The sequence below is a fragment of the Macaca nemestrina genome, chromosome X, assembly GCF_043159975.1.
Source record: "Macaca nemestrina isolate mMacNem1 chromosome X, mMacNem.hap1, whole genome shotgun sequence".
Classification (NCBI taxonomy): Eukaryota; Metazoa; Chordata; class Mammalia; order Primates; family Cercopithecidae; genus Macaca; species Macaca nemestrina.
The window spans coordinates 10053574-10197752 of NC_092145.1; the positions used below are offsets into that span (position 1 = coordinate 10053574).

The following is a 144179-nucleotide window of genomic DNA, read 5'->3' on the forward strand; positions in this document are numbered from 1 at the left end:
AGTCCTTATTTATTTATTTATTTATTTATTTATTTATTTATTTTGGACAGAGTTTCACTTTGTTGCCCAGGCTGGAGTACAGTGGCACAGGCTCGGCTTGCTGCAACCTCCACCTCCTAGGTTCAAGCAATTCTTATGCCTCAGCCTCCCACGTAGCTGGGATTACAGGCACCCACCACTATGCCCAGCTGACTTTTTCTTTTTTTTTTTTTTTTTTTTTTTTTTTTTAGTAGAGGTGGGGTTTCACCATGTTGCCCAGGCTGGTCTCGAACTCCTGAGCTCAGGCAGTCAGCCCATCTCTGCATCCCAAAGTGCTAGGATTACAGACATGAGCCACTGCGCCCAGCCTCGAGTGCACTTTCACTAGGTCTTCCTACCTAGAGTGAGTTAGTGGCTGCCGCCTCTGCCTTCTCAAGGCACTCAGTGCATCCTTCTTTCATGGCATTTACCACTCTGCATTAGCATTCGTTTTATGCATGACTTTCTGCACCACTTGATTGTGAACTCCTTGAGGATTAGAGCCGGAGTTTTGCATAGTGTTTAATAAATGTTTGTTACATGAATGAATGAATGAGTTAATGAGTTAATTATTTCCCCCGGCTATGGACCTTAGTCGGCATTCAAAACAGTCTTTCCCCATTTGGGAATCTCTTTATTTCCATATAGTATAATGAGGCCTCTTAAGTTTACCAGAGGTCTGGGAAAAGGAAATGTAATAAATGGGAAAGTATTTTTAAGTTGGCATGTGCGGGCATTAGCTTAAACCTTTTAAAGACAGACGTTACACTCCAGAAAACATTATGAATGAGAATGCTGAAAAAAAAGTTTGTTGCATAATAGCTAGGAGTGAAAAGTTCTTTTCTTTGTCCCTGGGAACAATAAGGTGATAACCCATATTTCAATCTTCTTCCCCCACTTGCTCTTGTAAGTGTTTACCATATGAAAAAAAAAAAATCAAGTTATTTCATCCAGACTTCTGGTCACCTCCAAAAACATGAGAAGGAATATATTTTCATATTAATTGTGCTTGGTTTTTATAATTTTATGAAGATCAGGTGAGATTTACAAGTATCTTGGGGCAGCATGGTTTAAAAACAAAGTTGCTGGCTGTAGGTAAAAAGTTTGTAATTAACGAAACTGGAAATTTCTTCATCTAAAATTTAATTCACAGGTTCAATTTAGTATTATTTGAATGATGGCACAATGTTTAAAGTAAGGGATAGAATAGTGCGTTTTTAAATCAAAACTAGTCTTAGGACCATTTTTGTTCAATGTATATGACAGATTTGGAGAGAGTTTGATCTCATTACCACTTATAGAAAAAATAGCCTTTGGCAATATAAGATATGTTATGTTTTTAAAAAAGCCACACTGCAGTTTTTAATCTATCAGTTCTAAGGATAACTAAAAATAAACATAAGGAATTCTCGATTTGTGGATTTAAGAATTAAGCCAGAGAGTTATGTACTTATTCACCAAATCGGCTCTTAAAGTTTATTTCCATAATCATTACTTGGCTTGATGGTAGCAATCATGAATGAAATTCAGTAACATTACGGTTATTAGGGAAAAAACAAAATAAAACAAAACAAATAATGCCAGAAGTTTTGTAATTCACAAGCTAGCTGTCTACTGTGATTCAGCAACTTTTAGCAGTTGAATCTAAATCCGATTCAAAGCTTTCTGAATCTGAAGCTATCAGACAAGTTCCAGAGCTCTGTGAAAGAGGTTTCTGGTGCCTGAACCACCCTTCCATGCTTGAGGTAACAAAGCAGCCAGCCCAGCGGTATAGCCTATCTCTCCTCAGGGCTTGAGGCCTCTGCCCTACTTGGCACTATTGGGATTTTGTCAGATTAAGGAATCGATGGACAATGTGCTGAGTGCTTTTATTTAAACATACATACATACATACATACATACATACATACATACATACATGAATGAATGAATGAATGTAAGCCCTAACCATGGAACCCAACATACAGTCTGAACTGCCTAAGTCACACCAGTGTTTATACAGCCCTTCAATAACTGATGTGTTTTCAGGTCAAAAAGACCAAACCCGTAAATCAAAGGCAATGCTGCCCCTATGACTGACTTATTTGCATTCTGGGTGAGACACACAGTTTTAGGTCATATCAAAACAGAAGACTGATGTGTGATCCAGTGGCTCAGGGTTCCGAACATGCCAGCTTCAAAGGCAGCTGTGAGGTTTGCCTATGAGCTCCTCCTAGGTGTGTGACAAATGCTTGTTAGAAATCTCTGCATGGGCACTGGGGGAGTCTTTGCTTGTACAATAATGTCCTAATGTGACCTTCTTCATTTACTATTTAAGGAGTTTTACTATGAGTAATTAAGAAAACTTATCTGGATGCCATTTAATAGAAATTCTCAAAGCCTTTGGAAACAATTTTATCTACAATGAAGCAATAGAATGAAACCAAAATATCCATCCTGTGAATCAGGATTTCATCATTTCTACACCTGCTCTAATGTATTGTGTCACCTTTTCCAAGTTCTCTTCCCCTCTAAATGCTCCTTTTTCTTTATGTTCTTAAATGAAGAAAACTCTGCTCCCTTCTTTATCCTTTGCTTTCAAGGCTGCTCTGCTAAGTAAAATCTGGCCCCACAGGAAGTTATTCTTGTGGCCACAGCATAGGTGACAGAGGTAAATGGAGAGTTCTTAAAAGTGCACAATTTCTTTCTTGCAAAGCCTCCTCAAATAATGCAAGCCATTTTTTACCTGCCCTACAAAAACCAAATTGCTCTTCTTACATTGGAAAATCATCCAGCTCCTCTCAACAGCTCTACACTATTGAGATGATAACAGGCTCTGCACAGAACAGAAACGCTGCATTGTCCCCCAGTGCTGCTGCTTTAGCACGGATGCTTTCACTTTTCTTAAACACACACACAACATACGCACAGTCTGAATTAGCTAAAAAGGCGAGTAAAATGTGAATAAAGAGCATTTCAGGAGAAAGCGTATTTAAAGAGTGTTTAAAGGAGAAACATCCACACTTCCATTTAGTTCAATACCTCGTCTGAGAGGACAATGTGGTAAAACACATGTAGTCAGAAAAACAAGAGAATGTGGGATGTTCTTAAGGTAATGGTCCTATTAGAAATAGATCTGCCTTAGGCAAGAGGAATTTGTGGCAGGTTAATTGAGTCACAGGTGTCATAGACCTAGGAAGGGTTACATAAATTGTGAGGCTGAGTGAAAACTAAAAATGTGGAGGCCCTTGTTCAAAAGCTATTAAGAATTTCAAGAACCATCAGAGGAGCAGAGCATTAAACCAAATGTGAGACCCTTCTAAGCTTGAGACTCTGGGCAACTGCACAGGTTGTATGCCCCTGAAGTTGGCCCCGCACATATCTAAGGCCTAGATGGCCTACATGAATCTTGTGTAAGACTGAAATTCTTCGTCAGGTGGCCTCAGGTTTCTCATCTAATAACCAAACCCGTTCAAGGTTCTCTCCCTTACTGTAAACTAGTTCAACCATCATGGAAGATAGTGTGGTGATTCCTCAAGGATCTAGAACTAGAAATACCATTTGACCCAGCCATCCCATTAGACCCAGCCATCCCATTACTGGGCATATACCCAAAGGAGTATAAATCATGCTGCTATAAAGACACATGCACACGTATGTTTATTGTAGCACTATTCACAATAGCAAAGACTTGGAATCAACCCAAATGTCCATCAGTGACAGACTGGATTAAGAAAATGTGGCACAGGCCGGGCGCGGTGGCTCAAGCCTGTAATCCCAGCACTTTGGGAGACCGAGGCGGGCGGATCACAAGGTCAGGAGATCGAGACCACAGTGAAACCCCGTCTCTACTAAAAATACAAAAAATTAGCCGGGCGCGGTGGCGGGCGCCTGTAGTCCCAGCTACTCAGGAGGCTGAGGCAGGAGAATGGCGGGAACCCGGGAGGCGGAGCTTGCAGTGAGCCGAGATCGCGCCACTGCACTCCAGCCTGGGCAACAGCGTGAGACTCCGTCTCAAAAAAAAAAAAAAAATGTGGCACATATGCACCATGGAATACTATGTAGCCATAAACAAGGATGAGTTCATGTCCTTTGTAGGGACATGGATGAAGCTAGAAACCATCATTCTGAGCAAACTGTCACAAGGACAGAAAACCAAACACTGCATGTTCTCACTCATAGGTGGGAATTGAACAATGAGATCACTTGAACACAGGGTGGAAACATCACACACTGCAGCCTGTCATGGGGTGAGGGGATGGAGGAGTGATATCATTAGGAGATATACCTAATATAAATGATGAGTTAATGGGTGCAGCACACCAACATGTCACATGTATACATATGTAACAAACCTGCACATTGTGCACGTGTACCCTAGAACTTAAAGTATAATGATAATAATAAATAAATATAAAAGGTTCTCTCCCTTAAGAATCCATGAAGAAAATAGTCCTTTTTCAAAATCCATTTGCCTTATGCCTTTCCCTTAGAGAATACTGATATTATTATGCTTAGAATCTGCTGATTATAAAAGATGGATATGTTACTAAATATGACTTTCTAAAAGATCAATCTTATTCAAATAACTCAATAGCAAAATAACAAATAATCCGATTTAAAAATTGGCGAAAGACCTGAATACACATTTCTCAAAAGAAGACATACAAATGGCCAACAGGTATATGAAAAAAAATGTATAGTATCACTAATCATCAGGGAAATGCAAATCAAAACCACAATGAGTTATCACCTTACTCCAGTTAGACTGGCTATTAACAAAGAGAGAATGTAACAGATGCTGGCGAAGGTGCAGAAAAAGGTGAACACTTGTACTCTGTTGGTAGAAATGTCAAATGGTGCAGCCAATATGGAAAATAACATGGAGGGTCCTCAAAAAACTAAAGACCGAACTACCGTATGATCTAGCAATGTCATTCCTGGGTATATAGCCAAAGGAAAGGAAATCAGTATATATCTGTGATATATCAGCCCATGTTCATTGCAACACTGTTCACAATAGCCAATATAAGGAATAGTAGACCTAAGAGGCTATCTGTGGATGAATGGATTAAGAAAACGTGGTATATACACAATGGAATGCTATTCAACCATAAAACAGAATAAAATTCTGTCAGTTGCAGCAATATGGATGAACCTGAAGGACAACATGTTAAGTGAAAAAAACCCAGCACAGAAAGATAAATACTGCATGATTTCACTTTTATGTCGAATCTAGAAACATTGATCTCATAGAATTAGAGAGTAAAATAGTGGTTACCAGAGATTGGGGAGGGTAGGGGGAATTGGAGCTGGAAAAGGTTGCTTGAGAGGTAAATAGATACAGTCAGACAGGAAGAATAAATTCTGGTGCTTTACTAGATAGTAAGGTGACTATAGCTAATAACAATTCAGTGTATATTTCAAGAGAGGCAGAAGAGAGGATTTTGAATGTTATCACTACAAAGAAATTAATGTTTAAAGTGATGGATATGCTAGTTATCCTGATTCGATCACTATACAATATATACATGTGTCGAAACAGCAAGCTCTACCCCATAAATATGTACAATTGTTGTCTGTCAACTATAAATAGACAAGAAGGAAGGAAAGAAAAAAAGAAAAATGAAAAGAAAAGCTGCTATTAAAAAGCATTAGTTCTGTTTATGCTGATATGGAAAGATCTTTGAGATGTAATGTTAAATAAGAACAGAAAGATGCATAAAGAAAAGAGAAAAAAAATCAATCTGTCCTCCCCGCTTGTGGATAGCCTGTGGTTGAACACAGAAGCAGGGTTTCCTCTGTCTTCCCTTCATTTCCCTAATCGCGGGGGTTCATTTCCTTATACCTGAATTACCATAGCAACTTCCTAGAACTCAGTCTCCTCTCTACCCAAATGCTCAGATCGCTCCTTCAGCCAGACAACTCAATGCATCTCTGTTTGTCCAGTGAAACTCGGTGATGGAGTGGACAGGACGTGGGTAGAAAGTCAGCCATAGCTCGTTTCAAATTATCCCTTTGGCACCTTTTATTGTACAACAAATATATTTTATTTTTTAAGTATTAACTCGTTGATACTCATAACCACATTGCGAGTTATATATAATCGTTGTCCCCTTGTTTCAGATGAGAAAACTGAGCCCTGGAGAAGTTAAATGACTAGCTCATGTCACACAGCTGGTAAGTGGCAGAGCTGGGACTTGGCCAAGAGAAATCCTTCCTAAGTCATGATCTCTGACTCAGAGACAAATATTTTTGCTATTTGAATAAGATTTAAAATTTTACTGGGCTCCATTTTACTCTTCTTAAATCACACTGATTCTTTCTTATTTGCTGACCTGAGGAGGATCTGATAAAAATGGGATTTAGCCTCCATGCTTCTCTGAATTCTGTGTGACATTGGACCAGGTCCTTCCCTTCTCTGAGCCTCAGTTTTTTATTTCAAACTGGGACATGCTGGCTCCAGAGTGCCTGCTCTTGAACACTCATCTGTGCTGATCCTTGCTAAAACTGGTCTCTCCCTATAGTCACTGGGTCAGTGGGGCAAGCCCTAAAACTCCCTCAACCTCAGTTCCCTCCTTCTAACACAGATATAACAATCTCAGGTGGTGATGACAAGGAGTATCAATAGAAATGCATGTGACATATTTTCTAAGAACCCATACAAATATTAGTAGTTTTATAACTTTTGTTTTGCTTGGAGAACCTTCCATTATTTTTGGACTCATGTCCAAGTTCCCTTTTCTGGCTCTCAGAACCGTGAAAAGGTAAGCTCAGCCGGTAGTTTTCTTGTCACTGTCGTATACATGCATATTCCTGTCTTTACATTTTCAAGCTTGCTGATTCCCCAAGCCTTTCTCAATTCAAGGCTGTTTTGGTGTCCTGCTTGCTCCACACAGCCTTCTCAGATAATGCCGGTCTAGTCCCTATTGATCTTTTTCTTTTCTGATCCTGACCTCCCATATCTTCTTCAAGGATTAGTAACTCATCTTGCCAATTTGGTTATAAATTCCTTAAGAGCAGGCATTGTGTCTTATTTCAAGTGTGTATGTTGTATTTCCCCAACATACAGGAGGTCCTTGAGGAGGATTGAATGGCTAGTGAGATTTCCATTTTCACCCAGCATCTTGCCCCAGGGCCGGGCCCACACACAGGCTGCAGGAACACTTGTGGATTTGTTTTGGATGTGCGCAGCATCTGCTTGAATGTTCAGCACACAGTGAGCACTGCATAAATTGTATTTTTAGAGGCAATCTGTTACCACATAAGGATTACCAGAAATTACTCATACTCTTTGTGTAAGTAGATTTATACAATTATAATATCTAAGAGCTGAAATAAGAATGAGGGAAATAAAATCATGAGGCCTTTTTTAAGCAAAAAGGAATGTCAGAACTTCTGGTCAAAATGTATTTACTGGTGTGTCAGAGAACAGGTGCGAACTTTGTTGAAAATAACTTGTTATTAATAATAATGTGTCAAGTTTGAGAATGATTTACTATTTTCAATGAATCAAAGTGGATTCCAGTTTTCTCCAATGGTTTCATTCTTATTCAACTGTTTTATTGATTGGGAAGGCTAAATCTAACTACTTTATCTGACAAACAAAACAAAACAAAACAGAATGAAACAAAAAACTGCGGCTCAGAGAAGGGAAGGACCTGGTCCAATGTCACACAGAATTCAGAGAAGCATGGAGGCTAAATCCCATTTTTATCAGATCCTCCTCAGGTCAGCAAATAAGAAAGAATCAGTGTGATTTAAGAAGAGTAAAACGGAGCCCAGTAAAATTTTAAATCTTATTCAAATAGCAAAAATATTTGTCTCTGAGTCAGAGATCATGACTTAGGAAGGATTTCTCTTGGCACAGTAAGAGGAGTTTGTGAAGCTCCCTATTTCTTAGCCCTCTATTATAAAGCATTTGAGAAAGTATATATTTACCCTTCTCTTTCTAAGGCTTTACTTTGTCTTTGTATAAATATTCATCCTTGTATATTTGATTTTGCCCTACAGAGAAACTCAGAAAGTGTGGTTGAAAAACAAGCTACATCAATATAGACAGATCTTCTCCTCATTTTGGTCTGTAAGAACAGGAAAATTAGCTTATTTTTAAAATTTCAGAACATTTGAGCTCTTTGCATAGTAGAACTGAATAATTTTCTGGTGAATTTGCACAAAGCCAAATCTGAATAAATGCAGTTTAAAACTGATGAATTATTTCAACAAACCCCTACCCTAACTTAGACAGATTATTACTTGAAACCGATTTGCTTCTCAGAGATCAACTTAGTAAATAAAATATATTTTGTTCAAAAATTTCAAGTTAAATATTTGAAATGTAATCATAAGTCTTTAATATTCCAATGACATCCTTTTAAATTTACTTTTAAGATGGCGGGGTTTGGACAAGGATAACCTACACTGCCTCTTTAATAACCTTCTGTAACATGACAGAAAAAACATGCAGCCAACTGTTGCTGGATTTTCCTTTCATTCACTAATGCTTTTAATAAACCCCTCAGAAACCTCTGGAAAGCAGAGAAATGGTTTGAATGGATACATTTTTTCCTCTTTTCTACTCTTACATGGGAACATATCAGCTGAATATTATAATATTGAGGGCTTTATTTCTTTGTTTCCAGTTAAAACCTATATGAGCAGATAGAGATACATCGGTCCAGCAATAAAACTATGGCTGAAGTTTATGATCCTGAAGAGGCCAAACACCTCTTGTCAGCTAAGAGCTTTGCTCACTGGAATGAATCATTGAATTTCTGAAGCTCAACTGAGTTGTCCAAGGGTCTGTCAGTATCCCTGATAAGAAACTTGGCAGTGTTGGCTAAAAGGGAGGGATGATAAGACATTAAATGAAAAAAAATGCCATTTTCCCTGAACTGTGATAATGTGGTCTTCCTAGATAGATTCATAGTTTACTTTGTTTAATTATCACAGAGGATAACTAAATTCATTTACCAATGAAAAAAGACAACTCCTTGAAAAATAAACAGAAAACCCAACACAATCCCCCACTCAAAAAAAAAAAAAAAAAAAAAAAAGGTAGTAGGGTTTTGTGATTTACAAAGAAGTGAGGAAAATGGTTTAAACTTTTTTAAAGTCAAGCTCAGAAAGAGAAATTAACCCAAGATAAATTGTGCATTTGAATCCTGCAGAAAAAAAATCAGAATAGGGCTATATCCAAAGTAGACAACTGAAAAGAGAAGTATAAGAGATTTTCAGGCTTAAATAATAATTGTCTCAATCCTTATTTTGTTTTGTGTGTAGCAACCATTTCCAAAGTAGCCTACAATCACAGAGAACCTAAGTTGAATGTGTCCACTCAGTTCATCCAGTCCAACACTGTTCCCAGATGAGGGTGCTGAGGCCCAATGAGAACCACGACTTATCCTCACAGCTTTATAGCCACACTAAGGCCAGAACTTCAGATCCTAGGACTCTTCACTGTGAAATACCACTTGTAGGCTCTTATTTTGTATACATTGAACTGAACATAACAATGTTGTTTTGACAGAAATATGATTTACTATGGTTTTTAACTCAAATAATTTCTCTTCTCTCTGGAAGACATAAGAAACAAATCAATCAAATATACAGAGCCATAATAAAAACTAAATAATAAGCTCTGGAAGAATTTATCATTCAAGCTCATCAGAGACTACATTTTCTCTTAACTCAGAATGTCCCAATTCCAAAAGCCAATAACAAGAAAATCTCACAGCTCAGCAGTAAAGCTACTTTTAACTCTAGAATGAAATCATTGGGTTCAATGGACAGACCCAAGTGTCACTTAAAAAATCAGGCCTGCCTGCATGTAATTAACTTTAGAACTTGGCTATGTGTTACTACACTTCTCCACCATCCTCATGGGGTATGTCTGTGTGTGTGTGTGTGTGTGTGTGTGTGTGTGTGTGTGTGTGTGTGTGTGTGTGTCTCTCATAAAATCCTGAAAATATTCAAACCAAAGAGTTTAAGACTTCCAGGAATAGCTGATAATTCATTGTAATTATGCTTTAAACTTAGATCCTCTAGTTTTCAACCATTTTTTCAGCATTTATATGAGAACCAGAGCCTCATTCACTCATTTATTCACTAAATAGAAATATTTATTGGAGATTAAGGTATTATGCTCCAAAACACTATGCCAGGTGTTAACAATATAAAAGTAAAAGACAGATCAGGGAGGGATTCATCCGAGGATTACCCAGAGTACACTCCATCACGAATCTTGTCTGCCTGGTATTCTCTTTGTGAGCTGGAAAGTACCTTAGATTGTTTGTTGTGTTCCACATTCTGCCAAGATCAAAATGTCCCCAAAGTCCAGGAAACAATCTGACAGATAACTAGTTTAAATGGTCTTTTATCGTAAATGTTGATGGAAAACATAAAATAATAATTTAAAATAAAATTAACAAAAATGATGTATAAGTAATTACAAAGTTGCTGCTCAGGGAAGTATGGATGAGGTACATTTTCCACCCCATCCAGGATTGACAAAATCTGTTTTGATGCTTTTTTTTTTTTTTTTTTTTTGGAGACAGAGCTTTGCTCTTGTTGCCTGGGGCTGGAGTGCAATGGTGCAATCTCGGCTCACTGCAACCTTTGCCTCCTGGGTTCAAGCGATTTTCCTGCCTCAGGCTCCCAAGTAGCTGGGATTATAGGCATGCACCATCATGCCCAGCTAATTTTTTGTATTTAGTAGAGATGGGGTTTCACCATGTTGCTCAGGCTGGTCTTAAACTCCTGACCTAAAGTGATACACCCACCTCAGCCTCCCAAAGTGCTGGGATTACAGGCATGAGCCACTGCACCCGGCCTATTTTGATGCTCTTTTTCCAGTATCAACAGGCACATTATGAACTTAATATTTTATATTACGTGTGTTCAGAATAGGGAGCTGTACACTACTTTTATTCTCATTTCAACTGATCTTGTCAAGGGATCTAATAATCTTGTATACTGGCACCAATTTTCCTTTAGCAAAACACTTTTGAATGTGGCTATTCCAATTGTTTCAGCTACCCTAGGAAGGCTACGTGAATAAACTGAATATATTGTGCATATATTGGTAATCCTAAGAGAGGACAATTTGTTATAAGTCCTCATGTTCCCACAGGAATCGCAAATCCTTTGTTACGTTATACATTTGTGATTTGGAGCATGCCTGGCAGATATATTCTAATATTCAACCAAATGCAAATAGCCAAAAAAGTAACTTTGTCATCATATCACCATAATCGCAGGAACAAATGAACACCCCACCCCCCGCCCCCGCTTTCTCATTATTTTTTCTAAATGTACTTTTTAGGAATACAGTGATGGCATTTCTATTAATGAGCTCATAATTTTTATTCCTTGGATTTGTATGTCAGTCTTTTATTTTATTAAATACAAATGTATTAGGTCACATATGGTATTAGACTGAATTTTATAATTAAAAAGCCATTGGCTTTGGTGTAGATGTGTGTCTGTGTCTGTTGAGGAGAGTGGGGAATCAGTAGTTTTTCAGTACTTAGCGAAGCATCTCTATTTGAATTGATTTTGTTGTTGTTTACTTGTAATTTTTTAAGTCTAATACTAATGGACACTCATGGAAAAGTATTAATACATATTTTTATAAAGCTTATTTTACCTTAAACATGTAAACTAATCATATGAAGTATCAAAGCCTTTATCTATAAGCATATCAAGGCAAAGAAAACAGTTTCAATTATAGTTTGTCATTCATTCCTCTTCAGATTCTAAATATCTTTTCTAACTAATTTAAGTGTAGTGTTCATTGTTAGTGAACATTTATTTTTTAACTGAAATCTACTTACACATAAATTAACTGTGTAACCAGTTCATCCAATAAAACCCAAGATCATTTGATCACATTTCCAATGTTTCATTTGGCCTATTAACAGCCCAAAATATGACATTTATTTTTTGAAACAATGTCACTATTAGCCACAGAAGTCTATTTACACAAGAGCTTGTTTCATTTGACATTTATTCCAATAACTTGAGAACAATTATTTGCAACTAAATTTAACAGTATTTGTACGAGTACTTTCAAGCTAAAGTACTGCTAAAACATTTCAACATGCATGTAATTCAATATGTTTACATAATAACATAATTTATTATAAAATCTGTGACTCTAAGCACTTTATGGAATATGAATAAAGGAGTCATTCTACCCTCTACTGTAACATGGCCACATCTGAGAAAGGAGAGGTTGCTGAGCAGAAGAGTCCTGTGTTCAATTTTGTTGAAATGGGTTGGCTACTCGGACTGTTCGGGACTACTACTGTGCTATCATAGCATTGCTTGATAGCTCAATTCACATCAAACTGCAGAAGACTTGCAAGCCCAAGCCGTTAGCCACCAACAAACTGGTAGCACAAGCAGCCTTGGCAAAACACAGTTACTATGCAGGTGGGCTCTATTTTAAGCAAAGTCGATATTGAAAATCCAAACATACAAAAGAGATAAATTAGAGAATGGTTATTTGTATTATCAAATGGTTTCCTGCTTTATGAAAGAATTCACAAGTTTCCTCTAAATGGCAGCTCCCCAATGCATTTAAAATACAATTTGATTTACAAAAGTTCAATTTACACGTGAATTTTTGCATAATCATTGTGAGAAGCAAAGTACACCTATATACAGTACTTAATTTTCTCTCAGGATTAAGGTGTCTTATGGTATTGATAAGAGACACTTAAGTCAAAATGTTATATTTTAAGCCACTGAAATAGAAAGTAAATATTACCTCTGAAACATGGATATTCCAGAAAATGTAAGTACATTTTTAAATTTTGTATTTACAATCTTGGTAGTCATCTTTACAAAATAGCACTTTAGATAACACAAGTATATAGCTTTCATTAGGCCATACTATTGGGCCTTATTTTGCAAAAATTTGTTTTATTTTATCTTATTTTGGTGTTTTTTTTCCTTTCTAGCTGAGTAATTCTAAAGAGATGTCAGACTATAGCTAGGCTACTTATTATATATCAGTTTTATACCTTACTGCATATCAGTTTTATACCTTACTGCACAGAATCACCTTTAAAAACTCAACTTTTTCTGCATTGCATTACTGTCTCCACTGTTAATCTGGGTGACTGCCATTCAGGTAAGACGCTCCCTTATCAGCACTAAGCTCCTTGACAGAGTGAGAGTGAGTAGTAGGGGGGTGGCGTGGAGGGTGAAGAAAGTGTTGTGAGGAGGGTAGAGACCCTGTCCACTGTATGTCTCAGGACGCAGCCTAGAGCCAGGCACCCAGAAAATAAGCACTCAATAACTGCTGAATGAAGAAATGAATGGACTGGGAGAATTGTCTGGATGGCTTTCTTCACTCTAGCATCCAACCCAGTATATTTCTGGAATATGTAGAATCAAAATGAATTTTCAGAGTCTGAAAAATCACAGAACCTCTTTCTTATTCCTTAAATGCTTTTTGTAAAAGTCATAAATTATTAAGCCCTTGATGACTTGGAGACATTAAGAAAAATTAAGTCCCATTAGAGGTCAGAGGAAAAAGGAGAGGAAATTGAAGGGTCATTTCTTTACTCACCACAGCTGCTGGAGAGAACTAACAAGGCACACAGGTTGACCAAAGTCCAGAACCAAATTAGGCTCTTAGCAATTGTGTTCAGACTGAGAAGTAGTATTTTTGAGTGTTTCAATAAAAACTTTGCCACAGGTATATTCGGAAACAGTGAAAGCAACTAATTAAGAACTAAAATAGAAGGGAATTACCATTTGTCATTTGAAGGGCCAGACATACAGATACGTTCCTGGCAGGGCCCTGGGAGACCGCATTCTGTAGGCTGGAACCATTTTGCTGTGCTGATGCTCATACCTCTTAAAGCTGCATGTGAAATAAAAGTGAAATAGCAATATCCAGCTGTGGAAGATAAAAATAAAAATCCTAAAATAAAATATGGTCGAAAATGCTTGAGCAGATAAAGCAAAACAGAATATAGTCAGTGGGGATGCTAGTGAGTTAATAAAACTTAAAAGTGTTTATGTTTGCATTAGAAAATAAAGGTTCAAAGTATATGATGTAGGATGATTTTAAATAAAATAGTCTGGAATGCATTCAAATAATTTAATTTAAAAATCTACTGCAAATAAAGTATAAATCTAACAAGGAAGAGGATATAGAATTAAACCATAATTATTAGGCAAAAGAGTTTATAAATTTGAGTTCTTCCAGTAGGCGTCTTTAAAATCATGTCAGTAAATTAATATTAAGGTATCATCGCTCTTTAAATATAATGAGTTAACTTTTTTCTATCGACAATGGCATTTTACAGGAGTGACTTTACTTTCAGAAAAATAAAAATGAGCACTGAAGTGGAATCACTGCATCAAGAGCTCTAGTCATGTAATTTAAGCCTGAAAACGATCTTAACAGAATATATATGCAAATTTGCCTTCACAATCACTTCCCGAAATACCTACCTCTGTATTCTGTATTTATCATTGCATCAAATGAGAGCAGTCAGAAAAGGATTTTTGAAACTCTTGTATATATAAATACTTCACTCAAAGATGAAGTGGTTTCCAGGAGTCTTCTCCACATTCAACTAGCATAATATTCTAGCTCCTCTTCTGTGAAATGTAAAATATCTGTACATTAACTTTCCTGTAGATCATTTCGGCCCACCATTTTCAACTTTCATCTAATGGCTCGAAATAGGACTTATCACTTCTAATCAAAGAATGAGCATGTTATCTTACCACTGTAGATATTCAGAGATTTTATGTTGTTAAAGACATTTTTTCCTTCAATGCCCTTTACGTTATTATATATACACAATTACCTTCTATTGTTTTTACAGACAACTATTTTACAACAGTAATTATTAATCCAAATCATTTGGATTTAAGGAATTTCTAATTGAAAGCCTATCACATGAATTGTTTATAGTGACAGACAATATACTATTAGTAATTTTAAAGCTTTAAAAGTAAGTTATCCGTATCCACTTCAATCTCCACACGATGATAAAGGATTATTATGTGCAGTAACCTATTTATGAAAAGGAAACAGTGTGCTTCTTTCAGACGCCATCGCTTGCTTTAATAAGGAATTGAAAAGCTGAACTACTTTATATGCAGATCACCATCCCAGTTGCATAAGGATTTACAATAGACAAAACAAAACTATTTTTTGTTGTAAAGAAGGGCTGTTTGTTTAAATCACACAATCATGTTTGCATCTAAAATTATTTACAGTCTAATAAGGCTTCGTAAATGTTATATAGACTTGGTTAATTAAAATCATCCTAATGCTAACACCAAAATGAAAGTCTTGCTGAAGCTGACAAGGAAAACTTCAAGTAACACAAGCCTAAAGAAGGCAGAAGGAAAAAGATGCTTAATGTCTTGGTTTAGGTAACTATTAATCGATTTGGAGACGCAAATGGTACTTGATTTGATAGCACCCCATTAATGCTTCAATTAAACTCAAGAGGAAAATGCTGTTTTGTCAGAAAGTGTTAAATTTGAGAAGGATTATGAGTCTAACCTGTGATCTAAAATAAATAGAGAGTAATGTATACGTTTTTATCTCTGCTACCTTGAATTTTGCAGAGAACTTACTTGGGAAGTTTTAATCTCGCCCATGAAGTCTTCCTTCAAGGTCTTTAATGGCTCATATGTCTTTGTTAAATGAGGTGTGTGGCGGCCTCTACTGGTGTGTGTTTATAGAAAATGTTTCAATAGGCAGAAAAAATATGAATTTCAATTAAAAAGTTAGAAATACAGACTTTTTCATTTAAATATATAAAAATACCTAATTCGATGCAGAAAAATATATTACTAGCTGTGTCATGTTCTTTTAATTAGGAAAATAATCTAAAACACTCACCATGTTAGTGTAAAATAATGATTTACAGAAGGGCATTAATTGCTCAATTCACTCTGATATTGGGTTAAATATATTTTATTAATGAATTATTAATCCTGACTGAGGTGGCTTATTACCTCTAGTCCACTGTTAAATCCCCTTAGTTGACTTAAATAAAATCACTTAAACCCAGAGGAAAGGAAATATTTTATAGTTAAGCCTACAAAGTCCTAGAACTAGAATCATTTGATGACAGGCTGGTTTCTATAACTCAAGCAAACTGTACGTTGACTTAATATAGATGACACATCAATCTATTTTACAGTGTTTTCAGTTTCAAAAATACAACACATTAAAATATTTTCAATTTATCAAAGCTAAAAGCAACATTTAAGTAATGTACTTAAAGTGCGAAGGCACTTTAACACAAAGTAGTGATGCCCAGTGGCTATACTCGGTAACTGACGATGGAAATACCATATATCATTATTTACAAAAGAAGTTGTAGTCACAAAAGATCTTTGGAGATCTTCTACAAAATACACTAAATATCCATTTTCATTTGAAAAGTTTGCCTATTCTTTCTTCAGTCACTATAATCTCCTCTTCCTACTCCCACACTGAAAAACAAAGAAGAAAAAAGAAACAAAAGCATAAACGAAATATATGAAGAAATGCATTGTAGAAACATTCATGTCCACTGATGGTTCCTAAGAAGAGAAGGGAAAAAGAGAAAAAAAAAAAAAAGGTGGGGAGGAGAGCAAGAGAGAAATAATTTAAAGGAAAACTTGCAAAAGCAAAATCATTACTTCATTCTATCTCCCAAACATTTTCAAAGTCCCCCATTAACACTGGGAAAGGGAGAACAAAAACAAACACAAAAGCTAATGTCCTTGTTTCCAACAGTTCTCAGAGCAGCATCCTCTGATGCCTTAGGGTTGTAAATGATTTCCCTTCACAGCTGACTGATTGCAGTTTGTTTTTCCAGAACTTCGAGGTAGTCCGGTTCTGATTGCGGCTTAGCTTGCAGTAAAGGATGGTTGGGTTTTGACTGCCCCACAAAGCATTTCCTGGGAGTTCCATATAAAACGGTTTTATTGATTCTGTCTTGGTTTTGGCGTCGAGATTCATAGGAAGGGGCAAACTGCCTTTTAGGTAAGGTACAAAAGTTATAGTGGACTAGGCCTGTGCTGGGGAGTTCCTTGACTCGCTCAGCAATATTTTGATACAGCAGCTCAGGCTCTCTTGGTGTGGCCTGCTTTTCTAGCAGCTCAGTGGCACTTATTGTGTAAGCAGGTGTGGCTGGCTCTTCTTTTTTCTCCTCCAGGTTGCTGTAGCTGAACTCTTGCAGGTTTCGGTAATAGGCTACTGGGTCTCCTTCCTTCTGCATGTAGATGGGGTTTTGGCACATCTGACCCACAGGTGGGGGGATATAGTTGTAGACATGGCCATCTGTTTTATCGTGAGTCTCAGTGTTGTAAGACCCATACTGTAATTGAAAGGAACTTACGTCTAAGTTGTTGGTATTCCTGGGAACACTTGGCACTCCCTTTCGGCGTTTCAAGACAAAGACGAATAAACCGGCCCCAAAACAGACAGATAAGATGAAAACAACAAGCAATCCCAGAATTAAGACAGACAGTGGAACTTCAGTGTGTAGTTCAGGATAGGAACTGGGAGACACACTAAGCGACCGAGGTGTGTCTGTATTATGATTCATTGACAAGATGGTTCCATCTGACAAGTTTGGGCTGTCTGGACAGATAGCCTCCCTCCCCAGAAATTTTAGTATCTCCCCTGCATGCTTAGCAGGAGATTCGCAAGTCACCTCATTAATGATGACAGGGGAGTTGGCATGTTCTGTCCAGTCTTTCAACCCCATGATGTCACAAGTACAGTCCCAGGGGTTCTCTTGCAGATCTATCTGGATGAAAGCCGGGAGCTGATCCAGAACCCCTTTCACGGGCAGGTGAGAAAAATGGTTGTTTCTCAGATTCAGCCTGGTTAGGGCCGTCCCCCCAAATATATTATCAGGTAAGGACCGAAGAAGGTTGTTGTTCAGAAACAGTAGCTGTAGGTTAATCAAAGCATCAAAGGTCAGGGGCTTAATTTCCTTAATGACATTATACTCTAAATAGAGATATTGCAAGCTCTGCAGTCCATCAAACATAGAAGGGTACAGCACTTCAAGGTAATTGCCATTCAGATAAAGTCTGCGTAAACTGGTCAGGTTTGTAAAGGCACCTTCCTGAATGACCGCAATCCTGTTGTTTCCTAAGTGCAGTAAGTCCAAAGAACTGTATTCTAAGAGGTCATTCTTATAGACAGTTTGAAGATAGTTCCCTGTTAGGTAGAGTTTCTTTGGACTGGTCGGTTTGGGCTGCAGGTCAGAGATATTAGTGAACTTCCTTTCTTGGCAATTTACGTTCAGACCATTGTCTGAGCTCTGAGAGGTGCAGACACAGCTGCTGGGACAGGTGAGAGGCACAGGAGACTTGGTCTGGTACACCATGATAGGTCCAAAACTTTGCCTGTCCTTTGACACAGTCACTCGGGGAGTTGGACGATTTCTCATTTTGGGCGGCCGGCTGGCTTTTGGAGCCCTGGTTGGGTTGAGAGCAGGATTCATTGTAGGTGACAGCCTTTGGACGTGGGTGTCAGCATGGCTGCCCCTCTGACTGGAGTCACTGGCACTTTTTCTGGGACAGAGGTCTTGCCGGGTCAGCTGGGTCACATCTTTCCCATGCAACCTAAAGGGAGTTTCACAGACAATCTCTCCCACAAAAACAGTTATGGTATCTAGCCAAGCCTTGAGAGGAAGTAAGTCACAAGTGCAATTCCATGGATTTTCCTCCAGCTGAATCTCCATGATCCCTCCAATATGTTCAAGGACGCCAGCAAAAGGCATTACTTTTAACCTATTCCCCCTGAGGTCTAAGTGGGTCAGCAGGACAAAGCGGAACACATTGCTGGGCAGTGAAAGCAGAAGGTTGTCATTCAGGATGAGCACTTTGAGCTTGTTAAGTTTGCTGAATGCCCCGGCCTCGATGGCACTGATGTAATTGTAGTCGGCCTGGAGATACTCCAGGCTCTCCAAGCCCAGGAAGGTGTCCTCCCTCAATATCTCAAGCTTGTTGTTGTTGAGATGCAGTCTTTTGAGAGTTTTCAGGCCACTGAATGCCCCTGTTCGGATCTCCTGTAACCCGTTGTTACCTAGGTGAAGAGTCACCGCGTTGGAGTAATTGACAAATTCGTTTGGATACAGTCTTGTCAAGAGGTTTCCATTGAGAAAAAGCTGATAGATTCGATACTGGGGGGGCTGGAGCAGACTAACTGTTGTAAATCCTTTGTTCTCACAGTTAATATTCAGTACGTTTTCCTTTTCTTCGCACAGACAGCGGATCTTGCAAATGTCTTTGGCAGTTTTGCGACTCTCCGTCTGTAAGATCCCGGCCACGGTTAACACACTGAGGAACCAAACGCCGCTCAGCATCTTTAGGCACCTTCGGTGTCAACTCAGGTACCTACAGGCAAACCTTAGGTGGGGGGCAGGGGGAAGAAGCGGGTGCAGGGAAGAAAGAAACAAGGAAGCCTGATTAAAAATGGTAAAGCAAGGAGGCGGAGTGGGAACGAGGGAGAATGAGGGGGTTGGCAACACGGCAGAATGAAATCATTGCATTTTTCAAAGCGGTTTCTTTTCTCCGCTCCCTATTCCCCCACCCCGAGGCCACCCACACACGTGCCCCGGGAACACACATGCTTGCACCTGATTTCCCGGGGGGTCGCAGCCAGCAGCCAAGTCATTAGTAACCGAGTTGTCCTACTAAATCCTGCCCATCTCCTCCTCCCCTGGGGTATCTCGAAGAGATCTTGGGCGGCTCGCCCGTCTTGAGCTCCCAGCAGAAATCGCAACCGCTTTAGGAAAAAAAAAAGAAAGAAAGAAAGAAAAGCGCAAAAAGGGGATGGGAAAATCAGGAATCGGGGGCTGGGGGCAGGGATAGAGGAGAGAGAGAGATGGCAAAAACAGCACGAGGTGGGGGTTACTCACACATCAGGAGAAGACTGAACCCCTCTCCTCTGCAGTCCGCCAGGAGTTTAGCATCTTCAGGAAGTGGGAGAACAAGGTAAAATAAGACGCTGCTTTCAGGGGGGATGCCCTGCTTTTTGTTGATTGATTTAATTTGACTGGGGGTGCGCAGAAATTAAAAATCCGACAGGAGGCAGGAGCGGAAGAGAAGAGTTGGAGCGGAGGGAAGCCGAGCTGCCAGGGAGGGACTGGGGTGCGATTCTGTTGGGAGGTCGGAGAGCCGGCTGGCCCGGTCGGCGGGCGAAGGCGACGGCGGAGCCTGGGCGCGCGTTTCCAATTCGGTGGCGGTGGCAGCAGTGCGTCTAGCAGTTTGAATCTGAGAGGCTTTGCAGGCTCCCCGGGACGGGACTAGGGTGACGTCACGGGGGAGGGGGCAGGCAGAGGATCCAGGGCGCGCGGTGGGGGAGGGTTGGGCAGATGCTTCCCTTCCTTGCAAGTGGCTTTGCAAAGCTCAATTCCCGGCTGCGTCAGTTGATTCTGAACTACTCCACCTCCAACCTGGCTGGCTGCAGGAGAAGCTCCTGCAGAGGGGTTTCTCAAGGAGGGGCCCTCCTAATGGGCTGGCACCTCCTTGGGCCCCTCTATGTGTTCTCTTTCACTCCTCCCTCTTTCTTTCACCTACACAATGCCTATGGGGGGCAGGGCTGGGGGTGGGGGGTTCTTCTCCCAGATTCCCAAGCAAGGGAGAAGTGTGTAAGAGTGTGTGTGGTGTGCCTCTTTGCTACAGGACTGTGCCCCACTTGCCAGCTCCTAGCTCAGATGCTCTCTGTGCAGAGAGAGTGGGGTGTGTGTGCATGCACCAATGTGTCTGTGTAGGAGGGTGAGGAGTTCTCTTAGGGGATTTATGCTTTACAGACAGAGCCCTGATTCAGTGCTAAGAGAATTCCTTTCTGGGTGTTGACCCGCCAAACAGATATTTGCCTGGACTCTGAAAGTCAGCTCAACGTTAGCTTACAGACTGAGAAAAAACAAAAACAAAACCCTTTTCTCCCTGAGGTTTATACTTAGCCAGATAATGAGGTTTAAACGTGCGCTTCTTGCCTGGAGGAAGGAGAAAAGAAGTGGGTGTCAGAAAAGCACTGCCAGGCTGAGCCTCAGCTGGGAGTGGGAGCCAAAGGAGGGGTGGTTGAGCCCTCCAGGCTGCAGGGGCAGGGGAGCTAGGAGAAAAGAGGAAGCTGGTGCAGGAAGACTGGCTCCTGAGAAAGAGAGGAGATGTAAAAGGAAGCCTGGCCGGAGACCTAGCTTACCTGGGTTCTGATCTGGCTCTGTTGCTAGATGTGACACTAGCTTCTGGATCTTCCTGTCTCCATCTGCAAAAGGTGGGTAGGTAGACCGTATGAGCCCTCCCACCCCAGCTCTGACATCCAATGTGGGTTTAAATAGCCTTTCCAGAGCATTGCTAATGACCAGGTGTTGGATTTTTGCCTTCATTATCTCTTTTCTCCTTAATTATTGTATAGCTCCTTGGACCCAGGAGTCTTCATTGTGGAATCAATTCACAAGGGGTAAATAATGTCTGCTGTTGCCTGGAAAGGCCTTGGTTGCCTCTAGTAGGAAGGGGGAGATGGGTCAGGAAAAGGAGGGAATCAAATAACCAGGGAAAAGGAATTGACCAAATGATATGCCTGTCCCACAAAACACTTCAGCTTACTTTCCGGGGGACCCACTGCCTGATGAAATGTGGCATAAACACAGATATAACAAACCACTTGAGAACAGAACGCCCCCTGCTTCTCCCCTTCTCCTTCCTTGTTAAGCTTAGGTCCTAGGATTGTTCCCTTTATACAAGCTCCTTTCTCTCCGGGAAGGGCGGGGGTAGTTTATAAACTTAGGCACTAAGGCAACCTGTAGCTGCGGTGATCTGTGCATTATTTTCTTGGGCTTTCTCCCTTTCTCCTTCTTCTTCTTCTAAGAAGAGCCTTGGACCAGGCATCAGGAGCCCCCTTACCCTCTAATTCTTGCTTGGCCTTTAGCAAAATACTTTCCTTCTGGAGACTCCAATTTTCCTTCTCTATAGAGAAGGGCAAACTTGAGATGAGTTCTGAGGCAGAGGGACAGCCCTGCGGATGGCCTCCCACTCTGTATTGCAATTGCATCATGAGATGGAAGCAGTCTGATGCAGTGGGAGCACAATTAAGCTCCCTTTCCTCGCAAAGGAGGCATTTGCTTCTATGTATTTCCAAATGTTAAAAGTACACAGTTCCTACAGCAATAAGATTTATTCATTCAGTCATTCATTCAACAAACATGTATTATGTCCATATTTAACTGAAGTAAAGATGTGAGAGCCAGAGCCGAACAGGACCTTAGAAGTCAGGTTCATTTTACAGATGAGGTCATTTCTCAACCAGGGAAAGTGCTGACTTACTCAAGAAACTACAATTAGAAACAAAACCCAGGGATTATTAGTCCCAGTCCATCATTTTTCCAAAAAAGCACACTACTGCTTAATATGAATTAAGAATCTACTTAAACTTAAATAGTGGTGGTGGTGTTTTACTTAAAGTTATCCTTTTTATTAAAAAAAAAATGTATTTGAAAGTGAAACCTCAAATACTAGTTTCAGTTCTCAGATACAGTGATTTCTTTCAAGACACTGATGACGCTTTCAATATTCCTTGAGGACAGATTATTTTTGCTAAAAATTTCAGAGAGAGAAGAGAGACTCAGAGAGAAAGGTGGAGGTGGTTGGGGGCTCATGAGGTTCTTGGGACCTACAGAATGAAGGAAATTCACTGGTAATCTAACTGTGGGAAGCGACACCGGGACTCTGACGGGGTCTTCGTTCCTGCCTGTCCCTGAGAGTCCACAGCTGCTTTCCAAAACGTAGTTACTAGGAACAAATCAGCTTGAAACGCGATAACCACTTTAAGTAAGTTTCATTTGGCCCCGTGTCTTCTGAAGAACTGCCGCAACACCCCCCTAGGGAGAGCGGACTTTTAAGGCTGTGGAAAGGTTCAGGGTGAACTGGGACCCCAAGGGAGGCAAAGGCGGTTATTAAAATAAGGAAAACGCTCCCTCTCCTTGCTGAGGCGAGGGAGGCTTAAAGAAGAACTCCGTGGGTCGCCTGTCTCACTCGCATCTAACCCAGTAGAGCCTGGCTCAGGTCTCCAAGGATTCCACGGGACACGGTGGGTGCCGGCGGGCTTACATCCCACCTCCGTCCCGGCGGCCCATCAGGCCACGAGGGGGCTAAGAGGAGTCCGAGAGCCCAGAGAGGGGCACTGCTCGCCCGCAGCCTCCTGTTCTAAACACCTGCCGCCCGCAAGCCGGGTCGAATCCCATTTCCGAAGGGCGCTTCCGGGAGACCAGGTGTCTCCGAGCGTCCCAGATCGCCGGTAACTGGGCACCGGCCGCAAGCGCAGCTCTACCTTCCCTACCGCTACCTGCTAGACGCCTGGTGCGGTGCCCGGCATGCGGCCCCACAGCAGCGACGGCCACTCGGGCTGCCCTCGCCTTGGGGCTTGGGCACTGCAGGCTGACCAGAGGCTTCTAGCTCGCGCCGGGCCCTCCCCGGCCGCCTGTGCCACCCCGCTGCGCGACGCGCGGAGCCCGACCACGCCCGCGCGGACGGTCCAGGGGTGAGGAATCTCTAGTGGGGATTGAGGGTAGAGGACGGCCGCCAGCGAGCTGCCCTCTGCGGTGGCGCCCAGCCTCCCCACGCTGGTCCCCCTAGCAAGGAGAGGTGGCCGGGAAAGGCAACGGACTGAGGAAAGCCGGCTCACTGGCCGCGTCGCCACCGCGTCCCTGAGTGCTCAGAACTTACCCAGCGAGCGCGCTGCCCAGATCTTTCCCCGGAGGCTCCCGCAGCATCTGCGACTCGGTGAAGCAAAGGAGCCGGCACCGCTTCGGACTGGCGCAGCCCAGGAGCAGGAGCACCGCGGGGAGCGCGGGCGGCGCCCCCAGGGCAGGCAGATCCCCACCAGAGCGGCTAGCCAACGGGCAACGCTTCTTACAGGAAGGAGGGAGGGAGACGAGAGGGAGGAGGGAAGTAAAGCAGGAGGGTGGAGAGGGGAAGAAGGGAGGGAGGAGGGTGGGAGGGATCGCGGCCCCTCTCCCTCACTTACCAATCACCCCGCAGATTGCACCCAGGACGGGGATGTAAGAGCCCACAAAGGAGCCGCTGCTCCATTTCTCTGACAAGCGCTGCGGAGCACTGCTCACGCCTCTCGGCCCCTCTTGCCTGGAACTCTGCCCAGCCCTTGCGGCTTCCACCCTGGGCTGCAGCTCGGGCTCGGTCAAGTGAAACAAGAATGGCACACGGTCGGTACCATGTCCAAGGGGAGACTAAGACCACTGGGTGGAAGTTAACGACAAGTGAAAGAGCAGTCAGCCGTCCGAGTTGGACACCCTCCGGGACAGCTGCCTCCCCTAACTAGTAAGCGCCCAATCTTTGGGAGTTCGCAGGCAGATATTTCAGAACCTCCTACGAGGATCGTAAACAAGGACTTTCAACATAATATAGAGCTGAACTTGAGTTGTGCAAGTGTATTAACAAAAGCAAGCCCTTAGCAGCGTTCCAGTGATTGATTCCCTTTATTCTTCATGACGACGTTGCTGGGATCGTCTAGAGCGTTATTTTTGCCATCTTCCCTTCCCTTTCCTCCTTTCTTCTTCCTCTTATTAGTAGTCCAGGTGGTTGTGATTCTATTAAAGGAAGGCGCTCTGTGAAAAGAGTCAATGTAGTTCAATCGGGAGGTGCGGTTTTTGCCAAGAGCGTTGCGGTTCCCCTTAAGACTTGCTTTCTCTAGGGCCTCTCCTCTACTCTTCCAGAGTATTAGAGATAAAGTAGCAGTTTGATAAATTTATGCCAGGAGTAGGGAGTTCATTTGATGATACTAAGGCATTTTCCCCTCCATCCTGTAGGAGAACGTCATTAATTCCAGTCGTCACCACCGCCTATCCTTTTCATGTCCATTAGAGTCTGCAAAACCCCGAATCCTTCTGAACATCTAAAAGCGTGGAGGTGGAGAGCAGACGGGGAGGCGAGGAGAGGGGTGCAAAATTAGACCCAAAATTACCTCTCCAGCTAGTGGATCTGCATTGAGATTTGTCTGTTTTCATATTTCCCATACCTCACGTTCTCACAGCACTGACAACCACTTTATTCTTGTCCTTCCCGTGGGAATCTTCTGTGCTTCTCCTGTCCTCTCCTTCGTGGCTTTCTTTCATAATGGTTTTCTAAGGAGATTATGCTGGGCTTTTTGAAAAGAAAACTACTGGTAATCTTACATTATGAAGATGTACCGAGTTTGCTTTAATTATAGTCAAAAGAATTATAATCATATCTTTGGAGTTGTAAGGGTCATTACTGTTCCTTTTACTTCATTCTTGAGAAAGCCTTTTTGAAATGTTCCTACCATTCAGAAAAGCACCTTCAGAATAACATAGTTCTCACGTAAGCACATGGGCAGTGTATGTACGGTTATATATTCAGAAACATTGCTCTTCTTTTTACAATATCCGTATTAGTGTAAACATCCAATGTGCTGTTTGCTACAGACTAAAAACAGGAATGAGCACATCATATTATCAACTAAGTGAGGTCAGTTAATACTGTTACTTCTGTCTTTACCATATTTCTGACTGTGTCATCTTTTCATGTAGTTTTTAGTAGATGTTATAAACAACTGCAAAACACAGGGCTAAGAGGCCATTCGAATACAGAAATAATGAGACAGTCATGCTGAAAAACTGAGACAGTTTACTAAGAAGGGTGACGTGTCTGTAGCCAAAGGGAACATACAAAATAAGCAATAACTTCTATACAGATTAGAGGAGGAACATGGCATTAATGATGAAAAGTGATACTTTATTTAGATCCAGTAGTAACATGTAATAGATGGCAAGCATCAATTTTAATTAGCGTTGTAAGCAAGTCTAACCCATTCACCAGCCTTTGAAAAGCATTTAGCAGCCTGCCTTTCCACATGGGACCACACTGATAGTAAGATAAAATTTAAAAGAGCAGACTTTTCTTTTTGTCAGCATAAAATTTTCAAGTAGGTAGATAGCTGTGCTTTGAAATGCACAGACACAAAAATTGATGAGCAATATAAAACTTTCTGAGAGGGTTTTGCATAGACAGTTATAATGGAGGAGAGTTTGAAGACTGTGAAAAATTTAAATATACCAATTTATTTGAAAGCTGCTTTATACTGAATTTTCTAAAAGTTTCTGTGTTAGAGGAAAATTTCCAAATAGAATTGAATACTAAAGATACCATATTCATGTGCTTCTGTTAATTAATAAAAATCACATTACTCTTTTTTATAGTAGCACTGTAAATGTATCTTTATATCCATGTGCTGTTTTCTTTTTTAAAAACTTGTATTTTAGGATCAGGTGTACATGTGCAAGTTTGTTATATAGGTAAATTTCATGTGGTGGGGGTTTGGTGTACTGTGAGCTATTTTCTATTGTAAAGTTCATGTTACTAAGCAGGACAGAGATCCCTGATTGGAAAACTAGTGGAAAATTTGAGAAATAAAACTAAATCTTGCCTGGGTTTTTATAACTTCATTCTAAGATTAGAAGAAAACCAGAAATTTCATCTAGGATGAATGAAATAAAAAGCGCATATGTTTCCAGGATGATGCAAAGGATGTCCTATTACTGTGTAGTACATAATTTACCTGAGAATGTAGTTTTTTCAACTTCTTCACACCTATCTAGAACTAGAAAGCTTCAAAACATATCAAAGAAGACAAAATAGAAACATCATGCAGAGTCAGTAATTCTAAGACACATGTGCTGCATTTTCAGTGAACATTTTTTCTTTTCAACCAAAGGTTTCAAAGAAGAGTTCCACAGAACAAATTCCTAAATAAAGAAACACAACAAAGAGGACATGCCCTTAATATTAGTAATTATAGTTTACAGGATATTGTAGACTTTTGTTCTTGATGTTATTGAAAAGGTGGATATTTTTAAATTCAATTCAATTATTTGGATTATTTGGCAGGCATTTTGGCTTGGTTGAAATAGTGCTGGGCCAAGACCCAGAGCAGTTTTTCTTTTAATCAAATACATATCCAAGCCCTTGGCGCCCAATGACCTGGGTTCAAATTCCACCCGTGCTACTTTCTCACAATGGGACGAGAACAGCATTACACCAATTTCAGTTCCCCACGTGTAAAACTGGCACCTGCTATGTGGAGTGAGTAAGGATGGGATGTATACAGAACTCTTGGAAATTGAACGGTGGTACATATATGTGCAAATAAATCTTAAACTGAAAAATTTTTAAACTCACTTCTTAAAATAAATAAATTATACAAAACATTTTATATCTGTTTTCCATGTTTCTCATAACAATCCTCAACAGGCCAGCATGATTATCCAGACTTTACAAAAGAGGAAAGTGAGACTCAGAAAATTTAAGTAACCTGCCCATACTCACATTCTTGGTGAAATGGTTGATTTTAGTCAGAAACCAATATCTTAATTTAAGTTGGATAATAGAATTAGCATTAGAAAAAATATTTACGATTCCAGTTGTGGCCATGTAATGTCAGACATTTAAAAGAACTTCAAAAAATTCCATCTTTTATTTTACAGACTTTTCAAATAGTTACATATATGTATACATCAGGGCTCAACCTCAACACTATTGATATATTTGGCCAAACGATTATTTGTTGTGGAAGCTGCTCTATGCAATGTAGAAGGATTAGCAGCATCCCTGGCTTTTGTGTATATGCGTGTAATGTACATATGTATATTATATATTACATACATGAAATTATATTATATAAATTACATAAAATATGTATTATATATAATTATATATATTTATAATATATATAATGCTGGTTATTTGCAGCAAGGAAAGACAACTGTCAATGAATTGATGTTCTGGTTACAATTTTTAAAACATAAAATATATATATTATATAATTTATATAATATAAATATAATGAATTTGTATTAATAATACATTGATAAATTTTATATATTATTATTTATATGTATAAATTTATATTTAATATATATTATATAAATTATGTTAAATATAATATATAATATATAATATAAATATATAATATAAATGTATATTATGTAATATAAATACATGTATGTATAAAATGTGTGTGTATATAAACACCATAATATTTTTAGTGCTTAAACAATTCAAAGGAACAAAATGCACATTATGACTTAGCAACAGAGCAAAAGCTAGATTCCAAGCTGCCTGATGCTCTGCTTTGTGATCTACTAACTACACTCTACACTCTTTCATGTCTTATGGCCCAAGTACTATCAGTGGAGGCAGGCGATGCATACTGGTGCTGCTCCTCAGAAAGAAATATATTTTACACCATGATCCAGGGGACAGTCATGAATTGAAACATGAGTTTTCCGAAACAATATTCCCCTAATCATGGCCCTGAACCCTGAAATATCATTCTATTGTAGTCGATTTTTTTAAGTGGATGACTGTGACCCACTAAACTGAACTCACGAGTGACTATAGATTGCCTCTTACAGTTTGAATAACACTGGCACACTGGAATGGGCAGGAAAGGAAGGAAAATGGGATAGAAAGGAGAAAAGAGGCAGTAGATCAAGATGGGAAGTAAAGAAATAGAAGGAAAAGACAACTGCATGTCGTACAAAGTTGTAGAAAGACTTATGGTGCCCCCATCAGTTACACCAAGTGCCACTTATTAATGACACCTGTTCTCTAAGGACCCTGGATCTCCCTCTTTTTTGACTGAGTCCAGTGATTTATCAGTAAGAACCATATTTAAGCTTACTAGACTTGGGAGCACATATACATGGCAAAAGCCACAAATTTAACAGATAAGGCTCAGGACAGCATTAGTAGGTATTTCATCTATCCTGACACATTCTATCTTATTAATTTTGCTGCAGCTGGAAGTTATATTTTGGTTTGGAGTTACAACCTAATGTGTTCAGGAGGAAGCCAAATTTATTAGGCTTGACATTGCACTTTATTGGAATGGTATAATGTAGTTGAGCCTCTGTAATAAGTTCTGTTGATTTTATTTATGTATTTCTGTTTGGCTAGTATAAATATATGGTAAAGTATGTGCTGTGGTAGAGAGTTTAATGCTGACTCTGCTGGAAAATTCAAAAATGTCTGCATGGAAGATGCCCATTTCTAAAGAGTTACAGTCAGAGGAACAGCTACTCAGGATTTGCATTAAGTAGTTCTGATTTTTAAAAATGTCATCATTTGTGAAAAGGACTAGTCTATTAATAGGAACAAAATGGCAAGGGTGACATACCCTAGATCTACCTGAAGTTATGATTTGCACAAAATGAAGCAGAGTTTAGAAATTGTAGGTTTAGAAATGAGGCAAGTAAGATATAGAATGTAAATAAAATCATTTCCAAGTAATAACTGGATGCAACATTCAACCATCACTGCAAATCAATGCGAGGAGAATGGACGTTTTTTACCTTGAATCCTGATGACTTATTACTCAGATGTGATATCAATTATTTTTGTCCCCTTCTATTTTTCATCTCCCAGGCAGTTTCTTAAGTGACAGTACAATTACATTTGGAACACAATCCTCTTCACCTGATTATGGTAAGTCAGGTAACCTCTTAGTCAGATGTAATGGCCCCAGGACATATATTAAGTAACTTTTGCATCTGCCTTTGGTCTCACTATATTCCTAAGCAAATTGAAAAGAAAATGAGCCTCAAGTTTTATGAGTTTTAGGTTACCTAAATATACTTGAAGTTCTCTTAGAAAAATAGCCTGAAGTGTATCTGAGGTGGAAGAACTATATACAGTATCTCAAAAGCATCACTTTGCGGTAATCTCAGGAAACCATGACAATATTGAAAGCACAATTATCACCAAATTTTTCCTCCACCGTAGGCATCACCACGGCAACACAGGTACAGGAGTGGGGTCAGTGTCACTTTAGTAATATTTTGAAAGGAGGCAAAAGCAAGCTTTTTTTTTTTTTTTTTTTTTTTTTTTTTGCTACACATCGTTGCTTCAGAATAATGAATTCAGTATGCTGATCCTTTAGCTTTTCATATATAGGTCTAGTTGACCCAGGTTAAAGTATGGCACAATTAGAACTGGAAAATTTATTTTCCTTAATTTGAATATATTGAACTGTTTTATTTTAATCTATTTTTCAATAGAAATACTAATATATAGGGAGCTCTGTACATGACTGCTAAATGGTGAATGCTGGTTATTATTTGCAGCGAGGAAAGACAACTGTCAAATTAATGAATTGATGTTCTGGTTACAATTTTTAAAAATATAATCATTCAATTTAAGATAACTCCTATACATGAATATAAATAAACATTGTATAACAATTTTGACTAAACCTGGATCCTTGCTGTAAAGTTCCAGTTGCTTGGAATTCAAGTATCATATGATTTACTGAAGGTTCTGAATGGATCTGCTTTGATTTATGTTGCAACATTGGGGTGTATTGAATTCCATGAAATTGTTGATTTATTATCTTTGCTATGACCATTAGTCAAATTCATTCTTGAGCTGCAATGGTGATATAGATCACAGCCTACCTGGCTTCATCAAGTTGTGCTTCTCTATGGTTTTTAAGCATGTGGTTTGGCTAAAATACAGTTCAGAGTTCAAGGACACAGATGGACCATAGTACCTATATTAAATTAAACATCCAACTTTTTGGTCAATTTTCAGTATTAATATGCAAAGCACCTGTATTAGTCTGTTCTCACACTGCTAATAAAAACATATCCAAGACTGGGAAATTTATAATGAAAAAAAAAGGGGGGGGGGATTTAATGGACTCACAGTTCCACATGGCTGGGAGGCCTCACAATTATGGCAGAAGGTGAAAGGCATGTCTTATATGGTGGCAGACAAGAGAGAATGAGAACCAAGTGAAAGGGGAAACCCTTATGAAATTATCAGATCTCATCATGAGACTACCACCAGAATAGTATGGGAGAAACCACCGCATGATTCAATTATCTCTCACCAGTTCCCTCCCACAAAACGTGGGAATTATGGGAACTACAATTCGAGATGAGATTTGGATGGGGACACAGTCAAACCATATCAGCACCTTAAATAATTTTAAAAACCCACCATAATATATTAATGTAACTGATAATTCTATGTAAAAAGTCTCAAAATACAGGGGAACAGGGCAAGAGATCTACAATTAAACTGCAGACTTACAAAGCTTCTTTCATGCATGTTCAATTCTTATCTTTCATTGAAATACCAAAGTAATGTCGTATTTAAGAATTTTCTACTTGCAAAATGCTGATGACTATTTTGGGTGTAAAAGCACTTAATAGCCTAAGAGTTTGTGTTTTGTCTATGTGCCTATCTATCAATACCTTCCTTTCCTTCTTTCTTCCCTTCTTTTCTTTTCTTTCTTTTAGAGTTGATTTGGGAATTCCTTCATTCACAGTTAGATGTTTTATCAACAAAAAGTATAAACACTACAGGTAGCAGTCTATATTCTGATAAAATGATTACTTGAAATGGGTCATCACTACATGTAAGTTTCTACAATAAAGATATCATCATGAATTTTTGTTGTTGTTGTTGACAGAGTCTCACTCTGATGCCAGGCTGGAGTGCAGTGGTGCAATCTCAGCTCACTGCAACCTCCACCTCTCGGGTTCAAGCGAATCTCCTGCCTCAGCCTCCCAAGTAGCTGGGACTACAGGTGCATGTGCCACCATGCCCAGCTAATTTTTGGATTTTTAGTAGAGACGGGGTTTCACCATGTTGGCCAGGATGGTCTCGATCTCTCGACCTCGTGACCTGCCTTGGCCTCCCAAAGTACTGGGATTACAGGTGTGAGCCACCACGCCCAGCCATGATTGTTATTTTTGCTAAAATTTCCATAGTGTATTAGAATGGTAGGATGGGAAGGGGATCTAGATTCAGCATACCTTATTTTGTAGTTTGTGTTCATCTCCAACATCCATATCCCCTGGGCCCTTGTTAAACAGGAAGATTTCTGAGCTCCTCTAAAATCTTACCAAATATAACTTTCTGGAGGTCTGGGAATGGTATTTTCTGGAAGTCTGGGAATAGTATTTTTATAGGACTCTCAAGGGAATCTGATGTAAATGTCAAGATCCATTCTAGTCCAACATCTTCATTTTATAGATGGGGAAAAGGAGGCTCAGAGGGGTGAAGTGACTTTATTCAGTGATAAAGGCAGAGTCAAAAGAAAAATTCACATCTTCCAACCCTTATGTAAGTGCCTTTGCTTGGTGGTTTGGTGTTTTGATACTTTAATTTTAGAATTATATTTTTTCATTGATGTTCAGCATTAAAATTTACCATAGCACAATACACTCTGCTTATGAACCATGTGATAATAGGCCTGCAAAAAGTGCATGCTTGGTCAGCCACATTAAGCAATACCATTTTATTTTCAAATTCTTTTAACTAAAAGTTTATTGCTTATGTTGTGCTTTGGGATAAACTACATAAAATGGAATAAAATGCTTAGTAAATAGTTACTGAATTTTTTTAAAATGAGCACAAATCTCCATATTGAGTTTGGAAAGATTTACTTCATTATTTTCACACACATGCTAAAATGTCAAACTTAATGAAATCTGAAGTAGCTTACTTTTCATGCTATCATTTACTAGATCTACTGAATAATTCTGAGGATCTTGCAGGGAGACCCGGGTCCATAATAGCTTTTTTTTTTTTCTCTTTCATTTTGCATCTTCTTCATTTCAAAATTTTGAGTAGAGTTATATAAGTCCTTCAGAGTAGGCCTCTGATGCATGGCAGCTGAGAACATTATCATGAAGCTCTCTTGACCTATAAGTGTCAACTTCAAGAAAATTTCTGCTACAAACTTTTGAAGATAAAATAGAACATCTAATGAACATTCAGAAGAGGAAGATATATATCCATTTCAAGTAAGCTGACCTGGATTTCAGCGGCAGGATCTCTTCTTGACACATTTATAACTCATTTTAATTGCTAATAGGTACTGTGTGTACACACCCAAGGCAGAATGGGACTAAGCCTCTCAGATTTACAAAGGTGAATTAACTTAAAATTAAACAATAGGTTTTTGTGAAAAGACATTTCATTTGACATAATCTAACACTGAACCAAATAGATGTGATTGACAAGCCCCAATTATCCAAGAAAGTTGAAAGGACTAGTGACATTTTTATGCCCCATCTACATTACTTTAATTATTTAAAGGGGGAATTTGGTGATTTCATTTGCATAAAGTGCAGGTAGTAGAAAGTATGTGGGCTTTGGAGTCAAACAGATCTGGATTTGAATTCCAGCTCAACTGTCTAACCAAGAATGTGAGTAGGAGTGTGGGCATGTTACTTAAATTCCCTGAGTCTCACTTTCCTTTTTTGTAAAGTCTGGATAATTATACTGACCTAGTGAGTATTGTTGTGAGAAACATAGAAAAAAGATATAAAATGTTTCATACTGTACCTAGCATTTAGTAGGTGAAAAGGGAAACATGTTATCCTCCAAGTGTCCTTAGCTTGGTCCGTAGAGCAGGGAATACCATCCTTCTGGAAATAATAGGAAGAGTCTCTCTCTCTCTCTCTCTCTCTCTCTCTCTCTCTCTCTCTCTCTCTCCTCTTCCTCCTCCTCCTCCTCCTCCTCCCTGCCTCCCTTCTCCTCCTCCTCCTGACTCCAAGAAAGAAATGATCTCCCCGGTGAGTTTGAGAGAAGAAGCTGAACAAGCTTAGCTCACCGTTTTTTGTGTCCTTTTTTTTTCTTTCCAGGGCCACCTACTCTCAGATTATGCCCAGCACTGCCTGGGACTGGATGGCTAAATTTAATTCAGAAGAAGTCTTTGCTGGGAAGTCCAATTATGGCCATAGACCAAACCAAGTTATTGAATTTATTGTTAACAGTAATGAAGCTAGTATTTTGAGCTCCATCTGTCTGATACTTGCATGTACTTCTTAATTAGTTATGAAACCACAGTGTATTTAAAACAGTTAACATGATCGCCAATTGCCCACCAGTAGGCAGTCAATAAATTATAGCTATTATCACAGAAGTTTTTGACTGTACCCTCATGCTTTCTGTAGTAATTTGATCTATTCAGTATATAAAATGTCTATAACTTAATGAACTCCTTGTAGTGTATTGCTATATACTTTAATTCCTTATTAATTAATCAGGAGAAACATGGCCATTAGTATCTCTTATCTAGATGAGTAGCATAACTGCCTCACAGTTTGTCAAAAGTGAAATTAACTTCAAATTGAGAAGAAATGTTAGGTCTGGTTCTCTCTCAAGGTCAATTTTGCTTAGTCATACATTGTATGTATTCTCTCTAAGCTCAGACAATGTCTAATATATCAAAAGTAACTGGATTTAGAGGTATTATGAAGTGATAGTCTTCATCATAAAAAGACCAATTCTCTTATTGTAGCTTCATCTGGTTTGTGAGAAAATGTGCACGTGTGTGTGTGTATGTGTGTGTGTGAATTTAATTGTCATTTATATTTTGTGACATGAATATAGCTAGTGGCAGAACACAAATGTGTGAGTCCAAGGAAAAATATTTGCAGTAGGATCCTTACTCCTTGGTAGGTCAAAGAGTTCTTTATCTTTTTGTTTTAATTAAGATAATGAAGGACTGAAAAAAAAGAGACAAGAGAAATATAGACAATAACATACAAGATCCCTTGTTCCTACCATGTAAATTGACTGTGTTAAAAAGACCAGAAGCAAATGTGAATATTATCAATATAAAAATAAACAACATAAAGATGAAGTTGGTTTGTCTCTTCTCACCAGTTTCATTCTTTTTACCTCTCCCCAAATGCAGACATGTTGATGCACATAGATCCAGTTTCTTTTAGATAAATACATACATATTTACTCATGGGCAATATATAGGCTTGTTTTGTGAGGAAAGTAGTGTATGTATTATTATCTATTTTAACTCATTTCTTTTATAATTTTCCATGTTGCTACATAGACACCTATTTAATAACTCAGTTTAACTGCAACATAGTAGTCATCATATAAATACATCAAATTACATGTATCAATTCTCCTAAGATGTTTCCAACTTTTTCACCAATACAAACAAGCCACATTCTTGCAATAAACACCTTTCCTCCTCATCTTGCCTTCATTGTTCTGAGTAGGTGCCTTTTTTTCCTTCTGTAGTACAGACTCCTGTTTTTTTAATCCCATAGCATTTAACACAATTTATAACATTATATTTAGTTATTTTATTTGCCTTCAGTGTTCTGAGTAGGTGCCCCTTTTTTTTCCTTCTATAATTCAGACTTCTGGTTTTTTACTCCATGGCATTTAACACAATTTATAACATTGTATTTAGTTATTTTATTTATTGTTTACTTCTTTTACTTCTTCTTCTTCTTTTTTTTTTTTTTTTTTTTTTTTTTAAATGAAGTCTCGCTCTTGTCACCCAGGCTGGAGTGCAGTGGTGTGATCTCGGCTCACTGCAACCTCCACCTCCCAGGTTCAAGCGATTCTCCTGTTTCAACCTCCCGAGTAGCTGGGATTACAGGCGCCTGTCACCACACCTGACTAATATTTTGTATTTTTAGTAGATACAAGGTTTCATCATGTTGGCCAGTCTGGTCTCTAACTCCTGACCTCAGGTGATCTGCCCATCTCGGCCTCCCAAAGTGCTGGGATTATAGGCATGAGCCACCTCTCCTGGCCTATTGTTTACTTCTTTTTAATGACTAACTTACTCACTAGATTGGTCTGTATGCAGGAACTGCATTTGTTTTTGCTGCATTTTAAATGACTGTCATATAGCATGTGCTCAATAAATATTTGTTGAATAAATGAAAGAAATCAGAACAACGAATGGATGACTTTTTCCTTAAGAAGGATCATCTGTCAGGAATTTCCTTATTCCTTTACAAAAATATATTTCTGGCAGGCCTGCACCAACTGGTTAGCTAAAAATACCTAGACCTCTTTGGTTCCCCCTTGTTACTATGGCTTAGACTTAATCTTGGATTTCTCCTATGTGAGATATAATGCAAGAAACCAGACCATGTTTCATAGATATGTCATTTCTCTGAATCTTAGAGTCACCAGAAATAGAAGTGAGTGTCATTGTTTGGGAATATAAAGTCATCCTCAGAAGAAGATGGACCTTAAGACAAGCAAAAGCTACTACAGCAGATTTTACATTACCAGTAGCCTTTTAGTGACTGTTCTCCATTGCTTGGTTAGTCAAAGGAGCCCAATTTTTATTCCAGGACATTGCCTCCCAGAATGAACGCTATCATTCTCAACTTGTTTGCAGCTAAGCAAAGCCCTGTCACTAAATTCTGGCCAATGAGAGTGGAAGTGTCATTTGGGAGCTGTGGGAAGTCTTCTTTAAAAAGGAGATGATTGTCCTTGTTCTGTGCTCCTTTGATACTGTTTCCATGGCCATCTTGGACCATAAAGACTAGGGCTACCCTCTAGGGTGGTGGAACTCATTCCCAGAACATGCTGGGGTCACTAAGAACCATGCAGAACCATCATAGTAGCCCTCAATTGCCTATCTGTGGGCATTCTTTTATGTTAACTTTTATTTTAGGTTCAGGGGTGCATGCACAGGTGTGTTACATAGGTAAACTCATGGGGGTTTGTTGTACAGATTATTGTCACCCATGTATTAAGCCTAGTACTCACTAGTTATTTTTCCTGATCCTCTCCCTCCTCCCACCCTCCACCCTCCTATAGGCACCAGTGTGCCTTGTTCCCCTATATGTGTCCATGTGTTCTCATCATTTAGCACCCACGTAAAAGTGAGAACATACAGTATTTGGTTTTCTGTTCCTGCATTAGTTTGCTAAGGATAATGGCCCTCAACTCCATCCATGTTCCTGCAAAGGGCATGATCTCATTTTTTATGGCTGCATAGTATTCCGTGGTGTATACGTAGTACATTTTCTTTGACCAATGTGTCATTGATGGGCATTTAGGTTGACTCCATGTCTTTGCTATTGTGGATAGTGCTGCAGTGAACATACACGTGCATGTGTCTTCATGATAGAGCAATTTATATTCCTTTGGGTATATACCCAATAATAGGATTGCTGGGTCCAATGGTAGTTCTGTTTATCTTTTGAGTAATCACTCCACTGCTTTTCATAATGGTTGAACTAATTTATATTTCCACCAACAGCATATAAGCATTCCCTTTTCTCTGCAACCTTGAAGCACCTGTTATCTTTTGATTTTTTAACAATAGCCATCCAGACTGGGGTAAGATGGTATCTCGTTATGGTTTTGATTTGCATTTCTCTAATGATTAGTGATGTTGACCTTTTTTCATATAACTGTTGGCTGCATGTGTGTCTTCTTTTGGAAAAAGTGTTCATGTTCTTTTCTGACTTTTTAATTATTTGTTTTTTGCTTGTAAATTTGTTGAAGTTCCTTATAGGTTCTGGATATTAGACCTCTGTTGAATGTATAGTTTGCAAATATAAGCTCCCATTCTGTAAGTTGTCGCTTTACTCTATTGTCAGTTTCTTTTGTTGTACGGAAGGTCTTTAATTAGGTCACATTTGTTAATTTTTGTTTTTGTTGCAATTGCTTTTGGAATCTTTACCACCACAAAATCTTGGCCAGATCCTATGTCCAGAATGGTATTGCCTAAGTTATCTTCCAGGGTTTTTATATTTTGGGTTTTATACTTAAGTCTTTAATCCATCTTGAGTTGATCTTTGTATATGGTGTACAGAAGGGGTCCAGTTTCAATCTTCTGCATGTGGCCAGCCAGTTATTCCAACATCATTTATTGAATAGGGGGTCCTTTCCTCATTGCTTATTTTTGTCAACTTTGTCAAAGATCAGATGGCTGTAGATATGCAGCCTTACTTCTGGGCTCTCTCTTCTGTTCCATTGGTCTATGTGTCTGTTTTTGTACCAGTGCCATACTGTTTTGGTTACTGTAGCCCTGTAATATAGTTTGAAGTCATATTCTTTTTTAACATGAGAATTAAAATCCCACATTCAGGTGACACTAATTCAAAGAGATATATTTAGTTAAAGCAATACCATCTTAGAAATCCTGCCTTTTGACAAAAAATATCTGTGCAAACTGGCACAAAAGCCACTTAATAGCTATGTAAACCTAAGAAGCTAACTCTTAAGGCTTACTTTTTTCTTTTATAAAACTACAGGATAAACTCAAAATTATATAAATTCTTTGTCTGCTATAGAATTCTGCCACTAGATCTAAATACAATCACTCTGGATCGTTTTGGGGCTAACATTCAGAAGAAATAAAGCCTGTCTTTACAGCTTGGCAAAAGTTCATTAATTGGATTTTTTTTTTTTTTTTTTTTTTTGATCATTTGAATGCAGGGTAGCCTGAAGTTTATCTTTGTACTATCTAAAAAAAACCCTCAACAAATCTGCAAGGTAATTGTTGGCTTACTTTAGCAACCAACTGCTTCCTAATTGAAACTTGGCAGCTCCTATTTGCATAAAAACAGTTAATGTACTAATTTTAAATGATTTTTTAAAAATCCATTTGCTAAAATAGTCTGGCAAGACCTCATAATGTTACTCATATTGTAGTGAGGTGGTCCAAGACAGAACCTCAATATTTCTGATTCCTTGATGACTGGTAGTAGGGATAAAACTGCTTTTCCAAAATTGCAGGAAATTAGCTTCCTGGGGCTGGAAAAGTAAAAATGGGGCTGTGCCTTTCTCGTCCTTCTAGAAGGGATTACTTGTGAGCCTTATTGTCATGCAGAAGAATGTTAAGTACTTATTCTTTGTCCTCTGGTATTGGAAGTAATCTAAGTGTAAATAATTCATAGTGGGATGCTAACTTATTCTAATAATAAAAAATATATCCTTTTGGTAGGGGTGACGGGGTGGGAATCCAAGCCCTTGTTGATATCTAGAGATTTTCTATTTCCTCTGGCCTGACCTAGGACAAATGTGTTCAAGATTTTTGGAACTAGAAAGAGAAAGATATCAGAAGAAACTCTGGCAGCTGGCTTGCAAGAGACCCTACATATTGTTATGTGTCCTGTGGGTTTTAGGAGCAGCTATTTCTAATATTAAGCTAAATTTTCCTTTCTGAATTATAATATTCTTACAAAATTCTCAAATTTCCAGTACAATGTGTTAACCACCAAACCTGATCACAGGTTTATGTTAACACTACCTTGGGGAGGGGAGAAAGGGACTCTGCTGTTGCATTCAGACAGAAGTTTTTGAGAACTGATGTGGCTTGACTTAATAGTAATCAGATAGATGAGATTCAGGAGTGATCCAGAGACACTGGAAACAGCAGTATGGAACCAAAAGAAACAAGTAGAACAGATAAATTCATACTCTCCAGGAATCATTCAAAATACACAGGAGGGCTCTATATTACTCATGGTCACCTGGGTGAAGTTGCAAGTTATTTTACTTAGATGTTTAAGAAAGGTGATTTCTAGAAGGCTAGAAACTTGGGGCACTAGGTTTCCAATGATAATACAACTGTCATTTCTATTAATTGTCTATTCTAGTCCCATTGCAACATGCTTGATATACATAATCTCATTTATTGCTCCAAACACATCTAAAAGGTAGCACTGTCTTTATTACCAAATGAGGAAAATGTTTAGAAATACTTTGATAATTAGATGTTTGTCTTATTTTATGTTTTTGTAATAGAAGTATATTTATTTAACTCTTTTTCACCAGTTAATTCTGGCCTTCCTTGCAGTGGAATTTGAATTGGCATTTTGATAGGCAGATTATAATACAACTAGTATAAGTTATTGATGGATAGAATTCATTTCCAAGAAGAACATAGAAATATTTATGCAATTCCAACATGTTTTTAAAATATTAATTATGCTTAAAATATGTAAGGGAAGAGTTCTTATGGCTTATAGTTAAACTGAACTTTTTTTATAATTGTATTTCTTGTTATAAATCCTGATGCAAAATAACAAAGAGAATATTGTGTTTAATTTTTTAGTATTAAATGACTAAAAGTTACTGGGATTTATTAATAAGATTTATGATTCGCATTGTATTACCATGTTATACACTGAGTAGAATGAATGTTTATTCCCAATATGATATACTATATGCAGCAAAAAGAGGCTACTTTAGTAATCAATAATAAAGTCAGAGAAAATCCTCATGATGAGCAATATTTCAGTTGCCGAGTCTGCTGCTTTTCTTAAATCCATTTATTTTTACCACTTTGCTACTCTTTCCCTATGGAGGGTTCAATACTTCTTTTTTCTTCCTTAACCAACTCAATAGTTAAAGACTATATGGAGAAATGCACTTAAGTGTAAGTGGAAATGCCTGGTTGTGAAAGTCTATTGGCTTTTCTTAAAATTAGGAGAAATATTTATAGTCATACAAAAAACAGAGTTGGTTGATTACAAAGGAGAGTAGACTACGAGCTTAAGTGAGCTACTTTTGTCACCTTATCACATGCACAATGGCACAAAGTTGAGTTGTGATATGCTATAATTTGAGAAAGGAGTGATCATAGCATCTTTATCATTCTCCCGCCCCCAGTACCTGATAACTCCCCCCACTGAATCACTTAGGAAGCTCTTGGAGTTGTGTGCCTGATGTACGGCAAAACTGTAGCCTCCCAGATTCATTGTGGATTCAAGTAGGAGGGAGAGGTGGTCAAGCTGCCTAAAGACAAAACAGGTCATAGCATAGGCAGAGCTTAAGCTAGAGATCAAGGCAGATAGAGAAGTGGTGGGGGCACTTGTGGATAGGTTGACAGAACTAGAACCAAAATCTTATTCTTGGGCAGGAGGCAAAGTAATTTAAAATGACTTGGCAGATTGCAGCAGGATCCCCAAGAAGAGTCTAGATAGAAACAGTGGACAGGAGGCTGTTTCACTGAGCATAAGGTAAGAATGGAGCAGGCCTTCAGACGGAGTTCGAGATTGGGGTCTTGGTCCAACAGGACTAATTTCCAGTGGGTCTTGTGGCTTTTCCAAGGGCTTACAGCAAAACTTACCTCCCAGGATATAAAGGGTCAAAACCTCTTTGGACTGACAGTTTCTAATCTCCAAGGAAGGAGGCTGGATGTCTGCCCTCTGAGAAGTCCCCAGTGCCCATTGCATAAAATGATAACACATTCTCTGGATGTGTTATAGTCTGGGCATGGGGTTTTGGGGAGTGTTTGTGAACCACCTGGGTACAAATTCCTTCTCAGGGTCATTGCCTCCATACTCTATTTTTACAAAATTCTCATTTAAGGGTCCAAACTTCTCTCTCTCTGTCTTAGGTCCTGACAGCTAGAATCTTGGCAGTATATTTTTTAAAGATGCTATGTTTCTTAAGCCTAGCATCATCTTAGTTGTATAAAAAATGTACAGGCCAGGCACGGTGGCTCACACCTCTAATCCCAGCACTTTGGGAGGCCGAGGTGGGCAGATCACCTGAGGTTAGGAGTTCAAGACCAGCCTGACCAATATGATGAAACCCTGTCTCTACTAAAAATACAAAATTTAGCTGGATGTGGTAGCAGGTGCCTGTAATCCCAGCTACTCAAGAGGCTGAGACAGGAGAATCACTTGAACCTGGGAGGCGGAGGTTGCCGTGAGCTGAGATCGTGCCATTGTACTCCAGCCTGGGCAACAAGAGCGAAACTCTGTCACAAAAAAAAAAAAAAAAAAAAAAAAGAAAACAAAAGAAAAGAAAAGAAAGAAAGAAAAGAAAAGTATAGCACTGGCAATATCTCTGGTCATTGTCTCTGCCATCTCTTTTATCTCTAATTCAAGGTCTTATACAGATGTCAACAAATATTTATTGAATGTGTTTTAGATAAACTTATCGGTATTCAGCACTATGAGAGATGAAAAAGGCACTCGTCATATAGTAATTTCCATTGAGGACTGTTCGGTCTTGGAGAAAGAAAATATACTCACAAATATTGAAATAACAATTCACAGCAGTATGTAATTACAAACCAAAGTAATGTGACAGCCAATTAGTATTGCGTGGTTTGGAGTGATCCCAAAAATTTCATGTGAAGACGGAAGAATCTCTAGGGCTTAAAGAATAAATGTTTGAATTTGTATGGGAAAGAAGGGTAGTAGAATCTACTTATTTATTTGACAAACATATATGATGCTTACTATATACAAGGTGCTCTTTTGAGTACATCACAAATAGTAACTCATTTAAGGCTCACAACAACCCGATGAGGAAGACCAAATCATTAGAAAACCGAGGCACGAGTAGGTGACAGAATTTACCCAAGATCATACAACTAAGTAGTGGAGCTGGAAGTTGGACTCAGATTGTCTGACTCTAGAATTGTCCTGCTCAATCTGGAAGTCACTGGTGTCTATTTAAATTTAAATGTACTAAAATTAAATAGAATTAAAATTCAGTTCCTTGATTGTACTAATCACATTTCAAGTGCTCAAGAGCCACATGTGGCTAGTGGCTACTATAGTGGACAGCATAAACAAAAAACATTTCCATCATCACAGACATTTCTGGTGGACAGCACTTGTCTACCACCCATGCATTTAACCATTCTTCTATGCCATCTCTTTCTGAGGTAATGGTATGAGCAAACATGTGGAGGGTGACTGCATATTTATGTGTCCTTGTATAGATAAATACCTTGGGCTACAAGAAAGATCAGAAGACTATTTTGTGGAAACAAGAAATGGAGGCTGGTCTCGAATGCCAGGCAAGAAACTTGATATAATCCTTGTATTAGTTTTATATCACTGCCTGACAGATTAGCACATAATTAGAAGCTTAAAACAGCACACACTTGTCTCACAGTTCACGTGGGTCAGGAGTCCAGGCATACTTAGCTGGATCCTCTGCTCAGGGTCTGAACAGGCTGCAACCAAGATGTCTGACAGGGCTGTGGTCTCACCTGAAGTTTGGATTTTTCTCCCAAGCTTGTTGGTAATTGGCAGAACTCAGTGTCTTGGGTCTGCAGAACAAGGCTTTCGGCATTTAGTCTTTTTGCCATTCCCTGTCACATGTTCCACTATACAACGTGACAGTCAACAGGAAAGTATCTCCTGCTGCTTCTCCTGTCTCTGAGATCTGGGCTCAGTTTTCAAGGGCTCATCAAGGAAAATCTCCCTTTTGATTAACTTAAAGTCAATTTAATAGAGACCTCAATTCATTATATCTACAAAATCTCTTTACCTTTCCTTGTATACTCACATACTCATGTGAGTGAAAGCGTATCATATTCAAGTATTGCCCATACTCAAGGGGAAAGGATTCTATAGAGTTCATACACCAATGGGGTCTTTTAGAATTCTTGACACAATTTCATAGGTTTTAAGAAGTAAATGGGTTTTTTTGAGTAGGGATGTTGTAAGGTGGAGTTGTTATGCTTTCAAGAGGCTGTTTATTTCCTCTTAGTTATTTGACCTTCAATTAACATAGTATATCAATTTATAACCTTACTCTTTTGGTCAAACAATGTTGTCTATGAATACATAATCCTAGAAGGAATATTTACATGCCTTTTCCACCTAATTATGCTTAAAAATCAAAATAATAACTTTTTGGCTTTTTTAAATTACAAAAGTGACATGCTTATTGTAAAAACAGTAAAATGATACAGAAGCATATTAACTATACAGTAAAATATAAAATTAACCTACTCCCATGAATCTCTCCTTTCTCACTCTCCAGAGATATACTTTTTCAAATTTTTCATGAAGCACGTACAAACACGCATGCTTCCTGTGTTTTATTTTTATACTTATTTTCTGCAGTGTAGCATGGATACAAACATATACATATTCTTATAGAGAAATAGAGACGGACATAAAATTTTGAATGTAAAGATTGAAAGAGATAATTCTAAAGGAAAAGCTATTATAAAGAATAAATGTTCAGATATAACTCCTTATCTTATCCCTATAATAAATTGTTGTTTGGTCTAACCCTGATTTTAGCCTCCTTAGAACTCAGGAGAACCCATCTCTAAACTCACCTGAATCTTTAATCTGTGTTTTATGTCAAGAGCTATTTTCAGACCATAATCACAGCTCCGGTGCTTTAAAGCATCAAGGCAATTCGATATCAAAAGGATTTGACTTTGTTCTTTCTAGGTAGACAGACAAAAATACCTACTTGAAATAATCAAATGGCAGCAGAGTTAGCTCTCTAATCCCCACTTTTTCTCTGGATTAGGGAGGATGAAGAAGAAAATGTTCAAGGAAACGAAAAATATCACATCTCTCTGAAGTCATATACCCATGGCTTTTTGATACCCTTGGCTTGTTGCAGAGACTCAGTCGTGTCACTGGTTCTAGCACCAACCCTGTTCCTTAGGCAGTCAGGATTTAAGAAGCTGAGCCAGAAGTTTTACTGTAAATCATCTTTTCTGCTCATACTAATATGATGACTGAGTTCTAACAATTGCCTTCTTGTCTTGTTCCTTATTATTAAGGTAGCATGTGGGGACATTTTGTGAAGGAAAAGGGATGCTATTGGTAACTAAGTTGAGACCACAAGTTTAAAGCTGAAATGTCACATGCAAACTTGGCATATAATTGCTCTATTTATGATCAATTAGTATCAATGAACGATGACAATCATACTGCACTTTCATTGAGGATTTTCCTGGTAGTGTAATAAACACTTTCTCTTACTGTGTCTCAATCCTCACATCCAACTGCCCAATGGGATAGATGCTAGTATCCTTTTCATTTTACAGATTAGGACCCCAAAGCATACAATGGTGAAGTCATCTAAGTTCCCACGGCTGAGTTCCAACATGAAGAGAAAAACTGCAGGGATTTAGAGAGGGTGAATGGTTGTATCAGTTCGCTTGTAAAGAAGGATGGGGGCTGAAATGAGAAAAATGAGTGACGCTATCGATGAATTCCATAGCTGGTATGGCAACACCTTCAGCTGGGACAGTTTTTGAGGGGAGAGTTTCTTAAGGAGGCCAGGAAGATATGGGTTAATGGATTATTTTTGTTGCCAGTGCTGAGTGATTCTTCTTTGGAGGACAATCCATTATTGGGGAGATGAGACCCACCCATCAATTCAGGCTCCCTGCCGACACCCCAGAATCTCATCTGTAGCATGTGAGGCCAGCAGTACACTGCAATGACAGATAACCCAACCACATCAGCAGTTCTCCAATGCCATTCTTCTCTACCTACGGAACTTGTTAGGACCAAGCCAGGCTAGGTAATTTATGTCAGAGCTACAGTAGCACTTACCCTCTGCATCCCTCATTTTAGCTCTAAACACGTCATCTTTTATTACCCCCCAGGTATTTCTTGTATTAGTCTTATCTCTTAGAACAGATGGTAAGCAGCTTATGGGCGGGGATCGTACCCTTTTGGCATCTCTCCAAGTGACTGCTACAGTGCCAAGCACAGATACTCAACAAGACTTTTTTTTCCCCCTTTTGTACTAGTTTTCAAATGCTGCGGTAATCAATTACTACCAACTGGGTGGCTTAAAACAACACACATTTATGATCTTACAGGAAGTCAGAGGTCTGAAATGGGTCTCACTGGGATAATATCAAGGTATTGGCAGGACTGCCTCCTTTTGGAGGTGCCAGGACAGAATCCATTCCTCGCCTTTTCCAATTTCCAGAGACCACCTGCATTCCTTGGCCCATGATGCCTTTCTAAATCTTGTAAGCCAACAATGGCTGGTCCAATTGTTCTCAAACTGAACTATTATAACCCTACTTCTGGCATCCCATCTTTTTCCCTAACTCTTCTTCTTCCCTGTTTTGCTTGTTAGGATCTTTGTGATTACATCAGATCCACCCAGAAAATCCAGGATAGTCTCCCCTTCTCACAATCAGGCGGTTAGCAGTCCAAGTTCTACCTATAACCTTAATTCCCCTTTGCCATGTAATGAAACATATTCACAGGCTCTGGGGATTGGGATGTGGACATTTTTGTGGGGAGCCTATATTCTGCCCCATATCTTTTAATTTTTTTTTGAAAAATGTTCAAATATACACAAATGTAAAGAGAGATAGTAATCTTCTTTACTCTTCTCACAGCTTTGGACTTAGTTGACTTTTGAGGATTATTCTGTGAGTGGTTTGAATATTATTTCATACAATGAATACTGCTCAAACTTCTTTCTTTCTTATTTATTTTGTAGAGACAGGGTCTCAGTATGTTTCCCAGACTGGACTGAAACTCCTGGCTTCCAGTGATCCTCCTGCCTTGGCCTCACAAAGTGCTAGGATTGCAGACATCACCCACTGCACTCAGCCCAACTTTATTTCTAAAGTATTTCCATTTCTTGTTATATAAAATTGAGATTATAAAGTGTTGTTTCAGAGTTATTTTGTAGATTTTCTTTAATATTAATAATGGCTATAAATGTTAAATGTATATTTATAAGTACCTTTAAGGCAGAATATGGTATTTGACACTTGATTTTTTATATGTATATATACAAAACTCAATGCTTGGGTTGTAGTTTATATTTTAAGACAATCTATTAGGTTGGTGTAAAAGCAAGAGTGGTTTTTGCAATTACATCTGCACCCAACCTAAGAAAACCAAAATTACTTTTGCACCCAACCTCATATATTATTGAACCTAACAACACATAGCTTTTTTTGTTGTTGTTATTGTTGTTTTTTTGGCAGAGTCTCACTCTGTCGCCCAGGCTGGAGTGCAGTGGCACGATCTCGGCTCACTGCAACCTCTGCTTCCTGCGTTCAAGCGATTCTCCTGCCTCAGCCTCCCAAGTAGCTGGGATTACAGTCACGTGCCACCATGCCCTGCTAATTTTTGTATTTTTGGTAGAGACGGGGTTTCACCATGTTGGTTAGGCTAGTCTCGAACTCCTGACCTCAAGTGATTCGCCTACCTCGGCCTCCCAAAGTGCTGGGATTACAGGCATGAGCCACCATGCCCGGCCAACAACACACAGTTTTAAAGTAGTAACTGCTGCAGTGTATGCATTTCCGTAAGAATTTATAAGATTTAAAATGTAAAAAGCATTTTTAAAATTCCTTGATAGCTCCACTGTAAAGTATTCAGATGCTGTTTTGCATTGGTGCTGTCATTCTTCCTTATCTATTCTTAGAGCCTTGTATTACAAACCACAATTCTAGCCAAGAGACCTACTCTGACTGGTGTTCAGGCTTTGCTGTCAATATTTATGACAGGAGATCTGACTTTGTGTATTTTATATACACGTGTGTTTGTATCGGTAAGGCTAATTCTCATTTTTGGCGGTAGCATACCACCTGAAATTTGCAGTACTATAACTTAATATGGGTTTATTTCTTGTTTGCAACAAATGTGCAAACGAGCTGCAGATATATAATGTGCATATATGTGAGGTTAGACTGCAAAGTGTAGCCTTTCTGTGTGTCCTGGAGAAAAATGAAAATACATGGTGAATGCATAGTATTTTTTCTGCAATATTTTGTGAAGAGGATTTTCAGATCTTATATCTGGAAGAGAACTTTTGGTATAGCATCTTATTTTATGGAGAGGAAATTGAGGTACAGTTGAGGGGGTAGCCTTGCCTTAAACAAGAAAGTGCCAGGCCAATATCCTAACATCTAGTATCTAGATAGCAACTGGAGTTAATTCACACCCTTTCTAGCATCATCTGGTCTAATCTTCTGCCTAGTGGAAAATGGAACTTCCTCAAAAGTACCCCTGACATCCCTATAAGGAAAAGTTGATTCTTTTTGAGTTAAAGAATGAAGACAGGTACACATTTGCAAATAATGAAATAAGTGTGGATATGTAACTTCCTAATATTTTAACATAAATTTTAGCTCTTAAGTCATGAAGTAGCATGGCATTAGTGTTATTTTATGCTGCTGAAAGGTTTTTATTTGCTTATTAATGACTCTTGTTAACATTAAGTAGCATTTAAAAATATGCATGAGATATAAAACTAGAATACTTAATATTCATACTTGTTATACTTTCACATCTTGACAAAGAGGTCAGGGAGGAAATGGCATTTGTGTTCTGCATAATCACTATTTCCTTTTTTAAAAAAACTTATTTTAGGTTCAGGGGCACACGTGCAGGTTTTGTTACATAGATAAACCCCCTGTCACAGGGGTTTGTTGTACGATTATTTCACCACCCAGGTACTAAGCCTAGTACCCAATATTTGCTTTTTCTGCTCCTCTCCCTCCTCCCCCTACTCCACCCTCAAGTAGACCCAATGTCTTTTGTTCCCTTCTTTGTGTCCATTTGTTCTCATCCTTTAGCTCCTACTTATAAGTGAGAAGATGTGGTATTTGGTTTTTCTGTTCCTATGTTAGTTTGCTAAGGATAATGGCCTGCAGCTCCATCCATGTTCCTGCAAATGACATGATCTCATTCTTCTTTGTGGCTGCATAGTATTTCATGGTGTATATCTACCACATTTTCTTTATGCAATCTGTCATTCATGGGCATTTAGGTTGACTCCATGTCTTTGCTATTGTGAATGGTACTGCAGTGAACATATGTGGGCATGTGTCTTTATGATAGAATGATTTATATTACTTTGGGTATATAATCAGTAATGGGATTGCTGGGTCAAATGGTAGTTCTGTTTCAAGTTCTTTAAGGAAGAGCCACACTGCTTTCCACAATGAGTGAACTAATTTACACTCCAATCAACAGTGTATAAGCATTCCCTTTCTCCACAACCTCGCCAGCATCTGTTAGTTTTTGACTTTTTAATAAAACCATCCTGACTGGTGTGAGATTGTATTTCATTGTGGTTTTGATTTGCATTTCTCTAATGATCAGTGATATTGAGGTTTTTTCATATGCTTGTTGGCTGCATGTATGTCTTCTTTTGAAAAGGATCTGTTCATATCTTTTGCCCACTTTTAAATGGGTTGGTTTGCTTTTCTCTTGTAAATTTGTTTAAGTTTCGTATAGATGCTGGCTATTATTAGACTTCTGTAAGATGCATAGTTTGCAAAAACGTTTGCCCATTCTGTAGGTTGTCTCTTTACTCTGTTGATAGTTTCTTTTGCTATGCATAAGCTCTTCAGTTAATTAGATCCCATTTGTCACTTTTTGCTTTTGCACTATTTCTAAATATTGCCATTAGTATTCATATTAGCAATAAGTGAATGAAAATAAAAATCATCTGTAAATTGAAATGCTTCTGTAATAAATTTGAGATTTTCATTTTCTGGAGCATATGATTAAATAATTTCGGGTCTTGCAATCTTATTATTACCATGTAGTCAATACATAATATACATACATTACACACATAGAAATATTTGGTTAAGGGGGCTGGAGTGGGATAGCAAATGGAGAATTATAAAGAAATAAATGCAAGTTCTGTGAGATTATTATGTTATTCTCTTGTTCTACTGTGGGGCATCAGAACTCTGCATGGCTACAATGGGATGAATACTCTTTCTCCATACCTATATTCGTCAGCTTTGAATCAGATCTGCATGTTTCACTTGAAAAAATTTTGGAGTGCTTGATTTTCTCAGTTCTTGTCAAAACTCTTCCTGTGTCTAGGCACATCCATAAACAGTGGCCCACTGTAAGCTAGTGTTTATTTTAGCTATATTGATAAAAATGAAAGGTACACATCTTATACCATATCTAGGGTGTCATGGCCATTCAAGGATGCCACGCGCTAACAATTACAACAGCAACATCAACCATAGCAATACCTAGCAATTGTTAGATTGTTATGTGTCAGTCAATTATTGACTGTTCTAAGTGGTTTGCGTATATTAGCTTACTTGATCCTCAAAACAAGAGTATGCATCTCTCATATGTTCCTTTTCTTCCCAGAAGTCTTCAGCAGACCTGTAAAATCTCACTGGCCAGAATTACATCACTTGCCCATGTCTAAACCAGTCATTTTCCAAGAGGGATGAAACCAGCTATTCTTGGTTTAGAGGCCAATCAAAACTCATCACACAAGCCTTGGGAAGGACATTGCAAATCAAAAGAGGTTGAACAAAACCTTGGTTGTGCTATCGAGGAAGGAGGGAGAGGTATAACTGTAGGGTAGAAATCCAACAGTGTTTACAACAGTAGCCAGGGAGAAAGGCAATTTCAAGACATTCTTCAAACAGTAAGTATTGGAGTAAAAATAAAATTCAATTAATATTTTTACCACCTAAAAATAATGATCATTAAGTAAAATGTTGCAAAATTTGGGGGCACCTATAATTAATTTCTTCTTAATAGTTTGCAGTATCACTCCAGACAAGTTAACTTGAACATTTAGCATTTCTTTTTCTGAATATGACAACCCAGTAATAACATGTTAAATTCAAGAAACCAGAACTCTGATTCTGCACTCTGGCTTAGTACATCCAAGATGTTCACAGTCTGACCTAGCTTACTTCTTCCCATTACCAGGGTCCAACAGGGCAAGGAGAAACATTTCAATAGCCACTGATAGCATTTAGAAAGCCCTTCAACTCCTATATCAGAAGGCCAAAGAGCCAGGTACCCACAGACATTATATGGACAGCAATGTCTCTGTAACACTTCTTTTTCCCAGGTTTTGGGTACAACCTTCTTTCTTTATTTCTGTTTATAGTCAAACCCAATTGACATTACAGCAATTGCTTCCCAATCTTCCCAGGTATCTGAGATCACCACCAGTTTGCACAACTGTGAGGGTACCTGTGGAATTCAGCTGTCTCGTAGGCATCTCTTTCTTTCAGACAGGCAGACGGATAGACAGACAGATAGATAGGTTTTCCTATCAATGCTGTTTATTGTAGTTGAAATCATATGCTATTATAATTGTTTCCTGGTTTTTTTGTTTTGTTTTTTCACCTAGCATTATTCTCAGCTCAGAACTGGCGAGTTCTCCATAAATCTTTTTGGACTGTTTCTCTGATATATGAGTCTTGACCTGGGCCCAATGCTGCCTGGGGCTATATTCACTTCATTTCCCTTGCCTACCAATATTACCAAATTTATCTTCCCCTATGTGTCCATCTCTCTTGGTCATAGGTGATTAATAAAGCACCATAATGTGTTTCTGTACTGACAAAATCCACTTTGCTCCAAACAGCACAAACTCTTCTATTTTGCTTCCTGTGGAAGTGATACACTTATTATACCAATGTTCAGGCATTCTACTCTGGAATCACCTTCCCAACTATTTTTCCATAAACAGATATAATTAATTGTATTATTCTCTTGCCAGACCTTGCTTTTGACCAAGACAAAGTTGATCTTTTATTTTTTCATTAGTCTTAACTCCTAATGTCATTTGGATTTTTTGAAAATTTACCTTAAACAGACAAAGATCAGCCCATGACTGTTGAATATACTTTTTAATAAGGCATGATGTAGGCATTTTTAAATGACTATTATGTTAAGAGAGTGCCAGGGACTGAAATTTATGTATTGTGAGAGGTCTATTTCAAATCCAGCCCCCATCCCATAAAGCATTCCCTAATCATTGCTAGAAGTTATTTTTCCCTCCTTACCCTTGTGGATTACTCATAAGGTACTTAATTATTTGTGTGCAAATATTAAAAAAGCAGGGTTGACCATTGCCAGTTAACCTATACATTCAGCTTGTGTGCTATTCAGCTCTCCACCTTTATGCTAAGCTGCAGCTGCAGAGGCAGAACTCAGAGGAAATACACATACCCGAGCACTCCAGAAGCTATTTTATACAAGTGGATTTTATAAATAACTGCAAGACCTTCTTATCTATCAAATCTCAACATCCAAGCTTCCCTGTATTCCCTGGAGAAGGATGTGCTCCCTAGAAGACTGCCAAGAGAGAGGAGAGAAGAAAGCATTCACGTTTACTTGTTTGAGTCTTTAACCCAGGCTTGCCAATGTTTGCAAGTGCCCTGACAGGTAACTCATGATTACTGAACGGCTTATCGGAAAGAAATAAATTAGAATTGAGATTTTCTGTGTTGTGCTTTATCTGCATTTCCAGAAGTAAAGTGTGCTTTCAGGAGAAATAAAGGTTAATGGACCACATTCATTATCAGGAAAAGAAGATTATAAGAGGAATTCTTGGCCAGGCGCAGTGGCTCACGGCTGTAATCCCAGCACTTTGGGAGGCCGAGGCAGCCGGATCACCTCAGGTCGGGAGTTTGAGACCAGCCTGACCAACATGGTGAAACCCTGTCTCTACTAAAAATACAAAATTAGCTGAGCGTGGTGGCACATGCTTGTATTCCCAGCTACTTGGGAGGCTGAGGCAGGAGAATCGCTTGAACCGGAGAGGCGGAGGTTGTGGTGAACCCAGATCGTGCCACTGCGCTCCAGCCTGGGCAACGAGAGCGAAACTTCATCTCAAAAAAAAATACTACTACTACTACTAATAATAATAAAGAGGAATTCTTGAACACAATGCCATTCAAACAAAATTTTGAGCAATAATAATATTTTTCCCTCATTTAATCACATATTTAAAGTGTATGTGAGTTTTTTGATGGCAAAGGTGGAGGAGGAGAAGGGGGCTTCCCAATCTAAAGATGCCAAATAGTGGCCAAGTGGTACCCACTTGGTCCTGACTTATATATGTTCTAGATGTTTATCATGGATGTGGATGTGTACTGTGTGGTAATGCATGACAGGCTCTTCACAATAAATCCTATCCTGGCCATTTCTCAGATGCATCTTAGCTGGTGAAATAGCCCATAGTGCCTGCTTCTCAGAGTAAATTTCTTCTGCATCTCAATTCTACCAGTGCTTTTTAAACCACTCATCTCCTTTACTAGGTTTTCAAGGACTCCACTGACAGAGTGCTTAGAAGTGCCAAAAGAAGTACTTCACTCTGGATGGAGCTTTTATTGTTTATTGTTTGTTTGCGTGTGTGTTTTGTTTTCTCTCTTCATTTATTTGTCCCTCAATGATTCATAAGAAGATTCACGTTACCTCACAATCTCCTACTTTCTCAGGAATTAATATCTACACCAAGAACCCTCTCCAGGCAAACTGCTTTCCTCATTTGGAGAGGAGTTCTCAGGACTCTAAGAGCCCGAGTCCTAGTCACTAGCACAGAATGCTGAAGGAGATTCAAAATTCACTCTGGTCCGGGATGATCATCATGGTCGCTCCATAGTTCAGTCCTTCACTTGAGCTATTGCCTTTGAGCTTCTTTAGGGCCCCAAGAAGGATCTTTCTTCCCCTTGGCTGTTGGAGCTAGGGTTTTCAATCTTGTTTCCTCAATCAATTCCATCTCATCTGCTTTGTACCATTCAAAATTTCTTTGAAATCTCTAGTATACTACCTGTTGCCTTTCTGATTTCTCTGGCACTGCAAGAGCTTCCTCACCACCCCCCAACTGTAAATGATTTTGGTAATTTCAAGGGAACTTGGCAGGGAAGAGAAACAGATCTGTGTGGCTAATTCACCTTTTAAAATTTGGAGCCTAGATTTCTCTTTATCTCTTTTTAAAATAATCTATTAATGGGAATGTACTTCATGCCTTATTTATTAGACAGAAAGAAGTCACCCTTGTTAACTATTCTAGTATAAAGAGCTTCCTAAGTACTTGACACAAATTATCAGCTCACCTATCTGATTACATAATCAGCATCTGAGCTAATAGCCTTTCAATCAGCCTCTCTTGCAGCTCAATGGTTGCTCCATTGGACTTCTTCCTTGCTCATACCAAATACTGAGTCTATGGCTTTTTGGATGGACCATAAGATGATTTATTCCCCATCCTTTTTGGTGATGTCCTTTCTAAATATAATAACTATAGAGATAAGCTATGGTATTTACTAGGAGCACATGAATGTCATAACATCGTCAATTTTCCTACCGTTGCTTCATTATATTTGTCTGCTGAACACAGAGGTTCGAAACATCCGTAGTTAATAAAGTCATTTGAGAGACTTTAAAGGCAAATTGAGCTGAAATATCTCATTAAAAAGCATTCTTTGGCTGGGCGCAGTGGCTCACACCTGTAATCCCAGCACTTTGGGAGCCTGAGGCGGGCGGATCACCTGAGGTCAGGAGTTCAAGGCCAGCCTGGCCAACATGGCGAAACGCTGTCTCTACTAAAAATACAAGCGTGGTGTCATGCGCCTGTAGTCCCAGCTACTCGAGAGGCTGAGGCAAGAGAATTGCTTGAACCTGGGAGGCGGAGGTTGCAGTGAGCTGAGATCGTGCCACTGCGCTACAACCTGGGTGACAGAGCGAGGCTCCAGGAAATTCTCTTTTCTTTCTTCTAGCAATTCATCCCATTTATATTCTCAATTCTGTTTTTCTGGAACAGCTGATTGTTGGTTGTTAGACTGCTTGTACTAAGTTTCTGTTTTTTAAAAATATTTCTTCTCTTAGTTTTTTTCTTAGTTTCATTCTGTCTTTAAGGTATTTTCCATTATTATATTTTAATTAGCTTTTTAATGTCAGCAATCTTTTAATTTTTGAGAATTCTTTATGGATCTCTAATCATACCTGTTTCATAACATCTTATTCTTGGTTGTTTTGTTTGTTTGTTTGTTTATTTTGTTGTTGTTGTTGTTTGATGCAAAGGACTTCCCTCGTAGCTTGCTGCCTCCACCCCCTCACAAACTGAGTACAGCATACTGGCTGTGGCTCTTGTTGCCCTTGATGCTACACCATTTCACACCATTTCTTTTCCTCCTCCTCTCCTCCTCCTTCTTTTCCTCTTCTGTTCTTTGAATCATTTCTGTTTCCTTTGATATCACATTTTTCCATTTTTAGATCTTAATTTTTCTCTTTTGTATCTCATATTTTCCTCATATCTGTATTGATACCTGCTTGTCCATTCATATGTAAGAATGAGGCAATAGAAAAGCTGTGAATTTTCTGCTCTCACGTATTTCTGGCTGGTTAACAACAGCTTTCATTTTAGGTTAAATTGATAGAAAATGAATATTTTGCTTTGGGATCCATAAATGTCAATATGGGGGTTTTGCTTCGGGATACCAACTCTCATACTAATTTTCCCTAGGTGACTCATTTCATTTCATTACATTAGAAAAGAACCCTCTTTTATCTTCCTAGAAGGTAAACACCTGCCGGACTCTTCCACATATCTATAGAAGAGAAGGTGGGTAAGGGGTATTTAGATCTCAAGATAACCATTCTACTTTCAGTCTTTCTCATTTCTGCCTTCTGTAGTGCCTGTCATTTCTGAGCTCTGAGTTCTCCGGCCTTTAGCAGAACAGATCTACTCCTTCTTTTGCTACTGCCTTTTCACACAAATTGTAGTCTTTGGCTTCCTTACTTGTGGCTCATCCACTTTTAATTTTCCAGATATTTGTTGTTATTTTTACTTGCAGATGTTTCTCCTATCCAGCTTCTTCTCTTGGTTCTTATGAATTGTTACTTTATTTTTTCTTTACTGTGATTTTCATTGAGTTTTGGAAAGGAAAGGAGTAAGCACCTAGGCTTGAGCCTATGTTGAAAATTGCAAGTCTTAAACAATTGGTTTTAATTTTTACAATTAAATAATAGTAAAATTTTTAAACAACTGGTAAAACACTGAGTTATTGTGCAATAGGTATAAAGTTTTAGTTATGCAAGATGAATAAATTTTGGGGATCTGCAGTACAATATCATACATAAAGTTAATGATGCTTGATTGTGCACTTTAAAACTTGTTAAGAGTATAAATCTTACGTTAAATGTTCTTACCATAGTAAAAAAAAAATCAATAATGAAAAAAATTACAAAACATTTTTAAAAAGTGTAATATCATAGGGTCTTCTCTCTTGTCGGTAATTTCTACTCTTCAAGCAATGATCAGTGGCATTTTCAGTAACCAGAAACATACACTCCTCGGCTTGTGAGAAAACCAGCTTATCTCTGCAAAATGAGTTTAGGATCATGGTTATGAGGTACTGACAAATGAAGATCAGTGAGTGAAAAGAGAAATTCCGGAGGATATATCAAATAGGATTAAGTAAGAAGATACAGAGAAGGAAGCAGAGGAAAGAAGCAGTAGATTCAGAAAATAAAAATAAAAAACAAACATAAGGCAAGGGCAAATGGAATTACGTTTGGAGATAGGACCAAGTAAATCTTAAGAAATGAAGTAAAAATCATCAGATGTTGCATATGTCGCCCAGGAGAACATCCCAGGTTATCAGGAGATTTTGAGGTGCTCTGGTTTAAGAAAAAAAAAAAATGAGAAAAAATCCACTACTCTTTACTCAACCTCTTTTAACTTGGAATCACTATAACTGCAAATAGCTGTTCCATTTTCCATACAGCCTTCAGTGTGTTTCTTCCTACAATGTTCTCATTCAAAATTCAACCTATCATCACACAATAATGTACCTGATAAATAGAAACAAGCCAAATATGATTAGCCTTCCAATGAGTATCAAGCAGAATATTTCAGGGCTATTTACAGTTCATCTGAAATTCAACTGGTTAAGATAATCTTTTATGTGAGCACAGAGTTCTCTGTAGTGCTAGATGATAGTCAACGGGCAGATCTCTGTTTAGCCCTACTGATTCTGTTATGCCTTCAGCAGCTCCCAACCATGTACCAAGTCCAGATTACTGAGGCTGGACTTCATTTTCTTACACTTCGAGGAGCTTCTGCCCTATTACACCCCCAAACCATGATCATGTGCTGATTAAAGTCTTTAGCTATTTCCATCCTGGACATTCTACCTTTTAGATCTTCACCTGGCTCGGCAGAAGAGCAGTCAAGGCCTGCCAGAGCCTTGACTGTGGTATAATACAAAATGGACTATTATTCACCCACAAAAAAGAATAAAATTCTGGCATCTGCAGCAACATAAATGGAACTAGAGAACATTAAGTTAAGTGAAATAAGGCACTGAAAGATAAATAGCACATAATCTCACTTATATGTGGAATCTAAAAATGTTGAACTCATAGAAGTAGACAGAATGATGGTTACCAGAGACTGAAGAGAAGAGGAAGGAAGGGAATGAAACGTTATCAGCCAAAGAGTACAAAGTTTCAGAGAGATAAGAGAAAGAAGTTTTAAGACTTATTGCACAGCAGGGCGACTGCTATAGTTTGGATATTGTTTGTTCGGCCCCTTCAAATCTGATGTTAAAGTTTGATCCTCAATGTTGGAGGCGGGGCCTGGTGGGAGATGTTTTTTTTGTGGGGACAGATCCCTCATGAATAACTTGGTGCCATCCGCACAGTAATGAATGAGTTCCCACTCTATCTGTTTCCACAAGACCCAATTGTTAAAAAGAGCCTGGCATCTCCCCCATCTCTCCTGCTTGCTCTCACTCACCATGTGATCTCTGCACATGCCAGCTCACCTTCACCTTCTGCAACCAATTGAGTGGCTCTCTCCAGATCCAGATGTCCAATCTTGAAATTTTTCAGACCTTAAAATTATGAGCCAAATTAACCTGTTTACTTAATAAATTACATAGCCTCAGGTATTTCTTGATAGCAACACAAATGGACTAAGACAGTGACTAGAATCAATAATCATGCATTGCATATCTCAAAATAGCAAAGAGTAAATTTTACATGTCTCATCATAAAAAATAAGTAAGTGCAGTGATGGATATGTTAAATTTGATTTGATCATGCCATGTTGTATACAGATATCAAAACATCACATTGTACCATGAAATGTATACTATTGTAATTTTTCAGTAAAAAATAATATTAATAATTAATTTAAAATAAAATAATTAAATTTAAAAGATTCTTACCTGTATGTGCCAAAAATGGCTTGTGCCTCACCAGTTTTACACGTGCTGCTTTACTTTGGGAAATGCTGGAATAATGCAAAGTTCACACTCTGGAGTGACACACCTCTCATTTCTAATTTCACCTTTGCGACTCTTAGCTGTATGACCTCAGGCAAGTTATTTAACCTCTCTGAGTTCTACTATATATCAAGGTGCTCTATGTATAGAAAATTCTTCTTCCCCTTTGGAGCTACAGGAGAGATGCTGGAAATACAAATATGACATGAATTTCTGTCTTCATCAGGTTCACAATCTAGCTATGAATTTCCACACATAAAAGCATTTACATGTGATAGATGTACATTTTAAAAAACGTTTTTGCACTCTAGGGCCTAAGAGCTAGGAGGTTTTACAGTACATTAATGTTTAGGCATAATATGTTCTACCTCTTTGTAGATATCGTAGTACCAACTGAAACATTTTCTTTTGAGTTAACTTATAATTATGGCTTACATTTAAAATATTTTTTTCAGGATTCACTATTTGGATTATTGCCAAAAGCATTTGAAACAGGTTAGAAGTTTTAAAAATGCAGATCTTGACTATCAGGGAATAAAATGGACCAGACACGAAAGTCGACAGGGAGCAAATTCTACTAGGCAGCTGCATGAAGCCAGTAACTATAATTTGGCATTGAACTGGGTACCAAGATTTCTGGCAATGAAATTCCAAAGAGGGAAACATGGTGGATCTTTTCTCTTATTATTGTCAGAAAAGAAAATCACATATACTAGTCTATAAAAACAAGCTTTGTCTGCAGACAAAATTTCTGATGATATCAGTGGGTCTTTGTCTAAAGGGTATTGAGTAGCACAGTAGGCAATATTTTCAACTGTGGTTTTACAAAAGACACAGAAGCACTGTTCACAAATAGGCCATTCTTGTCTAGATCTTTTAAAGAGTGAAAGGGCATAGCATTCCATCATAGCTGAAGGCAGGCTTCTCCCTAGAGCAGAAAACATAGTCTGAAGTATTAAAGCACCAAAACAGATTTTTCGTAACACATTACAATGATGGACCTAACAGGATCCAGAAATGATTAATTTGCATACCTGTTACACTATTTCACTCAAGTGACAGCTGTCTTACCTCAGCATTTTAGATACTCTATGGTTACCTCAAATGAGAGCCATGTATTTGAGACACCAGGTGTGTTAGATTGTATTGTTATATTTGTTGCCCTCAACCTTACCCAGAGCATAACTATTGGATCATCCCTGCAGGAGGATTGGACTCCTCATCTCATTGACATCAGGCTTGGCCATGTAACTTGGCTTGGCCAATGAAACATGAGTGAAAGTGCCATGTGCCACCTAAACAGAAACTTTCAGAGCCTTCATGTGGCATGTAGTTCTTCTCTTTCACTTTTCTGTCTTCCCTGAAATTGGCATATCTCATAAAGGGCCTGCTTCTTCACTTTTCTTCTCAGAATGAAGACAATGTAGAGTAGAACTGCAATTGAACTGTAAAGGTTGTAAAAAGTGAGTAAGAAATACACTGTTATTGTTGGAAGCTGCTGAGACTTGGGAGCTCTTTGTTACCATAGGATAACTTAACAAAAGCTGACTGATTCACAAAATATACTAGAAAGAAGCTTGCCTTCCTTTAGTTAATTGACAGTTGAACTTGTGTCCTGCCAACATGTTCTGTGGAATATTATTGGAAAATACGACTTCTATGTTACAATTTTTATTTCAGGGGTATCCAGCTGACTCCATCAGTTTGTAGATGAATTAATTTTAGCAACTAAACCTTGTTGAGCAAGTAATGAATGTTGAGCTAGTTGCAACCCCAGAGGGGTAGGTGAAAGAGAGGAAAAGACTGCTAACATTTATTATTTTCTATAGGCTAGATGCCTCACATTGTTTCCTTTAATCTCATGGGTATCCTAGTTTTGCCCCCATTTCAGAAATGTAATTCCCAGGAGCTAGATAAGTTGCTCCCAATCAAAGAGATAATAAGTAATACAGCTGAAATTTGAGCCTACATCAGACTAATTCCAAATGCTATAGTGTTTCCATTATTTTCTTTCTGCTATGGACTTTTCATTGCACAAGACAGGGGGATTGATAGGATAGACACAAATCATTATTCCGAGAACTACTAGAGAAGTCTTTGGAAGCCCAGTCTTGCATTAAGTTTAAAGAGAAAGGGTCAAGTTGTAAAGGATTCCCCAATATGTTTCTAGGTCTCTAATTTGGGTTTAATATTAATTTCATATGAACTATAATTCATATTTTAATTATAAAAGGAAACAGACACTCAGGTAGAAAAATCACAAGTGAATATCAACTCTCTTGAACATCAAGAATTTACAAATGTAGAAGCAGTAAAATAAATATCAAAGAAAAAGATGTATTTGACTATACAATATATTAACCAAATGCTCTATCTCAAGTATAGCCTTTAAATTTTGGCAGATACATACTTTTTGACATGTTCAGTAGTGTTCTATTAGTGGGAAATCTGATATCTCTATTCATTCTTGTGATAATCCCCACACTTTTGGGTTATATTTAATAGTTTTTTTATAGTTAACTCTTTAACACATTTGGAATGTATTTCCATGTGGCGAGTAAGGTAAGGAGGTAAGTCATCTTTTCCTAAGTACTTATCTGATTTTCTCAGAATAATTATTGAGTAATGCAACTCTTTCCTATACTATTTTATACATACTTTTGCATATTTTGAAGGTTAATTTCATATGTCAACTTGACTGAGCCAACAGGCCTTGAGCTTACTGAGCTCTAAAGAGTGTTGGGAATTGATTTTGGAGAGGCAGAGTGTCCAGATTATGAAGGGGTTTGTTTGTTAGTCTGAGTAAACAATTTGGATTTTATTCTCAGAAAATGGCAAGCCACTAGAGGATTTTAGGCATGAAAGTGATGTGATAAGAATTACCTTTTTAGATTATCATTCCATGTTCTGTGGGAAGGTGAGACCATGGGGAATGGGAGTAGAAAGATGTTAGGAAGGCATTACAAAAGTTTAGGCAGAATATCATGCTGACTTAGACCAGGGTGGTGGTGGAAGAAACAGGAGGAAATGGACATATTCTGATGCTATTTTAGAAACAAAGTTGAGAAGATTTATTTATGGATTGAATGCAGGGTGTTGAGGGAAAAAGAAAATCTAGGATTATTATCAGGCTTTTGGCTTGAGCATTTAGATGAATGGTAATACAATTTTCTGAGACGCCAAAAGACTAGGAGAGGTACAAATTTATTTAGAGAGAAATCAAAAGGTCCATTTGTTGTGTGCTAGATTGGAGATGCCTATTCAGCATCCAGACAGAGATAATGTGTAGGAGTTAGATATGTCCTGATAAGTCAGAAGCTCAGTGGAGACATCAAGGCTGGAGATACAATCTGAGGTCCTTGGACTGTTTGTTATTCAAAACCATGCAGTGAAATGGAATCACTTAGAAAACGAGTATAATAAGGATAGCAAAACAGCAAAAAGTGGCCTAGGATGAAATTCTTGGAACACTTAATTTTCTACATTTTCAATAGAGAAGTAGAAGTCAGAAAAAGAGACTGAAAAAATCAGCCAGTGAAGTAAAAGAAAACCCCGAAGTGTGATGTCATAGAGGAAGATAGAAGAAAATATTTTAAGTAGGGAGTACTCAACTATGCCAAATGCTGCTGAACTATTGAGTAAGTAGAAGATAATAAAGTGACCACTGGGTTTGACAAGTAATGTCAACAGATGAATAATATATTTGACTTCCCTTAATGATCATTATTAATATAATCTGTTTACAGACTATCAACAAATGTTTGTGGAAAGTGCCATGATGTTTATAGCAATTGTCAGCTTTCATAATTTGCAATACCTTGTGCTTCCTTAGCCTAAATAAATATTTACATTTATATCAAAATTTGTATTTTTTCTAATAGTATAACAAAATATAATTTCATAAGATATTGATTATGCACCAATAATGAATTTAAACTAAAGACAATACTTCACATCATTCTGAACAAAGAAATTACAGATCACATTTATTTAATAGCAAAATGTCTAGTTGTTTAATAAAATGTTTTTAGGAACTTATTACAATATAATTTTCAAATCCAAACAACAAAAACAATAAATAAATCACTTTATGGCACAGGACATTGTAAACTTATTTGTACAACACAATAGGCAGATTTTTGTGCTAGGAACAGAACGGGGAGAAAATTCAAATTAAGCCAAAACTTCAGGAAATGGGTCTTCCTAAATTTCTGGTTAACTGCGGCTTAATTTGGTAAGGAACACGGTTCTTTGAACATCAGCTTTTATTTTAAAAAACATGCTTTTTTGAAGACTCATGCTTTTAAATTTGTATTAAAAGAGATTGATAAAGGAATGCATAACTCAGCAAAGGATATGATACGTTTTCGATGTTTGTCTTATGCAAATTTCATGCTGAAATGTGATCCCCAATGTTGGAGTTGGGGCCTGGTGGAAGGTGTTTGCATCACGGGATCCTTCAAGGCTTGATGCTGTCCTCATGATTGAGTGAGTTCTTACAGGATCTGTTGTTTAAAAGTATGTAGTACTTCCTCATTATCTCTCTTACTCCTGCTCTTGCCATGTGATGTGCCTGCTCCCGCTTCACCTTCCATCATGAGTAAAGGCTCCCTAAGGCCTCCCCAGAAGCCAAGAGGATGCTGATGTCATGCTTGTACAATCTGCAGAACCACTAGCCAATTAAACCTCTTTTCTTTATAAATTACCCAGTCCCAGGTATTCCTCTATAGCAATGCAAGAATGGACTGATACAGGAATCTTCTACTGTATTGTCAATTCTCACTATTATGAGTACTGAATTTTGCAGGATAATCATTAAAATTTGGCATGGGACATCAATTTATACACATGAGGGTTAGATTTTAAAATACAGTTTTTGGTTATTTGATATTAAACTGAAATTTGTATAACACAGGAGGTTTGAATGCTTAAAAAACTAAATGGTAAAAAGTTAACATAGTTTATTCATTGATATGTCTATTGCCTTTATCATAAGCCATATATTTAAGAATCAAACTGTGATTGTGCTAGTCAGATGCTATCAAGCAAACTGCCATCATCCACAATCCATAATACTTTTATATTTTTAACTCAGACAAATATGTAAGATTCAGTAAATTTTAATTTTCCAAATGTTCTCAAAAAGAACTATCAATAGCATCCTACTTTTAAAAAACAAAGTTGGGTAATCCATTTACCCCAAATGAACTACCTGTCTGTGTTTTGAGGTAGCAATCAAAGACCATATGATCTTCTGTGGTGGTAATACCCTTACTCCATAAGCATTCCCTCTTCATATTAAGAGTGTGAACAACAAAAAGAGACAGAAGAGTCACCTTTTATTATTTCATTGGCTTTTGGTGTTTTCATTGTATGTTAAATGCCTGATTTCAATTTTACAAATATCAATATTTATTCTTAAAGGTAATAATATGTCCCAAGTAGCAGATAATAACAAATTCCAACATGATCTCTAGGAATAACTTATAGTTTTGTACGTTTACAGGAAAACATTTCCAGCAGTCTGTGCAGTATTTATTCCTATTCCATCATTGGTATGAATTGCACTTGTTCCAGCAAGATCTTTCAATTATTCTCTGCAAACTTTAAGATGACTGGAAAAGTGTACTTTCAAAAACACCCTGAGTATTTTCTATGGCAGCTGAGGATCCAACATCAGGGTGATCTTAAAGGAAACCTTTGACATGGTGGAGCTGCTATGAACAGGGAACCCACACCAACTCTGTAGTAGCCTCACTTCCTCCATGGTGCTGGGCACCATCCTGTATTCTTTGTCTTAAATGGATCCTTCAAATTGTAAAAAGCTTCTAGCTGCACAAACCCTAGACCCATACATGTTCAGGGTAGATATACATGTAGGTATATACCATTTCTTTCACAAATGAATGAAAATTTGGTGCTGTGGTTTAATGTTGCTAATGAAACGAGTCAAACTCTGTCAAATATTTAAAGAGATTTATTCTGAGCCAAATATGAATGACCAATGGTCCGTGACACAGCTCCAGAAAATCCTGAGAACATGTGCCCAAAGTGGTCAGGCTACAGCTTGGTTTTATACATTTTACGGAGTCATGAGACATCAATCAATACACGTAAGATGTATATTGATTTGTTCCAAGAAAGTAAGACAACTGAAAGTGAGGAATTCCAGGTCATAGGTGGATTCAAAGATTTTCTGATAGGCAATTGGTTGAAAGAGTTATTATCCAAAGACCTAGAATTAATAGTAAAGAATACCTGGGTTAAGATAAAGGGTAGTGGAGACCATTGTTTTACATGCAGATGAAACCCCCAGGTAGCAAGCTTCATAGCTCTTATCAGACCTTAAAAGCTGCCAGAGTCTTAGTTAATTGTCCCCTGGATCAGAGAACAGACCTGGAAAAGAAAGGAGATTCTCTATAGAATGTAGATTTTCCCCACAACAGACAGCTTTCCAGGGCCCAAAATGTGTCAAAGAAATATATTATAGGATAAAAGACTTTGATTTCTTTCAGGGCTTGCTATCTGTCATGGGAAGCTATACTAGAGCAGGCTGGAATTTGGTGCCTTATTATTACAAAAACTCTGTTTTCTCAGTCTTAAGATTTCAGTTTTAATGTTAATGCTGGTCAGCTCTGCCTAAATTCCAAAGGGAGGAGAGTATAATGAGGCGTGTCCAATCCCCACTTCCCATGATGTCCTGAACTAGTTTTTCAGTTTAACTTTAGAATGCCCTTGGTCAAGGGGAGGGTGCATTCAGACAGTTGGGGGCTTAAAATTTTATTTTTCATTTACAATTTAAAATTCTTAGCTTATACTTCTCCCCACTCTCAGCTCTGCGGGTGATAATCTATTGTCGTCTTCAGTTTTGGAGAAGACTAAGGGTAATTTGATCTTGTTTATTTGGGAATAACTATTATTAGGTTCACTTGTTTGCTTTCAGTTTGGGTGGAATGTAGATGCTTGACAGTTCTAAAATTCTCTATTTGTGACATTTAACAGTTATACCTGATATGAATCTGTTTTGATTAATTGTTCATAGAACTCAGTGAATGATCTTATTTCTAGACTTACTGCTTTTCTTGAGGTCAGAACCCTTTTACTTAAGTTTTTCTTCAGTATTGCTTCTGTTTTATACATTTTCACCTTCTTCTAGCTGCCATTTATTTGTTGCTCATATTTATTGTACCTCCCATATTTAATATTACTACTCTCAGTTTTGTTTATGTCTGTTTTTTCTGGGTTCTGAAAATTTTCTCAAGATCGTCTTCTTATTTGCTAATTTAATCCTCTGAGGTATAAATTTCAATCCTTACTTCCACGCAGTTATTTGTTCACTATGTTATTCATCTCTGCATAGTCTTTCCCATGGATATTTACAAAAACAGCAAGTGAAAATGTGACAGGAGCTTGAATTTGGGCACAAAATGGAACAGAGTTACTGGCCCTGTATATTACATGCCCTCTCATCCTGATTTCCCCAAGGAGAGAAGTCTTAAAAGTTATCACTGAAATTCACTTTAATGTTGACAATATATCAAAAAATCACGGAAAAGGACCACTTTGGGAGAAGTTGAGAATAGATTTTTTCTTATCTGTTGATGAACACTTGGGTTGACTCCATATCTTTGTTATTGTGAACAGTGCTGCAATAAACATAGGGAATGCAGATATCTCTGTGATATACTAATTTCCTTTTCTTAAAAAAAAAAAAAAAACCAATAATGGGAACCCTTTTTGGCAGTTCTAGTTTTAGGTTTTTTGAGGAAACTTTATATTGTTTTTCATAATTGCTGTACAAATTTATATTCCCACCAATAATGTACAAGAGTGTCCTTTTCTCTGCTCCCTCCCCAACAATTGTTATTTTTCATCTTCCTGGTAAATGTCATTCTAACAGGCATGAGAGGATATAGACATAAATCAGAGATATTGGGGGTTTGGTTTGAGACCACCACAATAATATAAATTTTACAATAAAGGGAGTCACATGATATTTTGGTTTCCTGGTATATATATATAATGTTTACATAATATTGTAGTCTGTTATCTGCACAATAGCATTATATCTAAAAACAATGTACAAACCTAAACAAAAAATACTTTATTGTTAAAAATGCTAACTATCATCTGTACATTTAGTCAGTCGTAATCTTTTTGTTCGTGGAGTGTCTTGCCTTGATGTTGACGGCTGCTGACTAATAATAGTGGTGGTTGGTGACAGCAATGAAGTTTGCAGCATCAATTATACTCTTCCTTTTAGGAAAATTTTCTCTGATATGTGCAATGCTGTTTGATGGCATTTTACCCACAGTAGAACTTCTTTTAAAATTGGAGGCAATCCTCTCAAACCCTGCTGCTGCTTTCTCTACTAAGTTTATGCAATATTCTAAATACTTTGTTGTCATTTCAACATTTATAGCATTTTCACTAGGAATAGATTTTATCTCAAGAAACCACTTTCTTTGCTCATCCATAGGAAGCAACTCCTCATCTGTTAAAGTTTTATCATGAAATTGAAGCAATTCGGTCACATCTTTAGGCTCCACTTCTGATTCTGGTTCTCTTGCTATTTTCACCATATCTGCAGTTACTTTCTCCACTGTAGTCTCAAACGCCTCAAGGTCATCCATGAGAATTGGACTCAATTTCTTCCGAACTCTCATTAATGTTGACATTTTGACCTGCTCCCAAATGCTCTTAATGGCATCTAGAATGGTGAATTCTTTCTAGAAAATTTTCAATTTACCTTGCCCAGATCTATTACTAGAATCACTATCTTATGGAAATTATAGCCTTAGAAAATATATTTCTTAAATAATAAGACTTGAAAGCCAAAATTACTCCTTGATCCACAGACTGCAGTATTGATATTGTTAGTGGACAAGAAAACAACATTAATTTCCTTGTAGAACTCCATCAGAGCTCTTGGGTAACCAGGTGCATCGTCAAGGAGCAGGAATATTTTAAGGAATCTTTTTTCCTTAGCAGTAAGTCCCAACAGTGGGCTAAAAATATTTAGTCAACCATGCTGCAAACAGATGTGTGCTGTCATTCCGGCTTTGTTGTTCCATTGACAGAGCACAGACTGAGTAGATTTAGTGTAATTCTTATGGGCCCTAGGATTTTCAGAATGGTAAATGAGAATGAGTATTGGCTTCAGCTTAAATGTGCCAGCTGCATTAGCCCCTAACAAGAGAGTTAACCTGTCATTTGAGGCTTTGAAGCCAGGCATTGACATCTCCTTTCTAGCTATCAAAGTACTAGATGGGATCTTCTTCCAATAAAAGACTGTTTCATCTATACTGAAAATTTGTTGTTTATTGTAGCCCCCTTCATCAATGATTGTGGCTAGATCTGGTATCTTGTACATCAGCAACTTCTTCTTCACCTTGCACTTTTATGGTATGAGATGCCTTTTTTCCTTAAATCTAATGAACCAACCTCTATTAGCTTTCAACTTTTCTTCCACAACCTCCTCACCTCTCTCAGCTTTCATAGAATTGGACAGAGTTAGGGCCTTGCTATGGCTTAGGCTTTGGCTTAAGTGAATGTTGTGGTTGGTTTGATCTTCTAACCAGACCACTAAAGCTTTCTCCATATCAAAAATAAGACTGTTTCACTTTCTTATCGTTTGCGTGTTCACTGGAGTAGCACTTTGCAGTTCCTTCAAGAAGTTATCCTTTGCATTCATAACTTGGCTCACTGTTTGTTGCAAGAGGCCTAGCTTTTAACCTGTCTCTGTTTTCAGTGTCTCTTCCTCCCCAAGCTTAATCATTTCTAGATTTTGATTGAATGTTAGAGACGTGCAACTCCTTCTGTCACTTGAACACTTAGAGGCCTTTGCAGTTATTTATTGACCTAATTTCAATATTGAAATTATTGGAATTAGGGTGGCCTGACAGAGAGAGAGATGGGGGAACGGCTGGTTGATGGAGCAGTTAGAACACACACAACATTTATTGCTTACATTCCCATTTCACAGTGCCCGTAAACAATTTCAATCACAATATCAAATTTCACTGAACTCCGATCACCAAAACAGATATAATAATGAGAAAAAATAGAAATATTGTGAAAATTACCAAAATGTAACACAGAGACATGAAGTGAGCGCACGCTGTTGGAAAAGTGGTGCCAATAGACTTGTCCAGTGCAGGATGGCCACAAACCTTCATTTTGTAAATGGTAATAAAGCAATTATTCGTAATTATTTGTAAATGGCAATAAAGCAAAGCACAATAAAATGAGGTGTGACTGCATCACATTATGGTTTTAATTTGCATTTCTCTAATAATTTGTGATACTGAGGATTTTTTCATGTGCCTGCTGTCCATTTGTATGCCTTCTTTTGAGATTTTTCTGTTTCAGTTCTTTGCTCACTTTTAAATCAAGTTGTTTTCTTGATATTTAGCTGCCTTAGTTCCTTAGGTATTTTACATATTAACCCTTTATCTGATGAATGGTTTACAAATATTTTCTACCATTGTGTGGACTCTCTCTTCATGCTGCTGATTGTTTTCTTTGCTATGCAGAAGCTTTTTATTTGGGTGAAATTCTACTTGTCTATTTTTGCTTTTGTCGCCTGTGCTTTGGTGGTTGGATCAAAAAATCATCGTTCAGACAACTGTTTTGGGGGTTTTCTCTTGTGTTTCCTACAGTAGTTTTACAATTTCAGGTCTTATGTTGAAGTCTTTAATCCATTTTAAATTAATTTTTGTATATGGTCTGAAATAAGGATCCAATCTTATTCTTCTGCATGCAGGCAACTCATTTTTTCAACATTATTTGTTGAAGAAAATATCCTTTCTTCATTATATTATCTTAACACTTTTGTAAAAATCAACTGACCATAAATGCATGGGCTTATTTCTTGGCTTTTTATCCCATTCCATTTGTTTATGTGTCTGTTTTTATGCCAGTATAATACTGTTTTGATTACAATAGCTTTATATTTTGAAATCAGGAAGCGTGATGCCTCCAGCTTTGTTCTTTTTTTTTCTTTATTTTATTTTTTTTTTTTTTGCCCAATCATCACTTTGGAAATTTAGGTTCTCCTTTGGCTCTATATAAATTTAAGCATTTTTCTCTATTTATCTGAAAAATTCTGTTGGAATTTTGATAGTGATTACATTGAATCTACAGACCACTTTGGGTACTATGAGCATTTTAACAATATTAAGTCTTCCAACCCATGAACACAATGACAAATTGAAAGCTTTTCATCTAAGGTCAGGGAGAAGACAAGGATGCTCACTCTCATCAGTTCTTTTTAATATAGTACTGAAAGTCCTAGCCAGAGTAATTAAGCAAGAGAAAGAAATAAAAGACATCCCAACAGGAAAGGACGAAGTGAAATTATCTGTATTTGCTGATGACACAATCTTATATACAGAAAACCCTAAAGACTTTACCAGAAGCCTGTTTGAACTGATAAACAACTTCAGCATACTAGCAGAATACAAAAATAACATATAAAATCTGTAGAGTTTCTATATACTAATAATGAAACATCCACAAAGGAAATTTAAAAAACAATCTCAATTACAATAGCAGCGGCAACAAAAAATATTTAGATATAAATTCAACCAAAGAGGTGCAAGTCCTGTATATGGAGAACTATAAAACACTGATGAAGAAATGGAAGAAAATGAAAATAACTGGAAAGATATCCCCTTTTAGGCATTTATTTTCATGGATGGTAAAATGTAATTAGCACACAACACCTCTGATTTCATGAATATTATGTCTTAAGATGAAACAAAATTTAAGTAGAAAATGTGGCACAATTTATAGAATAGTGATAAGTAAACAATAATATGAATGACACAAGGGATATGGCAGGTAGCCTGTAGGTGTCCTAAGAATGACTAAGCTCTGAGCAACGCTGTGTTACAGTTTGCTACCGTAACCATGAAAAAAATGAAAAGAAAGATATTTTAAACACTTATCTCATTCTGGTTGACACACTTATCAAAAAACATTTATCAAATGATACAGCATATTTTATTTAATATTTGTGGAGACTCCCTTATATGCCAGGAATTAGACTAGGTACTGGATGTAAAAAGATTAATAGATTATTATCTCCCCTCATTAAGCTTTCAGTAAAGACCTCAAAGACACCTGTAATCAGTCACATATATTGTAGATGCAATCTTTTTTAAAAAATTAATTTGTGGACATTTCTGCCCACTAATTCTAACCATGTATTTCTAAATTACATCATAAGTTTGTTTTATACTGCGTTGTATATCCATTTCTTCTTCACTTTAAAATGGCAATTTTGATGTAAGTTATTTCAGCTGCGCTTTTCACACGATCAAAGGTCAATTGTCAGTTCTGATTAAACAGGATGTTGTTTCTTTGCATTGGTGATACTGGCTTTAAAAACAAGAAGGCCAGAGAATCAGGTATCGGGCAAGTCTGTGCCCTATAAATAGCAAAGATCGTAAGACACTTTTGCTTTCTGCTAGTAAAATTTTATGTAAAGTCTTGGTGACTAAAATTATAGGCATTTAGGGTGTCAGGAAAGGGAAAAACTTATTATGGTAAAATAACACAGAGTTTGCCTTTCTGTAATGGTTATGAGGCTTTTTTTTTTCCTTGCTTAAAATAACCTGATTTTATGAGCTTATAATACCTGCTGGAAATTAAGAGGAGTACTGCATTTTGCAGCTCATTAGGTGTTGATTACGTAAGTATTTCTTGGGTGAAGCATCATTTGCATTTTCCTCCAAAAGTAAAACTGACAGTTTTTCTCTATCAGTTTTGTTATTATTTTCTCAATTACGTATTTGTAAAGCATATAATTACTCTTAGTTATTATCATGAGTGTTCATTTTCATATCTATTAGCCATCTTAGGTCTGCAAAATGTTTTATAAAAGAGCAATAGAGGCATCTCCGTAGTATTAGGTGGAATTAGCTATTTTTTCAATCACGTCTTAATCTAAATGTGTATTAACATGAATTAATTTAGTTTTCAGTGGAGAACACGTTAAGCAATGGCGATAATTCTGTTAGTTACATTTTCAGATAGAAAGTAATTGAGGGGCCGGGCGCGGTGGCTCACACCTGTAATCGCAGCACTTTGGGAGGCCGGGGCGGGCGGATCACAAGGTCAGGAGATGCAGACCATCCTGGCTAACACAGTGAAACCTCGTCTCTAGTAAAAATACAAAAAATTAGCCGGGCGTGGCGGCGGGTGCCTGTAGTCCCAGCGGCTGGGGAAGGCTGAGGTAGGAGAATGGCAGGAACCCGGGAGGCGGAGCTTGCAGTGAGCCGAGATCGCGCCACTACATTCCAGCCTGGGCGACAGAGGAGACTCCGTCTCAAAACAACAACAACAACAACAAAAGTGATTGGGGAATAATGAGACCCACGATGGTTGAATCTTGCACTAAACACCAAGTACTCATGGGTTCCTCTGAAAATTAGATATTTAGAGCTGGAGAGGCTAGAAGGAGAGGGGCTAGTGTTTCCTCAACAAATGAATGCAGTTCGACTAACTTAAGTTTATCAGTTTGGACTCAATCAGGAGACAGAAACCACAGGAGTTTTGGAGCTTAGAGGCAATAACTTAATAACTGGTACACTAGATATTAGCTTTCAAGCTTTCATCACCTTTGGGAGCTTGGTCCATCTGCCTCTCTCCTCACCCTCCTCATCCCAATGTATTTTGAATACAGCAGCGAGAATGAACATATTAAAATGAAAGTTAAGTCATGTCAGTCTTTGCAAAATTTTCTAGTGGCTCCCATTTCACTCAGAGAAAATGCTAAAGTCCTTACATCTATCAAGTCCCACACAAACTGTTAGTCTTTACCTCTGTGACCTCACTTTATTCTTGTCTTGCCCTCGCTCATATGCTACCTCAGCCAGAATGAAATTCTTGCTGCTCCTTAAACATGCCACGCAGCCCCTGTTTCAGACCTTGGCACTTGGTGTTCCCCCTCCGTAGAGAGCCCTTCCCTGAGAGATCCTGAGGCTTGCTCCTTTATTTCCTTTACTCAAATGTCACCTTCTTAGTGAGGAATGCCATGGGCATCAATCTCATATTGCAACTTGCTTTAACCCTCCATATCCCTCTTTTACACGTTTCCTTTTTCTCCTCCACACCTGAAATTCTGCATACCCATAATCAGTCATGCTAGTATTATACTTGTACCTATTTTTCAGGGATATTGTAAAGATTCAGTGATTAAATTGTATATATCTATGTTTGTGTGTGTGTGTGCACGCATATATCTATATACATAGAGTGCAGTCAATGAATATTTGCTGCATATAGCCAACAAGCCCTATGAATGACGACTTATGAAAACCTGAGTGTGAACCTCAGAAACACCTTTTTCTCCTAGATTAAAGGCCAGGACTCATCCTACTTTGAAATTTGGCCAAGTGACCACCTTGTCCCACACTCAAGTGTAGACTCTCAAGACCTTAACCTTGTGATGACAAGAAGAGGCAAATAAAGGAAAATGTAAGGAAAAAGTGAACCATGGGAAAAAAATGGATATTTGTCTCATAGAATGCTCTCGCTAGAAATTTCCAAAGAGGACTCACCAACAGGAGTTGGCCAAGGAGATAGTGATGCCATGTTCCAACTATAGAGCTTGACAGAAGAACATAAATAAGTATTGACAATATCATATAATGAACAGCCATTTGAGATGTTGTCTCCAAGTGCAGGCACACACACCATGCCTCCACAGGCACCTGCTCAACCTGTTTCATTTTTTGCACCATTCTCAGCCATTCACTTGAGATACTGCAGGCATCTTAGATCCCTTCCTAAGTTCCCCTGTCTCCCTGTCCACTTTCAAGATTAGCATTGCTTACTTGTGTCCCCACTTTTCCATTCCCATTGCCCCAGTTCATGCCTAAGACTTTCGCAGTTGAACTACTACAATAGCAGCCTAGCTAGTCTCCCCATCTCTCTAATCTAATACTCCTACTGCAAGTTATTTGATTCTGATATTATGAACTGAGGCCATATTTCATACATTGTTTTAGGCAGGTCACCTTTATCATTTATTTAATTCTTTAGAAATGGTTATAGCTCCTATTTCAAATGCAGAAGAAAGTTTGGAGAGGTTAAATGGCCAGCTCTAGGTCTCTCAGCTAAATAGTAGCAAGGTTAAGTCTCATGATTTTGCACCACCTCATACCTTCCTTTCATACATCTTCCTAAAACACAAACCCCTTTGCAAAATGTATTTTTATTTACTTTTTATGTTTTACTTGAAATTGACACAAAGTAATTGTATATATTTATGAGTTACAGTGTTATGTTTCTATACATGTATACATGGTGTAATGATCAAATTAGGGTAAATAGCTTATCCATCACCTTACACATTTATCATTTGTTTGTGGTAAGAACATTCAAAGTTCTCTCTTCTAGTTATTTTGAAATATACAATACAATATTATTAACTACGGTGACCCTACTGTGCAATAGAACACCAGAACTTACTCCTCCTTTTTCTCTTTAATTTTGTACTTGTGACCAATCTCCTCATTCAACCCCACCCTTTCCAGCCTCTGGCATGCAGTCCTATAAGATCAGCTTTAAAAAAATTCTACAAATGAATGAAATCATGCAGTATTTGTCTTCTAGTGCCTGGCTTATTTCAGTTAAAATAATGTTTTCATTCATCCATGCTGTCACAAATGGCAGAATTTTATTCTTTTGAATGACTGAATAATATTCCATTATGTATCTATGCCACATTTTCTTTATCCATTCATCTGTTGATGGACACTTACATTGACTTCATATGTTGGCTATTGTGCATAGTGCCACAATAAACATGAGAGTGCAGATATCTCTTCAAAATACTAATTTCATTTTCTTTTGATAAATACTCAGTAGTTGTATTGCTGGATTATATTGTAGTTCCGTTTTTAGTTTTACTGTTTTTTCCACAATGCCTTTAATCATTTACCTTCCCAGTAATAATGTACAAGGGCTCCCATTTCCCCACTTCAACACCAGCATTTGTTATTTTTTTTCCTTCTGATAATATCTATTCTGAGAAGTGTGTGATGATATCTCATTGTGGTTGTGATTCACACTTCCCTGATGACTAATAATGTTGAACACTTTTTCATATACCTATTGGACATTTGTATGTCTTCTTTCGAGAATTGTCTCTCCATGTCATTTGCCCATTTTAAAATCAGATTATTATTATTGTTTGTTAGTTTACTATTGAGTTGATTGAGTTCTTTAATATTCTGGATATTAATTCTTTGTCAAATTCCTAGCTTGCAAATGTTGTCTCCCATTCTGTAGATTGTCTCTTTATTCTGTTGATTGTTTCTTTTGCTGTGCAGAAGAATTTTAGGCTTTTTAGTTTAAAGTAATACCATTTGTCTACTTCTGCATCTGTTGAATGTACTTTTTAGTTCTTTATTTAAAAAATCCTTGAACAAATGAATCCTCGACAAATGTCTTGAAGCATTTCCTTTAGGTTTCCTTCTAGAAGTTTCATAGTTTCCGGAATCAGATTTAACTATTTAATTTATTTCGAGTTGATTTTTGTGCATGGTGAAAGATAGGGGTCTACTTTCCCTCTTTGGCATGTAGCTATCCAGTGTCCTCAGCACCATTTATTGAAATGACTGTCTGTTTCCCAGTGTGTGTTTTTGGTGCCTTTGTTGAAAATCAGTTTGCTCTAAATTTATGAATGTATTTCTTTGTTCTTTAATAATATTATTTTAAAATAATATTATTGTAAAAATAATATAGGGATATTTTTTTATATATCAGCATATATAATGTATAAATAATGTAATAAATTTTATATTATATATAAATATATTATAAGTGCATATATGTGCATACATAATATAGAAATAAAAATAGATATAAATATGTATATATAAATATGTAAATATATACACACATAAACACACATATATAGACACATACATTTTTTAGCTCAGTTCATTGAGCAGCCCTGGGAACAGTTACACCATGGTAGTAGTAAGCACATCTAGCATCCAAATCTTGGTTTATAAACACAGTAGTCCCTCCTTATCCACAGTTTATCTTTCCGAGGTTTCAGTTACCCATAAAATATTTTAAGAGAGATAGAGAGGGAGAGAGAGAGAGACCACATTCACATAATTAGTTGTTGTTAATCTCTTACTGTGCCTTAATTATAAATTAAACTTTATTATAGGTATGTATGTATAAGAAATACATCGTATATATAAGATTTGGTAGTATCTGTGATTTCAGGAATCCACTGGGGATCTTGGAACATATCCTCCATGGATAAGGGTGAGCTACTGTACCACTCACTGTCCAATAAAAGGAGCCAGAGCCATTGTGAGAAATGATTGCATCTAGAATTGGGGCCAGAAAATAATGAGATGAACCTGGAGCCTTCTTGTGGTTCCCAAAATAAGAGAAAGTAATAAGAGAATGCTCTAAGAATTACCAGTGTAATGGCCAGTTTTATCTGGCAATTTGAGTGGACCATGGACTCCCCAGATATTTGGTTCCTCATCATTCTGGATGTGCATATGTGTTTTCAGGTGTGACTAACATTTGAATTTGTAGACTGAGTAAAGCAGATCACCCTACACAACATGAGTGAGCCTCATTCAATCCATTAATGGCCTGAATACAATAAAAGGAAGAATAGGGAAGAATTTGCTTTCTCTGCCTTACTACTGGCTCTCCAGCCTACAGAGGGCAGGTCATAGGACTTCTCATCCTTCATAATCATTTGAGCCAATTAATAAGCTCAATCGCTCGCTCTCTCTCTTCCTTTCTGTTGCTTCTGTTTCTTCTGAAGAACCTTAACTGATGTAATGAATAAAGATATTTCAAAAGGATGCAAATGTCAGCTTAATGAGGTTCACATTGGCTAAATCCAGGACAATTTGAGTGTGTATATATATATATATATAAAATATGTAGTGGTTGTAATGTATTAAAGTCCAGTAAATATAGTAATAAATCTTTTCAGTTTTAAATGAATGAGTAAATAGGTAAAAGACAAGGCCCTTTCTTATAATAGATGGTTAACTAGTACGTGTAAAAGGAATGATCAGGTTATAAAATCATAATTTGTCAACCATCATAAAATTAATTCAGGTTAGAAGATCAACAAATGCTAAAACTATCAGGTGAAAATAGGATGATGGATGAGATTTTACATAGTTTAATAGTATCTTCCCCTCCACCCCCAACATAGACTTATACCTTATGAAGAAGAAAACAAATTTGCTCCACACTAGACGAATAGGGTAGACACCATGTTAATCAAGTGACCAAAATTTTACAGTGCCTTAGGCTGATGAATCAAATCTGATAGGGTGAAACGAGAACATACCGTTACTGTTGATGATTGAATAGAAAATGCATAGCTTAGATCTAATCATTGGGAAACTTTAGAAAAACTCATCATTCTTAGCAAACTATCACAAGAACAGAAAACCAAACACCGCATGTTCTCACTCATAGGTGGGAACTGAACAATGAGATCACTTGGACTCGGGAAGGGGAACATCACACACAGGGGCCTATCATGGGGAGGGGGGAGGGGGGAGGGATTGCAATGGGAGTTATACCTGATGTAAATGACGAGTTGATGGGTGCTGACGAGTTGATGGGTGCAGCACACCAACATGGCACAAGTATACATATGTAACAAACCTGCACATTATGCACATGTACCCTAGAACTTAAAGTATAATAATAATAATAAATAAATAAATTATAAAAAAGACATTCTACAAAATGATTTGTCTGTAACCTTTAGAAAATCAAGGACATGGAAATCAAGGAAAGACTGAGGCATTATTCCAGATTAAAAGAGATTGGAAGGATATACCAATAGGATGTGACCTGTGGTTTTGGATTGGATTCTTTTACCATAAAAGATGTTATTGAGACAGTTGATGAAACTTGAATGGGATCTCTGGAAGAAGCATATACAGGAGTTCTTTGCAACATTTTTGCCACTTTTATGCAGGTTTGACATTGCTGAAAATGCAAAGTTTTTTAAGGCACTAAAGTAATAGAATAAGTCCACATAGGAAACTGCTTAAGTTTGATTTAGATTCAAGTATCATTTTTGAACTCCTACTCTGTGCAAACCCTTATGCTAGTTATAATGATGGCTAACATATAATGATGGATAATGTTCTAGAAATATTTAGCCAAGGGCTACTGTGTGCCACACCAGAGTGATCATGGGGCTAAATTGGTTTGTTTCTCTCAGAACACTCATTTTACTGCTGACTGATATTCAATATCTGAAAGCAGTTGTTCTATATGTTTTGTCCAATTTACTCATTTACTGTGTGAAAGCAAGTAGTCTACCACTTACTCCATCATGGCCACAAACAGATATTCTGTGTGATTTTATTTTCTACAAATATTTTGGGAAATATTTGACAATTTCTCTTAAAGTTAAAAATACACTTAGCATATTATCTGGTCATTCCACTTCTAGATATTTACCCTAGAGAAATTAAGGCATATGGCTATGCTAAGATTTATACAGCAGCTTTGTTATAATATCCCAAAACTAAAAATAGTCCAACTGTCTAATGAGAGGTGAATGCATAAAGAAACTGTAGCATATCCATAAAACAGAACAAAAAGTAATGATGTGCAGGTACCCACACTAACCATATCTCAAAAATATTTTCCTGGGTGGGAGAAGCCAGACATAAAAGAGTATAATGTGAAATTTACATGAAATTTAAGAACAGGTAAAACAAACCTATAATGAAAGAAAGCAGGTGAGTAGTCCAAACAGGGAGGAGAGAATTTTTGAGGTAATGTGAATATTTCGTGTCTTGATTGTGATGGTGATTATATAGATAGTACAAATTTGTCAAAATGCATTGAACTGATCACCTAAAATAAGCATATTTTATTTTATATAAATTATACCTCAATGAATCTTATTTAAAAAGAAAAACAAATAGCTGAGTAGACCTCCCAATAAGAACAAATAAAATCACTCCACACAGGCAACTGTGAATTTAGAAGTTCAGATTCAACAATCATTTGTTTAGCTCTTACTACATTCAAGGCATTATAACCACAATAATGACCAACACTTAACTGACCACTTACTGTGTGTAACTATTGTGCTAAAAGCTTTCCATGAATTTATTCTTTAAACAAATATTTATTGAAGGGTTACTATGTGTAAGACCTCGTTCTAGGTAGTAGGAATATAAAAACCTCGTGCTTTAACAAAGCTTATGACATAATGGTGAAAGACAACTTGTCAATGAAAAGGAAAGCGGGGTAAATTTTAATCTGAACTCCCAGTTTAGGGCACTCTTATAGTTAAAACATGTTTGTGCATCTGTAGGCACACACACTCGCCAACATACCCATTCATATATAAACATGTGCCATTCTGAGCTGGCTGCCTTTCTTGTACACACACTCCACAGTTGTTGGTCCAAGACATTCCTGGTTATCCCTACACATCCACATATGTATTTGGCCATGTCCTTACCATCACTAACACATACTCAGAAGCTTCAGGCAAGTATACATTGTACACAGCTACTATGCATACCTCTTTCACTTAATTACTTTTTCCTCCTTCCCCCAAAAAATTGTTTTGCTGCACAGAGCCAAAACCTGTAGGCACTGTGTAGGGCAGAAATAGCCTGAATATCATGACAATTGGGAAAACTCTCCATTAAATTTCATCCATTAAATTTTTATGGGTTGTCCACTGTGGTAGGCCTGGAATTCAGAGATGAATGACATTGAATTCTTGTCCTGAATGAGCCCATCAAGCAGTGAGTACTTGAAGGTGAACATCACAACTATTACCAGCCTGTAACCCGCCAGGCTTTTTGCCATCTTTAAAGAAACACTGTTGGGCCTTCTCGTCTTCAGATTGTAATTTCTCTGTTGTAGAGTATACTGTTGTTGTGAAGTAGTGTTAGTTCCATTTGCCACCAGCATGTCCAAGCTGGAGGCACCTCCTGAGATTATCTAGGCCAATGCTGCTCAGTATGTGTCCATGGACTGGTCTTGGACTGTTGCCTGTACACAGTGTACCAAGTGCAGAGTATGAAAGCAAGCACGTAGGAAGTTCTAAAGCAATTTGGCATTGCAGTAACATTCAAGGTTGTGATTTTGTGTTTTGCAAAAGTATTCGTCTTGATGTATTGACATTAAAAAGTCTTTGCTATAAGTAGTTTAAGAAGCATGACTTCCTTATGTCACACCTACGGGAACTAAAATTCAGAGTAACACATTACTTGCCCAAGGGCTCCTGACTCTCTGTTCAGGCCTGTTGCCTATCATGCTCCAAAATTTATTTTTGAACTCATCAGAGGCAGAATATCCTACTGATACCCCAAAATGTTAATCATGGCTACCATTCAGAGATTACTGCCTAGGTGTCAGGCATTGTATGAGGCAGTATTCACACATTATTGCTAATCCTTACAACACATTGGATGTACTGTTATCACCATTTTGCAAATGAGGAAATTGAAGTTCTAAAAGGTAAATCAACTTGTCCCAATGTCACCCAGGAAGTAAGTGGTAGAGCTGGGATTCAATCATAGGTCTGTTTAGATTTGAGCTCTTATCCACTATATTATGTATGTATTACCTTAGTGAATCCTCAGAATATTCTATACCATAGAGATTATTATTAATCGCATTTGACAGTTGGAGAAATGAAAGCTCAAATAGATTAAATGACTTTCCTAAGACCATATAGTTAGTAAGTGATAAAGCTGGATTTAATTTGTCTGTTGGCTCTAAAGCTGACAGACTTTCCCAATATGCTGCACTGGTTTAAAATTTTCAAGTGAGAAATGTGAGTCAGATAGTAGAATATTGTTCTCTCGGTATTGTAGCATATTGGTTTCATGGGAAAGGTCACAAGGCTTGGGGAGGGCGGAAGTCTAATCTGGGACTTATGCCAAGGCCTAAGTCCCATCTTGTTGGCACATACTTAGAGTGAGTATATATCAGTGTGTCACCAGTGTGGGCTATAGCTCATGTTGACTGTTTAACTCCTTTTCTGTAGCCAAGTCTCCATGAAATACTCTAGGATTCTTCTGGACTCTCTGTCCAGGCAGATGCAGTGATCATCTCTTTGCCTGGAATTATCTTTCCTACCTCCTCACTTAGCTAATGCCTATTTGTAATTCAAATACCAGATTCAATTGTATTTCCTTAATCTTCAGATACCCTCAAAGAAGTCAAATATCCTTAGTATGCACCTTCATAACATACTATCATTTTATGCAGCATTCCACATAATTGTAAAGAATTGATTATATGATTTCTATTGTTCCTTCCTCTTAGTAGAATGTAAGCTTTGAGAGAGCAGGTGCTCTGTCTTTCTCACTCTTGCATCTCCAATTCCTAGCACCTTGTCAAGGATGCAAGACTCAATCCTTTTGTTTTTGAAATAAAAGAGTGGAATCACGGATGCAAATGTTGAATTCTTATGCAACCATGCCGTCATTTTCTCTGTATTGAATTACACCAGCATTTCCTAAACTTTCCTGATCATAGTAATCACCCGAAATATAAATTATCAGGCAGAGAAGCCTGGAGGTGGTTTAGACATCTCTATTTTTTTTTTCTCTCCAGCACACTAGTTGATTTTCTTGACCATGTAAACTTGGAAAATACAGATATTAAATCTCTGTGTCTTTCTTCGAGTATCAGTTGTCAATTGGGTCTGTAGCTTGATTAATTCTGTTCTTGAACCTAGTACTGAAGTATTAAGTATCTAAACGTCTTAAGTATCTAAATGTCTTATATTGGAGAGGATGCTATGTACAATGTTGTACTTGCAGTTCTGGTCACATCACTAATTCCCCCAACCTGCCCAATTGTCTGCCATGGATCACCACTGATGGCAGAATAAATGAAATACAAAGCCGTAATTCTGGCATTGAGGGACTTCTTGGATCTGACCCAAAGCTCCTTTCCTATTGCTCCTGTTCACATTCTCTCTGCTTCATGTGCATACAACCACTTACTACTGTTCCCCATGAAACCTCACAGTTTAAATCTTTTGATTTCTGTTGTGGTATTTCCGTAGGTTAAAATGGTTTTTTTCCCATTCCTGTATCTTCAAAGATTACTTGATATTTTTTATTTTTTAAATGAGTTTTTATTTTCAATTTTTATGGGTACATAGTAGTTGTATATATTTATGGGGTACATGGATTGTTTTGATACAGGCATGCAATGTGAAATAAGCACATCATGGAGAATGGGGTAGCCATCCCGTCAAGCATTTAACCTTTGAGTTACAAACAATCCAATTACAATTTTAATTTATTGTAAAATGTGCAATTAAGTTGTTATTAACTATCATCACCCTAGTTGTGCTATCAAATAGTAGGTCTTATTCATACTTTCTATTTTTTTTTGTATCGATCAACTATTCTCACCTCCTCCCCCCGCCACTACCCTTCCCAGCCTCTAGTATCCATCCTTTTACTCTGTATATCTATGACTTCAATTGTTTTGATTTTTCAATCCCAGAATGTCATGTTTGTTTTTTTGTGCCTAGCTTATTTCACTTAACAAAATGACATCCACTTCCATCCATGTTGTTGCAAATCACTGCATTTCATCCTTATTTATAGCTGAATAGTACTCCATTGTGTATAAGCACCACATATTCTTTATTCATTTATCTGTTGATGGACAGATAGGTTGCTTCCAAATCTTAGCTATTGTAAACAATGCTGCAGCAAAGAGGAGGGCAGATATCTCTTTGATATACTGCTTTCCTTTCTTTTGGATATATACTCGGCAGTGGGATTGCTAGATCATATGGTAGATCAATTGTTAGTTTTTTTGATGAATCTCCAAATTGTACTCTATATGGTGTACAAGTTTACATTTTCAACAACAGTGTGCAGGGGTTCCCTTTTCTCCACATCCTTTCCAGCATTTGTTATTGCCTGTCTTTTGAATATAAGCCACTTTAACTAGGGTGAGATATGTCATTTTAGTTTTGATTTGATTTTTTATGATGATCAATAACGTTGAGCACTTTTGAACATGCCTATTTGCCAATTGTATATCTTCTTTTGGGAAATGTCTATTCAATTCTTTTGCCTGTGTTTTGGGTTCTTCCTTTTCTAATTTTTAAATTTTATGTAGTTGGTGTATATAATCTTTCACCCATTTTTGATTGGATTATTAGATTTTTTTCGTATAGAGTTTTTGACCTCTTCATATATTCTTATTATTAATCCCCTGTCAGATGGATGGTTTTCAAATGTTTTCTCCCATTCTATGAGTTTTCTTCACTTTGTTGAATGCATCCTTTGCTGTGCAGGACCTTTTTAACTTGAGGGGATGCCATTTTTCCATTTTGTTTGGTTGCCTGCACTTTCAGAGTATTGCTCAATAACTTTTTGCCCAGAGCAAAGTCCTGGAGATTTTCCACAATGTTTTATTGTAGTGGTTTCATAGTTTGAGGTCTTAGATTTAAATCTTTATTCCATTTTGATTTTATTTTTGTATATGGAGAGAGATAGGGGTCTAGTTTCATTCTTCTGCATATGGAAATACAATTTTTCCAGCACCACTTATTGTAGAGACTTTCTTTTCCCCAGTGTATGTTCTTGGCAACATTGTTGAACATCAGTTCACTGTAGGTGTATTTCTTCCTGGGTTTTCTCTTCTGTTCCATTAGTGAATATGCCTGTTTTTATGCCGGTACTGATATAGTTTGACTCCATGTCACTACCCATACCTCACCTTGAATTGTAATAATAATCCCCACGTCAAGAGTAGGACCAGGTGAAGACAATTGAATGATGGGGGCACTTTTCTTCATGCTTTTCTCATGATAGTTAGCAAGCCCTCGTGAGATCTGATGGTTTTATAAGGGACTTCTCCCTTCACTTGGCACTCACTCTGTGCTGCTGCCCTGTGAAGAGGTTCCTTCCACCATCATTATAAGTTTCCCGAGGCCTCCCCAGCCATGTGGAACTGTAAACCAATTAAACCTCTTTTTTAAATAAACTACCCAGTCTCAGGTATTTCTTCATAGCAGCGTGAAAATGGACTAATACAGTAAATTAGTACTGCCTAGTGGGGTGCTGCTGTAAACATACCTGAAAATGTGAAAGTGACTTTGAAACTATATAACAGGCAGAGGTTGTAACAGTTTGGAGGGCAGAGAAGACAGGAAGATGTGGGAAAGTTTGGAAATTCCTGGAGACTTGTTGAATGGCTTTGACCAAAATGCTGATAGTGATATGGACAATGAAGTCCAAGCTGAGGTGGTCACAGATGGAGATGAGGAAATTCTTGGGAACTGGAATGAAGGTGATTCTTGTTATACTTTAGGAAAGATACTGGTGGCATTTTTCCCCTGCCCTAGAGATCTGTGGAACTTTGAACTTGAGAGAAAAGATTTAGCATATCTGGTGGATGAAATTTCTAAGCAGCAAAGTGTTCAAGGGGAAGCAAAGCATAAAAGTTTGAAAAATGTGCAGTCTGACAATGCAGTAGAAAAGAAAAACCCATTTTCTACAGAGAAATTCAAGTTTGCTGCAGAAATTTTCATAAGTTACGAGGAGCCAAATGTTAATCATCAAGACAATGGGGAAAATGTCTCCAGGATATGTCAGAGACCTTCATGGCAGCCCCTCCCATTACAGGCCTGGAGGCCTAGGAGGGATAAATGGTTTCCTGCTCCAGGCCCAGGGCCCCCTGCTCTATGCAGCCTCAGGACATGGTACCCTGTGTCCCAGTTGCTTTAGTTCCAGCAGTGGCTAAAAGGGGCCACGGTACAGCTTGGGCCATTGCTTCAGAGGGTGCAAGCCCCAAGCTTTGGTGGCTTACATGTGGTGTTTGGCCTGCAGGTTCACAGAGGTCAATAATTGAGGTTTAGGAACCTCCACCTAAATTTCAGAGGATGGATGGAAACATCTATATGTCCAGGCAGAAGTTTGCTTCAGGAGCAGAGCCCTCATGGAGAACCTATGCTAGGGCAGTGTGAAAGGGAAATGTGGGGTTGTGAGCCCCCCCCCCCACAGAGTCCCCACTGGGGCAGTACCTAGTTGAGCTGTGGGAAGAAGGCCACCATCCTCCAGACCCCAGAATGGCAGATCCATTGACAGCTTGCACTGTGCACCTGGAAAAGCCACAGGCACTCAACACCAGTTGGTGAAAACAGCCTGGAGGGTGCCATATTCTGCAAAGTCACAGGGGCAGAGCTGCCCAAGTCCATGGGACCCCCACCTCTTGCATCAGGGTGACCTGGTTGTGAGACATGGGGTTAAAGGAGACCATCTTGAAATTTTAAAGTTTAATGACTTCCCTATTGGATTTTGGACTTGCATGGGGCCTGTAGCCCTTTGTTTTGGCCAATTTCTCCCATTTGTATAGGGTGTATTTACTCAATGCATGTACTCCCATCGTATCTAGGAAGTAACTAACTTGCTTTTGATTTTACAGGCTCATAGATGGAAGGGACTTGCCTTGTCTTGGATAAGACTTCTGTTCTCATGATAGTGAATTCTCAGGAGATCTGATGGTTTTATAAGGGGCTTTTCGCTTTGCTTGGCAATTGTTCTCTCTCCTGCCTCCCTGTGAAGAGGTGCCTTCTGCCATGATTGTAAGCTTCCTGAGGCCTCCCCAGCAATGCAGAACTGTGAGTCAATTAAAACTTGTTTCTATAAATTACCTAGTTTTGGGTATTTCTTCATAGCAGCATTAGAATAGACTAATACAAGTGCCATGGTGTTTAGGTTACTAAAGCTCTTTCTGTAGTATAATTTCAAGTCAGGTAATGTGATTCCTCTAGTATTGTTATTTTTGCTTATAATATCTTTGGCTGTTCTTGGTCCTTTGTGGTTCCATATAAATTAAAATTTTTTTTTCTATTTCTGTGAAAAGTGTCATTAGTATTCCAATATAGATTGCATTGAATCTGTAGATTACTTTGGATACTATGGACATTTTAACAATATTGATTCTTCTGATCCATGAACATAGAACATTTGTCCATTTTTTGGTGTCCTTTTCAGTTTCCTTCATCAGTATTATATAGCTTTCATCGTAGAGATCTTTCATGTATTTGGTTAAGTTAATTCTTAGGTGTTTATTGTTATGTGTGGTTATTGTAAGTGGATTACGTTTTATTTCTTTGTCAGATTGTTCACTGCTGGCATATACAAATGCTACTGATTTTTGTATGTTGATTTTTTATCCTGCAACTTTACTGTATGTATCAGTTCTAATAGTTCTCTTGTGGAGTCTAGGTTTTTCCAAATATAAGATCATATCATCTGCAAAAAAAGGATGATTTAACTTCTTTCTTTCCAATTTGGATGACCTTTCTATCTTCTTTGTTGTGTCCAAGATCTTAGAGGAAGGCTTCAGTTTTTCCTTGTTCAGTGTGATACTACTAACTGTGTGTCTGTCATATGTGTCTTTTATTATGTTGAGGTATGTTCCTTCTATCCCCAGTTTTGTGAGGGCGTTTATCATGAAAGACTGTTACATTTTATCAAATGCTTTTTCAGCATCAGTTGAAATAATTATATGATGTTTTATCCTTCATTCTATTGTTAATGACTTTGGGTGTATTCCCTTCTCCTCTATTTTTTGGAATAGTTTGAGTAGGATTGGTATCAGTTCTTTAAATGTTTCATAGATAGAATTCAGTAGTGAAGCCATCAGGTTCTGGGTTTTTTCTTTTTTTCTGGAAGATTTTTTATTATGTCTTCAATCTCATTACTTGTTTTTGGTCTGTTCAGGTTTTGGATTTCTTCCCGGATCAATCTTGGTACATAGTATGTCCAGAGAAATTTGCCCATATCTTCTAGATGTTCCAATTTATTGGCATATAGTTTGCTCATTATAGCCACTAAGTATCCTTTGAATTTCTTCAGTCTCCTTTTACATTTCTGATTTTATTTATTTGGGTTTTCTCTCCTTTTGGTTAGTCAGTCAGGCTAAAGGGTGTCAATTTTGTTTAACTTTTCAAAAAAGCGATTTTTGTTTCTTTTTTTTTTTGGTATTTTTTTTCATTTCAATTTCATTTACTTCTGCTCTGATCTTTATTATCTCTTCTTCTACTAATTTTGGGTTTATTTACTCTTGCTTTTCTATTTCTTTAATATGCAACATTAGATTGTTCATTTGAAGATTTTCCTCTTTTGTGATGTAGACACTTATAGCTATAAACACTTCCCTCTTAGCACTACTTACACTGTATCCCATAGGTTCTGGTATGTTGTGTTTCCTTTATCATTTGTTTCAAGAAAATTTTCAACTTCATTCTTAATTTCTTTATTGACCCTCTGGTTGTTCAGGAGCCTATTGTTTAATTTCCATATGTTTGTGTCGTTTCCAAAATTCCTCTCATTATTAATTTTTAGTTTTATTCCTTTGTGGTCAGAGAAAATGCTTGATATAATTTCATTTTTTCACTATACCTAATGTATGATCTATCCTGGAGGATGATCCATGTGCTGAGGAAAAGAATGTATTATTCAGCTCTTGGATGAAATGTTCTGTAAACATCTATTAGATCCATTTGGTCTATAGTACAGATTAAGTCTGATGTTTCTTTGTTGATTTTCTATCTGGAAGATCTATCAAATGCTGCAAGTGGGGTATTGAAGTCTCCAGCTATTATTATTTTGGGGCTCTATTTCTCTATTTAGCTCTAATAATATTTCCTTTATACATCTGCGTGCTCCAGTATTGAGTTCATATACATTTACATTGTTATATCCTCTTACTGAATTGGCCCCTTTTATCATTATTAGTGTTTTCTTAGTTTTTGTCTTGACATCTATTTTGTCTCTTATAGGTATAGCAACTCCTGCTCCTTTTTTTGGCTTCCATTGGCATGGAATATCTTTTTCCATACTTTTATTTTCAGTCTATATAGGTTTTTGTCTTTATAGGTGGAGTGTGTCTCTTGTATCAACAGATGATTGTGTCTTGTTTTTCATCCACTTAACAAGTCTGTATTTTTTGATTGGAGAGTTTAGTCTATTTACACTCAATGTTATTATTGATAAGTTAGGACTTATTCCTGCCATTTTGTTATTTGTATTCTGGTTATTTTATGGTCTTTTCTCCCTTCTTCATTTCCTTTCTGTCTTCCTCTAGTGAAGGTGATTTTCTCTTGTGATATGATTTAGTCTCTTTATTTAAATTTTTGTGTATTCATTTTACATATTTTAGTTTGAGGTTACCATGAGGCTTGCAAATACTATCTTATAAACCATTATTTCACCTGATAACAATTTAAGACTATTTGCCTAAACAAACAAGCAAAAAGGGAATAAATAAAATTTTTATGCCTTAACTTTGTTCCCCTGCTTTTTAACTTTTTTTTTTTCCTATTTATCTGTTATTTTACTATGTCCTGAAAAGTTGTTACAGTGCTTATTATTTGAGTCATCATTTGGTCTTTCTACTTAGAATAAAAGTAGTTTACACACCACTGTCACGGTGTTAAAATAATTTGTGTTTTTCTGTGTACTTACTATTACCAGTGAGTTTTGTACTTTCAGATGATTACTTATTGCTCATTGATGTCCTTGTTGTTTTCATTGAAGTGCCACTTTAAACATTTCTTTTAAAATAGGTCTAGCACTGATGAAATCCCATAGCTTTGGTTTATCTGAAAATGTCATTATTTCTCCTACATGTTTGAAGGATAATTTAGCTGGATATAATATTCTAGTGTAAAAGTTTTTTCCTTCTGCACTTTAAATATGTCATGTCACTTTCTCCTGGCCTGTAAGGTTTACCTTGGAAACTTTGCTGCCAGACATATTGGAGCTCCATTGTATGTTATTTGTTTCTTATTTTCTTGCTGCTTTCAGGATCCATTTTTTATCCTTGATCTTTGGGAGTCTGATTATTAAATGCCTTTGGGTAGTCTTCTTTGAAGTTAAATCTACTTGGTTTTCTATAACCTTCCTGTACTTGGATATTGATATCTTTCTCTAGTTTGGGGAAGTTCTCTGTTATTATCCCTTTGAATAAACTATCTACCCCTATATTCTTCTCTACTTTCTCTTTAAGGTCAGTAAGTCTTAGATTTGCCCTTCTGAAGTTATTTTCTAGACCATGTAGGCATGTTTCATTGTTTCTTATTCTGTTGTCTCTTCTGACTGTGCATTTTCAAATAGCCTGAAAGAAATATACAGATTGTCATTCTCTCTGTTCTAAGCCACCTAAAGCTGGGGGTGGGGTGACACATGTGTACCCCCTTGGCCACCACCACTATGACTATTCTGGGACAGACCTGAGGTCAGCACAGTGCTGGGTCTCACCCAAGGCCTGCTGTAACCACTCCCTGGCTACTGCCTATGTTTGCTCAAGGCCCTGGGGCTGTAAAATCAGCAAGTGACAAAGCCAGCGAGGCCCATTTTCTTCACTTCAGGGCAGTGATTTTCCCCAGTACCCAGGTTGTTCCAGAAGTACTGTCCAAGAGACAGGGTCCAGCATAAAAAACCTTAGATATATACCTGGTGTTTTATTGTACTGCGGTTGAGCTGGCACTCAAACCACAGGGCACAGATGTTCACACTCTTTCCGCCCCTTTCCAAAGCTAGAAGAGCCTCACCCCACAGCCACCGCTACCCTAGCCCATGAGAAGTACTGCCAGACTACCCCCGATCTTCCCTTAAGGTCCAAGTCCTCTTAAATCATCTTGTGGTGAATGCTGCCTGGCCTGGGACTCAAGTTTCAGGGCAGTGGGCTCCCCTCTGGCCCAGGGCAGGTCCAAAAGTGCTGTCCACAAGTCAAGTCCTGGAATTACGGACCCCAAGAGCCTGCTTGGTGCTCCACCACACTGTGGCCATGCTGATACCTGAAGCCAGCAAGTCTCAGAGGCTCACCCAAGCCCCTCAATATGGTACCTGGGTATCACTGTTGGTTATTCAGGGCCCAAGGCCTCTTCAGTTAGCAGATGATGGATGCTGCCAGGACTGGGTCCTTTCCTTTAAGGAAGCAGGTTGCCTTCCGGCCCAAGTTGTGTCTAGTAATGTCATCTAGGAGCTGGGGCCTGGAATAGGGCCCTCAAAACCCTGACTAGTGCCCTATTCTACTGTGGCTGAGCTGGTATTTGAGATACAAGACAAAGTCCTCCCCACTCTTCCCTCTCCTCTTTTCAAGTGGAAGGAAGGGGTCTCTTTAGGAGCCCTGAGCTGTGCAGAGTAGGGTTATTGGAGGGGTGATGCCAGAATTCTGAACGTGGCTGCCCTAGTTGATATTTCAGTATGTTGCATGCCCCACCCTCAGTCTAATGTCTCTGGGCCTAGTTCAGCACGAGAACTTGCTTATGAGTTGCTGCCTCTATTACCTAGACTGCCTTCCATGTTTACTTGAAAACACAGAGTTCTATAGCCCTAGGTTGTGAGGTTTGCAGGCACTCAAGGTCTCACCACTGGGATGGATTTCACTCTGGTTAGGGTGGATATAAATGCTCCTTCAGTGGGTGGGCATCAGCTGAGTTTGGTTCAGGTTTCCTTTCATCTATAACAGGACAGCACTGAATTCAATGTCTCACAATTACTGTGTTCTCCCTCCCCCAGGTCCCAGAGACGCTCTCTGTACCATGTTGCCACTGCTGCTGGGGGTTGGCATTAGCGATTCCAGACTGTTTTTCTCTATCTCTTCAGTGCCCCTTTCAGCCATATGAAGTAAAACCAGGGACTATAAGTGCTTTTCTGATTTTTGGGTCTTATGAACGTGTTTTTCTCTGTGTAGATGGTTGTTAACTTGATGTCCTTACTTGGCGGGGGATGTAGGGAATCTACCAATGGAGTTTTATATTCTACTATCTTGCTCTACCTCCTCAGACCCATTTTTCCAAGTAACACCTTTTGGAGCCAGCTTAATATCCCTTTCTCTACACAGGCTTCTGTGGCTTTCCCTTCTTCTGACCTTTTCTCTCATTGCCTATTGGTTTTAAACTTTTTTAATTTTTTTTGTAATGGAGTTTCACTCTTGTTGCCCAGGCTGGAGTGTAATGGCGCCATCTCGGCTCACTGCAACCTCCACCTCCCGGGTTCAAATGATTCTCCTGCCTCAGCCTCCCCAGTAGCTGGGATTACAGGCACGTGGCACCACACGGCTAATTTTTGTATTTTTAGTAGAGACAGGGTTTTGCCATGTTGACCAGGCTGGTCTCCTGACCTCGGGTGATCCACCCGCCTTGGCCTCCCAAAGTGCTGGGATTACAGGCATGAGCCACTGCACCCGGCCTAAACTCTTATCTTATTCAACTTTGTATCATAGTTTTTACGTCTCTATTTTATCAATCCTTTTAGGCTCTGAGGCACTTGAAGGCTAGATCCATACTTATTTCCAAGTAACTTTGGTCTCCTGCCCCTAGTAGGAACGAGGTGTTAGTTTATAATACTTCTTCTCCAGATCTCCAGCACCATTAAGAAAACAGACACCATGAGATAGAGATTTTCTCAACAATTTGACTCCCACCACCTCCAATCCTATCCAGGGCTTCATCGTCTTTTCCTTTTGTCTAGAATAGGCATGCCTACTACTTTCTAAAATTAACCCCTCAAAAAACTGTTTCGATATGTTGATGAATGAAGAAATGAATTCATCGGGATAGCCTGAGTCATTCTATGATAAAAACAAAAACAAATCTTAGTGGTTTAACACATCAAAAGGTTGTTTTTCACTCATGCTACACGCAAAATGTGGCTGAGCAGGGGCTTCCACTTCTCCTGGCCACTCCAGGCCCCAGGGTGATGGAGATTTCATCTCAATATGGGCTTCCCAGATCACTGTGGCAAGCGGAGGAGAACATAGTCAGTTATGCCCTGTTCTGAAAGCTTCCACCTGGAAGTGACACACCCACACATATTACTTCCATTATGCTTCAGTTCCACTTTTATTTCATTGACCAAAGCAAATCACATGGCCATGCCTAATTTAAAAAGAAGCAAGGAAGTATAATCTGTTATTTACCTGAAAGGAGACAAGAGCTGGGATATTTATCAACATCACTAATGATTACCAAAATATACGTATACAATATATTTCAAAGAGACTTTTCTAGCATAAATTTTAGTTGTCTTCCCTAATTCTCTCCTGGTTCAAGGTTACACATTCTTTTTCTTTCCTTGGCTCATTGAGATGATGCATACAATTGAAAAAAGAAAAATGAAGTCACCTGTGGCACGGTGTGGATGCAAGAATGTTTATTATAGACCGGCTCTTGTTTTGGTATAGAGTTCAGATAGTTTCTCAGATTTAAGACACTGAGAGAGTAGAAGCAAGAAAAGTTTGGGAAGTGTCAGACTCAGTTACTTTAGAGGACACTTACTTACACTTAATAATTTGCAATTTAGTGCCTGATGTTCCATACAGATAACATCTGCTTCCCAATAAAAGATATATCAGAAACAATACCCTCAACGATGCTTTTTGGAAGGAGATTTTAAAGAGCATCCAGGTGACTAATAAGTAACCCTTTTGTTGTGGCAAACATTTAGGTTCAGTCCCTGACTCCATTCTGACTTGATGTTCCATGTTTGATAACGTCACTTAACCTTTTCCACATCATTTGTCTGTCTGCAAGAAGGAATAAAGCTCTGCGGGATTTCAAAGCTCTTCGGGATTTCAAAAGAAAAGCCTAGATGGTAAGCACAATATTGGAAAAGAGAGCCTTTGTGGGTGGTAAACTTCAGCTGATGTATATTAGCAAGATCTTAAAAATGTATGCCGGCCGGGCGTGGTGGCTCAAGCCTGTAATCCCAGCACTTTGGGAAGCCGAGGCGGGTGGATCACGAGGTCAGGAGATCGAGACCATCCTGGCTAACACAGTAAAACCCCGTTTCTACTAAAAATACACAAAATTAGCCGGGGTGGTGGCGGGCGCCTGTAGTCCCAGTTACTCCGGAGGCTGAGGCAGGAGAATGGCATGAACCCGGGAGGCGGAGCTTGCAGTGAGCCAAGATCACACCACTGCACTCCAGCCTGGGTGACAGAGTGAGACTCCGTCTCAAAAAAAGAAAAAAAAAAAAAGTGTGCCTTTTGAAAGTGTACATGAGATGGAAGAAAAAAACACCTATTTGGAATCAGAAAGATGTGACTTTTTAGAGGATTCAGCAACTTTTAAAATGTTCTTTAACTTAGTATGCATTTTTTTGCATTTAAAACTAGTTTATTTTTGGCCGGGCGCGGTGGCTCAAGCCTGTAATCCCAGCACTTTGGGAGGCCGAGGTGGGCGGATCACAAGGTCAGGAGATCGAGACCACAGTGAAATCCCGTCTCTACTAAAAATACAAAAAATTAGCCGGGCGCGGTGGCGGGCGCCTGTAGTCCCAGCTACTCAGGAGGCTGAGGCAGGAGAATGGCGTGAACCCAGGAGGCGGAGCTTGCAGTGAGCCGAGATCGGGCCACTGCACTCCAGCCTGGGCAACAGCGTGAGACTCCGTCTCAAAAAAAAGAAAAAAAAATAATAAAAAATAAAAATAAAACTAGTTTATTTTTATTTTAAACATCTAATTGTATATATTTATGGCATACATGACGTTTCAGCATGCAATAAGCTAGACAGAGAAAACATACTTTGATCTCACATATATGTGGAATCTTAAACGAGTTTCTTTATCACATAAAGAAAAAAAAAACAAACAGTGAATCAGTGTTTTAACCCAGAATGTTTGACACAGTGTGTACATCTATGTCTAACATTCTGGGTCAAAACATTCTACTTTAATAACTTTCACTTATAATAATACCATATGGAGACATTGAGTTTCTCACCTCTTTTAGAGTTAATCGTGGTTAGCTATATTGTTCTCTGAGTCAATACAACAGTTGGCTCCCAAAATGGATATTAACATCTCCCAGAGTTACATATATTTTAATAGAGGTCACTTACCATCCCTTTATCTTTTAATGATTCAGAATTGGGACCCAATAGTCTCTACTGTGCTAGTCATAATTAATGTGTAATCGTAGGTTTAAAGTTAAAATTATGAATGTGTGAACTATTATGATGTCACAAATTATGGTTCTGCATACTGAATCATCACCTATATTAAATATGAATGAAATGTAGACAGAGAGACACATCCACACGATACATTTGGCAGAAAAGCAGAGAATACTGATAAAACCACCACCATGAGGATGGGGAAGCTTCCTCTTAGAGTGTGAGTTTAAAATGCAATTTTAAATACTTGACTGAGAAAAGTTTAAGTAGCAAAGTGAAGAAGCAATTGTATTCAGTGTCTTCATCTGGCAAACCGGAATAACTAACTGCTATCCAGAAAGATCAGATTTTTTGCCCGCGGTCTCATAATTATCAGAGGCAGAAGCAGAATTAGACCTCAGGCCACCATGCCGTCTCCTGGGTTCAGTTTCATTTTCCAAACAGGATTGCCAAATTGTAAACTACAATACCACATTCCCACGGAAGGACTGTAAACCCAGTACTTTTGGCTGTTTTGGGGACACAAAGTGCAAGATAGCTGTTGTCTCTATTTTCTGTTTCCCTTTGAGAAAAGGCCAGGATGAGCATCCAGGTTTTCCAGAGGGAGCAGAAATACAGTGATATGTCTGAGAGGCAATATCCCCCCAACTCCTGACACTCAACAGCAAGTATAGTCTGTTAGACGTTGGCGATAAGAAAAAAAGTAGCAATCCATTGAGATAGGAAAGAGGTTATCCCCAGTTTGTCCTTGTTTCTCCTTCCTTCATAAAGATATAAAACATACCTGATCTACTTTATTTTTTGAGACAGGGTCTTGCCCTGTTATCCAGGCTAGAATGCAGTGGTGCCATCATAGCTCACTTCAGCCTTCAACTCCAGGGCTCAAGTGATCCTCCTGCCTCAGCCTCCCAAATGGTACTACAGGTGTATGCCACCCTGGTCAGCTAATTTTTATTTTTATTTTTTGTATAGCCAGGGCCTCCCTATGCTAGTCTCAAGTGATCCTCCTGCCTTGGCCTCCCAAATAGGTGTATGCCACCATGCCCAGGTGTATGGACTACAGGTGTATGCCCCCATGCCCAACTGATTTATTTTTATTTTTATTTTTTGTGTAGCCAGGGCCTCCTTATGCTAGTCTCAAGTGATCCTCCTGCCTTGGCCTCCTTAAACACTGGGATTATAGGTGTGAGGCCACTGTGCCCAGCCCTGATCTACATTTTTTTGAGCTCAAGCTGGGACATGATTTAAGTTTAAACTGATATCATTGCTTTGTTTGACTCAATTTCCTATGATGGTATGTGAAAACAATAATTATGTGAACTCATAGGCATTTCTGAAAATATACAAGGCCTTGTGAGCTAGAGTTCAATTCTCATTTCTGGCTGCATGTTCCATTGTTATTAATAGAACTCATCATGCTCTGCCATGTCATTAAGTGATAAGTGGCATTAAATAATATGAAACTTGGAATTCCAATTTATGATGTTAGCCAATACTTTTGCCTAAACAAATAAAAAATAATAAAAATCAATGATTATCTTCTGATCACACTTAAGGAATTTTAAAAGATCAAATCTAATGAAAACAAAGAGAAATACCTTGATGTGAGTTAACCAAGAGAATGAAAAGGAAAACAATGTAATAATGTTTATCAAGCATATGGATGATTCTTGGGAGAAAAAAAGGTGATCAACACAATAAAAGTTTATCAGACATATATATTTCTTGACAGTAAGGGTTACTCAGTAGAGAAATGGCTGGACCATCTAATGTATACATTTTCTTTCTATTTGTTTGGCCAACTATTTACTATAAAACAACTTCCTATTTGGAAAGGATTGGTGAGGGCGTAAATAATAACGGGCCTTTATTTAGTAAAACTCCAATGTAAAAGATCATAAGAGCATCAATTTTCAAGCTGTGTTTCTGGATTTCAGAGTAGTTTCATCTATAGAACAAAGACTCGATGACAGATATTGAAATGAGATTCTTTGAATATTGGGCTATAAGGAAGTGCAATGTGGAGGAGGGTGTGGGATGCTTGTTTGCTGCAAGAGTGCTCTCCTTAGCACACTTGAGGCCAGGACAAACCAAACGCAATCCATAACTCAGTTGATAAATGGAGGGGTGTATTAATCCATTTTCATACTGTTATAAAGAACTGCCTGGTTATTTATAAAGGAAAGTGGTTTAACTGACTCACAGTTCAGCACGGCTTAGGGAGGTGTCAGGAAACTTACAATCATGGCAGAAGGTGAAGGAGAAGGCAGGAAGGAGAAGTGCTGAGCGAAGGGGGAAGAGCCCATTATAAAACCATCTGATCTCATGAGAACTCACTCACTATCATGAGAACAGCATGGGGGAAACTGCCCCCTTGATTCAATCACCTCCACCTGGTCTCTCCCTTGATGCATGAGGATTATGGGGATTACAATTCAAGATGAGATTTGGGTGGAGACACAAAGCCTAACCGTATCAAGGGGGCACCACGTCCCCATTTCTCTCTATTAGTTGTAACACTCAGGTATATTCATGAAGTCATGCAGACTTAAAGCCTTGCATATCATTTCAGAAACATATGTCCACAGTCTTTGGAAAGGAATTAAGAAGAACTAACATTTGCTGAGGACTTGCATCTACATAACACTCTACTGGGATCCTTCGTATACTTCAGATACACACATCAACCCTAGGAGGCAGGTATTACTATGATTCCCCATTTTTCTTGTGGAAAAGCTAATGTAGAGAGAGGTCACTTAACTTTACTGAGTTTGTGAGTAGCAGAGCTGAGATCTAAATGCAAATGTGAAACCTCCAGAGCATGTGTTTTTCTCACTACTCTTTGCTTCCTGTCTTACTATGTTTGCTTGAAAGGAAATATTTTTAACTAAGGGCAAAATGGCAAGCATTTAGTTGAGCTACCGCTGGTGAGTTTTAAAGAGGATTTCTACATACGGTATTACAATTTTACTGAATTTCTTGGTTAGCGTGTTTAATATTCAGCTCCACAGAACTGAGGTATGCTTGTGGATTAATTATTTTTATGCAGTGGTGAATATTTTTAGAATCAAACTGTTATAATAGCTAAATTCAGGCATGTCCATATGCACTCAAGCGCACGCACACACACACATAGAACAGATTAAGAGACCTAATTTTATTGAAGGAAGCATCAATATTTATGCTTGGCAAAGTGTATAGACAGAAATTTTCAATTAAGTAGGCAGAATAAAATAGCAAAACTGAAGTTGAATCTAAACTAGTTTGAATGTTTAAGAATCAATGGAGTTAATAACATAGTTAACCGAAGATTGGGGATAAAAATCCTCTCTGTTTCACTTGGATGGGAAAACCTCCCAGCCCCCTTTTTCCACCTTGTGGAGCTGCATATTGATGATGGTATTATTGTGCCAATCAGGTTTTGGTTTGTGTCCTTAAGACACACACATATGTGACTTGTTTAAAGCAAATCACAATGAGAAAAGCACAATTTGGTAACATTGGTTTGACCATTCTTTCCACTGTCGATATTTCTGTCTCTTAATGCCTTGAGTCTATCTTTTTCTGGTTCCTGATTTTGGCTTCTGCTTAAGGATTAGCCCTCAAAATAACCTAGAATATGAGCCTAGAATCTTTCCACAGTGCCTAGCTCCCTTTAAATTGACTGGCTCATTCCACACAAAATCCTGCTATTAGTCGATTGAAAAGCTACCACTATCCGAAGTTCATTTCTGAATAAACAACAGTCCAAAACAGGAGTCCAGGCCATTTATCCATATCTTATCTCATTACTCTTCCTTATCATTTTTTTGTAGACCTTCTCATCTTGATTCCAGTCATTCACCGCTGCTTTCCACCTTGTACTGGGGATAAGCAATCTAATATTTTATTTTGCTATAAATTGACAAATTATAACTGTATATATTTATGGGATAAAATGTGATGTCATGATATATGTATACAATTTGGAATTATTAAATCAAGTATATTAACATAGTTATAACCTCAAATATTTATCTTTGTTTGTGGAGAGAACATTTCAAGTTTACTCCCTTAGCAATTTTCAAGAATACATTATTGTTACCTACAGTCATCATTCTGTGCCATAAATCTCAAAAAATGTATTCCTCCTGTCTAACTGAATTGCTATACTCTTTGACCAACATCTCCCCATTACCCACACCCCCAGTATCTGGTAACTACCAATGTATTCTTTGTTTCTTTAAGTTCAATTGTTTTGGATTCCACGTGTAAGTGAAATCCTACAATATTTGTTTTTCTGTGCCTGGCTTATTTTACTTAGCATAATATCCTCCAGGTTCATCAATGTTGTCAGAAATGACAAAATTTCTTTTGATTTTAAAAAGATAAGTTGTATTCCATTGTGTATATATACCACATTTTCTTTGTCCATTCATCTGCTGATGGACACCTAGGTTGATTCCATACCTTGGATATAGTGAATAGTGCTGCAATGAACATGGTAGTGCAAATATTTCTTTGAAATATTTATTCCAAATCCTTCGGGTATATAACCAGGAGAGGGACTGATGGCTCGTATGGCAGTTTTACTTTTTGTTTTTTGATGAACCTTCACACCATTTTCCACAATGATTGTACCAATTTACATTCTCACCAACAGTTTACAAGAGTTCCCTTTTCTCCGCATCCTCACCAACACTAATATTTTGTCATTTGCTATAGTAGCCATTCTGACTAATATAAGGTAATATCTCATTGTGTTTTTAATTGGCTTGTCCCAACGTTTAGTGGTGCTGAGCATTTTTTCATATATTTGCTGGCCATTTGTATGTCTTATTTTGAGAAATGTCCATTTAAGTTCTTAGGTCATTTTTAAGTCAGTTTGTTCTCTTGCTGTTGAATTGTCTGAGTTCCTTATGTATTTTAGATATTAACTCTTTATCAGATCTTAACACACACACACACAGAGAGAGAGAGAGAGAGAGAGAGAGAAAGAGACAGAGAGAGAGAGAGAGAGAGAATAGATCAAGGGACCTAATTTTATTGAAAGAAGCATCAATATTTATGCTTGGAAAAGTGTATAGACAGAAATTTTCGATTAAATTATTAACATCTGATAAAGAGTTACTATAATTTTCATTGCCTACCTCTATAGAAGTAGCAGACACAGAATAACAATTATGTTTTTATTTCTCAATATATCCATATGTAGCTTCATTTTTTCTTTCTCTTGTCTAAATAAGCAGTACAATTTGGGTTCTTGTACCTGATGATATCAAGCACTATTTTATTTTTTTCTTTTTTCAAAATTTTGTTTTAGGTTTGGGGTGCATGTGCATGTTTATTTTATAGGTACATTGCATGTTGCAGGTGTTCGGTGTGCAGATTGTTTTATCACCCAAGTAATAAGCATAGTACCCGATAGGTAATTTTTTGGTCCTCACCCTCCTCCTCTGTCCTCAAGTAGGTCCTCTGTCCTCAAGTAGGTATTTTTTTGGTCCTCCTCCACCCTCTGTCCTCAAGTAGGTCCTGTTGTCTGTTGTTCGCTGCCTTGTGTCCATCTGTACACAATGTTTAGCCCCCACTTATAAGTGAGATCATGCAGAATTTTGTTTTCTGTTCCTGTGTTAGTTTGCTTTGGATAATGGCCTCCAGGTCCATCTGTGTTCCTGCAAAGGACATGATCTCATTATTTTTTATGGCTACATAGTATTCCATGGTGTACATATATGTACCTCATTTTCATCATTCAGTCTACCATTGATAGGCATTTAGGTTGATTCCATATCTTTGCTATTGTGAATAGAGCACTGTTTTAGAGCATGAATTTAAGTATCTGCCTGTAGTTTGACTCAAGGAAATTCTGGGCAAGAGGTACCTCATACCACATTTAAAGCCTGTTGGACTTACCAACCTAGCTTATCTTTTGCCAAGCTTCCATCTAGGATTAATTTGGGTGCTCTGTCTGACCGCATCATTTGGATCACGAACAGTATGTACTACTTTCTTCATAACGAAAGAAGTGACTTTGTGTATGTCATGCTTTGCAGGCACTCAGGATACTCTTATTTATGTAATTTTCATTGCTTACCCTATAGATGTAGAAAATACAGATTAGTAATTACATTTTTGTCTCTCAATATATCCATGTGAAGCTGCTTTTAAAGAATAAGCACTTCATATTTATTTACTTTCTCCTAACAGCAAAAGATTAGAAAATTCTGGGAATCCAAGGATGTGACTCAGTCAGCTACAGTAATGTGGCCAGTATTGCACGTTTCCAATGGGTTCCAATGCAGTTACTCAGATACTAGGAGAAGGATGAGATAAAATTAATTGAATAAACATTATACAGGAAATATATTATAATTGGTGTTAGCATTTTCTTTTCAGGGTAAAGGAAGCACCTAAAATTTTTCTAAAGTAAGGTTTTTCTTGTTTGTTTGGTTTTTGTTTTTTTAATGTTAACTCAATCTTAAATGTAAGCTGGAAACATATAGAATTGAAAACCCATTAGAAATTATTACATCCTTGGCTATTTTATTATTAATCAGTAAGAGGATTAAAAAAGTTTACCACCTATTACCTGACTAGACAACCAGTGGGAAAATAAAATTGCATCAAAATGTAATGTTGAATAATTGACATGTGTAGGCTGCTGAGGACTTTACTCACATGCCCTGCAATTATACCTTCATTATATCCCACTGATTCAAAGGATAAATCTCAGTGTAGTAGCAGCATTACACAAATAAGGTGGAATGTCACAGGTGAAATTAGGCCAATTAAGCCCATATAATTCTGAGACTAGTTAAATTTGTTCATACCAGATTGCTTGGTTAGTGTAAATCATATTTACCTGTTCATCTGATTATGATTTTACATTGTGTTTAGTCTTATCTAAATGAGTGGAAGTTAGGCTATGGACAAAAAGATACTGACCTTATTATTTTAGTTATTCCTAGCACTAGTTTTAAGGGCTTGTCCATTGACCAGGCTATAAGTTTTATCCCTGCTCCCTCATCAGAAATTGTGTCCATTGGCCAGGTGTGCTGGCTCATGCCTGTAATCCCAGCACTTTGGGAGACCGATGTGGGTGGATCACCTGAGGTCAGGAGTTCGAGACCAGCCTGGCCAACATGGTGAAACCCCGGCTTTACTGAAAATACAAACATTAGCCAGGCATGGTGGCACATGCCTGTAATAGCAGCCACTCAGGAGTCTGAGGCAGGAGAATCACTCGAACCCGAGAAGCAGAGGCTGCAGTGAGCTGAGATTGGGCCACTGCATTCCAGCCTGGGCAACAAGAGTGAGACACTGTCTCAATTAAACAAACAAACAAACAAACAAATGTGTCCATTGAAGCTAATGTTGTATAGAGTATCCTCTACCTGGGCCATCCTTCCTGTCACTCTTCCCTGACTCACTGCTACTCATCTTGTTTGTTTTGTTTTGTTTTTTCTTTGAGATGAGTCTCACTATGTCGCCCAGGCTGGAGTCGCCCAGGTTGGAGTGCAGTGGTGCGATCTCGGCTCAACGAAAGCTCCGCCTCCCGGGTTCACGTCATTCTCCTGCCTCAGCTTCCCGAGTAGCTGGGACTACAGGCACCTGCCTCCACACCTGGCTATTTTTTTGTATTTTTAGTAGAGACAGGTTTTCACCGTGTTAGACAGGATGGTCTCGATTTCCTGACCTTGTGATCCACCCGCCTCAGCCTCCCAAAGTGCTGAGATTATAGGCGTGAGCCACTGTACCCAGCCACTGCTACTCATCTTTTAGGCCTAGAAAAAACCTTTCTTTTCTGCTCCTTTCATGCTGCACCCCTCTGAGGTCCAGGTTATATGACTCGAAAGGAATGTATGACAGCCAACAGTAGCGTAGCATGATTACGTTAGTCCCTCTCGGTCCTACACACATGTGCTTTGACTGATGGACCCAGATGTCCATAGGTGGGTCTTATCAAGGATAAAGAAGCACTTACCAACTTTTAAAACTCTTTTTATATACTCTTGTTTGTTTATTTTTAGTAAGTGAAACATTGCAGTTATTTATCTTAAAAAATTAATCTTCAATTTATAACTATTCATCTGTATATACTACATTTAAATAACTGGCTTAAACCCTTGGGCAGCTGCTCACATGAATACATGGTTCAGGTTTCCCTTTCACGTAAATCACCCTATATTGTGTTTTACACTGTATTAGTCTGTTTGCATCACTGTAAAGGAATACCTGAGGCTATGCAATTTATAAAGAAAAGTTTAATTGGCTCATGTTTCTACAGGTTGCACAGGAAGTGCAGTGCCAGCATTTGCTTCTGGTAAGGCCTCAGGAAGCTTATAATCATGACAGCAGGTATATCATATGCTGAGAGCAGGAGCAAGAGAGAGAGAGGAGAGGCACCACACACGTTTAAACAACCAGATCTCAAATAAACCAACTGAGCAAGAACTCACGTATCACCCAGGGGATGGTGCTAAACCATTAATTAAGGATCCACTCCCATGATCCAGTCAGCTTCCACCAGGCCCCACCTCCAACATAGAGAATTATATTTCAACACGAGATTTGGCGAGGACGAACATCCAAACCATATCATACACAAAGTCACACAGCAGTGTGCTTACTTATCATTTATACCTGCCTTTGTTTATCATGTAAACTTCTTGAGGGCAGCCAAAGTGCCCTCACTAAGTCACAAAATAACTGAAACAAGGTTTGGCATACAGTAGATGTTCAGTGTTATAAGATGATTGAATGTAAAATGGCTAGCATTTCTTGGATGGTTTTTGTATGTAACATCATGCTAAGCACTATCCCATGCAGTTATGAGGTACTTTCTATAATTATTCACATTTTACAGATTAGGATACCATGAACCATAGATTCAAAATGTATAAGTTCACAGAGCAAGTAGGTAGCTCAGTGGGGATATGACCTATTAATATAATGCTCTAATCTCAAAGCCCTTGACTTTAAATATTATGAACAATGCCTCTGATATTTGAATTTCCCCCTCTAAGGAAAATGGAGACCTGGGACACTATAGCAAAGATTGGGCCTGTTGCCTCAGGAATCTTGGATAGGCTATCACTTTTCCTGAGGCTACAGTGTAAGAAACCATGGAGATGCTATCAAAGAAACGTTACCCTATGGACAAATGATGATGGAGATTGGCAGACTATCCCACTCAGCCATCAGACTGAAGCGGGTAGGCAAAGGGTAACTCCAAACACAAGACCATGCCAAGGGAACTGGTGAAGAGCAAGACGGGTCCAAACAGAGGGTTGAAGCCAGAGTATTGAGGGATCACTGAACTAGAAAGAGTGGCCGTGGCAGGGTGTGTTTTTGTAAAGATGCCAATCAGCTCAGACAGCTGAACAAGCATCCATCCATCCAGACTCATTTATTGAAAACCATCTCTTGATCAGCCACTGAAGATACAGAGCTACATAAGCCATAGATCCTGGAGCAATGGAGAAGGAGATTCTGTATATTTGCACAAACTTTGGTGCACAGTGGATGGTCACACTACCCTGCATCCATGGCTGCCTATCAGTAATTGATGCTAATAGCAGATTCTCTCACTGAGCACTTAATATGTGGTAGGCACTGTTCTAAGAGCTTCTCATGCTTTAAAATCAATCCTCACAATAACTATTTGAGATAGGTATGAGTAGCATCATCATTTTCCAGATGAGGGAATGGTGACATAGAGAAGTAAAGGGATTTGTCCAAGAACACACACGTAGTCAAGGTCAGAGCTGGGGCTGAAAACTGGGCAGTGTGACTCGAGTGTTTGAGCTCTTAATTTCCACATGCATTAACTCTCTGTCAATTATTCCCTAAGTTTCCTTTAATCCAATGACCTTTATTCATTCATCACATTTTTACTGAGAACATACTACATACCTAGCACTTGGCTGGATGCTAAGAATGTAGCAGTGAAGAAGATAGGCAAGGCTGTAACACCAATATAAAAGGACTGTAAACTGACCCATGATATTAGAGAAGGTAATGATACCCCACCTGCCCCCTGCATGACCCCAACAATGTCCCTTCTCTATTGGTAAAAGCTGCACCTGCTGCCCAGTAAAAGGCAATACTGAAGAGAAACTCCATCCACTTTCATGACTCAGACTAACTGGTAGGACTTTGGCTCTAGTTCCTTCTGTGCTGGGATTGGCTAACATACATACATATATAATGACACATAATTCAGTCACTGTGTAAAATGGGATTCATACTGGAATATCTGATCTCTGGAACCAAAACATTTAACTCGACAGCAAGCATATTAATTGATAATCTGTGGTTTCACTATTGCCCTTAGACAAAAAAAAAAAAAAATGGCCTTTCTTGTTTAAACTAAAGATCATCAGTCTGCACCTCCTTAAGGCAGTCTGGGTCAGAGTCAGCATAAGACTAGATGGTGCACTTTAAAAGAAAAACATATGTCTACTTGAATTTGTATTTTGATACATTATTATGATAAATACTTAGCGTTGTTGAGTAGTTTCATAACATTAAAGCTGAGCTGATTAAAACATTTAGAGAACAAGGTAAATGGGTGTACAAACTGTTCTTGCTTTCAGGTTCAATGGTGAATAACTGAAAATTCAATTTTTAAGGATAACAATAGGAGGGAAGAAAGCACTACCTTTTGAAAAACAGATTTCAGCTGGACCATTCTATAGTGGAATGAATACAGGCTATTATCTTAAAAAAATGTATTTTACTTATCTCAGAATCAGATTCTATATTGCACCTCTCTGTACTTTGACTCGTCTTAATCCCCATCCTGCCTCTTTTATTCTGGTTTTAATATCATTTTTAATATCAATTTTATTGGCTTTGGTATTAAGAAGCACAAATGCTAGAAATCAGTATCATATTTTGGATTAGCCAAAGTGAGGTACCTTTGAATTCAAATGCACAGATTTTGACATGGAGCTCAGGACAGGGGCCCCGGGAAATTTTTTTTTTTTTTTTTTTGAGACGGAGTCTCGCCCTGTTGCCCAGGCTGGAATGCAGTGGCCGGATCTCAGCTCACTGCAAGCTCCGCCTCCCAGGTTTACACCATTCTCCTGCCTCAGCCTCCCGAGTAGCTGGGACTACAGGTGCCTGTCACCTCGCCCGGCTAGTTTTTTGTATTTTTTTCGTAGAGACGGGGTTTCACTGGGTTAGACAGGATGGTCTCGATCTCCTGACCTCGTGATCCACCCGTCTCGGCCTCCAAAAGTGCTGGGATTACAGGCTTGAGCCACCGCGCCCAGACAAATTTTATATTATCCATTCAACACACATTTATGACAGGCCAGGCCTTGTGCTGTGGGTTGGGATACAAAGTTCAATAATATGTATTCCCTGGCTCAACAAACTTGCAGTCTAATGGGCAAGTAAGACACAATCAGATGATTGTAAGATGGGGTGAATCCTGAGAGATATCTGGAGCTGGGTTAGTTCCAGCAGGAGTGTTCGTCTGTGGCTGAGGTCCCCAGATGAAGACCATCACAAAACCATCCAGATAGGAGCCATAGGTTAAAGTAGTGGTAGTTAACGGGACCGGCTTTGGCATAAGCCAGATCAGTTCGAAGGCTCTGTTCTAGGAAGTAGAAGCTATGAGGCCTTGGGCAAGTAATTAAATGTTCGAAGCATCTATTTCTGGAACTACTGAAGACTTTCATGCAGAGGAAGGATATACTCATATATCTGCTTTAGGGAGATTTCTTGAGCATCTGCATGGAGAGTAGAGGGTTGGAGGAGGCAAGCCTGGAGGCAGGAACAGAGAAGAGAGACCCGAGCTCTGTTGAGGAAATCAATGCCTCCAAATGCAGGCTCTTTTATATGCATTGCCCAGCATCTGGCACTGCTGGTGCTGACAATGATTCACCATATACAGTACTTACTTCAGGTTTGGCAAGTATCCAGGACAAGCGAGGAAATCTATTCCTCCTCTCTGCCCAGCACACAGGGCCCATTCAGTATCAGTTCTTTAGACTACGGCTGGGCTTCTTGCCCTCCAATCCCCGAGCTCCACCAGCCCTCGGGAAACGACAGGCCCTGGGAATCAGAGAGACAGTGCCCTTCCTCATCACGCTCAGCTGCCCTACTGTCTAGGAGATCATGAATTGTCCTGGAGGCAGCACTGCTTTCAGTGCATTTGCTAGGAGGGTCTCCTGGATGTAAACTCTGTCTGGCCCTAGCCCCCCAACAGGATGTGGGCAGCCTGCATCTCCGCCGGACTGGAGTCAAAATGCCAAAGCACAGCACCTTTGAGCTCCATGCCTCCAGGAGGGCTTGTCCCTGCGCGCTGGGATGGTGCTTGTTTGCAAGATAGATTTTAAAGCAGTTTGCACTTTTACTGCTCTGTCTTTGGAGTTGCCCTTCAATAACAGTAACAACCAAAATAAAGCCTATGCCTTTTTGTCTATTGAGGCCATTGAGGAATGCTTCCATAAAGAAACCTGTTTAACTTTTCTTAAACCAGCTTCTTCAATGTATTCGGCATTGAACTCTTTTCCCATACCTCTGATAATAGCTCTATTGAAATGACTTGAATAAATGCTATAGTAATTAATCTAGGAGGGGTAGGAGGGATTCAGAAAGTGTGGTTTGAGGTGTGATGGAGAAGGCCTGGTTTGGAGTCAGCTTTGTACATTACCATCCATGTGACTGGACAAGTTAGTTAACTGTCTAAGCCTCTGTTTTCTTTTCTGTAAAACTGAGATAACACTCAGCCAGACACGGTGGCTCACGCCTGTAATCCCAGCGCTTTGGGAGGCCGAGGCAGGTGGATCACCTGAGGTCAGGAGTTCGAGACCAGCCTGGCTGACATGGTGAAACCCCGTTTCTACTAAAAATACACAAAATTAGGTGGGCGTGGTGGTGTGCACCTGTAATCCCAGCTACTCAGGAGGCTGAGGCAGGAGAATCACTTGAACCCGAGAGGCGGAGGTTGCAGTGAGCCAAGATCTCACCATTGCATTCCAGCTTGGGCAACAAGCGTGAAACTCCATCTCAAAAGAAAACAAACAAACAGACAAAAAACTAAGATAACACTCGATTTGAGGATTGTCATGAGGAATATCTGAGATATACTACATAGATCTTCTGGTATATAACAAATAATTGGTAGTTATTATTCTGCAGTATGGGCAAGCATGAATCTGGGCTTCCAGGAATTACTTCTTCTAGTACAATTGTATTCACCCATTAAGGTTTTAGCTGCAAAACCTGCAATTGACCCAAATATGATCTATTTGCAACAGAACAACAGTAGGTTTATTTCAGGAGTTAGGGTAGAGGCAGAATATGGAATGGGGCTAAGTGGAAACTTGAATCTGTGCTTTCTAATAATGAACAATGCAGGCATACCTTCTAGAAAAGATCCCTAGTCTTCAAGTCCGGGATATTAATAATTAACAAATTTTGTCTGTTCATTGTTATTTCTGTTTTACTACTTACATAGGACAATAAGGCACTGGACATAAGCTATGAAGACATTTTGAATAAGGAAAGCAGTGTGATCTGGGGGGTCCTTTACATGCCTAAAACTTTTACCCACCTGCTGGCTGTTGCTAGAAATGACATATCACAAAGCTCATTTTTCCATAGTTAGCTATAAAACTGCTGCATAGATGATGGATGGATGAATGGATGCACGGATGGATGGATGGCTAGATTCTGCACAAAGTTCCAGTGCTGTTACCTTGATAAATTGCCCCTTCGCAGACAACATTCCTTTTCTTGTGCGAAGATACCTATTTTGTAGCCTCCAACTCGTCTCTTTCCCCAGCTACAGGTCCCCAGTTTCTGCTGCTGTTGCCTACATGTCAGTCTCAGTCTCCCAGTCCTCTGACACTCTGAGTGCCTCACCGTTTTAAGCAGGTTCTTTATCCACAAATATCTCTGCTAGGGAAAGTCTAATTCACAGCTCATACTTTTCATCAGAGCTGTCAAATACATGCCATAGACACTGGACTCTCAGACACTCCTATTCCACTGGCCCTTGCCATTCTTTTGGAGTTCAGAGGTTAAAGGACAGGAAAGCTCCTAGTTCTGTGAGTGGGAGGGGAGTTAAGAGTGGGAACAAACGTCAGCAGATGACACTCCCTGACATCGCTTCCCCTTTCTCAGAAGTGGTGTTTTGTTGGTTGCTTTCCCACAGCTGAACTTGTCATAATGGAGCTCTGTTCTCCCAGGGCTTGTTAATTGCAGCATCGCTGGGTTAAAGAAAAAAAAAAAAGCAAGCCTTCAAGAATGTAGGGAATCTTGTCTTAATTCATTCTGATACCTAGTCCCTTACTGCAGTGTCAGTTTTCAATCTTATTTTTGATATACCAAAAATTATCAATTCAACGTCATACTGACATACTCAGATTTCCAATATTTAAATAAACCTTTATGCTAATTAAGTGTAAATTACATTAGCTATATCGGGTTACAGCACTGCGTATCATCCAACAGTTACATAATCTTTTGAATTCTGTCAAAACAGCGTTAGCTTTTTTTTCTTTTTTCAGGGGAATCTCTGTTAATATCTTGTGAATATCTAGGCCCCTCAGTGAAATTTTTTGACAACTAATTTTCTAGAGAAGCAAATACCAGTTATACTTGGAGTTGGCTTTGATCCTTTGATCTGGTGATGATGTGGGTGTGACAGTGGGGGAGGAAAAAGACTGAGTATAGTTCACTTGATGATTTATATAGCTCCTTTCACAGGATTAGAGTGAGAATCCTAAAGAAAACAGTATTGTTTGAAGCCATAATAATTAGGAGGTTTCTTTTTAGCTGGACTAAATTCCAAAGCTATCCCAGTGGCTTGGAAGTCAGAGAGTCCATTTCATTCTGTGCTTAAGAAGCATTCCTCTGAAGGAGTCCTGCTGATTCTGGGGATTAAGGAAGAACTTCCTGGTGGTAATTAATTAATTGCATGTAACACTTTAATTTAAAATGAGTCTCTCCAGTTTCAGAATAAATAAAATCCTCTAAACTGTGAAAGTAAAATTAAATGCTGATGGCCATATTGCCAACCCTGTCTGGGCATACAAGTGGATTTCTTTAGGACTCTCAGTACCAGCGCTGCCAGGACCATGGCCTGTACACTTAAGAGAATTCAGCTAAGTCCAAGAACAGACACTGATCTTTTAAACCAGGCTTTAATGCTCACCATGTGGATTGCCAGGGTTCCAGTTAGGGGAGGGATGGAGCTTGGCAGATCCATTACCAATAGCAGGACTTAGCCCATGTTGTCCTCTTCTAAACCAAAGACAGGCCAGCAGCATTTGCTTTTTTTTTTTTTTTTTTTTGAGACGGAGTCTTACTCTGTCGCCCGGGCTGGAGTACAGTGGCTGGATCTCGGCTCACTGCAAGCTCCGCCTCCCGGGTTTACGTCATTCTCCTGCCTCAGCCTCCCGAGTAGCTGGGACTATAGGCGCCCGCCACCTCGCCCGGCTAGTTTTTTGTATTTTTTTAGTAGAGACGGGGTTTCACCGTGTTAGCCAGGATGGTCTCGATCTCCTGGCCTCGTGATCCGCCCGTCTCGGCCTCCCAAAGTGCTGGGATTACAGGCTTGAGCCACCGCGCCCGGCCAGCATTTGCTTCTTTATCAGGTGAATTCTCTCAAGGACCTCAGGCCCTCTGTGGGGAGCAGAGGTCACTACAGGGTAGCAGACAGAGCATTTTCATGCTATGAATCTTAACCATTTGGTATGCAAGCTCATTTGTGCATTCTTATTATTCCTGTGAACTAAATGCTCCCAGAAAGCGAAGTTCCCCTTGTCTATTTCCAGGCCCGCACAAGTGCTGCTTACAAGGCGGGATGGGGGGGGCGGTCCTCCATCTACTAACTCCTAACCATGCTGCAGCTCTGAGGCCTTTCCTGAGCCTACTAGACAGAATACAAAATTTCATTGGAATTTACTCACCTTTAAGAGGTGTCAAGAACAAGCACCTTGCTCTATTTTTCTGGCCCCAATCTTGGTCCATTTGCAGACTTTTATCTGGGCTTTTGGTCTGTGGTAGATGAGGATATGCCAGTTCTGCTTCTAGACTGTGCTATAAGCCCTCCTGTCTTACAACATTGCCTGCACCCACAGAAGTATTGTAAAAGTCTCCATAGCAGGGTACTGGTTAACTAAGGAAAGTACTTGAAGCTTTTCTGTCCTTTCTCCAGTGACTGCTTCCCCAAGGTTTCAGACTTTCTGATAACGCCATCATAGTTGTCCTTTCTTTCTTTTCCTGCTTGGGCTTGATTCTTTAACTTCAGCCTCTTCTCCATGATTCTCGGAAAATGCCACAGGATGTGGTGAGTATAGATGCGTCAAGGCTTTAGTCTGCCCAACCACAGCAAGAAGAGGCTGCCCTGAAGCACCCACCGCAGACCTCTGTTATAATATAATACAATTCATGGAAAAAGATTGGACAATTTTTTGTCCAATCCCTTACCATGGCTCAGTGCTTTCTGATGGTCACTGGATCCTATCACATACTAAGCGCTAGGCCCAACCCTGCGCTGACCAGCAATTAGGGTATGGCTCTTTCTTCCTCAGCACACACATGACTCTTGGCTTCTACTCAGCCAGGTAACTCTCATCCAGGCTGGAATTACAGAACTACCTGGTGGTTCTGTAATTGCAAGTGGCTTAGTAGCCCTCGCTCTCAACAGAGCAACTCCTCAAGGGTGGATGAAACCCTTAGTCATGCTGTTCCTCCCTATAATGTCTAGAACACGAAGGCATTTCAATAGTTTCTGAATGAATTGACTCTGTTGTAGCTGTCCATCGTGGCAAAACTCTAGGACAGAGTAAGTAGCCAAGAGGCAGGAGGGGAGAGTCAATGTAAAAGGCAGGCTTATGTCTCTGAGAATCTATCTGTGGAAAGAGTGCCTCAAAATGGTCTTTAAACATGCAGCATTATGGATTTAACATTATGAAGCCTTCCCTTAGAAGTTTGCCTTGGTTAGTATCATCGGCTTCATTCAAATGTGGAAACCCCACACAGTCATCCTAAGTAAAAAAACTGTTGTGAAATTTCTATCTTTGTAAAGACATTGGGTCTGGTTATTAAGTGGTAGGGAAGAGAGAAAGGCATCCTTAGAGGTCAAGTGAGGATTCAGCTTCTTTCTGGGTGTATTATCTCTTCTTCCCCAATAAGACCACCCTCCTTAGTTGCTAGATAGGAGTTGTTTTGACACATGCAGCCTAATAACCTAATAAAGGCAACCAGTATAGTTGTATTTGCTTGTTATTTTTAATGAAACTTTGTTGTATGCAGATGGTAGTAAGTATCTTTGGGCTCAGAGCCAAATTTTTGGTCTTGCTTCAGTGGAAATTCGTAACGAATGAAGTGCTCAATTATTAGCTGTCCTTCTTAGCTCATCATAGAAAACTTTAAACTGGGGTATCCATAGTCATCTGATAAAAGAACCTTTTATCGAGCAGCTTATGCTGTGGAAACAAAAAAAAAAAATCTAAAATCTAAATGACTTATAATAGCCAAGTTTGATCTCCTGCTCATGCCTCACATCTACTGTGGGGTGTCTACACACATCTTTCTTTCTTTCTTTTTTTTTTTTTTTTTTGTTTTTTGAGACGGAGTCTTGTTTTGTCACCAGGCTAGAGTACAGTGGTGTGATCTCTGATGATCACTGCAATCTCCGCCTCCTGGGTTCAAGTGATTCTCCTGTCTCAGCCTCCCAGGTAGCTGGGACTACAGGCACACGCCACCAGGCCCAGATAATTTTTGTATTTTTAGTAGAGATGGGGTTTCACCGTGTTAGCCAGGATGGTCTCAATCTCTTAACCTTGTGATCCACCCGCCTCGGCCTCCCAAAGTGCTGGGATTACAGGCCTGAGCCACTGCGCCCGGCCCACCCATCTTTCTTACCCGTACTGATGGAGCTGTGCCTCACAAGAACATGACTATTCTTGTGGCAGAAGGAAAAGAAAGGCAGTGGCAAACAGTATACTGCTTTCAGGGCTTCTGTTCGGTTGTGGTATGGATCACTTCTGCTTATTATTTACTGTCCAAACTAAGCTTTGTAGCTACGCCCGGCGGGGCAGGACACAGATGTACAACCCTCTCTATGATGGGCACAAATATTTAAACAATAATATAATCTTCCAGAGGCCTCTTCCTGCAGGCTCCCTCTTGGCACATTTCTTCCAAAAAGGCCCAAGCTAATTTTGCATTTGTATCATGGTATTTGAATTATAAGTGGATCCTCTGTGGCACTCAGACAGTAGTTTCTGGACAAGCTCTAGGGCCTCTTATGTCAGAGAGACTCCCTAACATGTATCAGAAGCCCTCTGGGAATCTGGGGCATAGAAGACAAGTTGTTTAGAGCTCATTAACAAGGCCTCCTTCTCCCATAGCAGGGCAAAAGAGAACAGAGTTGCCTTCCAAAAGTTTGCTACATCCATATAGTTAGCACGGTCATCAGCAGGCATGACATATATTTTATACTATAAACATTAATCTTTTTTTTCTTCAACTTTTGTTTTAAATTCTGGGGTGTATGTGCAGGACGTGCAGGTTTATTACATAGGTAAATACGTGCCATGGTGGTTTGCTGCACAGATCAACCCATCACCTAGGTATTAAGCCCAGCATCCATTAGTTGTTCTTCTTGAAGCTCTCCCTTCCTCCACCCTGACAGGTCCCAGTATGTGTTGTACCCCCACTGTGTCCATGTGTTCTCACCATTTAGCTGCTACTTATAAGTGAAAACATGCGGTGTTTGGTTTTCTGTTCCTGCATTAGCTTGCTGACAATAACAGCTTTCAGCATCATCCATGTCCCTGCAAAGGACATGATCTCCTTTCTATTTATGGCCGCATAGTATTCCATGGTGTCTATGTACCACATTTTCTTTATCCAGTCTATCATTGATGGGCATTTGGGTTGATTCCATGTCTTTGCTATTGTGAATAGTGCTGCAATGAACATACGTGTGCATTTGTTTTTATAATATAATGATTTACATTCCTTTTGGTATATACCCAGTAGTGGGATTGCTGGGTCAAATGGTATTTCTGCTACTAGATCTTTGAGGAATTGCCATACTGTCTTCCATGATGGTTGAACTAACTTACACTCCCATCACCAGTGTAAAAGCATTCCTTTTCCTCCACAGCCTCACCAGCATCTCTTGTTTCTTGACTTACAGTAATTGCCATTTTAACTGGTGTGAGATGGGATCTCATTGTGGGTTTGATGTGCAATTCTCTAATGATCAGTGGTGTTGAGCTTTTTTTCATGTTTCTTGGCCACATGAATGCCCTCTTTTGAGAAGTGTCTGTTCATGTCCTTTGCCCAGTTTTTAATGATTTTTTTTTCTTGAAAATTCACTTAAGTTCCTTGCAAACTCTAGATATTAGACCTTTGTGAGATGGATAGATGGCAAAAATTTTATCCCATTCTGTAAGTTGTCAGTTTGCTCTGATGATAGTTTCTCTTGCTGTGCAGAAGCTCTTTAGTTTAATTAGATTCCATTCATCAATTATTTGCTTTAGTTGCCATTGTTTTTGGTGATTTTGTCATGAAATTTTGGCCCATGACTATGTCCTGATGGTATTGCCTAGATTTTCTTCTAGGGCTTTTGTAGTTTTGGGTTTTACATTTAAGTCTGTAATCCATCTTGAGTTAATTTTTGTATAAGGTGTAAGGAAGGGGTCCAGTTCCATTTTTCTGCATATAGCTAACCAGTTCTCCCTGCACCATTTATTAAATGGACACTAAGCTTTTAAAATATATTTGTATACTTGCTTTTGCCTTCATCATATGCTATTATCCCATTTTATCACCCTATTTTATGGTCACATGCTATTATCCCATTTTATCACCCTATTTTATGGTCACATAGCATTCTACATTCTCTTTCTTAAACATAATGTCCCTTATAATTACTTTTACAATATTTGTCTCCCTTGATTTATTCATGTGCACCCACCTCTAGGCTAGCCTGGTCCATTCCTAACTGTACTCATTCCACACTCTTTTATGGCAACCTAGGTCTTGAGATAGCATTGCTCATCTCTTTTGATGATGAGCTGGAATGCTGAGTCCCAGCTTTAGGATACATTTATGGGATCAGTTCTATTATGTATTCTCTACACCAGGTTTCTACTATCTCATTTTGCTCTCTTTTATCCTCTTTCTTATTCCTGGGGACTTATAAATTTCCCCCTTTACAGAAGCTGGGCATAGAGCCTTCAGACTCATAAAACATGAAGCCAAAGTTTAAGTTTGGGTGGGGTTGGAGAGAGCCTAGAACTTACTTCTGGACTTGCCAGGCCTGGCTCTTCTAGCCAATTAGAGACTGCTCAATATTTCCAGTCTCAGGGATAAGCCTTGTGTGCTAGAGAAAGAATGTTTCTACGCAGGTAGGCAGGTGATACTTCTCACTGGCAACCCATGAAGTGTTTGCCTTTTGGGGAATGGGGACTGATCACAGCTAGCCAATTGCATTTCTGGCATGCTAACGAATTTAAAGGTAAACCAGAAAAAATGCCATGATATTTTATATACATTATTTAAAATGATTATTCTACAGCATGATGGGTGTCATGTACTCACTGATCTGTTTTTCTTACCTAACTGTCAAAACTCTAGTTTGAGGAATCGTATCAAACTTACTTTAGTTCACAAAGAAAGGCTGTTGCTATGGGTGTTGGGAAAAAAAGCATTGCTGGGATGCTGATGACAATCCTTTTATATACAAAACCAATATCCACAAAATAGATGAGGACCTAATCACAGAAAGACTTCATAGAACAATTAACTGATTTCTAGCCCATATATAATGCCATCAAATACACACAGGCATCCACATGCGTGTGCACACAGACACATACACACACACACACACACACACACACACACACACACACACACACGAGGGTTACTGCTAATTGGAAGGTGGCTTGTTTGAGCCGGAATTCCTAAAGATGGGGATGGCAGCAAAGAGACCAAACAGCACCTTTCCTTCTGACAAGACAGCAGTTTTCTCATCTATAACCTGAGGATAATTATAGTACCTATTTCATAATTATTATTAAGGATGCAATGTGATAACGCATGTACAGTGTTTCACATAGGGCAGACCACATACGAAGTTGTCAAAAATGTTAACAATCTGCATTGCTATTATAAAGCTGTTACTCCATTTTTTTTAATTTTCATTTTACTTTGTTTTATTTATTTATTTATTTGAAACGGAGTTTTGCTCTTTCACCCAGGCTGGAGTGCAGTGGCACGATCTTGGCTCACAGTATAACCTCTTCGACCTAGGTTCAAGCAATTCTGCTGTATCAGCCTCCCGAGTAGCTGGGATTATAGACGCCCACCACCATGCCCAGCTAATTTTTGTATTTTTAGTAGAGACGGGGTTTTGCCATGCTGGCCAGGCTGGTCTCGAACTCCTGACCTCATGTGATCCACCCGCCCTTGGCCTCCCAAAGTGCTGGGATTACAGGCGTGACCCACTGCACCCGGCCCCAAACAATTGTTAAAAGTGAAGTCAGAGCTATGCTTTATATGCCAAGGTGATGTTCTGGACGCTCCTCAGTTGAGTGTGCAATTAGCATTGATTATGCAGAACTTGGATTGGATCCTTTAACCCAGTTCTAGGTTCCTTCCTCGGGCCACTGTGTACACCCATCATTGAGCTAACTTCCCAGGGCTCCCACTACTGCCTGCAGCCCAGAAAGGCAATGGAGTAAAGTTAAACCCATTAAACTCCTATATAGCCCAAATTCTATTTTAATAGCATCCCCTATTTGTTGAGTGCACTTCTATGTACCTTGAATCATTCCTGGTTGCTAACATACATGACCTTATTTAATTCACAGAACAACTCTAAAGGTAGGCACTGCCATTGGCACAATTTTACAGTATAAGAAAGTGAAACCCAGAAAGACTAAGCACTTGCCTAGTGCAACCCAGTAAACTATGAAGTGGCAGGGCTGACAATCTAACTTAAGCTTGTCTGGGATCAAAGCATGAGGTCTAATATCCCAGACATGAGACTATTGTAATATTAGCCATAACTGTACAAAATACCTTTTTATTTCTCATTTTTATGTTTCCCTAGGAGTCTTATATCTATTATGACCTCAAATAAAAGGCGGAAAATCTCTTTTAAAGCTAAAATGATTATAAGTAACTTTTCCTTACATGCTTAAAGATTTATTAAGGCACTTTTATTAAAATTTCATGTTTAGGATTAAACTGTTCAATTTATAGTACTTGATAAATTAGTTTGATACGCTTAGCCACATCTTCTTTAGCATCTACTAAAACTAAAATTTTAGTTTAAGAGCAGAGAATGGCTGGGTGCGGTGGCTCACGCCTGTAATCCCAGCACTTTGGGAGGCTGAGGCAGGTGGATCACAAGGTCAGGAGATCGAGACAATCCTGGCCAACATGGTGAAACCCTGTCTCTACTAAAAATACAAAAATTAGCTGGGCATGGTGGCACATGTGCCTGTAGTCCCAGCTACTCAGGAGGCTAAGGCAGGAGAACCACTTGAACCCAGGAGGCGGAGGTTGCAGTGAGCTAAGATTGCGCCACTGCACTCCAGCCTGGTGACAGAGCAAGACTCCCTCTAAAAAAAATAAATAAATAAGCAGAGAACACAGACAAAAATGAGACTTCAAAATAAAATGACTCCATCCAGAGATCTGTATATAGCGCTAAAATTTCTGAATGTCTCAACAATTTGATTCCTATTGCATAGATATTAGCTTGAACGTAAAATATCTATAAACTCAACTTGAATCATACATTTAATGATTTTTTTTTTTATGGCTGGCTGAATTGGAGTCTTCTCCTTCTCTTCACCATAGCCTTGGTTTCACTGACACTGACATGACACTAATTGTGAGGCTAGGTTTATCTTGGTAATTTGTACGTACATGTGACTGCTGAGGTGGTATTAGCGATGTACCCACATACTAGATCTAGCAATTTGTGAAGAAAGCCTCGCAGAGCTAAACTACTATGGAGTTTTGGGTTAGATTATGCTGAATATGTTTCCTGGCCTGGCTACATACTAGCTGTGTGATTCTAAAGATATAATTTAATCTTAGTGATCCTTCACTTCCTCACCTGTAAAATAGAGCTGATGATACTTCCTTCCCACTTTCATCAAAAATAGGAAAAATTGCTGATTCCACTGATTCCAAACAACCCTGAGGTCTTTTATAACAATAGAAATGAAAATAAAGTAGACCGTTTCCAATGCATTGTGTAGAAAGGACTTTTCAAGAAAGTGTAAACATATATATGTGTGTGAATGTATATACATGTAAACACACACATACATACATACGTACAGTGAGTCCTTAGTTAATGTCATCCATAGGTTCTTGGAAACTACTTCTTAAAGCAAAATGCCAGGCTGTATAATGAAACCAATTTTATCATAGGCTGATATAAACAAGAGTTAAGGTCCTATGGCATTTAGTATATAGTTTCGCTTAACATCAATTTCCAAGAACCTGTTGACAACATTAGTGAGTACTTAATGTATATACACACGTGCACAAATACAGATACATATATACTTGCACTTGTACATTGGGACACTTATTCATTAATTCATTGTTAAGGTACATATGAAGGGGGGTAACTAAAATTGATCTACTATAATGGCTGAATGAGATTCTTAGCTTTTTCATGCCTCTGCTCAATAAACAAATGACTCTCCATTATTTACAATTACGTTAGAACTTCTGTTTACTACACGGTTATTTTTATGTTAAATTTTTGTGTTAGTTTTTGGCACTTTAACATAAATGATCTTATTCAAGTCTCATAACAACCCTGGAATATAAGTGGTATTACTGTCATTTTTAAAAGTGGCTTTGAGATAAACAATAAACAGTATATTTTTAAGTGTGCAATCTGATAAGTTTTAACATATGTATATTCCCAGAAAACCATGAGTACAATCAAGTCAATAAACATAACCATCACCCATAGAAGTTTCCTTATACCCCTTTGTAATCACTCGTCCATCCTCCCTTGCCATTGCTCTATCTCAGACAACCACTGATACTGATCTCCCTTTTGCCACTACAGATTAGTTTACATTTTCTAGAGTTTTATACAAATGGAATACTGTAATATGTGGTATTATGTGGTAATATGTGTCTAGCATTTTTCACTTAGCATAATGTTTTCAAGATTCTTCCATGTTGTAGCATGTATTGTTACCTCGTTTCTTTTCATTCCAGAAAAGTTCTACTGTATAAATGTTGATGGATATTTGAGTTGTTTCCACTTTTTGGCTATCATAAATAATGTTCTTATTGTTGCAGGACTTCTCCTTAGTTCAGCTAAAGACAGAGTTCTTTGTCCCATAGCCATGAAAATTCAGCCTTGCAGACAAATTGAATGGTGAGTAAGACAGGATTTCATTGGGTGAAAAGGAAGAAAAGGGGGAAACAGGGACTCTCCCAAGGCCAGAGTCCCTGCTAGAGCACTTCCTGCTTGCAGCTTGAATCCCAGGTTCCACACAGGAAGAGGAGGGGCCAGGCTCCTCCCTGCTGCAAACTTCCTGGACTTCCTGAGGCCCCACCTCAGTGGGCACGCTGGTTGGAGTTTCTTCAGGGATCCCCTCCCACCTGGCTTCTCATCGCCCCCTCTAAGGAAGTACATCTAACTGCCATTAGAATAAGGAAACCTTGCATCTGACCTGCATTTCAGCAATAATCTTTATGGCTGCTTTTAATTCTCAAAAACTAAAGTCATATAAACTGAAAGGTACCACGGCTTTTACTTCTCTTAAAAAAAAAAAAGCTTGATCCAAGTGCTTTTCTTTCTTTAGGCCAAATTAATTAGAGCTCTTTCAATAGACATTACACACAGTACACACACAGGTAGAAGAAAACCCAGTCTCCGGGTAGGTCCCTTTAAGAGACAGGGCTAGGAAAACGCAGATATCAAACCTGAGAGGGCTCCTCCCCTCAGGCACGGTTGCTAAACAAAGCCTTGCCAAGTGGTTACTGGGCCGTGCCCCCAGGATGTAAAGCAAGATAGGGGCTTGCAGCCCAAACCATACAGATATGCAAAGCACACCAGATTGGCCACCACCCAAGATTAGCCCCACAAATCCTTTTTCACAACCAAAACTTTACAAAGAGTACAAGCAATGACAGTTGGGGGGCCTGGCCCAGTAAAAACGTCTTCTAAAAGGAAAAAAAAAAGAAAAAGAAAAACTTTTAAGGTTGACTGACATGGTGGAGAAGAGGGAAGAAAAGAAAACAGTTTAAAAATGCCTGGGGAAGAATCTCTTATTCTTATGCAACTGCTTCCTCCACCAGGGAGAAAAGTCTAAGCTTAATTACTGTTCGCTGGAGTAAAACTCCTTGGCTGGGGAAGGGGAAGGCTGTGGCAGCTTGTGGCTGGGAACCAGCCAGCCAGCCAGCTGTGTAGGATCCTTGGGCCATGCATCCCAGCCCCAGCACAGAGGAGGGAGCAGCTGGGCACTAGTGGGTGGTGTCAAGTCCAAATTTCTTAGAGTATATCTTTTCAAAAACCTATTTAAGGTAATGGTGAGCTCCTTTAGGATAGGTATGTTTCTCAGATTTAGTTTGGGTAGACCCTTAGTCAGACTGCTTGATTCCTATGCCAGCTCCACCCCTTACTGATTGTATAACACTAACTAAGCAAGATTCTCTTTCTCTTCTTCAATTTCTCACCTCTAAAAATGGGGATAATAATAATGATAGCTACCTCATGGGATTGCTTGGTGATTAAATAAATTAATAGTCATAAGATCATTTGCCCAATTCCTAGAATATACAAAGAGTTCAATAAAGGCTAGTTATTATTAATACTACTGTTGCTACAATTTGCACCCAGTGCAGAGCTGGGTTCTTGACAGATGTGAAAGCAACCGTCCTTAGTAATCAAATCAATAGGTTGCTCTAGTTCCAGGAGGAATATTTGATTCATGTCTCAAAATAATGTGCCACTGTGTATATAGAAATGAATAAGGAAGGGGCTTTCCTACCTTTGGGACGTTCAGTCTATTGTGGTGGTTCTTAACCTTCTGGAGTTTTGAGCAGTAGATGAAAGTTATGCGCCTTCTGTCTAGGAAAGTTCCCATGCGCAAAGAACTTTGTGACTCATTTCAATGATGGGCTGTCTTCTTGAGAAGGTGTGAGAACCAGCATTTAGTACACATTTCTTCTATGGTGGGCCTACTGCTAGGCACTTTGTACCTAGCTCATTTAGTCCTCATAATAATCTTACAAAGGAAGATCTATCACTTCCAATCATAGAGAAGAAAACTGAAATTCACAGAACGAAGAAATATTTTCAAGGTCATGTAGTAGTGGTGACGCTTGCTCTATTTCCAAAGCCATTTCTCTTCTGTCACCTTTTCCACTACTTATTTTTTAATTATACATTTAAGAACCGTTAAGGGTGATATTACTTCAAAACTCCTACCAGTTTTCAGTCTACATTCTAGCAATTTAGCATAAATGGAGGAGTCAATGGGCAGATGATTCCAGCTTGCTGTAGTATAAGCCAGTAAGCCATATACTTATGATTCTGTTGTTGAAGTTTCTTCTGTTTCCCCTTCCTCTTGATCACTCAGAAGGATGTCATTTTAAAGGATGTCAATTTCAACACGGTTCTTGCACCCAACTTGAAACATTAGTTATTGACTGGTTGTGAGAAACGTATCCATTGTATAAATGAGCCTATTCACTTTGATGCCTAAATTGTCTTTGAATCACATGGTGCTCAAGTCACTCAACCTGAATACAAGGATGTTTCATAATGTGCTTGTCAATGTTACCTTGCTCCCAGAGCTCCCCAGATGGTGGCAGTCTGCTTCCAAGATGGCGGTGGGCCACTTCCAAGATGGTGGCAAGCCTCATGTTCTCTGACCTGGGGTTCTTGGCCTCATGGATTCCAAGGAATGGAATCTTGGGCCATGTGGTGAGTGTTATAGCTCTATTAGAAGCCATGGGTCATGGAAGAGAACTGTGGAACCCAGTGACTAGTGTTCAGCTTGATTAGGACGAGCCTGGGCACTTAGCTGTGCAGGAACAATGGCAAGCCTTTAGCCTGATCCAAACAGCAATAGGCGCCTCGCTGGATCAGGAGCATAGCAGACACCCTGCCGGATCCCGAGAGATGGAAGTCAGCGGCGGGTCTGTGACTGCAGCAAACACCAGTGGTGGATGGCGAGCGAAAGCTCAGTTCTAGCCGTAACAAACATGGACCAAAAGAGAGTGCAGTTGCAAGATTTAATAGAGTGAAGACAGAGCTCCCATACAAATGGAGGGGACCCAAAAAGGGTAGCCCTTGCTGGCTGGAATGCCTGGGTTTATATCCCAATCATTGTCCCTCCCACTGTGCTCTCAGGCAATAGATGATTGACTATTTCTTTATCTCCTGTTTTTGCCTTGCTCTTAGGCAATAGATGATTGGCTATTTCTTTACCTTCTGTTTTTGCCTAATTAGAGTTTGAGTGAGCTCTCTTTACTATCTGATTGGTCGGGTGTGAGCTAAATTGCAAGCCTGTGTTTAAAGGTGGAAGCAGTCACCTTCCCAGCTAGGCTTAGGGATTCTTAGTTGGCCTAGGAAATCCAGCTAGTCCTGTCTCTCATTAATACAAGTTGCAGGGTGTAAAGAGTGTTTTGCAATTTCTAACCCCCGCAATTTGCTAAGCATTGAACTTATAACAGCTTTTAAGGTAGAAGACTTACCGTACTACTTTCCCGAGTGGACTTTAAGTCTTGCTGGGGAATACACCTTAGTTCTGGAAGCCCAGGATTAGTTTTGGTGTTGAAGACAGGGCAGCACTCTTCAGGCCTGAGAGTGATTTGGGAGCTGTGGGGCACGGGAGCTTTATCGCTGGCAGAATCCTCAGAGGAGACTCCTGTTGTGTCAGGGGCTGGACTCTAGAAAACAAAAAGATACTTTGTCAGCGGCTGTTGTATCTCAAAACTCAGCAGAAAGGCCTGGCAATAACCATGGTGTGGTGATGTGTCAGGTGGGAAAGGAGGGCAAGGTTGGTGGAGATGTACAAAAACCTCTCCAGTCCTCCTGCTCACTCCTACTTCCTTGACTCAGACATCGGCTTTCTCTTATTTCAGATGCAAGATCATTTCTTTCCACCTACTCTAAGGTGTGTGAATTGGCGGAAATAGATATAAGAGACTGCATATGCTTTTATTGGCTAATTATATTAAGGACAAGAGAAAATGCTTTCTGGGCTTCATCTCACTGTGTATTTAATTCTCCTTTTCAGTGTGCCACAGGGATCCCATTTTCAGGACCAGTCATCCTCCTTCTTCACACATAGAAAGTAAAAGGGGTAATTATCCCCCAGGAACACTTTAATTGTACCAATTAACCTGACCACATTTTGCAATCAAAGCCAAGGAGAGAAGAGGATTTAAAGTGATCAAACACCATTTTATGGACTGGAGATAAGTAATAGGTGAGGCAAGGCGTTTACTATAAAGGATGGACTCTGAAATCACATAGGCTTGCACTAAGGGATTTTTCTACCACTGACCACTGTTACCGAGAAGAAACATAACATTGTAGGACCATTTAATTCCACCATCACTGCACCTCTCTGTAATAATATAGCACCTAGTCACAATGATCTGTGCTCGTTTCAGCTGTCTGTCAAAACATTCTGTAAATTACTGTTTAATGGCTTTCTCAGGTGGGCAGAAAGACAGGTCTGAATTTGAGCCCTTCTTCCAACACTACAGTGCACGACATATACCACTGGACAAGTAACTAAACTTTTCTGCACCTCACTACCCTTAGCTGTGTGTCAAGCACTTAACAAACATCATCTCATTCAATCTTCCCAATTCTAGGAGATGGATGTTTTCCCACATTTGTAGATGCTAGAGGCTCAGTGAAATCAAGTTTACATTGTAGCTTGCTGGTGAGTCACAGAGTTCATTTGTTCTTTTCTTTCATTCCTTTTTTAAACCCTCTAACAGTTACTGAGGTTCTCTTATGTTCCAGGCATCCAGCTAAATATTAAAGGCATAGTGGTGAACCTGATGGATATAGTCTATATTCCCATGGAGCTTAAATAGAACTCAGCTCTGATTGCAGAGCCCATGTCCTATTAATGCTACCATATAATTCTGCCTTCCTCATGATGTTGTTTGGCTCAAACGAATGAATGGATGCAAAAGTGTTATAGTCTTTAAGGGAGTTACATTACATCTGTGATGGATACACACACACATATATTTTACTACAGACTTTTAGAGCCTTTATAAACTTGCTAAAATACCATTTAGACTTGTCTAAAGTAACTATATAACTAAAAATTGGTTCATCTGGGTCAAAATCAGCTTTTTGTCTTGATAAAATGTTATAGAAAGTGTATAGGCAAATCTACAGATTCAGAAAGTAGATTAGTTGGTCGCCTGGGGTTACAGATGGGAACAAGGAGTTACTATAAATGGGCATGAGTTTCTTTTTGGAGAATGGAATTGTTCTAAAGTTGGATTGTGGTGATAGTTGCACAACTCTGAAAATGTACTAAAAGTTGTTGAATTGGACACATAAAATGAATACATTTTGTGGTATATAAATTATACCACAAATAAAGATGTTACAACAAAAACACAAAGTAAATTAATAAAGGCCTATGATTTAGTCCTGATGAGAAAATGTAGTGAGTTCAAGTATTTCTGGGCTTATTAAGAAAGAGGCAGGATCATGAGAGGCACACAAGCTTTGTTGGGCAGCATATGGATAAGATTGCATGGGACTTGGGACATGGGACAGGAAGTCACTCCCAGCAGGAGACCTTCCAGAGATAAAGTCATGGGCCACCACTCTGTAGAGGAATCAGTCAAGGGACACTCTGGGGGAGAGGCAAGTTGAAGAGGGGGGTTATATACTCGGTGATGTTGCTCAGCAGCACCGTAGTCTCTGAATCAAAGGGCTCTGAAGAAGAGCAGTGGTTTGGGATCTTTACAGCTACAATATTTGTCTTACGTATGGCTAGCAGACATTGGGTGAAATTTTACGAGGATATGTAGAATAAATAGGCTCTAAATGGTTAAAAATATGTTTATGTTGGGCTATATTTAAAGCAATTTAAAGGTGTATAAGAAACAGCATGGGACTATTTTCAGCAAATACACAGGAGCCATCTCTGCCTTATTTAAACAACAGGAAAATATCATGAATTTGCCATATCACTTAGCTCACAGTAAGTGGTCAATCTCAAAATTGCAGTGGTTAAGGGCATCAGATCTGAAGTCAGCCCAGATGGGTCGTATAGTAGTTATTTAATCATAATAAGCTACTTTGCATGTCTCACGTGCCTTATCTATAAAACAAGAAAATGTGAATCTTTATATGACAAGGCCGTGAAGACTATATCTATTAGCACATATAAAATAAGACATTTATTGCCATGTCCTGCATGTAGGAAACACTCAACAGTTAGCAGCTCCTATTATTATTCCAGAAACTTAAATAGCAACCAGTTTAATAAAACTCAGAAAGATCAGTAGTTTTGATTAATAAAATGTCTACACTATTTCTAGTCAGTAGAATTGTTTAATCAGCATTGCTGTCAAAATAGCTGTCTCCGTAGAAATGCCAACATCTCGCCATCAGCAGAGTATGCGAAGTGTATTGGCACCAATCCATTCCCATATTCTCCCTGGGAACCATCGCACAAACACCCAGGGGTGCGTGACCCAGGCAGGCTGTTTCACTGATCTAATCATTAGACTCTGTATCTGGTGATAGAATCTGCCTCATTGGATCACTTTGAGGGTGATAAACTAACACATGAAAAGGTCCCAGTTCACTTACTATTAGGAAATTCAGGCTCAGAGACATTAAATAGCATATTCAAGATCACATGGATAGTAAAAACTAGAACTAAGATTTTTTTTTTTTTTTTGACAGAATCTCACTGTGTTGCCCAGGCTGGAGTGTAGTGTGCGATCTTGGCTCAATGCAACCTCTGCCTCCCAGGTTCAAGCGATTCTCCTGCCTCAGCCTCCCAAGTAGCTGGGACTACAGGTGCCCGCCACCACACCCGGCTAATTGTTTTTTGTATTTTTAAGAGACGGGGTTTCACTATGTTGGCCAGGCTGATCTTGAACTGCTGACCTCGTGATCCGCCTGCCTCAGCCTCCGAAAGTGCAGGGATTACAGGCGTGAGCCACCGTGCTCAGCCTAGACCTAAGTTTTGAGTACGGTTTCCCTGATTCTAGAACTTGTATTTATGTGTTCATAAACATTATGCTCCACAACTTACAGTGTGTGGACCTGGAAGCAAGTATAACCTCTCTTATCCTTAATATTTTCATTTTTAAAATATAGGAGTTAAGAGTACCTCTGCATAGGACTGTTAAGATAATTAGAGATATATAAAACACTCAGGATAGTGTGTGGCATGTAGGAGATCAACAAATGTCATCAAGTGTTCTATTGATATAGTTATTTTTGCCTAGGATACTTTCACTTTAAAATGTAACTCTTAGAATTAGGTTACAACTCTTGGGAGGAAAATGCAGTAAGGAGGGACTCCAGCCCAGGATTTACTTGATTCTCCGTTTCAGTAAATATCAGCTCCATTCTTTTGTTACTCAGTTTATAAACCTTGGAGTCATTCTTGACTCCTCCCTTTCTCATATCCCGCTTTCACTCTATCAAGAAATCCATTTGGTACTGTCTTCAAATTAAGTCCAGAATCTGACTCCTTTCCATCACCTCCACAACCACCACCCTAGCCCGGACCGAAATAATCTCTCGACTGGTCTACTGCAGCATCCTCTCACCTGCCCTCCAGGCTCCTCTGACCTTGCCCTGTTCAGTCTATCTTCAATACAGCGACCAAAGTGACCCTGTTACAGTCTACATCAGGTCATGTTACTCTTCTGCTCTCCTGCTGTTTTCTGCATTTCTCCCTAGCTAGCTGCATAGATATACCTCTCAATTTCTGTATTAGTAATCTACTACTGCTGGACAAATTACCACAAAGACAGTGGCTTGAAACAATACCTACTTATTTCACAGCTTTATGGAATACTATGCAGCTATAAAAAGGAATGAGATCAAGCCAGGCGCAGTGGCTCATGCCTGTAATCTCAGCACTTTGGGAGGCTGAGGCGGGTGGATCATGAGGTCAGGAGTTCAAGACCAGCCTGGCCAGCATGGTGAAACCCCGCCTCTACTAAAAATACAAAAAATTAGCCAGGTATGGTAGCACATGCCTGTAATCCCAGCTACTCGGGAAGCTGAGGCTTGAACCCAGGAAGCAGAGGTTCCAGTGAGCTGAGATTGCGCCACTGCACTCCAGCCTGGGCAACAGGGCGAGACTCTGTCTCAAATAAATAAATAAATAAATAGAATGGGATCATGTTTTTTGCAGGGACATGGATGGAGCTGGAAGCCATTATCCTCAGCAAACTAATGCAGGAACAGAAAACGAAACACCACGTGTTCTCACTTATAAGTGGGAGCTGAACAACGAGAACACACGGACACAGGGAGGGAAACAACACACACTGAGGCCTGTTGGCTGGTGGGGGGAGGGGGAGGGAGAGCATTAGGAAAAGTAGCTAATGCATTCTGGGCTCAATACCTAGGTGATAGGTTGATAGGGGCAGCAAACCACCATGGCACACGTTTACCTATGTAACAAACCTGCACATCCTGCACATGTACCCCAGAAATAAAAATAAAAATAAAGTTTACCATCTGCAACCCAGAAGAGGGCCCTCACAAGAACTCAAATATGCTGGCACCCCTATCTCAGACTTTCGACTGCTACAACTGTGATAAATAAATTTTAGTTGTTCAAAAGCCACCCAGTCTATACTACTTTGTTATAGCAGCTCAAACTGACTAAGGTAAATGTCATTGTTATCACATGATAGCAAGGGTAAAAACTATCAACATGACTTATCACTGTTGACATTGACTCTGATTACTTGGCTGAGCTTGTATTTGTCAGATTTCTCCACTACAAAATTATTCCTTCCCCCACCTTTTTATACTGTACTCTGGAAGGAAGTTAACTATGCACAATCCACACTCAAGGAGTGGGAAGTTATGTGAAATCTCCTTGAGAGCAGAGTGTTCACATGAATTGTTTGGAATATTTATGTACAAGAGATTTGCCTGTTCTCCCCCATTGATTTTGATTTTAGGTTTTCTACCAAAACTAACTTATTTTTTATTCAGTTGTATATTTATATCACTATGGCCTGATCCATATATATGTATATATATATTTGGCTATATTTTAATGATGCTATATTTTGTTGCTCAAATAATTTTTCTAGGTTTGGTGAACAGGAGTTCTTATATTTGGCTCCTATCCCCATTTGACATGTCCTATCCTTTGTAGGTTTTTATTTCTTTAACATTTTATTACTTTCTGCTACAGGACTCCCCATTCTCTTGTATGTTTTCTGCCCCAGGCCCACAGTCAGCTATTTCTTCAATGAGCCCTGGTTCCTTTTATTAGAGAATGGTGTTAGAAACCAAGATCTTGGAACGAGGTGTGCTCATTGATGGTGTCATTACTTTGGGGCCGTCTTAGCTAACAGGACAAGGAAATCTAGGTTGAGGATCTGTAATCCAAAAATCCAAAATTCCATATGCTCAAAGATCTGCTACTTTTTGAGTGCCAACATGATACTCAAAGGAAATGCTCATTCGTGCATTTTAGATTTTGGATTTTTAAATTAGGGATGCTCAACTGGTAAGTAAAATGTAGATATTCCAAAATCTGAAAAACTCTAAATGTTGAAACCCTTTGGTCCCAAGCATTTTGCATAAGTGATACTCCATGTGTATATGTGTATATAGCTATTTCTATATGTAATTATCTATGTATTTATTAAGTTAAACATGAGTTCACACTGATGTTTTCAATTGTAATCTACTACCACATATTCATTCTAGGTCTTCCTCTTGCTTATCTTCATGTTCCTACTGCAACACTGAGAAACCTGGTACCCATCATCTGCCATCTATTTATTTAATTGCTCAATTTCAGTATTCATTTATAGTGTTTTCAGAATTGTTAATCCATACCTCTGTTGGAAACAATCTTATCAATTAGAGTACAGTGTTTATGTGTAGTTTAATTTGGCTTTGGTATTCAAGACCACACTCATTTTCAAAGTTAATTAGGTCAACATGCCTACTTCCTCTACTCATTTCAGTGAGGTTATTTCATACGTTTGTAATGCAATGAAATTCTCCTCTCACATTCTGCATTCCATCCTGGGACACCCGACCACTTACTTTTTTTAAAACTTGCATACATTAAGAATAATTCTTTGTACTGTAAACTTGTATGGGTTTTGACAAATGCATAATGTCATGTATCCACCAGTACAGTATTAAATCAAAAGTTCACCTCCCTAAAAATTCCCTATGCTTCTTCTGTCTAATCCTCTCTTCCCCACCTCTGGGTTCTGACAGCAGCTCAACCTTTTGTCCTAGAGTTTTCCCCTTTACAGAATGCCATATATTTGGAATTATACAGCGTGACGCTTTTTCAGATAGGTTTCTTTAACTTAGCAATAGAGATTTGCAATTCATCCATGTCTTTTTGTGGTTTGATAGCTCATTTTGTAATATTAAATAGTATTCCATTGTATGGATGTACTACAAATGTTTAACCATTCACCTATTGTAGAGCACCTTAGTTGTGTTCACATTTTGGTGACTACAAATAAAGTCATTATAAACACTTGCGTGCAATTTTTGGCATGGGTGTAAGTTTTAAAATTAGCTGGTTGAATACATAGGAGTGCGATTTTTGTGGTAAGTCTATGTTTAGCTTTGTAAGAAACTGCCAGATTTTATCCAACATTGCTAAACCATTTTGCTTTACCAACAGTAATGAGCGAGAGTTCCAGTGGCTTTTTTTTTTAACTATTAATATTTTGTTTATTTATGCTGATAAGGATGTGATGATAATTATTCTTGCTTTAGTTTACAATTACCTAATGGAAAATGACATTGAGCATTTTTATATGTTTATTTGCTATCTGTATATCTGAGGGTTTGTGTTCAGAAGTCTTGCTCATTTTTAAATTAGTTTTTTATCTATCTTATTGAGTTTTAAGAGTTCTTTGTATATTTTGGATTCAAAATGTTTATTAAATGTGTGTTTTGCAAGTATATTCTACCAGTTGTTCCTTGCCTTTCCATTCTCTTAAAAGCAGCTTTTGCAAAGAAGAGGTTTTAAGCTTTAATAAAGCTCAACTTACTGTTGTTTTTTTTTTCATGGATTGTCCTTTTTGTGTCGGATATAAAAAGTCAGTGCCAAACCTAAAGTAACCTACATTTTCCCCCTATGTTTTCTTACAGAAATTTTATTGTTTCCATTTTGTATCTATGTGAGCAATACATTATGAATCAATTTTTGCAAAAGCTTCATAGACTGTGTCTAGGTTTGTTTATTTATTTTTCACATATGGGTGTACAATTTATTTAAAGAATATTTTTACTGTTTACTTTCCTCTATTCTTTTGTCAAAGATCAGTTAGCTATATTTGAGTGAGTCCATTCCTGCACTGTTTATTCTGTTCTCTTCATCTATGTATTGTTTTGGCAATACCACTTTGCCTTGTTTATTGTATCTTTATAGTAAGTCATGAAGTTGGTTAGTGTCAGTCTGCCAAGTTGGTTGTTCAAATTCAGTGTTTCTTGTCTTTTCTGGGTCTTTTTCCTTTCCATATAAATTTCAGAATCAGTTTCTCTCTTCCCACAAAATAGCTTGCCATACATTTGATTGATATTGCATTGAATCTACATAAATCAAGCTGGGAATAATTGGCATATTGACCATATGGAGTCCTGCAATCCAAGGGCACAGACTATCTCTCCATGTATTTAGATATTTCATTTCTTTCATCAGACTCTCATAGTTTTCACCATATAGATACGGAATATATTTTGTTAGATTTATACCTAAGTATTTCATTTTTTGATGCTAATGTAAATGATACTGCATTTTAATTTCAAATTCTGTATATTTGGGGGTGATATACAGGAAAACAATATATATTTGTATATTAATATTATATCTGTGACTTTCTTATGTTTAGTTATTAGTTGCAGGAGTTTTTGTTGATTTTTGGAATTTTCTACAGGGACAATTATGTTATCTGCGAATGCATTCCCACACTATATACATTTTATTTCTTTTCCTTGTATTATTGCACTCACTGATACTTCCAGTATGATTTTCAATAGGAGTGGTGCGAAGGAACATTCTTGCCTTGTTCCCAATCTTCAGGAAATAGTGTCCAATTTCTTACCATTAAGTATAATGTTAACTTTAGGCTTTCATGGTTCTTTATCATGTTAAGGAAAATCTCCTCTGTTTACAGTTTGCCGAGAGTTTTTATGTTGAATGTGTGATAGATTCTTCTCAAATGCTGCTTAGGTTACAACTGAATGACCATATGGTTTTATTTTTAAGTTTATTGATACAGCGGATCATGTTAATTGATTTTCACATGTTGAACCAATTTTGCTTACCTGGAATAAATCCCAACTTCTCATAATATATAATTATTTTTATATAGCATTGGATTCAATCTGATGATTTTTTGAGAATATTTACATCTATGCTTATGAGAAGTATTTGTCCATCGTTTTTCTTTTTTGCAATATCTTTATATGAATTTGGTATTAGTGAAATGCTGCATAAAATGAATTAGTAATTTTTATCTCTGATTCTATTTTTTGGAAGAAATACTGAACTTTTTTTCTCATTTATTTAGTTAGTTTTTTGCTTAAATGTTTGGTAGACTTCACCAGTGAGAACATCTGGGTCTGGAGCTTTGTTTTTTGGAAGTGTATTAATTATTGACTCAGTTACTTTTATAGATACAGACCTAGTCAGATTTTCTGTGTCTTTTTTATGGATTTTGATAGTTTATGTATTTCAAAGAATTTGTCTATTTCATATGTGTATTAAATGTGTGGGAATGGAATTGTTTGTACTATGATGGGATCAGTAGTAATGATGCCTCTTTCATTTATAATACTAGTAACTTGTTTCTTCTCTCTCTCTTTTTTATTTTGAGACAGAATCTCACTCTGTCGACCCAGGCTGGAGTGCAGTGGCACGATCTCAGCTCACTGCAACCTCCACCTCCCGGGTTCAAGCGATGCTGGTGCCTCAGCCTCCCAAGTAGCTGGGACTATAGGAGCGCACCACCACACCCGGCTAAGTTTTTTGTATTTTCAGTAGAGACGGAGTTTTGCTATGCTGGCCAGGCTGTACTTGAACTCCTGACCTCAAGTGATCCACTCGCCTCAGCCTCCCAAAGTGTTGGGATTACAGGCGTGAGCCACTGCGCCCAGCTTTTCTCTCACCTTTTGTTGGTTAGCCTGGTTACGGTTTTATTTGTTGAATTGATCTTTATAAAGAACCAGCTTTGGGTTTTGTTGATTTTAATTATTGATTTCTGTTTTCTGTTTTATTGATTTCTTCTCTAATTTGGGTCATTTCTTTTATTCTGCTTGCTTGAGGCTAAAATTGCTCTTCTTTCTTTACTGATTTTAGATTTCTTATTTTCTAATACATGTATTCAATGCTGCAAGTCTCCCTCTGAGGACAGCTTTCACTGCATCCACTACATTTCCTAAAGTTGCAGTTACATTTTCATTTAGTTCAAATAATTTTAATTTCTCTTGAGATTTCTTCTTTGATGCATATATCATTTAGAAAAATGTTACTTTTCAAATGTATAAAGATTTTCCATCTATTTTTCTGGTATTGATATCTGGTTAAATTCCATTGTTATCTGATAACATATTTTGTACGATTTCTGTTCTTTAGCATTAGTTAAGGTATGTTTTATGGCCTGTGATATAGCCTATAGTGGTTCTTAAATCATTAACCTGACCGAACCTCAATATTAATTTTCTGTTTTTTCTTTCTTTCCTTCCTTCTTTCTTCTTTCTTCTTCTTTTTTTTTTTTTTTTTTTTTTTTTTTTTTTGACAGTCTCACTTCATCACCCAGGCTAGAGTGCAGTGGCTCAGTCTCAGCTTACAACTTCTGCATCCCAGATTCAACCATTCTTGTGCCTCAGTCTCCCAAAGTAGCTGGAATTACAGGTGTGCACCACCACACCCAGTTAATTTTCTTTTCTTGTATTTTAGTAGAGATAGGGTTTAGCCATGTTGGCCAGGCTGCTCTCAAACTCCTGACCTCAAGTGATCCACCCAAATTGCTGGGATTACAGGCATGAGCCACCGTGCCAGGACCAATATTACTTTTCTTCAGGGCCCATCATTCACCCCCAACAGAACACATTATAAATGAATAATTATTGCCTTATGTTAATTGAAACACAGATATAAAGAGGTAAGGCCCTGTTCTGGGTTCTTGTTTAGGACAGTAAACATACACTAATTGGCCTCCACAGCAATTGTGTTTAGCATGAGGAACAGGTAATAAACATAAATAAATAAATGACACAGTGTGTCTGCAGGTGATAAGTGCTATAGATGAACAAAAGTAGATATGACATGTAAAGAACTTGGAAATTATCATTCCTGTCATCGTAGTAAAAATACATCTGAATACACTGAAAATCACCTTTTCTTGGATCAATCAGATAATTGAGGTTACAGAGCAAATACCATCCTGAAATCTGCAGAGGCAGGCAAATATAATGAATTCTAGCCAATATCTTATTGCCTTAAGTAGAAGCCACAAAAACCATATGCTGGTAGAAACACACCTGACAACTGTGAAGAATTTTGGAAGTTAAGTGTGGTCTGGTTTGAGGGTGAGAACTGATAGGGTGGCATTTTTAAGTGGAGCCCCATCCTTTTTTGGGGGACCCCCATCAGATTATCACAAATAAGAGCCAACAATTGCCTCCTCCTGATTCTGGCAGGGAGAGAGAAAGATAACCTTTGTGAAGTAATCCCAGAATATTCTGTGTCAATAGGTTTACTCTTCAAGGGAAAGACTTTGCCAGAATTTTAGTTCTGTGAAAGCACATTTACTTGACCCTAGCTACCTCTAGCCTTTCTGGCTTACCTACGGGGAGGAAAAAAAAGGTTAAAAACAGTTGTGAAGGTCACAGTCCAGAAGAAACCAAAGCAGCTAGAAGAAGAGGAAGAGGGAACATGATGTTTAACCTACCCTTAGGCTTTCTTATATAGTGAGAAGAAAGCATCAAAAAAAAAAAAAAAAAAAAAAAATCAAAGTGGAGGCCTGTTTTCTGACTCATCCTGTTGCAAGAGACAGGAACCAGAAGAGAGAGCTGTGCATGTGAGTATCATCTTTCAATGCCCAGTGATCCCATCAAATGGTAAACCTGGACAAACAGATATCATGGAAATTAACCTATTCAGGTAAGTATTCTCTCCTTTTCAGGAGGTATAGAAAGGTGATGAGAGCAACAGAATCTTGTACTTACAATCGGTGTCATGGTATGGGCATTCTCAATGTTTGGGGAAAGGGGGCACACAGGATGGCTGGGTAGTTCAGGAAAGCCTGTCAAGAAGGAATGCTTTAGCCTAGTCTTCAAGGCTGAGAGGAACTTGATAAAGAATGGGAAGGAGGACAGAAGGACATTCTGGCCAGAGCAAGGCTCATAAAAACAGACTTGGAGGGAAGAGAGAAAAAGGCCTATTTAGTAGATTGTAAGGAATTCAATGCAACTGGAATATTGAATGCCATGACGGGAGTGGAGCAGATCAGAAAATGAAATTGAAGCCGGGGGCATGGGCCAAATAATATAGAATATTGTATGTATGGCAGAAGAACTCAGACTTTACTAACAGTAATGAAAAAACCATTGAACGGGAATAGCATCATCAGACTTATATTTTAAGAAGATGATTTAGGTTAATGTATGGAGAATGGATTGTAGGAGGTAATAGTGGGTGTCATGATGATATCCCAGTTACCCTGATTTGATCATTACACAGTCTTTGCATGTATCAAATATCACATGTACCCCAGAAATATGGACAACCATGAAGTATCAACAACAACAACAAATATCAGGAACACCAAATAGAAGTTCCAGTGCCTTGCATTAATCTAAATGAGGAATGATAATGGCCTGAACATCATTATGGCAATGATGTGTACCAGACTGGGTGAATTTGGGAAATAACTAAGAAGTAGAATCTGTTGGTATTGATTAGATGAGGTAGGTGGAGGGGAGAAGAGGGACTCAGTGATGATCCCAGGAATATATATCCCCAGCCAGATATATATCTCCAATACCAACAGTACCTTTGAAAAATGGTGAATTGACCAGGCATAGTGGCTCATGCTGGTAATCCCAGCACTTTGGGAGGCTGAGGTGGGCGGATCATGAGGTCAAGAGATTGAGACCATCCTGGCCAACATGGTGAAACCCCACCTCTACTGAAAATACAAAAATTAGCTGGCATGGTGGCAGGTGCCTGTAGTCCCAGCTACTCGGGACACTGAGGCAGGAGAATCGCTTGAACCTGGGAGGCAGAGCTTGCAGTGAGCTGAGATCGCGCCATTGCATTCCAGCCTGGCAACAGAGCAAGATTCTGTCACGAAAGAAAAAAAAAAGAAAAAAGAAAGAAAAGAAAAGAAAAATGGTGTCTTTTAGTAGCTTCTCAAAAGTTTTATGCCATGAAGTTTATTGTTTAAAGATATATTCCATCTTAATTAGAGCCTGCAGAATATGAAAACTTTGGGTGAGCTTAAATTTCTGGTGAGGAATGTAAAACACACACATTTGTAACAATTTGTGGAAATGAAAAATCCCTCTATTTTAGTAATGTGCACTCCTGGTGTGTAATCAGGAAGTTTTCAGTTCAAGCAGCAACTAGTTATAAGACTGTAACTGTAGAAAGAATGATAAGTTGGAGATTTATTAAGTATTTATTCCTTGCTAGGTCTGTCCTTGTTATTGATAAATCAATTATGGACAAACTGAGTTTGTAACTTTTCAGTTGGACAACTTTAAAAAAATATGAAGCATTTACTGCGCTTAACTATTTACCTGATTGAATTATCTTAAACTGCTCTGTAAGAACATTGGCAAATACCAAAATCTGACACATCATCTTCACAGGGGTGAAATTCGATTGTGAAATTAGACATTAACTTATCTAGCAAAAACACAACTTCTGAAATATTCTTGCCTAAAATGTTTTTTCTCATGTAAACTTATGAGAATGTCAGGGGTGAAATTTTAAAGGTCAACTAATACAACCCTTTCTCAGGCATAGATGAAACTAAGACCCATAAAAAAAATAGTGAAGGAACCTGCCCATGGTCATGTGTTGTCTTCGGAACTAAGTCAAGACTCAAAAGCATTAGTTTTCAAGCCATCATGTGGTTGACTATGACTATCTTGTACCTCTATGTATGACTGGTCTCCAAATGTGGATGGGTGCCACTATTAATTTTAAAAAATGATAAAATACAAATGTATTTGAAAGCATTACAGTACTTAGAAAAAGTTCATAAAAATCAATGCTTTTTTTTTTTTTTTTTTTTTTTTTTTTTATGGAGTCTTGCTCTGGAGGGCAATGGCACAATCTTGGCTCACTACAACCCCCTGGGTTCCAGTGAGTCTCCTGCCTCAGCCTCCTGGGTAGCTGGGATTACAGGCGCACACCACCATGCCCAGCTAATTTTTGTATTTTTAGTAGAGACAGGGTTTTGCCATATTGGCCAGGCTGTTCTTAAACTCCTGACCTCAGGTGATCCGCCCACCTCTGCCTCCCAAAGTGTTGGGATTACAGGCATGAGCCACAGCACCTGGTCTCAATGCCTTTTTTTCTCAATCAACAGATTCTAATATTGTAACTCCATTTATGTGGATTGAGGTCAGTTACATTGTGGGAGGGCATTGATAAAGGGTTTTCATACTTGAAAATTGGGAAACTCTTTGTTGTAGGTTGAATTTTGTTCCTCAAAAAGAGGTGTTGAAGTTCTAATCTGCAGTATCTGTTAATGTGACATTATTAGGAAATAGGGTCTTTGTAATAAACTCAAGGTGAGATTATACTCAACTTCAGTGGGTCCTAATCCAGCAAGACGGACATCTGTTATAAGAAGAGGAGGGGGGGCGGAGCAAGATGGCCGAATAGGAACAGCTCCAGTCTCCAACTCCCAGCGCGAGCGACACAGAAGACCGGTGATTTCTGCATTTTCAACTGAGGTACTGGGTTCATCTCACTGGGGAGTGCCGGACGATCGGTGCTGGTCAGCTGCTGCAGCCCGACCAGCGAGAGCTGAAGCAGGGCGAGGCATTGCCTCACCTGGGAAGCGCAAGGGGGAAGGGAATCCCTTTTCCTAGCCAGGGGAACTGAGACACACAACACCTGGAAAATCGGGTAACTCCCACCCCAATACTGCACTTTAAGCAAACAGGCACACCAGGAGATCATATCCCACACCTGGCCGGGAGGGTCCCACACCCACGGAGCCTCCCTCATTGCTAGCACAGCAGTCTGTGATCTACCGGCAAGGCAGCAGTGAGGCTGGGGGAGGGGCGCCCGCCATTGCAGAGGCTTAAGTAGGTAAACAAAGCTGCTGGGAAGCTTGAACTGGGTGGAGCTCACAGCAGTTCAAGGAAACCTGCCTGTCTCTGTAGACTCCACCTCTGGGGACAGGGCAATAACAAACACAGCCGAAACCTCTGCAGACGCAAACAACTCTGTCTGACAGCTTTGAAGAGAGCAGTGGATCTCCCAACACGGAGGTTGAGATCTGAGAAGGGACAGACTCCCTGCTCAAGCGGGTCCCTGACCCCTGAGTAGCCTAACTGGGAGACATCCCCCACTAGGGGCAGTCTGACACCCCACACCTCACAGGGTGGAGTACACCCCTGAGAGGAAGCTTCCAAAGCAAGAATCAGACAGGTACACTCGCTGTTCAGAAATATTCTATCTTCTGCAGCCTCTGCTGCTGATACCCAGGCAAACAGGGTCTGGAGTGGACCTCAAGCAATCTCCAACAGACCTACAGCTGAGGGTCCTGACTGTTAGAAGGAAAACTATCAAACAGGAAGGACACCTACACCAAAACCCCATCAGTACATCACCATCATCAAAGACCAGAGGCAGATAAAACCACAAAGATGGGGAAAAAGCAGGGCAGAAAAGCTGGAAATTCAAAAAATAAGAGCGCATCTCCCCCGGCAAAGGAGCGCAGCTCATCGCCAGCAACGGATCAAAGCTGGACAGAGAATGACTTTGACAAGATGAGAGAAGAAGGCTTCAGTCCATCAAATTTCTCAGAGCTAAAGGAGGAATTACGTACCCAGCGCAAAGAAACTAAAAATCTTGAAAAAAAAGTGGAAGAATTGATGGCTAGAGAAATTAATGCAGAGAAGGTCATAAACAAAATGAAAGAGATGAAAACCATGACACGAGAAATACGTGACAAATGCACAAGCTTCAGTAACCGACTCGATCAACTGGAAGAAAGAGTATCTGCGATTGAGGATCAAATGAATGAAATGAAGCGAGAAGAGAAACCAAAAGAAAAAAGAAGAAAAAGAAATGAACAAAGCCTGCAAGAAGTATGGGATTATGTAAAAAGACCAAATCTACGTCTGATTGGGGTGCCTGAAAGTGAGGGGGAAAATGGAACCAAGTTGGAAAACACTCTTCAGGATATCATCCAGAGAACTTCCCCAACCTAGTAGGGCAGGCCAACATTCAAATCCAGGAAATACAGAGAATGCCACAAAGATACTCCTCGAGAAGAGCAACTCCAAGACACATAATTGCCAGATTCACCAAAGTTGAAATGAAGGAAAAAATCTTAAGGGCAGCCAGAGAGAAAGGTCGGGTTACCCACAAAGGGAAGCCCATCAGACTAACAGCAGATCTCTCGGCAGAAACTCTCCAAGCCAGAAGAGAGTGGGGGCCAATATTCAACATTCTTAAAGAAAAGAATTTTCAACCCAGAATTTCATATCCAGCCAAACTAAGTTTCATAAGTGAAGGAGAAATAAAATCCTTTACAGATAAGCAAATGCTTAGAGATTTTGTCACCACTAGGCCTGCCTTACAAGAGACCCTGAAGGAAGCACTAAACATGGAAAGGAACAACCGGTACCAGCCATTGCAAAAACATGCCAAAATGTAAAGACCATCGAGGCTAGGAAGAAACTGCATCAACTAACGAGCAAAATAACCACTTAATATCATAATGGCAGGATCAAGTTCACACATAACAATCTTAACCTTAAATGTAAATGGACTAAATGCTCCAATTAAAAGACACAGACTGGCAAACTGGATAAAGAGTCAAGACCCATCAGTCTGCTGTATTCAGGAGACCCATCTCACATGCAGAGACATACATAGGCTCAAAATAAAGGGATGGAGGAAGATTTACCAAGCAAATGGAGAACAAAAAAAAGCGGGGGTTGCAATACTAGTCTCTGATAAAACAGACTTTAAACCATCAAAGATCAAAAGAGACAAAGAAGGCCATTACATAATGGTAAAGGGATCAATTCAACAGGAAGAGCTAACTATCCTAAATATATATGCACCCAATACAGGAGCACCCAGATTCATCAAGCAAGTCCTTAGAGACTTACAAAGAGACTTAGACTCCCAAACAATAATAATGGGAGACTTCAACACTCCACTGTCAACATTAGACAGATCAACGAGACAGAAAGTTAACAAGGATATCCAGGAATTGAACTCATCTCTGCAGCAAGCAGACCTAATAGACATCTATAGAACTCTCCACCCCAAATCAACAGAATATACATTCTTCTCAGCACCACATCGTACTTACTCCAAAATTGACCACGTAATTGGAAGTAAAGCACTCCTCAGCAAATGTACAAGAACAGAAATTATAACAAACTGTCTCTCAGACCACAGTGCAATCAAACTAGAACTCAGGACTAAGAAACTCATTCAAAACCACTCAACTACATGGAAACTGAACAACCTGCTCCTGAATGACTACTGGGTACATAACGAAATGAAGGCAGAAATAAAGATGTTCTTTGAAACCAATGAGAACAAAGATACAACATACCAGAATCTCTGGGACACATTTAAAGCAGTGTGTAGAGGGAAATTTATAGCACTAAATGCCCACAAGAGAAAGCAGGAAAGATCTAAAATTGACACTCTAACATCACAATTAAAAGAACTAGAGAAGCAAGAGCAAACACATTCGAAAGCTAGCAGAAGGCAAGAAATAACTAAGATCAGAGCAGAACTGAAGGAGATAGAGACACAAAAAACTCTCCAAAAAATCAATGAATCCAGGAGTTGGTTTTTTGAAAAGATCAACAAAATTGACAGACCACTAGCAAGACTAATAAAGAAGAAAAGAGAGAAGAATCAAATCAACACAATTAAAAATGATAAAGGGGATATCACCACCGACCCCACAGAAATACAAACTACCATCAGAGAATACTATAAACACCTCTACGCAAATAAACTGGAAAATCTAGAAGAAATGGATAATTTCCTGGACACTTACACTCTTCCAAGACTAAACCAGGAAGAAGTTGAATCCCTGAATAGACCAATAGCAGGCTCTGAAATTGAGGCAATAATTAATAGCCTACCAACCAAAAAAAGTCCAGGACCAGATGAATTCACAGGTGAATTCTACCAGAGGTACAAGGAGGAGTTGGTACCATTCCTTCTGAAACTATTCCAATCAATAGAAAAAGAGGGAATCCTCCCTAACTCATTTTATGAGGCCAACATCATCCTGATACCAAAGCCTGGCAGAGACACAACAAAAAAAGAGAATTTTAGACCAATATCCCTGATGAACATCGATGCAAAAATCCTCAATAAAATACTGGCAAACCGGATTCAGCAACACATCAAAAAGCTTATCCACCATGATCAAGTGGGCTTCATCCCTGGGATGCAAGGCTGGTTCAACATTCGCAAATCAATAAACATAATCCAGCATATAAACAGAACCAAAGACAAGAACCACATGATTATCTCAATTGATGCAGAAAAGGCTTTTGACAAAATTCAACAGCCCTTCATGCTAAAAACGCTCAATAAATTCGGTATTGATGGAACGTACCTCAAAATAATAAGAGCTATTTATGACAAACCCACAGCCAATATCATACTGAATGGGCAAAAACTGGAAAAATTCCCTTTGAAAACTGGCACAAGACAGGGATGCCCTCTCTCACCACTCCTATTCAACATAGTGTTGGAAGTTCTGGCTAGGGCAATTAGGCAAGAGAAAGAAATCAAGGGTATTCAGTTAGGAAAAGAAGAAGTCAAACTGTCCCTGTTTGCAGATGACATGATTGTATATTTAGAAAACCCCATCGTCTCAGCCCAAAATCTCCTTAAGCTGATAAGCAACTTCAGCAAAGTCTCAGGATACAAAATTAATGTGCAAAAATCACAAGCATTCTTATACACCAGTAACAGACAAACAGAGAGCCAAATCAGGAATGAACTTCCATTCACAATTGCTTCAAAGAGAATCAAATACCTAGGAATCCAACTGACAAGGGATGTAAAGGACCTCTTCAAGGAGAACTACAAACCACTGCTCAGTGAAATAAAAGAGGACACAAACAAATGGAAGAACATACCATGCTCATGGATAGGAAGAATCAATATCGTGAAAATGGCCATACTGCCCAAGGTAATTTATAGATTCAATGCCATCCCCATCAAGCTACCAATGAGTTTCTTCACAGAATTGGAAAAAACTGCTTTAAAGTTCATATGGAACCAAAAAAGAGCCCGCATCTCCAAGACAATCCTAAGTCAAAAGAACAAAGCTGGAGGCATCACGCTACCTGACTTCAAACTATACTACAAGGCTACAGTAACCAAAACAGCATGGTACTGGTACCAAAACAGAGATATAGACCAATGGAACAGAACAGAGTCCTCAGAAATAATACCACACATCTACAGCCATCTGATCTTTGACAAACCTGAGAGAAACAAGAAATGGGGAAAGGATTCCCTATTTAATAAATGGTGCTGGGAAAATTGGCTAGCCATAAGTAGAAAGCTGAAACTGGATCCTTTCCTTACTCCTTATACGAAAATTAATTCAAGATGGATTAGAGACTTAAATGTTAGACCTAATACCATAAAAATCCTAGAGGAAAACCTAGGTAGTACCATTCAGGACATAGGCATGGGCAAAGACTTCATGTCTAAAACACCAAAAGCAACGGCAGCAAAAGCCAAAATTGACAAATGGGATCTCATTAAATTAAAGAGCTTCTGCACAGCAAAAGAAACTACCATCAGAGTGAACAGGCAACCTACAGAATGGGAGAAAATTTTTGCAATCTACTCATCTGACAAAGGGCTAATATCCAGAACCTACAAAGAACTCAAACAAATTGACAAGAAAAAAACAAACAACCCCATCAAAAAGTGGGCAAAGGATATGAACAGACATTTCTCAAAAGAAGACATTCATACAGCCAACAGACACATGAAAAAATGCTCATCATCACTGGCCATCAGAGAAATGCAAATCAAAACCACAATGAGATACCATCTCACACCGGTTAGAATGGCGATCATTAAAAAGTCAGGAAACAACAGGTGCTGGAGAGGATGTGGAGAAATAGGAACACTTTTACACTGTTGGTGGGATTGTAAACTAGTTCAACCATTATGGAAAACAGTATGGCGATTCCTCAAGGATCTAGAACTAGATGTACCATATGACCCAGCCATCCCATTACTGGGTATATACCCAAAGGATTATAAATTATGCTGCTATAAAGACACATGCACACGTATGTTTATTGCAGCACTATTCACAATAGCAAAGACTTGGAATCAACCCAAATGTCCATCAGTGACAGATTGGATTAAGAAAATGTGGCACATATACACCATGGAATACTATGCAGCCATCAAAAAGGATGAGTTTGTGTCCTTTGTAGGGACATGGATGCAGCTGGAAACCATCATTCTTAGCAAACTATCACAAGAACAGAAAACCAAACACCGCATGTTCTCACTCATAGGTGGGAACTGAACAATAAGATCACTTGGACTCAGGAAGGGGAACATCACACACAGGGGCCTATCATGGGGAGGGGGGAGGGGGGAGGGATTGCATTGGGAGTTATACCTGATGTAAATGATGAGTTGATGGGTGCAGCACACCAACATGGCACAAGTATACATATGTAACAAACCTGCACGTTATGTACATGTACCCTACGACTTAAAGTATAATAATAATAAATAAATTTAAAAAAAAAAGAGCTAATTTGCATAGAAAACTAAAAAAAAAAAAAAAAAAGAAGAGGAGAAGGAATACACAGGGAAACCATGTGACTACCGAGGCAGAGACTGGAGCCTTGCATCTACAAGTCAAGGAATGTCCAGGACTGCTGACAACACGAGAACCTAGGAGAAAGACACAGAACAGATTCCACCCTTGAGACTTCAGAGAGAGTGTGGTCCTGGTGATACCTTGATTCTAGACTTCTTTACCCCAGAACTGTGACACAATGTATTTCTGTTGTTTTAAGTCACCTAATTAGAGGAACGTTATTATAGCAGCCATTGCAAACTAACATACTGCTCTTCTGCAAACAGCTGATGTTGAGGACTGCCAGCAGCCTCTAGGAGAAAACTCTCTGAATAAATGTTGTCATTATGTGCTGGTTTTTTGCCTTATTTTTGTTCACTTAGACGCTATTGTTTTCAGCATAGTGCTTTCACCTATACTGTGTACTGAATGGAGTTTAACTAATATCCTCTGTCCTTCTGCCCCCTTCACTGTCTATTTCTCTGACCCCATTATACCTACTCCTCTCTCTTCAATGATGGAGTGCTCCACATAGCATTTGCAGATTAGGTTTGTTTTAGAGAATGAAAGTGGATGAGGTAAAGCAGTGATTACTTTTATAAGCTGTCCTATATTTCCTTTTTATTTCTGAACTCGGTTTGCTTTTATTGCAAACATCAAAGATTGTTTCCCCACTGGTTCTTTTCTTCCCAATTGAGCTCCATATATCATTTCATCTGCATCCTAACTGGATATTTGGGCTTCTTTTCCTGTACCAGGCAAAGATTAAAGCAGAAGTTAATATTGAGGAAAGACAACAGAGAACCATGAAGTACAGTATTTCAGTGGCATAAAATAAATACAATTATTCCCCTTGGCAATTCTCTTCCAGTTAGATACACAGGTAATCTCCTCACTTTATTGTTCAGTATAGTCAAGTGTATGGCTTCTTAAATGTTAATGTGGTACTGCCTTTAAATCTTGCTCTTTCAACTACATCATACTCTGTTATTAAACTTTGGAGTTAGGAGAGATCTTAGAAGTCAGTGAGCTCAGTGAAGATGCTGGAAATGCTGAGATCTGCACAGTCTCACAGAATTAACTGGTGGTAGAATTGAGCCTTCAACCCAGGCCCCCTGTGCCCTAGTCCAGCATTCTTTCAGCCAAATCTCTCTCCTTTTTAGATAAGAGGTTAGTTTGCTTTCAGAAAGTGATATTGTTGTTCCTTTTGGAGGCAAGTGCACTCTAGTTCAATGTCTGATCCCTTTGAATGTAGACAGGGTAGAACTTCCCTGCAGAGTCACCTACTCCAGTTCTCTCTTTCTGCAACTACAGCTGCAAAACTCACCTTCCCATCAATAGAATGAAAGCGTCTGATGATAAGATAGCTAAGTCACAATACAATTTCCAAATTAAACAATGTAAATTTCTTAGTTTTGATCATTGTACTATGGCTATATAACAGGTTAACATTAGGGGAAGTTGGGTGAGAGACATGAAGGAACTCTATAAATTTTTATACTTTTCTCTATGTCTAAATTGGGTTCAAATTAAAAACATTTTAAACATCAAATAAATGGGAATTTGAAATGTATCAATGGCTTTCATAACCAATCTTGTTCCTGAAAATGTGTGTGTGTTCCTCAGGACATTCTTTGTATAGTAAATGCTGACTTTATACTGTTGTAGCATAGTAAGTTCGCTAAGTCTCTTATCATCTCGTGAAAATTGCATTTTGCTAAAAGCTATTATAGGACAGACTGTGTGCTCGGTGGCTGTCATTTGCACAAAGTAAAGATATTGTATGAGAGACAAAGAGTACTATGGAGGGCAATACAATGATTGAACAATCATCTATTGGAAAGACCATAGCACCCCATTTCTTCTGAGAAAAGAATAAAGTTAGCCAACTCGAGTCCAAAACTGGTAGACTCTTCTCTCCAAGCTCATTCCTATATAATCAATAGTTAAGTGTCTACAATTTGGAAACTTCTGTGCATGTTGGGTAGACAGGCAAGCAAATAGGTGGCTATTATATACTTTAATAAGTGTTATGGTAGAGGGAATCCCATGGCTCTATTAATGCACAATGGATGAGAACTTCTAACTTTGCCTTTGGGGTAAACATGTTAGGGAGAACATCCTGAAGTAGAGACTACCCAGGGCTGAATCTTTAAGGACAACAGGAGGTAGCCAAACACAGAAGGAAAGGACTATAGAGAGGCCTTCCAAGCAAAGAGAGGAACATAATCACAAGTATAAGAAAAGTTCAGCAAGTTTGGTCAAGTAGTTCATTACAGTTGGATCATGAGATGTACATGTATGTGAAGGAGTACTGGGGCAAGGCCTTTCATTTTGAATCATTTGAGGAGAGAGAAGCAACCTGACCTACTTTTGTTTCAGAAGGATCTCTCTGGCTGCAGAATGGAAAGTGGATTGGAGGTGAACTAGAAAGGAAACAGAGAAGCTAATGAGAAAATTATTGCAATAGACCAGATGAAAGAGGAGGGTGGCTTGAAGCAGGGTGGTAGCAGTAAGGGTGATCAGAAGTGTACTATTCAAAGATATATTTAGGTGATACATTTGAAAGAACTTGATGCTTTATTTGATGTCGGAGTTCACTGAGAGTGACAGATGATGTTCAAATTTTTTGCTTTTTCATAATGAGCCAGCTTTAGCTTCTTTCTTATCATTTTCTCCACCTCCTTGTTTAATTGAAAAGGACACTTCTGGCCGGGCGCGGTGGCTCAAGCCTGTAATCCCAGCACTTTGGGAGGCCGAGACGGGCGGATCACGAGGTCAGGAGATCGAGACCATCCTGGCTAACCTGGTGAAACCCCGTCTCTACTAAAAAATACAAAAAACTAGCCGGGCGAGGTGGCGGGCGTCTGTAGTCCCAGCTACTCGGGAGGCTGAGGCAGGAGAATGGCGTGAACCCGGGAGGCGGAGCTTGCAGTGAGCTGAGATCTGGCCACTGCACTCCAGCCTGGGCGACAGAGCGAGACTCCGTCTCAAAAAAAAAAAAAGAAAAAGAAAAAGAAAAGGACGCTTCTTTCCCTGAGGACTTCTTACATGAAGTGGCAGAGTAAAGGGAACTACATGTGCTCCCAAATACAGTTTATGGGATGCCAAAATGGCATAGGTCAAAAAAACGTTTCTTACCATTTTGTATTCAGTTATAATCACTGAGTTTTCAAAAAATGGAATAAACATACTCGGGTTTCACTATGAATTTATTATTTTCTAGGAAAAATCCTAGTATGGAATAAGGAGAAAAAGTGCAAACAGATTACACTGCCTCCTGAACATCAATTACTCTTGCTATATCACTGCTCAAATAGTGGACCTGAAAGTAGTGACAATGTCACTACTGCTTTCCATAGCCTCTTGTAGAATATTATTCCTCTATGCTGTGGG

At 38.8% G+C, this 144179-nt stretch overlaps 1 protein-coding gene and 1 long non-coding RNA gene across 8 annotated transcripts; one reads left to right on the forward strand and one right to left on the reverse strand.

Annotated features, from left to right (window-relative positions):
• Positions 1-15939: 15939 nt before the first annotated feature.
• LOC105485076 (SLIT and NTRK like family member 2) lies at positions 15940-23928 on the reverse strand. 7 transcript variants are annotated; one of them, XM_011747280.3, is made up of 5 exons: positions 23713-23928; positions 21194-21256; positions 19908-19961; positions 19626-19774; positions 15940-19383 (listed from the first exon to the last, which is right to left on the reverse strand). In XM_011747280.3, exon 5 carries the CDS (start codon positions 19350-19352, stop codon positions 16815-16817), a length of 2538 nt encoding a protein of 845 aa, XP_011745582.1. In that variant the 5' UTR covers positions 19353-19383; positions 19626-19774; positions 19908-19961; positions 21194-21256; positions 23713-23928; the 3' UTR covers positions 15940-16814. The 7 variants fall into 7 exon arrangements, with proteins under 7 accessions (XP_011745582.1, XP_011745578.1, XP_011745577.1 ...); XM_011747276.3 differs by having other exon boundaries at positions 19908-20987; XM_011747275.3 differs by having other exon boundaries at positions 19616-19774; positions 19908-20987.
• Positions 23929-24004: 76 nt separating this feature from the next.
• LOC112427306 (uncharacterized) lies at positions 24005-95195 on the forward strand. Its single transcript, XR_011618418.1, has 3 exons — positions 24005-24324; positions 91054-91200; positions 95074-95195. It is a non-coding gene; the product is annotated as an uncharacterized lncRNA (long non-coding RNA).
• The last annotated feature ends 48984 nt before the right edge of the window (positions 95196-144179 follow it).

Bases quoted from the DNA above. Each gene is read 5' to 3' on its own strand.
- LOC105485076 (XM_011747280.3), bottom strand. From the start codon at position 19,352: ATGCTGAGCGGCGTTTGGTTCCTCAGTGTGTTAACCGTGGCCGGGATC.